Below are 124,592 nucleotides of genomic sequence, written 5' to 3'. Positions count from 1 at the left end.
GGAAGGTGAGAGCCTGCATGCTGCTGGCGTTCTGCACTTTGCCGGGACTTCATCGAGTTAAATTTCGGGAAGTTATCGTCAGTAATGCACAAGAGCGAGCCCCAGGAAATAACTCGTAAAGCTCCCGGAGTCCTCAAGTAATCAAGTCCTCAAGTTCAAGTAATTGCAGCAACATGCTCCATCTAACGTGTGAGTAAATAAATTAATTGTTCTGTACAAGACAGCTGTTGAATCTGACTTTACCCCAGGCAAGAAGGCAAGTTTGCAGAAACGACCTTGCAGTAGTCATAAAAAGATAGTTTATCAACACACAGTGGGTCATTTTACTTCTCTCCCTTGCCCATAGGCTTGGATTAGTTGCCACATGATAAGACAATTGTGTAAATTATGGGTGTTTGAGGCTGTATGCAGTCATCTAAGGAAGTGTTCTCTGCGAGAGGGAAGTTAGTTCTTTACCGTACTCTCCTAAGAGGGAAATTCTACTTCCTTAATCAAAAGGTCAAAACAGAATAAGACTAAAATACAAAACTCTTAGCAAAAGAAGCTATGCAATTCCAGAATGTTAACTATAAATTGTTCATAGATTTTAAATAGTTGCTTACCAAGCATCTATCCTTAACTGATTGAATGTAAAAATGTGATGTGACACATCCCAGCAGCGCCTAAGAAGCTCTGAAAGACCTGAGAAATGCCGTGCTCTGGCCAAAGCCTACACATATGCTAAACACATGATATGAACTTTTTCTGATTCCATTTTCCCAAAAATCATGTGAACTTCACAGAATTGAAACCTCGATTTTAAAGTGACATATCAGGCTGCCAGACCCAAAGTGGCCACGCAGTTATGACCATATCACCTCTTCACAAGAGATAAATGGTATTCTCTCTGTGACACTGCTTGTGGTCCCCATTGCTGATAGTGCACAAAGTGCAGGAAGGTCTATAGCAGTCAGTTCAGTAAGAATTAACTCCTAAAGTAAATTCTTCTCCATATTCCTTTAAGTGAGCATGTGAGTTTTCCTTGACAGACTCTATTGATTGTCCTTTATTTTCACCATCCTGTAAATGTCACCACAAGGTACTCACAGCTGAACTGTGAACTATTTTACTATATATAAATACAAGAGAAGTTTTTGAATTTAGCATTTTTGTTTTTTTTTTTCTTCCCCCCTGTGTTTTCTACTCGTGATTTTAGTTTCATTAGCTAAGAAAATACCATGTTGGGAAAAACAGCTAGTTATCCTAAGATGTTTATACAGTAGCACTGCAAGCTCTGCTTGCTCTGGATATTGAAGATACATAGCTTCAGTAGGTGTAAGAATAATTTTATGGAATAATTAATTTAAAGGTTTAAAACTTAAAAAAGTCTTTTGTTCAGTAGCCAGACCCGTGTAAGCTTTTTCTTCTCTTCAGATATGACAATGATTCACCAAGAATGAATAAGCAAATAAGGTGAGTGCAGATGCAGAAGCTCTGGAAGGTGTCCTTGCTGCTGGTTTTGTAACATCTCAAACTACATAAGGAGTGTCAAAGACAAGTAAATGTCAAGCCTCCTTTCAGCAAGCCTTGGCAGCCTAACCAGGGTGAATAAATAGGACAAACAGAGTTGAGCAGGCAGCATTAAGAAACAGTCAAAGCTCACAGTCCCAGTGTTTCAGATGGTGGTAGATTCTTTCCCAGCATGAATGCAAGCATGAAATCACTCCTTGCAAACTTTCTCGAGTATTTCCACAATTAAGGCATGATTAAGATAATAAGAGTGCCTTAGCAAAGTAGAGATGAAACAGTGTTGTCTGAATGGGATGGGAGGGGAGAACAGAAGATAAAGTGAAATAAGGAGAGTTGAAGGGAGGTGAAAAGTAGTGCAGGGGCCTTGTATTCCCTTAGGTCTGGAATGAGCTAGATTTGACTTCTTTCCTAAGCAGTTTTCCAACGCCAATGACCTTAACCTGAATGACTTCATTCCACAGGAATTCAGTTCTGTAAACAGGACCCTATTGAAATCCAAACTTAGTATTTCCCCCATGATTGCAGTTAAGGGCTCATGGATCTCTATTCCTCTTGAACTGTTTTCCTTGTGCTTATTTTTCCATTTTATGAGGAAAATCACAGTTTTTGAAAGTAGAGTATCTCATAAACTGATAGCCAACTTCTGGAGTGCTCTGAGCTATGTGAATTTCCAAGATACCAAATCTAAAGAAATCCTTTCATGGTGTGTTTACTGTTTTGAAAGCCTTTACACCAAATCTTCAGGCAGGATGATTAGAAATTGTGTGTAAAAGATCAGAAGACAGAAATACTTCAGTAATGTAATTGTCAGCCTCTGCCTTGACATCATATACTGCAGCAGGGAACTTGATAAAAATGATTCTATATTAAGTACAATTTATCCAACAGCATAGGAGTATTTTAAGACAAAAGCAGCAAGTTCCCACTGCTACCCGAGAGTTTGTGGATGATATTTGTGAGGCAACTAGGGATAAAAGACCATCCTTCAGCTATTCCCAAGGCCTGATCACTGAAACTTTTGATTATCTTTTTCTTTTTTTGCTGTCAAATGTAGATAGTTCTGGCACCCAGAGCATGGCTGAGGAGAGAAAGAATCCTTCACTGTAGAAATTGCTGATAAAAGATGGTGTGCAGCAGGTGTGACTGAATCTTTCCAAAACAACAATATTCACAGTGCTACTAAACACTCCCAGTACTGTGGACACCTGTAATTTCTGGATGTCATTTCTCAGCAGAACTTACAAATGACAGAACTTGATTTGAACAGAGCAGAAGCTATTACAATAATTAAAGAAATGATGCCTTTCCTGGATTTTGTTGAAATAGCAGTGACTGTAATCTCACTGTTTCCCAATTTCACAGGGCGAACCCTGTCATACATTTAGAGAATGTTTGAGATGAGCACTGAAAATAAAGTGATAAAGGGGCTGGGACAAGGAAACCAGCAAACATAAAGTGACAGCTGTGAAGAAATATGTGCCATCTAACCACACACACCAGCTCCTGCAAAAAACCCCTTTGTACCTCAGTGTCTGGGCATCCAGTTCAGCTCTTCTTTTTTTTTCCACCTTCTCTGCAGATGCTGCTAAAATGTTAATTTTCCTGGTGAGCTGCTCTGTGGGCCCAGTACATGACCTGCAGCATACAGGAGTTATTGAACCTGTAAGTTGCTCTCTGTTTTCCTGGTGGCAGCCTCCACTGCACCTAACCTAGAGCTATAGGAAGGCAAAGAGACTGGCAGAGAGAAAATGTTCCATAATATTTAAAAATTCTCTTAAATTTCTTCAGCTTTTCTCAATTCTTTGAAAGGATATTGCCTCCTTTTGTTTCTGTGCCTTGCTGCATAAAGAAGCTGTTTGAAAGTTCATAAGCCTTTTCTGTGTTTCCTGCGTTGTTTGTACACAAAGTGCTCTGCTAACACACAACTGCTCTGCATGAAATCTAGAGATAGACTTAGCTTCCTCCAAGCAACTAAAGCTGAGGGTTTGCTGCATTTACCTTATAACTTTGGAATACTACACTGAATTCCTGTTTCCTTCAAATGGTAATTTAATTTGTACGTGTCCTGTGTCTAAGTATTTCACTGGAGCAATCAGTAATGCAGATGTAAAATTGACCATTGAGTTGAAAGATATATAGCTGTATTCTCACTTTTTTATTGCAGACATGGGCAGCTTTTAAAATCTCTAAGATTTCAGTCCTGAACTCTTCTTCTAAGTGTCCTGAAAAATTGTAGAGAAATTAGTTATGCATCAGTCCTCAAAACTAGAAATGCCTTCTGTGTGTGTGGGCAGGTACACTGTCTCACTGCTACTGAATTTTATGAGGGGATGCTCCTGAACTAATTTGTTGGGAAAATTAGTAATTTCTTAATTGTTATCTGACTTTGAGTGGACACTTGGGGACCTGCTAATGCACTTGTGTTTAAGCACCCAAGGCTTTTCAGTGCAAACAGAAACATTATTAGATCTTAGGTATCCTTATATTTCAGAATTACTGGGTAGAAAGTGGTGGGGAACTACTTTTTGAAGTCCAAATACCTGTATTATTCACAAATGTGACTATGCCCTCTCTGAGTGGTCTCAATATGGATACATTATTCTTATTTTTGCTACAAGTAAGGTCATCATGATGGGTATTACCCTTCCTTAGGAAGAAGGACAGGTATTGGGCAGATTGTTGCCATGATCTGCTGCTCTACACACTACCACTTGGGCAGGAGAACTCCAGCTCTCATTGCTGTTATCGCTGCATCGAGTTGCGGATGCACACACTGCTCCATGCTGAGGGTACATTTTGGGGCTAACCCCCCTGGGTTTGGAACTGGGTTTGGAACATCCAGGCTGCTTCATGCACAAGTCCTCCAAGGAGTGCTGCAGGCAAGAGCAGACCCACCTGACCTGTTAGGTTAATGGTTGGACTCAGTGATCTTAGAAGCCTTTCCAACCTAAGTGATTCTGTGATTCTATGACCACAGAGCAACAAGCTCAAGCTGCTGGACCCAGGGCACAGAAATTCATCCTAGAAATTGATGAATCATTATTTGTAGTTTGTCCACTACAGGCTGCTGGGGCTTTCCATCTCTCACTTGCATCACTTGTGAGTAGCCTCTTTTCCCATGTGGAAGGTGATCCATTTTGTTTCATGCACTCGGAGGGGTTTGGGTGGGGAAATGAGAGTGCTGGATCAGCCCATGCTGTTGAGCACAGTGCCTTTGTCCTCTCAATAATGCATTCTGCTCTCTCCACTGGAACTAACTATTTTTTCCTATGCCTTCTCACGCGAGGAGAGTGTGGGAGGACCAAATGTCACCACTGTGCCTTGTAGCTTTTGGTGGTGACCTTTTCACTACCCTGCACACTATACAGGATGTAGTTGTTTCTTGAAACTTGAACAGGAATTTAAGGGTATAAGGTAAGAAAGAACTATACAGATGAAATCTAATCATTATTATAGTGCTTATGCTTTCTGTGCTACTAATGTGGAAAAGTAATGCATAAAGAGCTTAATGCTGGACTGCATCCCAAGGCTGATGCATCGATTTTGAATTGTAGAACCAGAAAGAGCCAGCACAACACCACGTGACAAAGCAACACCTAAAATGAGAACTGTTGATTCAAGACAAAACCCTTCTGTATTTGCACAGGCTCATGCCAGTCTCCTTTCCTATCCCTTTTCCCTCCCCTTTCTCAAATAAAATACTTGTGCACTGCTGAAGGGCAGGGTGGGGGGATGAGATAAGGCCACCAGCACAAAGCTGTGTTATTCTTGTGTGAGTCACTGGATCACCTGTTAATCACCTGTCAGATCTGCAAATGGGAAGAAGCTTACACTGTGCCCAGTGGACCCGATTGGGCTGCTCATGAAGATCTCCCCTCCACACTTGCAGCTTTTTTGCCATCTTCTGCAGCTCTCTGCCTCAGCCCCACTTCTGCAGTTTGTATGTGCAAAACCAACCCCTCAGGGCAGATCAGTCCAGCACTCTGGTGCTGGGCACCAGCAGTGACTAGGATGTCTTTTAGTGACCTGGTACAGTAGAGAAGTGGTTCTCTCCTGTGTTTTATAGGGGATGAATTGATCTAGTAGTCATTTTCTCAAAACTCATGGAGTCAGTGATCCATTTCTAATGTCAATCAGCAGGATGGGAAATGCTGTGATCAGAAAGGACTATTGGTCAAAAATTATTGCTTAGGGAATGTCAAAAAATGGCTTTATAAAGAGCTGCAAATGCACTAAGTTTGGTGTCACAGAAACATTTGTGACTGAATTACTGTGGTTTCTCCAGAGATCTGGTGGGTGTGACCCAGGATGTGATGTACAGGAGCTACAGAATATCAAAGGAGGCCAAAAGAACAAGTTGATTCAAGGACAATCTCAAAGCATGAGAGCAGCCTATTCCAAAGGGCAGGAAGTCAAATCTGTGGCAGGAGTCCAGCTTGGCCAAATCAGGAAATCCTGACCAAGCTCAAATGTTGGAAGAAAGAATAAGGGGAGAGCAGAAGCAGGGATGGACTGTTTGGGAGGAATGTAGAAGCATTTCCCAGACTGTTAAATTATGTGTCATAGCTTATCTGCATGCCCACAAGGGAGCTTGGAGAGACAATGGCAGGGTAGGGAAACCAAGTGATATTCTTCCTGGGATATATTGTGGGATGCACGAGAAAAGCAGTTCATGATCACAGAAGAGTTATACTAAGATGTTTAGGAGGGGAAGCAAAGGTGGGACAAGAGGAATTTAGGTAGATTGTGAGGAACAATAGTGGTAAAATAGACAGGTAAGGGACTTAAAAGGGGAACTGCATATGAATAGTTGGCTGGTCAGTTTGCTTGGCCAGTCTGTCCTCACTTCTCCAGTTCCTTCCCAGCTCTTCCTGGATGATGGTTTTCCAGTCTGTGCACTTGGGTGTGTATGGGGTGTGAGTACAGCAGTGGGTCTGTCCCTGGTGCTGGTAGCTGTGATGAATGTGGGTGTGGGAGTGATTGTGTGAGCTGGTGAGCAGGTGACATGGCTGGGGAGCAAGGGGATGAAAGTGTCTCTAAGGATCCATTCTGGATGTAGCAACATCTGGATGTCTCTAAAGTCAGGAACTATGGGGCCAGGGGAGTCCTAGCTGGTGCTCTGTGTGTGACAGACAAGCAGGGAAGAAATTAAGAAAGCCAAACCTAAATCAAAGTTAAAATTGGTGAGGTGTGGAAGGGCACCAGGAGTGGCTTCCACAGACACACGTAAAGCTGAACAAACACCAAGAAAAAGATGGAGTCACTGCTGAACAGGGCAGGTGACCCAGTCTCAAGGAACACTGATAAAGCAGAGGTGACTCAAAATCACAACAGTCTCTTCACTGGCAAGGTCTGTCTCATGTCTCATAGGGTGTTTGTGCTTACAACATTCACATAGGAGTTTTGGGCAGAAATCTTTACCCATAGTAAAGATTGAGTTATGGACTATTTAAGCACACTTGTTGAACACAAGTCCCAGATGAGATACACCTCAGGGTCATAAGGACAAGCTGGTTTATGTCACTGCAAAGCTACTCCTGTCTTTCAGAGGTGCCTCAACCTTTGATTCACTGAAGCTATCATTTTGTGATAATGATTTGCAGAATGTTTTCTAATGACTAACAAGAGGAACTAAACATAGGTCCCCAAAGATACTGGAATTTAGGGAATTGAAGACAGATGGAAAACCAGCTAATGTTCAGTGAAGAAAATAGCTGAACTTAATTACATGTAAGAGAAATCTCTGGGTATCTTAAGGTTGGCCATGAATGCAACATGCTGTGGAACATTATTTGTGCTGCCAAAATTAGAATTGTAAATGTTCTTAATAAAACATATTAGGCATCAGGTTTTAAAATGAATGCATCCATTATGACTGCTAAAATTCTATGGATAGCAAAGGATATTATAAAAATAAAGCTGTCTTTCCAGTTAGGCATTAGTGTCATGAAATAAAAAAAGAGGACAATACTGTGTATGACAGGCCCTTCCAGCAAGAAGACATTTAGTCATTGCCATTCTTGGAAAACTTAAAATATCACTGAATGATGTAGGGATGTCTGCAGGTTATCTGGCCCCAGCAATTGCTCAAATCATGGCTAAGTATAAGGTAAGATTTTGTTACTCAGTGTGTTCTTCAGTTCTTCAGTTTTTTTCTTCCACCTTTATGGATGAAGAGTCAAGAATCTCCTTGGGAAGCCACTCTCACGGTGACTTTTTAAAATGTTTAATCAGAATTTTCCTTGCTTCACAGTTTGACCATAATCCCTTGTCTTTTCACTGTGCATAAGTGAAAAAAAGTATAGCTTCATCTTCTTGAAAATGCTGTCTAGAAAATAGAAGAAATTATCCTTTCTGGATAATTTTCTGGTATTCTTTCTGAAGATTTGTTGCTATAGCATAGAGAAGCGTCTCATGGAGAGCTGCGGTGTTGAGACTTTTACAAGATTCTTACACCCATCCACATGATTTTGTAAAGATTCTTAAGAAATACTTCCTCTTAGATCAATAGTTTTTGGAATAAATTGATGAGATTAAGGGAAGCTGGGGTAAAGAGTAACAGCATGGCTGTGTCAGGATAAGTTAGGTTTTTTCCCCCCAGAATTATTTCGATTAGGGATTTGGTAAAGCAGAAGTTGTGGACTCTGAGTCCTTGAGTCCTAGAAAATAATCTCCATCTCATCTTTTTGTGTCCTTCCAAATGTCCTTACTTTCACATGGGAGATCACAACTGGAAGAAGAAAGGAAGCAAAATATCTTTTCCTCTCTTCAAACACTGTGTTATAGCACTGAGGAGAAATTCCATCAGTAAGTGCTAAATTGTCCTGATCAGTAAATAAACGTAAAAAATCTTTCAGATTGCCTGGCAAGGTAGGTTTATATTTTTGTGGATTGTTATCCCTGTTTGTCTGTTTTCCTGTGAAGTTCTTTAATTAATGATTCATGGATATATATATATATATATATATATGTTAATATATATATATATGTTAATATATATATATAATGTATATATATATATATATATATATATATATATATATATGTTAATTTCTCTAAAAATCTTCCAGATCAGGAAACTCCTACCAGACATCCCACAGAAAACTACGTCAAATTTTTTATATGATATTGTTTCAAATGAGGCTATGGAGACAGCATAAGAGATATGAGCTTTTCAAGGCCAATAACAGAGCTTAAGATTCCTGAATTACTTTTTCCATTAATGTTTTTTCCACTGGTGTTGTGCTCCACTGAAATGACACTGGAATGACACATTTTAAATTGTTTCTTTCTAGGAAGTGATGTATGAATAGTCATATTATTTCAGCAGAATCAAGCAACTGATGAAATGCACTGAGAAGAACATAGACATACCCTGAGCAGTCTCAGAAGTGGTGACATCTGTCCTTCAGCTCCGATGTTACAAATTGTACTGCAGCTTTGACTGCCTTACAGACTAATAACGATGTAAGTGGATGTACATTTAAAGGGAAGTCATGTCCAGGGAAGAGCTGTTTGGGAACAGTTTTTCCTTGATCATTCTCCAGAGATTCACAACCTGGTTTCTTTCTCTTGTCTGTCTGAGCAGCCCTGTCCTCTCTGTGTGCTGGCTGTGCGAGCTCGCCTTTTGCCAGCTGGAGCCCTGACAGCACTGACAGTGCTGTTCTCTGGGAGACAGGGCAACAGACACCAATTACTGATTTTTTTTCTTTGTTTTCTTTAAACAAAGATCCCAAAGTGTCCAAAGCATTCTTTTTTGGACCAAGCATCTTCCTCCCATTTCTGTGCTCCCTGCTGGCTCTCTTCAGTGTCATCCCATCTGCTCCTTCCCCTTCTGGAGTTTTTACAGGTGCATCCTGAGCTTTGCTGCTACTAAAGAATTTCCTGCTGCAACCAGTGCTGCTTTTTGTATTTTGCAACCCCCAATTTCCTTTTTCTTTAGCCAAACTGGTGGGTTTGTAACAAAACAAAGTCATAGTTGGCATTTGCACAGTGATTTTGCCAAGGACCAAAGCAACATGCTCCTACACTCAGACACACTGCTCTGGTGGGAAGGGAGGTGGAGCAGCTCCAGAACAGTTTGGGAAAACAGGTTGCTTCATTCTTTTGTATCACCTTCACCACTTTGTGTTATGCCTTTCTATTTAGACATGTCAGAAAATGATGTCCTAGGCAAACTAGAAAAACACATTCCAAAGTGTACTGTTTAAAGCACTGCTCTGTGAGTGGGAGACCCATGTTTAATGACTCACTCATTTTACCTGAATCAGGATATGAAGAAAGTATTTTTTACTCAAGACATATTTAATTTATAAAGAAATTTAAACAGCTGTGATAGTTGAGTTTGAAAATAAGTGAGACCTGTACAAACCTACACCCCATCAGTGAGGGATCTTGCTATGATTTCTGATGAGTCTGCTGTATTTTTCTTGCTCAAAGCATTTCTCAACATTTAATTTAGTGCCGAGGAAAAGTACATGTGATAATCCCACCAACTTTCGTGAAACTGACTGCTTGTTTTCTAGCCAATACTAATTGTTATGCTGCTCACACATTCTGAAGAGAAATACCCATAAGGCTCCCATCCCACTGAGGCAGCCAAGGAAACAAAAGTTGATACAGAATTAGGCTCTCCAACTCCAAGAATGCGTAAGCAGCAGAATTAGTCCTCAAAGAACTATAGAGGGTAGGTATGCCACTTGGAAAGGCTTCATGTGATAGATAGGTCAAAGGTTAAAAAAGCGAGAAACTTGACAAAGATCCTGTCTAGTTGGCAACTGTGTAAAATATGCTTTTGTATACATGTATGGAAATATTTGTCTGGGATTTGATGCTGCATTTTACAAAACTGTTGGTTTTTCTTACATTCCTTAACTATTTTTCAACTGATATATGTCAAGTGATATATGTCACATAACTCCATGCTAATGTGCAGTGGTGACAAAAAGTTCTGGGTGAAAGAGCAGACATTCTGGGTTGTGGAAATACCAGCTCTGGATTTTTGGGTGCCTTTCATCAAAGGAAAGGGATAAGTAAAAATGAAGCTCAGCACAGGCCAGCATGTCGTACAGTTAGAATTTGGCATCAGAATGTGGTAACTGTAAATGAGACTGATAGCACTGGAGATTTAATTAGCATATGCAGTTTGATAACCTTGGCAAGAAGGAATGGATCTTTGAAGATTACAAGAAGGTTGGATCAAGTCTGGCTGACATGACAGAAGATTTAACTAAGTAGAAATGTAGTTTGTCTGTGTGATGTTTAACTAAATGAATGCAGTAAAAAATTACTAGCTTTCCTGAAAATGGTATATAAGCACATGTAGCTCACAGTAAAATTTGGATTCGGATCATGAATCAGTAGTTCTTGTCTCTCTCTCATTCATTGATATCAGAAGATTCAAATCTCCACAGGATACTTAGTTCTACTCATTTGCTTCTTTGCTTGCTGTTCTTCAAAATGGCACAAGGAGACCTAGGTGCTTTTCCACATCTGTATCTTGACACAGTGTAGCAGATACTGACGGTGTAGCCTGTCATTTCTTTAGCACCCTTGATTTTACCTGCTGCAAATGGGAAAAAAAAAACCTTCCTGCAGTTTGGTAATTCAGAATTCACCACCATCTTGACTTATAACCCTGGTTTCTGCCTACAATACTTAGATGCTTTGTTAATTATTTATCAAAGCATTCATGCCTGATGCCAGACCATATCAAATCTAATCACTAAGAGGTGCCCAGACAAATGCAGTTTCTGGGTTAAAAATATTTCTTTGTTAAGTATTGTAATGAAGGGCATAAGATACTCCAGACATAGTGGAGAAATTCTAGAGGATCATCTCCGTCTGCACTTAGGGAACTTACCACACTTACTGCCTCCACAGCCCACAGGTATTCCTGGTCAAATGGTCACAAGTGTGAGACCACGTACTCAGAGCACTGCCTGCTGCTGGAAGGAAATGTGCACTATCATTTTCGCCTTTGTTTTCCTCTTATAGAATTTCCAGCAGCATTATTTTCTGCTCACACATTCTGCTAAAAATACCAAGTAACTCATCTGAAGGAGATCAGGTTCACCTTAGCTGTGGCTACAGAGAAAGGGAGAAGGTGGGAGGAGGGGGCTGTGCACCTGTGAGCTCTGTGGCACGCTGTTAGGGGACAGACATGCCACACTCCCAGCTCCAGTTTCCTGCACCAGTCTCCCTGCCAGCCTGCACTGGAACTGCACTGCTGCCCTAAGGGAGTGACGAGCTCTGAGCTTGCCTTCATAACTTTTCAGGAAGCTAGGAATCAGATGCCTGCAGATTATAAACAAAATTTGACAGATTATATTCTTTGCCTCTTACATAAAATTCCATGTAAATTTAGACTGGGCAGAAGCTGGAATTAGGAAAAACCTGAAAATAAAAAAAAACTTGTGAAGTGTTTGAGCCACCCTGACATTTGGCTAAATTAAGATACCGTGCCTCCCCATACTGAGCTATTTTAAACCAAACTTCTTGGCTCTGCTAAAAGCACTCTTCTTTCATTTCACACTATTGTTGAGGCAAAATATATCAGAATTATTTCTACATAATTCAGTTGAGAAGAACACCATCAAAAGAGTTAGCTTCCATGGAACAAAAAGTATTATTCAAATTCTTGAGGTTTCAGGTCACATTTCTCTACATTAAAGATTGTTGATTGAAAACATAGTCATGTCAGCTGAATATCACATCAAGACCAATACGACCAAAAATAAACACCAGCAGTACAAAAAGGGCAAGGGAGGTGACAAGTTGTCCCTGCTTTATTCTCATAACTTTTTACTCCAGAGCACTCAAGAGTTTGCATTTAAAAATAGGCAGAGCAGGTGTGAGCAGATGTATGTGTGTACATGCACATACATGCTGTAAAAGGAACTACTCTGAGTTAGAGTTCAGCTTTTGTCAGATACAATGAGTAAAATGCACGTAGCAAAAAGAAAAAAAAAGTAGGTTAGTAGGAGGGTAGATTATCTTAACATTTATATAGGAATAAAGAATGTGAGATAACTGAATTCTTAAGTCCACAAAATGGGCACAGTGGGAAATACTGCCTTAGTATCTTCCATAGGTATGTCTGCAGAAATGCAGCACACCTTGTAATGCTCCTGTACATGATGTTTTCATTTGCCGTAAGTAGTTGGATATTAATAGATTTACACAGGATTTTGGCATCCAACAGGACTCAAAATTAAGTGATATACATATTGTTTTCATCTGAAAACACTTTCTCCCTCAAATTCACATCTGGAGACAGCTGTTTTTGTAATACTGTTAGTACAAATATGAATGGTTGAAACATTTTTGAATCTATTTTTGGGAACTTCTCCAGGTTGAATGAGTTTAAGAAAAAGGGCAGATGCCTTTGGGACAATATGATTTCTCCATATTTGGCACAGCTCTTACATTGCTAATCAGAGCATTTCCTGAGTGTTCAAGACATAGCACAGGCTCACCTGTCTGATTGTCACCACTTAAGTTAACATATATCTGTAAATAGTGCTATTCACATCCTTATAGATGCAGAAATTTTTAAAAAGACATGTTTATGTCTCTCCCTCCCTCTGGGAGTAACAAATTACCTTATTGTTTCTTGCTTTACTGACACTTTCTGCCCCTCAGCTTCCAAGACGCCAGTCACACTGTTCTTTTGCACAAATTAAAACCATTATGTTAAGCTCAGAACAAATGATTCACACTCAGCTTGAAATGTGCTTCCTCTAAAAATCTCAGGAAACCTATGTCTAGAACTTTGCCTTGTTACTGTTTTTTACTAGATATATTAGTTGGTTAGCTAAAAATCTTTACAGCTCTTTCTAAGTTTTTAAAGCAAGTTTGAGACACTTTATTGAACAGGTATTAGCAAAGAAATTGCTGTCTTGCTACTGATTTGAACTAATGGGAAAAGATGAAAGAACATTAGTAATAAGAAAACACTGTAAGAGATTCTGAGAGTGTTATTTTTGACGTAAGGTTATGCATTAAATAACCTCAGTTGTTTAAATGGTAGCTATCCTACTTTGTGTTTTAATATTTTTTTTTCCAAAACAGAATTATTCAGCACTTTCTACAGAGTGTTTGGTACCATGTGCAACTGCCAGCACTGACTGCAGCTGGAGTCAATCACATGCAGAGGCTGGAAAGCTTTCATAAGATGGAAATCAAAAGTTGGCCAGCTGGGGTGCTTCGCTTGTGGATGGAAGTTGCCTAAGAGGCACATGGTTAATGGTATTAAGCTGTTCTCTGGATCTCACACACAGGTCAGCAGGTAGGACACACCAGCCCTGATGATAGCATGGACACCTGGGAGCCTCACACACTTTCTCTGCAGCCTGTGGCCCAAAATGTGTCATGATGTGATCTGCTGTGGGCAAATAGAAGACTGATGAAAATTGCTTGGCTTTAGCTATCATCTGAGATGTGACTGTGTTACAGGCACCTTTCTTGCTACTCTGGAAGCTGCAGCAAAAAAATAATACATGAAAAAAAAACCAATAAAATATGAAGAGGATGCTCAAGGAACTAATCAAAGGAATAAAGTTACAGCACAGATGGGGAACAATTCTGAGGCATAATACAGCCCAGATTTTCAAAGGTCTGTAACTTCTGTTTCAGTACTTTTGTACTTTCAGTACTTTTTTGTGTCTGAAATAGATACAAAAATCCTTCAAGCTGTAGCCTTAACCCACCTGTGACCTAGGCAAACCCAAATATGTGTGCAATGTAAAGAGATTTTCATTAAAACCAAATTGACGCTTATTACAGGCAGGGAAGCAAATAAGCGACTGCAACATCTTTTAAATATTTTATCTTTCAAATATACTACATGATACAGTTGCATCAGGGATTGAAAGGATGTAAATCTACTATGGACCCTTAAATCAGATTCACTGAGACAACAGGAACATCCTCCCCAAGTTTCCTGACAACCAGCCAATACAAACACAAATAAATAATACAGAAACTAATATAAAATGTGCAAAAATATCTACATAAAGTTATTCTCTAGTAGAATGACTATTTTCTTCTGAAGATTTATATGTCATCTTGGTAGCTGGATGTCTTGGTGATTTAGAGGAGCATCTAGTCGGAGCACTGAATTTCGCACAAGTAACCCAAGAAACCTTCAGGTTGGCATCTGCTCTCTCCTCAGTGTGTTCTGAATTCTGCTATCCAAGCTCACTGCAAGCAGGCCAATGTCTGACTTGGCAGGTTCTTATCTGAATTTCGTACACCATAAATTACATTGTGGTGGAAAAACTGTGGAACCTCCTAGACCTGGTATTTCTGACTATTTGCTGTCCAGTGGCCAGGAAACAGCCAGCTGAGGAACAGTTGGATAATGAAGCAATTGTTATTATGTAGTAAAATACTGTGTGCAAGTATGCACGCAGAATCTTGCTGTACCCTTGTTTTTAGGTTTGGCCCAAGTATGGGACAACTTATGAAAATGAATTTACTTTTCCACTGTCTTACCTACTGCATCTTGTATCAAGTGAGCAATCTAAGATCTCTCCCACTTGAATTTATGTTTCACCCTCCCAAAACATGATAATCATTCTCTCAGTTTCCAAGGTCAGATGATAGGATGGTTTTACAAACAAGTAATCTCTGAGGGTGTTGCATGACAGACATAGTATCATTTTTCTTTCCGAAATATGCGAACAGGAATTATTACTCTCAGTTTATTTCTGGAGAATAAAGATAAGAGGAAATAGCAATTAACTTCTTCTAGAAAAAGAAAAGAAAATTAAAGGTGAGGCTTTCTAGCAGCAGTGGGATAATTTTTGATACTAAAATAAGCCAGTATCTAGTATGCAGGGTTTTAATATGCAGGTTTGCCAGTCCCAAAAGTAGGGTGAAACTACTGTTAGAAATTAGCTGAAGCCAAATTTATATCTAGCTAAGGCAAAGAGAGGATATGGATTCAGTTGGTTAACTTAGTAGACTAAGGCAAATCTGAACAAAAAGCCTGCAAAAGAAACAAATATGAGCTTGTTCCAGCTGCCTCCTCTGTCTGTAGATATAGGTCCTCTTTGTGCTGCTGGTGCAGATCTGAAGAAGAGAAAACAAACAGGATGTTCACAGCACAAAGCTGAGTTAGGATTCTTTTAAATATAAGGGGGTTGTTGCTAAGGGTGAAGTTTGTGGCCCAAGTGCTAAGCTAGAAGTTTCTTTATATGAGCCTGCCAACAGATTCCCTTTGGCTGTCATGATTCTGTAAACAGAGTATCTTTGCAAATCCCTAGGAACTCTTCTTTCTACCTTTACACCAGAGCCTTCTTGTCCCTCCACACCCATTGGCTGTCTCTGGCCTCATGCTTGTGATTTTATAGTGATCTTCTAGAGAGCAGTGGTCTGTATTTTCACAGCACTTAGTGCAATAGTGTCCAGATTCACTTCTATGTCTCCCTGACATTTCAATAATGCAAGTAATACATACCACCAACAGCTTGCATCTGCCTTCCTTCCTGCTTATATTTGTAAGCCACCTCTGCCATCTAGTGGGTATTTTTTACTCACGAGGTTTTTTTTCTAACACGTTTACAAGCCGAAGTCCAAGTTGGACTCATCAGGAACACAATTCAAGTCTGGAGAGGAGTTAAGGGGCACTACCACCAGGCAAGAAGCCCCATGTACATTACAGCATCTTCTAGGCCATCCTTCTGCTACCTCGACCCAGCTCTCTCATTGCTGTGCCAATGTAATGGGAGTTGGGCTGACATAAAAAGTCGCTTGTCCACCTCTGATGTTTTTAGGCTCAGGACATTATTCTCTGGAAGCTGAGAGGGCAGCTATCAGCCTTATAATAGCAAATAACCCTTGTCAAAGGAGATGCATCAGAGCCTGCATGCCTGTTTCACTGTCTATTATGGAAATATGAACACTGACAGCAGCTACTCTGCAAACCAAACTTTTCCTAACAGATACACCCTCCAAATAGTGACACCCCTACTGACCAAACCACCCCCGTGTTCCCCCATCACAGAACAGGGATCCATCCACACTATCTAAGAAGATAACAGTAAAATCATTTATATGCATCTGCTTAAGACTCCTTCAGAAAAGGCAGCTAGTTTCTATGGAGGTGGTGTTATTAACTGCAGAGAATTAAGTGATTTTGTGAAGAATGTAAGTATTCATTGGCTTGAAGTATTTAAGCTATTAAGATCTCAGGGAGAGGCAGGGATAGTTTTGCATTCAGATTGGGAAGCTCTATTGTGATTTGGGATATATAAGAAATTAATCAAACTTATTACAGTGCCATGCATACAGGATGGAATACAGTGCTCATGAGTACTGACGTGGATGGAAAGGAAGGGGCGGCTGCTCCCCTGCTTACACACTGCAAACGCCATGTGGCAATACTGCAGAACTGCATGCTCATCCCTTAGCTGAAAGGAGAAACACATTAATGGTTTCCAAAAACCTTCTCATCCAGGTTTCCTCAGCTGAATAACATACCACATCACAAAACTTTAAGGAAAATTATTTAAAATATGGGAGAGGAAAATAATCTTCTGTTAAGAGCTCAATACAATATTATATTTTCCAAAGTGCTTTTTCTTCCAGTTTGTTAATATTGTCACTATGTTCACAGCTGTTATTTTGAAGGGGATAACTGTATTTTCATTTGATATGTGAACAAAAGCCTTACCATTCAGTGGCAGAACAAGGAAACACTATTTTAATCCACTGTGCAAGTGGCATTTTTTAACCAATCAAAGCCCTAACAGGAAGTCTGTTCTGTTATCTACTGCCCAGAAGAAGTCTGGAGCTAACAGTGGTAGCTATAAACTCACCATTTTCATAACATATGCTGGTGCTAGGATATAATTTGCATGTGAGAATAAATGTTGCATGGCAAGTTGAGTAAAAGTTTTCAGTGGCCAGCAAGAACTGGGAATATTCACTTTCTCTATAAGTGTGTGCCAAAAACTGGACCTATGTTACAGAAGGTGTTATCCACCTCTTTTTCTGTACTGTGTGAAGCACTACAGCCCCTCCCAGAGGCAGGGAAGCTGGAGTTGCACCTCTCTGCTGCCATAATCAGGGACAGCAAATCAGGACTTTCATAGCAAGTTATCATTGCAATATCACACAGGTATTAACAAACAAAAATTTGCATGTGCTTGAATAGGGAAGAAAGGACAGTAAGAAATAAAGCATGGATTGTCCATAAAAAGAATGTAACAACAGTTAAAACAGTGAATAAGTTCCCATTCAGATGTTCAAGTATCTTATGTGTACCTGTATATGCAACAGCATATAGATTAAGAAATATATTCAGAACTCCAAACAGTAATCTTTACTGTAAATTCACTGAAATACATAATAAATTAATTTAATGCTCCTTATACAATATAGATGAATATAGCTAAGTAGGGAAATTGGGAGCAATGCTTGCTAATTAAGAACTTATGCCTTGGATGTAATCTGCATTCTTTGTAGATAACTCTCTAGCCCAAGGTAAATACATTAAAATATAGAGATTAAGTTTCACAAAAAACGGAAGATTAAAAGGAAACTTCCCCAAAATTTAGAACTGAAAATTCCAGAAGCTGGAGAAATGTTCTATAGATCTTTTGACATTTAATCTATACTTTGATTAGTCAAGAAATCATATTAATGAAAGCAAGTTCAAATTTGTAATAGATTTTATATCAGAACAGTGATATGTACAAACTTCACATCATCAATAATGAGTGTTGCTGTGTGATCAATGAGAACCCATTAACACCTAATTTTGAACGGCAGGTGCTCACAGACAGCTGTGCACAATTTGTGAATAGAAACTGCTAACTCAACCCACAATATGTAACAAATTCAAGACCACTCTGTATTACATATGGGGAATATATAACAGGTGGTAGAGGTGGGATCTGTTGAATTGTTGACTGCATAATTTATTCAGTTGTAACAACACTGAGGATAGGTTGAACTTCTTTTACTTACGATGCAAGGGCACACTTAGAATCATCAGGGTAATCCACGCAGAGTAAGAACATTACAGACCTGTGAAAATACTTTATTTAGCACCTTTCAGGCAGACAACTGAGGAAAAAAAAAATGAAAAAGTGAAACAAATTCATAGTACTATCACGTTTAAATCTTCCCTTCATTAAATTTATCTTACAATCTATGGGAACGACTAGAGCTGTGAAACCTATTGTGAATAACTGGTAATTCTGCAGACATTCAGTAGTGTTCTTTAACTGTTGTTTAGATTTTAAATCCAAGTACATGAGGCCATCTTCTGTGTTCCCTTCAACATATCAGTCCCTCCTGAAGACACGACATTAATGGCACTTCAGTAGTGAAGAATCAAAAGAAGAAGTCAGAATCAAAACAGATAAGGTACTTCTGCAAATAAAGCATATTAATAAAAAGTTTTCACTTACTTGTTATTGTCAGTGCAAGTGACATCATAACCAAGAGTTTTCAGCCTGGTTTCTAATATCTTTACACTATGAATTCCACAGGAATCTCTGTGAGGAAGGATTTCAGTATTATTGCAAATATTTTGTTATATAATTTCTTTTCACTGAACTTGATGAAATTAGTAAAGTAAATCCCTATTACTTTGCCTCTTCTGTATTCCATAACACCTCCAGAAGAATGGTGTACATTGCTATCTACACTTCATTTGCTTACATTACTGTTGTTTCACAAATTATCCTTGGTTTACAGAGTCTGAAAGATTAGCTTCAGCCAGTGTAGCATTTTCAGATTCTATTCACCAATAATCCCATGATTAATATTTGACTAGACAGAAAAAGATCGAGACAATTTTGTAAAATACTAAGTGTTCTGTTTGTAATATTCTTTGGCAAGTATTTAGGCAGCGATAGTTGATACTATCTGTCTTTACAGAACAAGTTTGTTATATTCAATGAGAACTATACTTGTTGTTGGAAGCTTGTTTTCGCTCAAAAGTTGAATAACAGAAAAACACAGAAAGAAAAAACTCAGAAACAATCCTAAACACACACCTGTTTCGAGCACTGTTTTTTTAATTTGCAGTCCAATTAATACAAGAAAGTTCACAGAACCTACTGAGACCTCTAAACTGGCACCAACAAAGTACCAATAAAGTACTAAGTCCAGTGCTACTTATCTGTGGGTCAGTAAATACCCATGACTAAAGAAATCATATGGAGACTGACAAAGTAACTGTAGAAATCAATTAATAAATATATACAATTATCCCCATACATCCATTTACTGAAACACAAATTAACATCCAGTGTTTGTTTAGCTTTTCTTTGTAAAAAGGACAACTTTTGCAAAGATGAGCTGTATGTTTTTTCCCTCCCAGAAGGTATGATTCTTTGATTTAGAGAGAGAGGCTGAGAAATGCTAATCTGAACTATGCTATGTAGACTCCACAGCATTGTGGTAAAATACACAACAGACTATTATGTTTTGACTGATCAGTTTTGTTATATCTGTTTATTACTTATTTGTTTGTTTGCTTTAATTACATTACCAGAAATATTAGACACTTTTAAAACCTACATGTTATTACTGGATTAATTATTGAGAGAAAAAGAGCTGCCTGTTGGTATTTCTCTGCTTCTACAAATTTTCAAGCAGTTAGGATAGGTGAAAATGAAAAGAATGCATATGACAAGGCAAAAGAAATATTATGCATTAGCACTTAATCTGAAATTCAGACTGACTCTTAATAAAACTGTTCATGATCAATCCTCATTCAGGGTCTGAGATTCACACACACATCTAACCAAGATTCGGCTCCAGATCTAATATTAGAATTTATTTATATTTTCTCTAATGTTGGTATTTCTATACTCTCTGGCAATGGCATGCTGTGTCTTCTGTGTTTATGAAAGCATATAAAATATTTTGCTTTAAGTAGCATGCAAATATAATTAAACAGAAAGATAAGATGAAATTTTAAAGACAGGTCCAAAAGGGAGAAACATTTTTTTTTTTTAAAGACATAACTTACGTATCTGGTCCTTCAATATCATCCACAACCCAAATGACAATTTGTGAAATTTTGCCCTTCTGGAGGTTAGGTATTTCATAATCTGCAAAAAAACTGATTCAAGAAAAAAAAAATGAACTATAAAGAACATGAAAATTAAATAGTCTTTTCCTCTTCTGCATTAATAAATTCACCTAAAAGTGAAACAGAATGAACTTTTAAAAATGAAAAAACAAAACAAAAAGCATCTGATACTTCCTCATAATATCCAATCTAAGAAGAAATGAAATCCAAAGGTTGATTTTAACGTCTGTAGATTGATTTTTTTTTTTTTTGTGAGATGCTGGCATTTCAAAGCCACAGATTTCTAACCCTTTTAGCAAGATGTAATGTAATGATTTCCAATCTTTTAGGGCTTCTTTCTCCCTCACAAAGTATGTTAGGGCTGTGTCCTTGCTGAATGCCTGGTCCAGTCCAGGCCTAGGTCTCTCCTCTAATTTGCTATTTGCCTGTCATGCTTCTTAAACGTCTGTATCAGCACTACAGTGTCTCTTAACCCTTTTAACTGTTCTGAGACCTCCACGGAGAAGAAGGGACTGTTAGTTGCCACTTCCTGGATGGGACCAGCAGTGACAATGTGGGTCTGTCCTCCTGGTGCCTTCAGGCCAACTACCAGGGATCTGCCATGGAAGCACAGAACATGTACTGCTTGTCAGTGTCTGCTGGTTCATGAAGTTAGCAAATTATTTTAAATTTCTGGAGAAGGGGAACAGGATGACAGATACCAAGAGTTGCTTCCTCTGGTCAAGTCTTGTACAGCAGTGGCTGACCAGAGACCAGTAGCAGCAACAGCTGGTTTGCCTTTCTGTCCAAGACACCCAAGCCTGTCCAACACATACTGAAAATATAAAAAAAAAAAAAAAAAAAAAAAAAAAAAGATTCCAACTCATTTACTCTGCCATGCATCTATTATTGCCAGAAAAAAAGAAGCTTGTTCCCAAATTTGGAGAAATCTTTAGAGGCGTCAGAAACTGGAGGAACAATGTACAACTGACTTCAGTAAAATCAATATTCGAACTGGCCACTATTATTAAAGAAAACTTCCAACTAAATTCATACTGTGTGAATGAGAAAAGTTACTTTGCCATGAAATAAGAAGTAAATCTTAACTGAAATTATATCAGATGACTTAATGATGATTTAAGTGTACAAACTTTAAAACTGAATAAACTTTGAAAGGGGCTTTGAAATACTTGAAAACAGACCAGAGAGATGGTTAGGAAGACAGGCAAATCTTTCAGATTATCTTCTGCTATTAATTATTCAAGTTCCAGCTTTTTTCAAACATAAGCTCTCAAACAAATTCAGTTATAAACGGACCAGAAGATATACAGCAAAGAAAACAGATGGAGTAACTGGCTTTGTCTTCTCCTTGTCAGGCTGAGTTCCAGTGGTGATTTCACTGGTTAAAATACCACCAGACTGGCAATCTAGGGAAAACTTGTGGAATTAATGTTCGTAAGAGATGTTTTTGAATTAAGGAAACTGTAAATTAACAGAAATAAGGAATTCATTTCTAAAATAAGGAATCTTATTTTTGTGAGCTGCTGGCATTTCAAAGTCACAGATTTCTAACCCTTTTAGCAAGATGCAGTGTAATGATTTCCAATCTTTTAGGGTTTTTTTTTTAATCCAGAATAGATTCTGGGTATTGGCCTGCTGCCAAGCATTAACATCTGCAGAAGATCTGATCCCAGCTGACCACTTGACCAACCCAATGAGACTGTATAAGTCTTTGTGATCAGCTGAAAGCTGTGTACAGAGATGGACATTTTGGGGGACAGAGGTAAGTAGTTAGGAAGTGTTTTGGAAAAGATGTTTCTTGTTTCTCTCCTATTCAGAGACAAAACTGCCTTTTCAATGCTCATTTTTAGTCCTCGGTGAATACACAGGAGGAAGATCTCTTCTATGGGTTTTTAAAAGATGTAATTTTTTGATCTGCCTTGGACAGGACAGTTGAAGTAAAGAAGGATGCATTTTTTACCACAGGTAAGTAGTCACTACAGACACACAGTAGAAGTTCTAAAGGGTTTACTTTTACATTAAATTTTGAATGTAAGCTTAGATTAGCTTTTGCATGTTGGTACACCTCTAAATCAGGAAAAATACCCCTGTCCTTAATATAAAAGGAGCTAAGGAGAAGAGGAAGCTCATCTTTGCTATTATCCTTCCCAACAAACTTTTTTTTTGCTTTCTGAAACCTTAATAGACTTCGAACTATGTCCACTCTTGGTCATAGAGAAATACCTTCCCTGTAGAATTTACCAAGTTTGCTGGTAGGCCGCACAAAAACTACACTTGTTGTAGCAATATCCTCTACTTGGACATATCCCCGAAGGGAAATTTTGTTAACACTCATCTTTTTGAAGACATACACATTTTGCCACAGTACATTGGCTGACTCCAGGGCAGCTTTCAGAACATTCACTGTGCTTGCCACAGCAGTTTGTAAAATGTAGGAGCTGAAAGGATTGTTTCCATCCACAATGCATTATTCCTTCAGCTAGGAACAATTGACAGTTGTCCCCACAACTCATCAGACTTTGATGCATAAGCTCCTTTCAGCTTCACTTCCCATGCTTTGTGCAGCAGAAGATCCAAATAATTGACTTTTCTTTTTTGTAGTTATCAGATTCTACACAGAAGTCAGTTAGTTCTCTTACCCTGGCTGTGGATAAGCTCCTCCATCTGCAGAACCATTCAGCAAGACATGTATCACCCCAGAGCTGTGCTGTGCATACTGCAATAGATAAAAATGCTTTTCAGATCTCACAGATTTGTCATATAATTTGGTATTTTATTGCAAACAACAGTAACCAAGGAAAGAATTTTAGCACGAAGAATACCAGAACTGCAAAAATAATACTAGACTAGCACCCTAGCAGGTCACTGCAGTGAAAAGGACAGGAACCAAACAGGCCATGGTTTAATTCAATGGTTCTTCTCAAGCTATTTTCTCACATTTAAAAGTAGTTTCTTCAGCACAAGAAGAAAGCACTTTGGCATTCTCTGTTGAGTTTGATATGCGAGTAAAGTGTTTTCAGCAAGGCTGTCAAATGTCACTTAGGACCAGTAATCAGTAGACAGTCAGTGTGCTTACTGTGCTTAGTATATGCTTTATATTAACAAAGCTAACAGAATTTTAATACATTAGCTAAGGCGTATGTCAGATTCTTCTTGCTAAAACACTCCAGCCAGTCTAAAACAGTGTTCATTTGTATCAGGGGAAACAATCCAGTAGAGTTACAGACTTAAATCTGCTTTGAACTAGCACTGTTTTCATGAACCATGCCGGACATACTTGCAGAGGTATGAAGTCAGCACTAATACAATATTTACAGTGATTGAGGCCATCCTCCAGAAAGATTCCACTGCATTGTTTTCACATTCCACCGTGGTGGGGCAGGATTCATAGTCCAGTCCTGTAGGAAGGCATGTGATTTGTGCTATTAGAGAGATGATAATGACTATAAAAAGTGATGTCAGAAAGCAACTAAATATTTTTGTGCATTACTCACTGAACCCACAAGATCGTTTGACATAGCACTGAAAGCTGTTGTATTTTTTTCAGTAATTTTCCATCCATTGTCATTTACACACTAACATTCTGAGGATTCAGTAATTTAGATGAAATGGTTCTAACTCTGTTCCTGGGATGCAGGGAGCTCCAGGTTCAGATGACTGAGAAAGGGGTTTATCCCCATTGCAGGACCATTTAGATGTCACTGAGTGCTCCCCTGACTGCAGTGTTAAATATTCGCACGATACAAGAGAAAATGAGACAGTGAAGCTATCCCTGATTTTTCATGGGGTAAGAGCAAATTTAGTTTCTCCAGAACACAGCAGTTGGTCTCCGTTATGATTTTACAGATAAATGCTTAACATACCACTCATTGTCTTACCAGGGCTGTCTGCCTGCCCACACCAGTACAGAAAATCTCCAATGAAGCCAAACAGAGTATCACCCAGAGACATGTAGCGACGGCCTCTGTCAGCAAAGCTATTGACTAATTGCTGATTATTTTCCCAGAAAAGAGACTAGGAAAAAAAACCACAGAGAAGAAATGTATCAACACTTACTTGCGTGCAGACACAATGAGATATGGGGGTATTGAAAACAGTCTAAAACATATTTGGTATTTCTTTCAAAATCAAGCTAATAGCTAGAAGTTTTACCTGTCTCTTTAAAGGAACACAGTTTTTATTTTTAAGAGGAATACATTTTGATCACAAGTGACTTGAGGAACACTACTAGTTTGATGAGAAGGGATATAGTCCTACTTTAAATGTAGTTAGGCCTACCTTTGCCTGCCTCAGTAGACAGATTTAGGGGAAGGATTAAAAAAGCAATATTTTTAAGATTTATTAGCCAGAAAAATGCAACTAGAAATCTCTCACATTGCTATGTGTGTTTATGGTGTTTAAAAAAATCATATGTCTAGATGTTATTTCCGTATTTGTGGAACTCCTCATGAATTTACTAATCATTGGTTTAGCTTGTATCATTTAGAAATGAGGAATAATTGTGCTAGAGTAAAAACTTCATTAAAGCACAACAAATCTTTTGCACTTTCACAGCTCTTTGAAATTGTCAGCACATCAAACCCTTACTGTTTTCTGGCATAGAACAATGTCCTCTCTCATTTCCGCTTTTGCTTGCTCAGTGTTTAACATGTCACTATCATGAGACTTAGCTGTGAGGAGTAAAAGCAAAAGATGATAGCAGGCACAGCATTTGCAGCCAGAGCACCTAATTTCAGGAAAAGTAAAAGTGGAAGTTCAGGGACTATGGCAGAGCTCCCAGCACAGCAGGAAAAATGGGGGATTTCTATAGTGTGAAAAGAGACATTGCTGAAGTTACTGCATAAAATAAATGGAGCCAAACACATTGAAACATGCTATCAAGTCTGAGTCTAGTTTATAAACTACAGACCAGTCAAGAAGAATGACTCACAAGTCAGATACAGAATGACTTGTCGATTTTGAACTCTGTCATGTAAAATCTGTTGTGTGTCATGTAAAATCTGTTGTATGTCACAGGGCAATTAACATAAAACATTATTACCTTGTTAGGTGGAATCGTGTGCAATGTGAGGTTGATAAATAATTCATAATCCTTAGGCAGAATGCTGCAAGGATCCTTGTTAATAAATGCATTTTTAAATGCTTTCCATATCTGTGAACAATTCTTCTCACTGTAATAATTGAAACAAACAAATAGCAAAATTGTTTTTTCAAACCCAAGCAAGAAAGATACTTGTTCTCAACTCCTTCAAATGCCCCAATTAAAAACCCTATAAGGTTAAGGTAGAAAACTGAAGCCAGGGTGGTTATAAACCTGTAGCTCAGGAAGAGCATAGAGATCTTGTCTTCTGAGTCATAACTGCAGCGGATAAGGAAGAACTAGCAAGGAAAATATCAGCATTTACAGTGTGGAATTAGACCCACATTATGATTCAACAAAAATCTTAGTAGGTATGGTATACATAGTGAGTTTGCTATCCAGCACTGTAGAAATACTGAAGAATTCAGTATTCCAGATTCAAAAAGTCATTTCAAATAAACTATAGCTAAATATCCAACACTGCTGGAATGCAATATTGCTCTTAAAATGTCAGATTCAAACACAGGATGAGTTGCTAAAAAGTTTTGATGGTAGAATAAGGATTGTGACAAAGAGATGCCTTCTGCTTCTAGGCCCTGGGACTGTGCAGTTTTATCTTGCTGGAATGAATACAGTGACCAGGGGCTGTGTGGGACACATGCTGTCACTGCGCAGTAGCTACAAGCAGTACAAGAATGTAGTTAACATTCAACACTTCAAGGGCTGAAATAAGATGCTTGGCTGTGCACTCCAACATCTCCCTTCTGCCAGCTCTCTCTTGGGGATGGTAACCTCCATGGAGGGACAAGACAGACTATCTACAAATGGAACTGTCCTATCTCTTTGGGCTTTCAGGATCTCAGTTGTCACAGCTCTGAGCCTGCCTGGAGTAATTAAGAAGGGAATTTCTACTTTCACCACTTTTCCACAGTACCTTCCCCACATAACTCTGTGACAATGTCTATGCCAGGAACACTGCACAACAGAATAATTATGTTATGTGCATACAGCCTTCCTAACATGAGTAGCTGTCATTGCAAAGCCCTAGCTTGAACAACAGTAGGCCTGATATAAGTAAACCAAACTTTACCCATACAGTGTTTTGCTCATTTAGTATCATCCATAGACAGCATGGTTTTTGCTGGTACAGGTTCTTTAGGAAGCTGCTTTGTGACACTGGATATCACAGACCTTTAAAGGAGCTCTTGTGATGAGCTATGCAGGAAGCAGACCAGATTTTCTTACAGAAATCTCTGGTCATGCTTCCAACAACTATGTAAAAATTTCCTATATACTGTAAGCAGATATGGCTCTTGACCTGAAAATTTTCAGTGATGCAATATGATCCTTTATCAGTAGTTTCAAGGTTTAAGCAGATTTAATTAATAAGAGAATTTGGACCCTGTTTCTGATTTCAAATTGTACTTTGGCTTCTGACATTTGTATATACTTAGGTCTCATTTTGCTAAAGAGCTTTCTACTTGAAGCACTTATATTAGTACTTGTGAGTTATGATCAACTGAACTCTTAACATCTTCCTTGACAGTTGAACCCATCAGTAATTCTCTGGTTAATTCACATGTAACTTTTGTTTTCTCATGACTTCTCATCCAGGTTTGAACAACTTGTAAATCAAAAGGACTATTCTGCTCTGATATTTAAAACTTCTTAGCTGACAAAAACATTTTTTGAAACTACATGGTGGGGAAGGAATGCAGTGCAGGACAGCTCCTTCTAATTGTAGTAGACACTAGTAAGTCAGATTAATTTCACACTATTTAGTTAAAAAAATTGCTTTCAAAGCTTCCACGATATACTACAAATAAACAAGTATGGACGAAAAGCACTACAGGAACATTAGTGTTATTTCACCTACTCCTGTTAGGAAATGTCAAATATGATCTTAATTCAAATTGCTCACTTCTACATGGCCACAAAATTTTGAAAAATGCCTCTTTTGACTGCCATTTTGCATATTCTGTTTTAACAAGTGGGAAAGTTTTTTCCTATATTCCCATAAACATCTTTATGTTTTAATTATGTTGTAGTGTAATGGAATGTTTTGCTAGCTTCCTTTAAGTTAGCAAAGTATTTTTAGAAAATCTGCTCATAAATTCAGAAGCAAAACCTATCCAGGTGGTCATGACTCTATAAAAACTAGCCAGGGGGCAACTAAGAAGCAGACAATGAACAGAAAAGGCTATAAATAATTTGAATATCTGTTTTGCACCTGTACAATATAAAATTTCCATGTTGTTTGGATTGCATTATTTGCTTATAGACATAAAGGAAAGAGAAAAAAACCCAAATTATATAAAATCAGTTGTGTAGCTCTTCTTTTCATAATGCCATTTTTGGTATAAATTCAGGAAAGTCGTACTAATGTCCTGCCTGGCTTCATGCTATCCTGAGCAAGAATATTTTGATGAAAATGTTCAAACATCTCCATTTTAAAATCATGTTGTGAAAATGTAACCAGAATTCATTAGATCACAAAACTATTATAACCATGAGACATACAGAACTATTTCCAGAATATTGTGTTTACATCCCTAAAAGTCCAAATCAGTTAACGATACAATTAAAATTTCTACAGCAACTATCCTTTGTGTTTCTCCTTCTAGCATATTCTACATTATTATTCATGTCCTGCTTCAGATATAAATGAAGTGACATCTGCTAAATCCTGCAGCAGCTCTACCTATCTAGAGCCTACTGCAAGACCAGATTACCTACATAGGTTCACATATTTTACATTATATATTATATAGGAATACAGAAATCTACACTTAAAGTTTACTTCCACCTTCCTTGTTAATTTGTGACACATTTGTAAATTTGCCAAACTTGAACTGTTCCACTGAAATTCATGCACTGTGCTATTTGCATTAGGTTATCTTTTTCCTTCATAAGAAAATGAAACAAAACACTTCTGATGAGTTAAGAGTGTTATTGTGCAGAAAGATATTGTTTTGCCTTCGTTAAAAGCAAAAAAATTGTTTTAAGTCCTTTATCCTCCTCTTTTGCAACATGAGCTAAAAATTCAGGAAATTAGGTGATATTTGCAATATCCTCTAACCCTGTTTTAAGACAGCAATTCAGTGCTACAGGAACCCAGCCAGGGTCCCTCTGCAAATACCTCTTCACACTGTTAGGACAACATTTTAGTGGCAGAATAAAGGGCTGAACCCCAGGAGACTGTCCTTATTTTCTTCCTTTTTACTGAAGCCCTTACAATGCAAGGAAGACAGAAAAGTGCTCATTTTAGCAAAGTGTGTGATTTACCTCCAGTTCTGTGTAATTAGCACAACCAATGAAAGCTCACAGATAATCCTACTTGACCAGTTGATTACTATTTGATTTTTCAGGTAGATGAGCTGAACAGGTTCCTTCAGTACCATACAGGCATGTTAAGGCAAAGCTGGTCTTCCCTGGAGTTCTGCCAGATTTGGTACTTCCAAAACACCCACCCCTGTCATGTCTGTGAGTTGTTCCCCTTACAGAAAGTAAGGGGGGGTGGGGGGCAAAAAATGTGAAATAAAGAATTGAAGGATTAAAAGTCTTCCCTCAATTACACTATTTTACTTCAAATATGGTATTCATCAAAGTTATTTTGTTGTTTCCAGACAGCTACAAGCATGTTGGCTTCAAAAGGATCACTTTCATGGTTAGAATCATAACATCAGGCTTCTGATTAACAACTATTTTGTACAGAACATAAAAACTAATCCAGAAACAAGCAAAACTTACCCAACAGAAGGATTCACAATTCTAATATAATTATAGCATCTTCCAATGACAATGCCTTCCAGGTTTTGAGTAGTACCTTCACCTTTCCACTTCCTTCCCTGCACTCCTGAGAAGCTGTTCTTACACAAAACAGAGACAAATAAAAGAGGGAAAAGAAGCCTCATCATAATGAATTCTTGACAATCCAAATTCTTAAAAGACAAAAAAGAAATAAAAAAGGAGAGTTCAATGACACAATTTAAATGGAAACCTGCAGTCTTAACATTTAATATTTTCAGTTCTAGCTACAGCTCAGTACACAAGACAAAGACATAAAAATAAACCTTGCTGGGAATTACAACCTAACTATTTCCTGGAATGATTGCAGCACAGGGATAAATCATTTCCTCGTGTCTAAACTATTCCCCACTTCAGAAAAACATGAGGCTTTTAAGGCCACCTGGTGATAACTGAAGAGAATTACAGTATATTTCTGTATATGAGAAATTACAGTATATGTAAATGGAGGGAAAGAACCCTTTCCCACTTAAATACTTAGGATGCCTTTGGTTTGCTTAATACTCACTGCTGTGTTACACTTTCCTAAACCACCAACAAATGCTTGCAAGCACAAAAAGAAAAAAAAATCTAAAAGATGCAGTTACAGCAAGGATAGCGTAAATATCCAAGTCCTTGAGCTATCTTGTATCACACATAGGGGTAACATTAGTCAGGTCTTTTTCCATCTCTTCCCTGGACAGTGACATTTTGGTGTGATGATATGTGGATCATATCTTTGTGAAATAAAACTGCCTTGCAGTCATGAATCAATCATAAGGAGAAACATAAAGATTTATATGCTGTGCACTGAACAAATGTCTTCAACTTCTGCTGTCATTCTCCTCCAGGTTCTTTTCCCTAAGTACTCTGTTATAACATCAAAAGGCACCAATCAATCTAATCTTCAGAATATTCTCTGGTACCCACTGCTGCAAATACAACCACATCATTTTTTTCCCCTTCAAAAAAAGAAAAATCAACCTCCAAATATTATGTCTATGCACTCACATATGCTCACATGCTTCTGAGGAGCAAGCTGGTTTTTTTTCCTTTTCTTTCTTTCTTTCTTTCTTTCTTTCTTTCTTTCTTTCTTTCTTTCTTTCTTTCTTTCTTTCTCTTTCTTTCTTTCTTTCTTTCTCTTTCTTTCTTTCTTTCTTCCTTCCTTCCTTCCCTTCTTCCTTTCCTTTTCTTCTTTCTTTTACTTTCTTCTTTTTCCTTCCTTCCTTCCTTCCTTCCTTCCTTCCTTCCTTCCTTCCTGCCTTCCTTCTTCAGTGAATATATAATTTTATTTTTTGTGTATTTATTGATGTAGTGTCATGCTTCTGTTGATGCAGTGGTACTCAGCTGGTGGATTTTGCTGTGGGAAAAATCTTGCTAATCATTGAGTAAAATCCTGATGATGGATTTCTGCTGTAAATGTGATAAAAGATAGCAAATTAGTTTGCTACCTGCAGCAGAGTCTTCAGGAAAGTCAGATTTACTCAGAAATGGATATGTAATGTTGTGCTTGATATGGTGGACACACAGAAAATTATGTACTTTAGTCCTGATGCTTCTCTAATGCTTTTTCTTCCTATTTCTCTTCCAAACCTCTCTATGTCCATACTGATAGGGCAACAGAACATTAATCAAATGGTTTCAAGCCAATACTTTGGATTCAGGATTAGAGAGTACAACAGTCCGTGGAAGTCACTGAACATATTATTATCAACTTTGCTTCAACCAAGTTTTGTTATTTCAGGGTCTAATAGAAACCAGAAGCATCACTGATGTGATCTACTATACAGAAACATGCAGAAATTGTCATTGATTTTTGCATAGTTAAAACTTTTGCTTAAAACATGCAGTATGAGTTCAGAAGTCATAGACACAGACACTGAGTGTTTCTCCAAGTACACACTAGGTTAGGACGCAGCACCTTGGTGAAGAAGATATGGGTTCCCTAACAGATAGACAACCTGTCACAACATCCCAGAGGAATTGGGTCCAAGAGTTATTGGGATCCCCACTTCAGCTCCTGTCAAGCTTCCTTTTCTCACTGGCAATTTCTAGAAACACACCATCAGGCCAGAAAGGCCTCTGATCTGACTCAGCACAGCCATTTTTTAAAAAGTGCAATACATTTAAAAAGTGTAGCACAGCTTTTAATTTTTTTCTAGTTTTGTTCTAAATACTTCACATGAGGGCTACATTAACAGCCTCCAGGGGTTTGATAGCCTTGAGAGTAAAACCTTAGCTCTGGCCTGAACTTGTCTACTTTCAGCTTTTAGTACTGAATCTCATGATAGCTTTTTCTGTTACATTTATGAAGAATTCATCCTCAGAATCATATCTCCATGTAAATTCTTGTAAAAAATTACCAAGTCTACCCTTAAACTAGGCCATGAAAATTCAGTATTTTAATCCCTTTATCAGGTAATTTCTCTTGTAGTACTGTAATTCACTGCCACAAAACTGGCTTCCCATCTTGCCTCCTGAGGCCTGGAAATTCATGGTGGATGCAGATCACTGTCCCTCGCTCTCTGGCCCTCTCTCCTAGAAGATGTTATTGCCCATGAAGAAAAGTCAGAAAATTGGCAGCATATCTGCTCTGGAGATACTGTAGTTCACAAACTGAATATTAACCCAACCAACCATGAAATTCAGCATATCTTTACATTCTGAATCCCAGAAGATGAGGAACCAACATGTTCTCTCTTGTTACTTCTCTCAGATGTGAGTGGTAAGTTCCAGCAGTAGAAAGGTGTAACAGCTGGGAATGTTAATCCTTTGTTACTACTCAAGCATGAATTTCTGGCAGAATAACCTCAGTTCTGTAGACCCATACTTTAGGCCTGGAAATAGGACCTCACATGCACAAGCCCCTCTGTAAACAAGGAATTTCAATCATTGATTCTTAAGGGTTTGTGTCTTCAGTGCATACGTCTACCTACAGCAGTAACATAAGGTCTCACCTGCTCCCTTGTGTGCTAGGGCACACTCTCTGTGAAAGGGTGCTCAAGCCCAAACCCAGAACTCTTCTTATTAGCCCAGCAGTAAACACAACTGTGTGCTGGCTGGCCAGCTGCATAACACCTGTGCTTTGCCTTCCTGTCTTCCCTCCTGTGTTACTGCTATTTTTTCCCACCCTGAAGTTGTAAGAATTTAACTTTCCAAGGTTTGTACATATTTGCAAATATGGCTAAGTAGGTCAGTGTGTTCAAAAGTCCTTTGAGGAGGAAAGGATTCATGGAAAAGGAAATGCTCAATACTGCAATTGGTTAAGACTCAGCTCCTTAGATAAAGAGATAAAAAGATTATTGTGCACAGTGTCAGCTAAGTAACACTCACAACACGATCTATTCTGCTCAGTTCACTATTTACTGCTTTTACCAGCGTTTTATTCCCAAGATCATTATGTTGAGAAATACTGGACTAAAAACTCATGTGACTTTGCTGAAAATATTTCAACATGTTTACAATGAATCACTTACACCTGTGAACTCACTAGCTCTAATAAATTTAATATCTGCAACATAGACTTTGTACAATTTTCAGTCAGAAAGGCCTGCCTCATCTATTGTGCATTTGACAATGTATTTTGGCGATATTTACTGAACATTGTGATGCTGGTTGACAGTTTTACTATACTACATGGTGGCTGACAGTTACAGCTTTTGTCAAATCGATGCGCAATCTCAATTTGGCCAAGTGTTCCTGTTTACTTTGAAATGTTACACAAGCAGATCAGTATGAAAGGCAGGTGTTTCTGGTCCATTTGCCTTGGATGTTAAACAAACACGCTTTACTTGTTGGCACAAATGCTGCAAAAGGTTGGGCGCAGATTCCCCTCTGCAGCATATCCAAATACCTTTCCTAGGACCTTTATGGATGAGCTCACACCGCAAATCCTGTATCCAGTTCTGTGCCCCTCAGTTCAGGAAGGACCCTGAGGTGCTGGAGCATGTCCAGAGAAGGGCAACAGAGCACAAATCCTGTGAGGAGCAGCTGAGGGAGCTGGGGGTGTTGAGCCTGGTGGAGACTCAAGGGGGACCTTTCTGCTCTCCACAAACACCTGAGAGGAGGCTGTAGCCAGGTGGGGCTCAGTCATTTCTCCCAGGAAAATAGCAATAGGACAAAAAGACACAGTATTAAACTGCTCCAGGGAAGGCCTAGGTTGGACATTAGGAAGATTTTCTTCATAGGAAGGGTGATTAGACATTGTAACAGGCTGCCCAGGGAGGTGGTGGAGTTACCATCCCTGGAAGGGTTTAAGGAAAGACTGGACATGGAACTCAGGGCCATGGTCCAGCAGACAAGACGTTCGGTCACAGGTTGGACTCCGTGACCTCAGAGGTCTTTTCCAACCTAACTGATTCTGGAGATGTGTCTTACATCCACAAGCTGCTGCCTTGGTTCTCAAGTCGTGCAGTGCGGCAGCCCACGAGAACGGACCCAAAGCTGCGGGTCCGAGCGAGAGCGGCTCCAAGGCCGGGCGCGGCCCGCTCCCCTCGGGCAGGGGCAGGGCCAGCCGCGCACGCGCGGGGCGGCGGGCGCGGTCACGCGGGGCGGGCGCACGCGCGGTGCGGATGCTCGCGCCGCCGGGAGCGACGCGGCTCCATGGGGAGAACATGGCTCCCTTCCCCGAGGAGGTGGACGTGTTCTCCGCCCCGCACTGGCGCATGAAGCAGCTCGTGGGGCTCTACTGCGACAAGGTAGTGGGCCGGGGCGGCCCCCGCGCCGCTGCCCCGGGGCGGGAGGCAGGGTTTGGGGAGTGCGCAGCTGTCAGCGCCCCGGCCCCGCCGGTAACTTCTGCCCTGCGCTGCCGCGGGGCTCCCGAGCCCCTCCCGGGCTGCCGGTGCCGCTCCCCGGCCGCGCGGGGCTGGGGCTGCCCTCGCTGCGCTGCCCTGCCCTGCCCTGGCGGCCGGCGGGCGCCGTGTCCCGCTCCGCCCGGCGCTGAGGGGCGGCGGTGGCGCGCGGGGAGCGCGCGTGGTGCGCGCCCGCCGCCCCGGGCCGCCCGGCAGAGCCGCCCGCGGGCCTGGAGCTCCTGCGCGGGCTGCGCGGCCCGGCCTGGCCCGGCCCGGCCCCGTTTGTCAGTCAGCCGGGCAGGGCACGGGCCCGGGGCGTGCTACCCGCTCACGGACTGCTAGGGACCGTCCTTGCGATTCTGTGCACAGCGTTCAGCTGGCGAGAGTCGTAAAGGTACCCTAGTTGTGTTATTTTATTTAAAATACATGTAATTTTGCTCGTGGCCAGAAGTAGTTTTTATTCTTGCATCTGGGTAGTTAAGTAATCGAGGCTGATGTGTCACCTGAAAGGCAAACTTCCCTGCGGCAGCTTTGAGTGTTGTGGGAGGCTTTTGGGCAAATACTTCACAGCCAGCACTCGTAATGCCAGAAGTTGTGCCTCCCATCTCCGGGCATAAATGGCTGTTTGGAGAACCAGATTGGCTACAGACATTTAAAAGAAGGGTGAAGTTACATGAGAGGCAGTTATAATAGCATACTGCTGCCAGCAGCATGGGGGAGTTCATGCTTCCTTCCCGATTTCTAGATGCCACCTTGCACTGCTCTGAGATTCACCAGATCCGTTTGTGTGCCTCTTCCATTTGCTAACAGGTTAAAGAAAACCTAGAGCTGTTTTTTGCAGGATTTGCCAAATGGACAGGCTGAGCACAGGGTCTGGGGGGAGGAGAAGGGGAGACCTTGTGTAGTTTCTTTCACTTTGCTTTTTATCTGAGAGTACATCTGCAGTCGACTTAATCAGAAAAAATTGTGATTCGGTAACAGAGTGGATTATATTTGAATGGAAACAAACACACCCACTGACTCCTGGTAGCCGTTCAGCATATTACTGACAGCAACGGAACAGGTTTTATTTAAACCTCCAGATCTTGTAGTCATTTGGGTTTTTTATCACTTTTTTTGAGCCTCCCACAAAGTTTTGACCAAATTTACCATGCTCGATAAAACTTCCTGGGGAGCAATTACTGTTTTCCTAAGTATTGTAAAACTTGGTAAAAACTATCCAGTTTGTAAGGTCTATCACCTTTCATTTTCTAACAGTTTCTATACAGGAATTTGCTTGCTCCCTTTTCCCTTTGAATAAGTGCAAGCACGAAGGAATGGTACTTTTTAAAAAAGTGTTCAATATTATATCCTTTAACCCTATTTCAGAACTTGGGGTCTGTGCCTTGCCTGTGACTTTTATAATGCCAGCTTTACACTAAAAAAACTTACAGTTTGTTTTTGAATTTCCTTCTTGTGTAATTGAAGTGCTGCAGTAAGGTAAGTCTGTAGTTCTGCTTGCATGACAATTATTATCTCCAAAGTCATGCACTTTATAAGTTTAGTTTGACCATGAGGGTTCTTTAATTTTGTGAATTACATGTTACCTGTGTTCATTGGGTTCCCTGTACACTGTAATATAGTTGCTGCTAGTGTCTGAATTCAGTAAATTTTACCTAATGTTAGTGAGGATGAAATGGACTCATCCATGTTTTTCTTTTCAGGAGAACAATTGCAATGTTTCTGATAGATAAAGTAGGTACTTAGACTAGGCACTTAAATAATCCTTTAGGACAGATACACAGATTATTTTGTTCTTCCAGGACTTCATGTGAGGCTGAACAGTAAACTGGACATTTAAGCTGTTTGGTGCTTTAGTAAAGTTGTCCTACTTTTTTAGCTGTTGCTAGCACTGTACCTTTGCTGCATTCTTAAATGGCATTTTTACCTGTGTTGTCTATGCTGCCCTGGACTTGGATAATATGAGTAATTAGAATTATGTTTAATAAGGAAATCCATCCACACTGTTTTCAAATCTATCTCCTACTCTGATGATAAGAAAATTCGTTAAGTGCCCTGAGGGTGTCCCCCCTGTAGGTAGAGGAGTGCTACAGCAGACAGTCTTTATAACTAAAATGCTTGTCCTAATGCCTGACGTCATCTTTGCTACAAATAGAGCAGATTCTGTTTTCCCATCTCGAGTGAACAGTTCTTAGTTTCCAGAAAGATCTTGTGCTGATTTGCAGTTGTGGCTGTGTCCTCCATCTTAGTTATGTGGCTTAAGCAAATGGATTCAGTCTACTTCCATCACATGGGTCACGCTTGCTGTACCTCAGTGTACTTGTTGATTTTGTCAGAACTAAGCTGCCATTCTCTAACAGTTTAAGCTATCTGACTGCTGCTGTTATGACTGCCTTCCTCTCTGGCTCCCATCAGTGCTTGAGGTGACTCACAAAGGCACCAAACTGTCAGAAAACATTTTTTTTCTGAAGCAGAATAGGTTTTCTGTTGATGTAGTGCTGCCAGCAAGCACTGGTCAGATCGGTACTGAAGCCAGTGGGAGGCAAAGAGTGGGACTGTGACAGTCAGCAACTAGATTGACTGAAGCTACTGTGAAACCTCAGCCTAATTATGTCTGTGTTTTCCTGAAATCTTGTGCAGAATAGGACAGAGCTGGTGTCGAGCAGAGCAGATTTGTTTTTCTGCAGTTCTTTTTTTAACAGCAGCATACTTGCTTTGTGCCTCTCTAATCCCATGCTTCTCTGAGGACTGATGCTCAAATTCCCTTTCACTTTTTTTCCCATTAAACTCCTATCCTGTATGGAGCAGTATGCATTCATCCAAGTCAGCATGCTGATGTCCAGTGAGGCAGTTTCTGTTGTCGCAGTATGATCTTGTGTTTTCTGCACTCGAGAATGTGCCACTTGTGTAATACCAGCTTTCCTAGCTGTGTCTGAAGGTATCGTATCTGTCATGAACTAAGCAACACAGATTTCAGCTGATAATGAAAATCCTATTTTGGTTTGGCTGGAAACTGGTAGCTTGGGCTTGAGAGCACAAGCAAGTGCTTGAGCTACCCTGCGATTTCCTGCAGACTCGGTTACTTTGCTGTAAGGCAAAACAATACTGAAAACCTTAGAGAGATCATGATCTGTAACATGTATCATTTTCCTTTTAAGTAGTTTGGTTGTGTTATCAAAAGGAAGTCACATTCTTTTTTCTAAACAAATATGTGCTGGCCAATTGTTACTTCTTATAGCTTCAAAATTGGGATTACTCAAGTAGCAGACTCTGGTCTACATACAGACTGTGATTAAATTTTGGCTAGGCCTTCCCCAGAAACAAGACACCTTTTCCAGTATGGGATTTCAAACTTCCTGCTTGCTTGCTTGTGGAATTACTGCAACCAAAGCATGTTTTCAAATCTTTGTGTTACAGAATTGCCCAGCAAGTTTAGGGTGCTTTAGGAATAGGAAAAATGGTTGCACTCTTAAATGCTGTAATGAAGATATTAGTGTTTGATTGCTTGTTCTCATGTCTTTCTGTTTGCCTCTCAAAACTAGTGTGAGACTTCATACTGTGACTGAATGGATGTAATAACTGGCTGCTGCCGGAAGGGTTAATTGCTGATGATACCCTTTGTGCTTGTCTGGCTCCTTGATGAGCAGCTAGTTCATCTAGGGAACTGGAGCGAAAGGTGATTCAGTAAAACTGGCTCACTAAGAGGTCAAACAAGCTCCAGAACCAGGTTGTCAGTATGGGAGGGAACAGGATGAACCATGGCAGAAGGGAACTGAGCTTTAAAGCTCAGCTTTATTGTGAAACCTTTGGGTGTTTGAGAAAAAAACATCTAAGGTCCTTCTTTTGTTTGCCTGACTTCAGTCTCCTGTGATCTCATCTTTCTACAAAGGATCTCTGCAGTTATTTCTCATGGTTCAGTAATTGCTATGGCTAGTTCTTCCTGGAAATTTGGATCAATTTTGTAATGTACTGGTGACTTGAATGCATTGAACTTGCATAAATATTTAACTAGTATTTTTCTTTTCTAGTCTACACTTCTGACTCTCTGCTAAAAATTAATTGCCATAAATATTTCTCCTAATTAATTTTTTTCATGCAGACTTGAGCAAAGAAGACATTTTTTCCTATTGTCATCTGCCTTTCCTGTTAAGTAGATGACTTAAAGTATCACTTTTCTTCTCTTATAATGTGTTCTCTGTATCCTAATTTGAAGTTTAAATGCTGTTCTGCACTTACATTTGGCTTCTGCTGAAGAGAATTAATTGTTTTCATATGATAAATTTGTGATTTTCTTATGTTATCTGTAGTATGAGGAACCATTTAGGAGTGAAAAATACTCTGAATGAAGTTGTTTTGGCATTGTAAAGCATTGGACAGGGCATTATATGACCACATTAAGATCATACTTTTTGTGGCAGCCAGGGGGACTGAAATCTTAAAAACGGGACCAATTATTAACTTGGGACTTACTTTTTCAAAGTGAAATGTTTTTGCCTTGATGTCCTTGAGAACAAGAAAATGCCTGTTCCAAGGAGATAAGTGTATCTGTGTTGCTAATTTAAAAATGTTGGTAAAGCTTTTGTTCTCCTTTTGAAATCCCTTTTCAATATTTCAGTACACTGCCATTCATTTTCCAGTGTTGCTTCAAATAGGTGTGTGTTGATTTAGAAATTCATAGTTTTTTGTTATTCCCAGTTCATGTTGTGTATCGTTGAGCAACTGCCTTCACCTATGTTTAGAATGAAAGAGCTACTTGAAATGTTTAGTCCTAGTAAGTCTGCAAACTTAGGTGGGCTATGCTTTCACTGTGGCAGAAGATGGAAGGAAGTTCCTTTGTTGATAGAAGGAAATTAAATCTCATTAGTGTCCAGAGATAGGTAAGCAGTTTGTCTGTCTGTTTCATCAGGAGCTGCACCAGTTATCTTTCCATCTTAGCTTCAGGATCCTGAATAGTTCAGTAACCTTGCCATACCTTCTGGGAAATGGCAGCTTTGAGGTTTTTTTTTCCTGAGGAGGAATATTTTGAAAATTAATCTGGAAGTGACAATGTGTTTTATATATCTACATTTAAAAATAAATGTGTTTTGAGTGCCACAGGAAATGTGAAATGAGGAACAATGGTCATAAAATGCGTTTGGGGTTTTATTGAGGTTTTTAAGAGCTGCATAGCAATTTCATTCTTTTCAGGGCACTTCTAGCACTTGTTGCTACTTTCTCGTTTCTTTACTTTTGTCTATCAAAACACCTATTTTTTTCTTACTTGCCAGATGCTTTTATATCTTTTTTTTCTAGCTGTCAGACATGGTAGCAGTTATTTCTCCCAAGTAATTACTTGTTAACTATTTTTGTCCTTGCATTGTATTAGAAAAGTTTTCTGTTCACCTTTCACATACTGCTGTGATTTTTCGTTCTCTTTCCCAGTCTGCCCTGGAGAGCAGTAACAACCCACCTTTGTCCTCTGCTTTAAGCAACAATTTATTCTCTCACATTCTGTATTACAAAAAAATAAAAAAGAAAGAAACTGATGCCTTCTAAAAATCTAGGAACTGTAATTAATGTGTATCAGTGTTAGTACAGATTTTGTGCAGCTATCCTAGAATATGCTTTACTTGATTAAATACTGCAAGTTGTAATTCTTGAGACTTGGCTTTTTGCTTTTGCAGTTAGTGCCCAGTATGGATTAAGCTGGAGTGGTGAATTTTTCCAGTGCCCACGTTTGTGTTAGGAATTTGTAGAGAGACTGATGCAGAGGTACAAAGACATTTTTGCTGTGGTTCTGTTTTGTGAGTTACTGCAGGAGAAGATTTGACTCCTGGGACTTCAGGTGTGACCTCACAGAAGGCCAGAAGATCAGGTCTTAGTAGGAACCTGTATCCTTGAGGATATAAGTCAGGGAAGAAGTCTTCCGTGGCCTGTAGAATAGAGGTAGATAAATAACAGCATAGTTGTGAGCATTCATCATTGTTTCATTCAAGGCCTTTGTAGCTCATATCTTTCGTAGCTTTTTAATTGGTTTAAAATTTTTTTTTATTCTTTTTTTGTTCTTCTCTACAATAAGCTTCTGCCTGTGGAAGTCACATGGTGAAGGAGGCTTAGCTGGTTTTATCAGTATTTTCTTGAGCTATGCTTTCTATTGTGAACCCCAGGGGGATCTGATACTTGTAGAAATTGCATCACTGAAAATCTTAGTTGAGTTATTCCCATGTTGTTATACATGTCTCACTGTGAAATGCTCTTTGTAATTCAAAACCTGATCTATAGGTGTTCATTAGACAAAACTGACTGTGGATGTAGTACAAGACAGTGATATGGAAGACACCAATAAAAATGGAAATACAAGAGGTTTTTTCACTGTTCCCTTATGCTTGGCATTTATCATCTTGATCTTAACTTTGAAAATAGAATATGAGGTTTAACCTTTCCTGTTGCCAGTGTTCTTTGAAAACAAAATAATTTTGTAATTTTGTGTGACTGAATCTTGTGTACTGTTTGTTGGTTGGTTTTGGTTTGTGGGTTTTTTTTGTTTGTTGGTTTTGGCTTTGGTTTTTTTTTTATTAGTTGGGTTTTTTGAAAAGCTGTTTCAAGACTTTAGTGATGCTGCAAAACAACTAGAAGATTACACAGAGGACAGGGTTGCATCAAGAAAACAACAACAGAAAGAAGGGCATTTGAAAGCTTTGTGTTTCTTGTTGAGTTCTGCACATTCTGTCCTTTCTGCTTAACTAATTGCTATTATTTTGGGTTGACCCATTGCCAAGAAAAGTGCCCAGGGTAGAAAACTGATTTCTCCCCTGGTTTCAGATTTCATACACATGAACAAGTGGCAGTGTGAAGCAGTTCAGCTAATTCTCTTGCTGTTCATCTCATATATCTTTACATAAAGAGCAAGCCAAGGAGAGGTGACACTGAGGACAGTCATTCTCTTGGCTAAGCTACCTCAGCGCTCTAGTTCTTCCTTGGGGACAGTGTCAGCTGAACTTCTTGTGGGTTCCTAAGTAAGACATGGCTTATACTTGGGTGTTACTAGTGTTCCAACCAGATGAAAAATGAACCCAGTAAAAGGCAGAGCTCCTCCCTGGATTAGTACATCAGATGGGTTCATCTTGTAGCTGCATGCTTGCTAGCACATATTCCAGGGAAGCAGCAGGAATGTACAGTTGGAGGCAGGGCTACTCCTCTGCTGTGTTTCCTCCTCCATACCCACACCCTCATTTCCAGCAGATTACGTGTAATGTGAAACAGCATGTGGTTGGCACAGGCACACCATGTTATGGTTTTTGTTCCTTCATTTTCTTGTGCCTGAAATCAGGATAAATACCTCTGCAGAGTCCAGGTTTATCCTTTGAATTTTAGTACTACTGCATATGCAGAGTTCTCATACCTAAAAATGTTAACAGTGTAAAGATGCAGCTGACTAGTAATACCTGCTCTTTTTTTTTTCCCTGGTGCTATCCTATTCTAAAAATCGGTTGTGTTTTTTTCATAGAATAGGATCATGGAATATTCTGAGTTGGAAGGGACCCATCAGGATCATCAAGTCCAATTCCTGGCCTTGTGCAAGAAGCCCAACCCCAAGAGTCACACCATGGGCCTGACAGCATTGTACAGAAGCTTTTTGAACTCTGTCAGGTTTGGTGTTGTGACCACCAGTTCCCAGCCACCTTGTGGGTGACAAACTTTCCTGATATTTATCCTGGTATCTTTTCTATTTTAATCAGGATGGTCTATCAGCCTCATAATGAAAAATATTTTACTATTTTTTATATTAGTTTTAAGTCTAATTAGTTAACTAGTGGTAGAAGTCTAGTCTACATTATCAGGAATTATCAGGAATATTATGTTGTTTGTTTCATGTCCTGTGGCTATCAGCTGATTGTATAAGTCTTAATGTGGTTATACATGGAAAACTAAATATAGGGGAGTGACTGTAAAAATGTAAGTTGGGATGACACATGAAAAAGAACAACAATTGATCAGGAAGACTAGGAAGAAAAAAGGTCTTCATTTTTTTATAGATTACAGACTGAATTTTTAAGGTTAGTGACTGTTCGGAATTCATGTGTTGATAGGGGGAACCTTGAAATTAAGTGGTTTGTGAATTTGTAGCCACATTAAACTTTTTAATCTTGAGAAATTATTCCATTTTAAATTCATGAAATCTGTAGGTAGAGTGGAAAAATAAGTTTTTCTGCTCTTGTTCTTCTTCCTCATGTTTTTTGTAGTTTTCCAGCTTGTAGTTGGGAATAGAGATTCTTGTAACTGGGAATGTTAGCATGCAACACAGACTTTGCTTTTTGCTGTGCTACTTTAATAATAGCAGTGAATTTTTTCTCCTTGTTGGTTCATAGTATGCTTGGGAGGAAGAGGCAAACATTTTTCACTCCTTAAATATATTTTTGGCATAGTTAGTAGGAAAAACTGTTTCAGTTTACTCACTGGAAACTACCATTACTGGAAAATTAATTTCCTTCTTCTAAGAAGACATGTTTCCATTTTGGCACATGCATAAAATGCTTCCAGAAACCAAGTTAAATACTATGTTTTGTTTGGTGATTTAATTAGCAGTTTTGAGCTTCCTTATTTATTCACAACGTTGTGGATAGAAATGTCTGTCTTCATCAGATAGGAAGTTTCATTTTTTTAATGAAAGCATTTTAGCCAGGAGGGAGATGCAAGAGGAGTGCAGAGTCATTTCAGTTGAGTGTTGTGAACATGAAGCACTGTCTGAAGAGCAATTTCTGTTAATATTGCCAGTATTGGTATCTTATTCTTAAAGCACAAAAATTAAACAGTGTGTTTCAGTAATGAAAGATGTTTGTTTGCTACAAGTCTGTAATTGTTAATGGCTCTGTTACAGTCCAGTAAGTTGGACACTCACCTGAAACTGGCATATCCTTGTCTGAGCTACAAAGATTTTTCAAGTATGGCTTTGCCTTAATTGCATAATTTATTTTCTTTTAAGAAAGGTTTAATAACTGAAGTTAGTACTGAATTTAAAAGCTCCTGGCTACTTCTAGACAATGCCTGCATCAGCCATAAGTCTCTGAAGTGTTTCCAGCAGACTTTGTGATACAAAGGACTGACTGTTGTTTGGACAGTTGCTCAGGCTGTTTGGATTATGAATAATTCTTAAATTTCAGGAGCCACTAAAACTGTTGCTCTTGTGGTACTGTTCCTCAATTAGAGTTTGCATTCCAAACACAAACCCAGTTGTACTGTAATGTACAGCTGTTTAAATGTAATGTCTTGAGAAGCCTAGAAAGCTCTGAAGTTTGTTGAGCACTGGTGGCTGTGGTTTGGTGTGGTGTATTTTAGCTGTGTTCAGGGTTCTTATGTGAACCATGCTTTATATTTTTGATGAGTCAACAAAATTCCATAGTCCAGTCCATTTCCTCCCCCTTGTCATTCTCTCTTTGAATTTGGGGGTGTGTGGTTTTTCTTCTTGCACTCCTAAACTCCTGCACTAGTTTTCCTTGTTGGAGCTGGTGAAGAGTGGACCTTGGAATGGATTAGTTGCCATCTGTTAATAGTGTTGGTCCCCTGTCATGAGACTTCATCAATCCTGGTAATGAAATTACAGGTCTGACCGAGTGACTTTGTTGCTAGGCTACCTGTCCTCTGAAAAGTGAGTTGTTCTCAGATTTGGCTGACCTTTTTAATTCAGTGATTTCCGATTCAAGTATAGTTACTAAACTTCAGTGTCTTCTCCATAGGTCCTAATCTGTTTGGTATCTGCTGGAAGCCTCAGTATCAGAAGTGAATATACAAGTGCTTCATGTTACAGTGGCTTCTGTAACAATTAATTTCTATCAGACATTCTTAAATTGCATGCATAAAGAGATTATTTATTTATTAGAGATTTGTGGATGACCATAGGTAGATTCAACAGAACATTTTGAGTCTTGAAAAGGCTTAGAGTCAAGATGATGCTAGTTTTTTTATCAGAGCAAATTTCATGATTTGTTTTCAAAGCCAACAGCAGAATACAGTAGATTTGTGTAACCTTCCTGTTACCCACTAGAGCAGTCTTGTTTATATTTTTTAAGTCAATCAAAATGCTAAGCATATGGGAACACATGGGATTCTTGGAGGGAAAAGGGTCTTTGGGGACTGCCTCCAGTCACTTTGTAGATCCTTATGGGTAGAATGAACTGTATTGGCACTGTCCTTAATCAAAGGAAATGCCACCTGAGAATCCACAGTTGGTTATGGAGATGCAACTCACAGGTGCCATTAGGTGAGGGAGCTGTCCTGAGAAGTTGCTTCTGTGCCCATTGCCTGTGCTTGCTCAGGCTTCTGCTTTTCAGTGTGGAAAGTCAAGCCCTCAGTTTTATGTAGTATCATTGCTCCTAGTGCTGCATTCTCTGGGCGTGGTGTGGGATTGAAATGGCTTTTGAAGCCAAGATCATTCCCCATTAGGGATATGTAACAACATATGCTTCAAATCCTAACAGTGTGTTACAAACAACAGTTTTTTTCTGGCTTCTGTCAGTAGTTGGTCTAAAGCGTATTGGGGAAAAAAAAAGAACCAAAAAGCCCTCTTAAACCTCACTGTGTACTTCTGGGGCTAGGTAACTTTGTCTTTCCATAGTGAGTAATTTTGCTCCTATGTTCAGCATGTTATGTACAGTATGCACAGCTCACTTGGAGTTGCATAAGGATTTGGCAGGTGTCCAGCATGTTTCAGTTGCATTTTGCTGGTGGCTGCCAGGAAGTGGTAATGCAATGTCACAATGAGTAAGTACATTTGGGTTTTTTTTAAAAAAAAGACATTTTGCATATCTTAATTTGTTTTTGACGTAAGTATTATGTATGAATATGTATGTCTCAGATTCCCATTTCTTGTAAAACCCATAGATTCCAGTCTTTGTAGCTAAGTCATTTCTGAATATTGTGGTATCTTGTTTTCTGAATTGAAGTCTACTTTTAGAATGCTTGGTCTTGTATGCTGCTGTAGACTGTGGTTCTTGATGCTGCACATGGAATAAAGCATAAGAATGGCAAAGACCCTGGTTTTCTATGTTCACTGAAGGAAAATGCAGTTTTAAAGTATATTGTTGCCAATGGTGACTGTTCACATGTAAAAATGGCACTACTGTATTACCTAGAAATTTAATCTGTCTTTATTTGTTTGGGTTTGCCCGATCAGAAACCTTTTCCAATAGCTAATGTAGTTTGTATTCACTTAATACAAACTCAGTATTCCTTGTTGATAATACATCCCTAAGGATGGGCTCAAGGGCCTATGTTAATGGCTTTTTGGTATGGACAAAAATGTGGATTGGGAAGGGGCCTAAGCCTGTCAGTAATCTGCTGGGCTGGGGAGATTGCATTGACTTCTGCCAGGAAATCCTTCTACATCTTGTTTACTTCACAAGATTTGGTTTATGTTGCTTAAATTCAACTTTGATTTTACTGGCTTCATTCTAAAGTCAGTTTAAAACTGAAGGTGTTTACCTTTTGTAAGTAAGGGGAGCAATGAGTCTCTTGGAGCTAATACCTATTCTAAGGATTTAACTTGAGTTTGACATGATTTTCATTGTTTTTTCGTGAACTTTTCTTTCTCGTAGCTTTCCAAGACCAACTTCTCCAACAACAATGATTTTCGGGCTCTGCTGCAATCCCTTTATGCCACATTCAAGGAATTTAAAATGCACGAACAGATTGAAAATGAGTGTATCATTGGTTTGCTTCAGCAGCGTAGCCGGACAGTGTACAATGTGCACTCAGACAACAAACTCTCAGAGATGCTTAGCCTTTTTGAGAAAGGGCTAAAGAATGTAAAGGTGAGTAGACTGTGGGAGATTTGTGACCTGAGGAAGACATGCTGTGATTACATGTTAGTTTGCCTTGACTCTTCTTCATATTCTCTATGAATAAACTAAGGAGGAAGAAGAAACTTCTGTGGTTTTTTGATACTTTCTAGTCCAAAACACCAATTCTTTTGCCATTTACCACAATTACTAAGTTTCTAGTAAAAATTATTTTCAGAGATGTGTTTGTGATAGACACTCTTCACTGTATAATTTGAGGTGTTTTGGAGATACAGCATGAAGTTTCAAGTATAAAGACTGTTTTGCTAACTGGTCAGAAGTTTCTGGCTAAAGAAATAATAGGGGTTTATTAATTTATTAGGAAACCTTGTAGATCTCTTTGTTGTGATGCACAGCACTGTATTGTTGTCACAAATGGAGTCATCAGTCATTTCCAGACTTACTAAAAAAAGCAGCATTGTTTTATTCTGTGACTCGTGTGCTCCTTCCAGTAATCTGTAGCTCGGCAGTCCTATTAATGATCCAGTCATCAAAGAAGTCTAAATATTATTTCTCCTGCTGGCTTTTTTTGACAGCAATTTATCTCTAAGTTCTTCAGTGGAATTCTTCTTGAATTCTTCCATGTCTTTCTCTTGGGGTATCCAACTCAACTCCCTCTTCCTGCCCCCTAAGAACTATAGTCTCCAATAGTCATTTGACAACCCATATTACATTTCTAGTATGTGTGGGCCAGATTTCCAGTAAGAAAAATACTAAATATGCAGTTGATTTGCTCTGTTTTACAATCTAAGCCTTGTTTTGATCTGGGAACCCTATAAGTAATTTTGTCCCTATGCATAATAAACCTTAAATTTTGTCTTGTATCCATTGACAAATCAGGAAACAAAGGAAATAGAGATATTTAACACTTGGTGGCATTGTGTTACACCTTCTCTGGTAGGATGGTAGTGTTTATTCTGTTAGTTGATTTCTTAAGTGTGCAAAACAGGATTTCTTCAGTTCTATTTAAATACATTAGCTTTAGCTAATATTTAACTGTTTTTAGGGAGTGGTTAATTTAATTGAAACTGGTGGTTTAAGCTTGTCTCTGCAATAGTCAGGGTTTCTTGATGTTGTAGAAGTTTAAATAGAAAAACATTTACAGTAAGAGTTAGGAGGAACTTCAATGTGTTGCAATTACTGGGAAGATTTCAGAACCAACTTCTTTTTAGTGACTCAGAGAATAAGCTAACAAATTTGATACATGAGGTTGGACTAACTTGCAAAGTTAGTTACATCTTTATTTAAATGATCTTTCAATTTCCAAAGTAAAAATCTGTAGAGCATGTCTGACTGTAAATTCTGATTATAATTTGGAAGTTAGAATTTTATAACTAAGGTAAAATATATTCAGTTAAAAGATGAAGTTGAACTGTTGTATCCTAGAACACTTTATATACAAACCATGCAAATACTTAAATTAGTCTGCTATTACTTGGAACTTTGTGTGGGATTGTAGATTTGCAAACTTCAGTCTTTGCTCCGAAGTGAAAATGGGATTAGACAAATGAATTCATATATACTAAGAAAATAAATTTGACTTGGGGAGGAAGGGAGTTCTTTGCTCTGCCTGCTAACAGGTCAGTACAGAGTGTCAGCATCATTAAGTAAACACATTCTTACCACGAAATAGAGCAAACCTGCTGCATGCATGGGAAAGGCATAATGGGCTTTCCTTTGAGCCACTACTTTATTGGACAGTTGAATCCTTGGATGACTGGATGAGATTGGGTAACCATTAAGTCTTTGCTTTCTTCTCAGAATGAATATGAACAGCTGAACTATGCGAAACAGCTCAAGGAGAGATTGGAAGCCTTTACCAGGGATTTCCTTCCTCATATGAAGGAGGAAGAGGAGGTGGGTAAAGATTTTTTTCAAATGTGGTGGAGATCTTCCTTGGGGTTTGGAATAACTGAATTGGGACAAATGGCTTAGAGGTTCATTGTTTTTCAGTTCTCTCTTTTTGTTGCTATGCTAATTTGCATTCAGGACTGTGGTGTCATTGTTCAGTTCTCTGACTGGAAAGTGTCACATTCTGAAACTGAATATGTAGGAAGTTTATGATGAAATTCTAATTCTTGAAAAAAAATTGAAAACAGAAGTCCATTGGACCTGGGATTTGCTTGCAGCAAGTAGCTAAAATGGATATGTAGCAAAACTTAAATGAGAAAAGAGAGGTCCTGTAAACCAGTGCTTCGTGACTCAAACTGACACTCCCAAACAGCTTCTGACCTATATTTGAAACATAGACTAGTACTGCCAGTCTGATGATTTATGGGTATCTAAAAACTGGGAAGCATCTTCTGCAGTCTGTCCACAGGAAGTCTCTTCTCATGTTTTTCTTTCTTGCTATTTTGCCTTCTGTGTGAGTACCTTGATAAATTATATAGGTTAAGCAACTTTAATCCCTTCCCTATTATGGTGGGGAAAACAATTAAAACAGCTTGTCTGATACTGTGCAGTGTTCTGTTAGAAGGCGGGAGGTTAGAATTTAAAACTTCTGTGGTCCTGTCCTTAGGTTCATTTAATGTATAACATGTTTTACTTTGAGAGAATTGGAAATAGGAAATTCTGTAGGAATTCTGGTAGGTCTGTGTAGCATTATTTCTGTCAGCACCAGATTATTTTTTTCCCTTTTTCCTTTGTGTTAGGTTTTTCAGCCTATGTTGATGGAATACTTTACTTATGAAGAGCTGAAAGATATTAAGAAGAAAGTAATTGCACAGCACTGCTCACAGAAAGAGGCTGCAGAATTCAGAGGTCTCAGTAAGTGGAATCAAGCTGAAGAGCTTCAGAAGGTCTTTAAGTATTCTGTGGATGAGAAGGCAGATCAAGGTGAAGTATCTAATTAAAGTAACTTTCAAACTGCAGTTTTTATCTAAAAACCACACCAGTGATGTATCTAAAGTTATGTACAGTCAGACAGAGTAGTTCTTATAAAATGGGCATATCTGCAAACCAGTTCTGAAATTTAAGAAATTATTTTTTGATATGGGTATCTTGGCAGGTTGTAATGTAGATAGTACTTCACTGTTTACCTGTTCTCAACATTGTTCTGCTCCCTTCCCTCCAATGTTAATATTTGATACAATAAACAGATGGAAAATGTAATTAACTTCTAATTTCATGCTTCCATTGAAATTATGTTTTCTATTTGCAGACTCTGCATTTCATCCTTGGTTTTTAGGACAGCTTTGTGAGCTTTTTGTGTTGATGTTTTAATAACACAGAATAGTTATCCAAGTGACAGTATTTCAAATTAAAAACATTGACCTTCCCAGCTCTACCACATAACTTTTTTGGGCCTCTCAGGAATGAGAAAGGCCCTGTGAGTGTGGAGTAGTGCAAGCGAGTGAATCTGTGCAGCATGTGAATAGGTCAGATGAAATGTGTGTTCTGAAAGTGGATATTTATTTTGCATTTCTCTCTAACTATCTTTTCTGGTGAAACTTAGAATGAATGGATAACTACTAAAGTAGACTTCAGGCTTGTTTTGTAACTGCTGAATCAGCCTAAGTTGTCAGTATTTACAGTTTTCACTCTTAACAAAAAAGAATTGATGCCCCAAGGAAGAGGAGTTAATGTACCAAAAGTGTAATGCTGGTGTGACTCTGATATGTAGAGTGAGCTATCATGGACTGAGTTTGTGGTGTTGATAAGATGTGCTGCTCTCAGTAGAAAAACTTCACAAATTACTCTGTAATCAGATTTTTTGATGAAACTTGACTTCTCTGAACTACTCAACTGGTCGTTTTCTGCCCTCCAGGTGAAGCCTTCAGAAAAGATCATGGTCCATTCTGTGAAATAATATTGAGTCTTTACAGATGAATATGACAGACGTAGCTTTGTGGCATTACTTGCTGTAAAATCTAGCTGGAATAGCAGTTTCGGGACAGCAGTAATTCTGCAATCGTTGTGTTTTAGACTTTGGAAGAGGAGAGCGTGTGTCTTGCACTCATTTTTTAGAAAGGGAAGAAAGTAACATAGCTTGCAGTCCTGTGCAGGCTTAACTGCTGCCTGTGAAATTCTCTGTAATTCGTGCAGCAACATGCTAGTTGTACAAAAACATTGATTCATCAAGTGAAACTGTAATTATATTTTAAGTAGCAATATCATAGCACGTGGTAAAGTTTACATTATGCTCACTTTTGAAGCTTCTTTGCAGAAAGCAATCTGATTTTTCTCTCTCTGTAGAAGTTCTAGGCACTTTAGAAGTAAAACCCTGCTATGAGTAAAGCCTGCTGTTTTGAAGGACTCCTGAAAACTCCTTTAGAAATAATTTTTTTGAGGAAATTGTTCTGAAACAAAACATGAAAAATCTCTGAAAGCAGCCAAAGGCCTCACTAACCAAAGCTCTGAATTTGTTATTTTATAGTTTGCAGCTCTCTTTGCAGTATGGCGATCAGGGAGAGCTGTTGGAAATAGTTCCTACTGCTGTCCATTGAAGTTTTAATTACAGAGGTCAAATTTTAGTCTCTCATCTAGTACTTAGTATTACTTTACAGCCTGAATGGCTCATCACCATTCAGAAATTAAAATTGTCAATGCTAGCAGCTCAAGCTAGAAATAAAATTCAAGACAGGTGCAAAGAGTTGAGCATGAACTTTTCTGTGTCCCAGTCAAGAGGCTGAGCGCTTCCAGCGACTGTGGTCCCAGCTGGTAGGTTCTGCGTGCTAGTACTGTTTCCTGGGAATGTGGCAGACCAGGTACAGATACCATCTGCAACAGAAGGCATTTTTCTTAAAGCATTTCATTTATAGCAGGTATGACTTTCATCTTTCTGTGGTTGAGTAGCATTAATTTACTTTTTTTTTTTTTTGAATGAATGAGCCAGATGAGAAAGTGGCAAACAGAAAACTGAGCTGGTATGTTGTTGTTCCTCAAGGTGTTGTTACAGTGAAAGCTTTTTAAAGCCAAACCAATCCCTATCTCTAACAGTTGTTAAATTTTTTTCAGACATGTTTTTTTCATTGTTCTAGTCAAAATGTGTGTTCCACTACTGTTACTAAAGCTGTGAGGCTTCACTTAACACGCATTTTCTGTATTTCAGAAACCGAAGTAACAGGGCACACCACAAATATTACTAATCTCCCTCCTGAAGTAATGGTGACCATTTTCAGTTACCTTAACCCCCAAGAGTTATGTCAGTGTAGTCAAGTAAGCACTGAATGGTCACAGTTGGCTAAAACTGGATCTCTGTGGAAACATCTTTACCCTGTTCGCTGGGCCAGAGGTAAGTTACATTTAGCTCCTTTGAAAGCACATCAGCCTGTAAAAAAGAGTGTTTTAGTATAGGCTGAGCCTGACAGCTGAGCACATGAGGTGTACTTTTCTGACAAGGACAGTGTCCTGAAACTTGATTTAGTGTTAAAAATACCCAAAACAAACATCTTGTAGAATTAAGAAATGAGAAGTTGTCTTGGGTGAAACTCATGAGTACGTTTTGTATCCAGTTTACCTAATTTTACTGAGGTAAAACCCCCCCTTTTTTGCTTGTATGAATGCTAATATGTTCACTAATACAACATCCAAATTATTTAATAATCTAAGGAATTCTGAATGATAAATGCTGCTGTTACATTTATATCACTAGAATTATTAGGTTACTAGGTAGAAATGAAATGCATAACTGCAGAAAGGAGTGCAGTTCTAATAACTAGTGTTTCCTCACGTTCTAGTGAAGCTTCAAAGAAAACAGAATGAAAGTTTAGGTGTAGTAGTGGTTCTTTAGGTATATTACTTCAGTAGCTTCTACTGCAGTAAGGGTTTTTTTCCCCTCAAACTGTTGTGTTAATTACAATTTCCTGTTGAGAAGTGTGACCTTTGCAAAAGTACCTGTTCAAATAGACAAAATACTCTGTATTCCAGTGAGGTCAGTTACAAGTCATCAGAGTGTATTTGTAGCTTTATGTCCATATTTATGTGAGTATTAAAGTATCACTGGAGTATGGAACTGCAGGCTTCACAGTGCTGCCATGTCAATGTAGTTCAGTAAAAGGAGAACGTCTATGCTATTTAATAATTTTTTTTATGCCTTTAAGATTTTAAGAGAGAAAACTGTGTTTATAGCTGTGTTTATATAACTTAGCTTTAGAGATACATAAAAACTAAAAACTTCCTTATGGGTTCTAAAATTTGTACAAGGCAGAGAGGAATTAAATAACTTTTTGGTCTGATTTTTTTTGTTTTTGTTTGGGTAAATCTTCCTGAAAATGATAGTTTGGTTCCTGAGCTTCCAAAGACTGAGTAGAGAGGCTCCAAAGTTCAAATTCTTAAATTTGCCTTTGCAATATAGTTGTCTTGATAATTCAGTGCTGCACACACACACACAAAAGATAACTGACAACTGCTTAAAATGAATGGTTTAAACCTGGTTTGGCACAACAGGAAGCTGGTATCATGATTTACTGTTTGTACTTCTACAGTTGTTTGTGCAGAAGTGCACTAAACTTGGTGGAAGCTTCTCAGATGGGATTTACTGCCACAGGGAGAGGAAAAGAATTGTAGTTTTATTTAGGCTTAGTTAAATTCTTGACTTTTTTTTTCCCCTCCTAGTACACAGGCTTCTGAAGGCTTCTGAGGCTTCTTATGTAATACGAAGATGGGTTAAAGATGATGGGAAATGTTACCAAAACTTCATGGTTGATAATTAATTATGATTTCATTGTCATTGTGTTATTCACAGAAGAAACCTTGTTCTTTTAGATACTACTCAATAGGAGTTGCTCTTGCTCTAGGAAGAGTAGAGTTCCCCTCTACAGAGACAGTTAAATAAGATGGTTTGTTTTTCAGCCTGTTTGTTTTCAGAGCATGTTTCCCTTAACATCAAGGGAGGCAGCAGAGCTGCTTACCCTGAGCCCAGCACTGCCAAATATCCAAACCCGACGTAAATTAATGCCTGTGCACCCTGAGGGGGAAGGGGTTCTCCACTAGCTAAAGCAGCAGAGCTGTTGCTGATCTTCAGGTTCATCCAGATGTTCTAAAAAAATGATTGTGTATTGATTTGAGTTATATATGTGTTACAGGTACTGTGTAGCTGTTTTAAGTAGGCTACCTTTGGAATTTGGCTTTTGTAATCTTGGAGTTGTCATGCAGGGACTAAAACCAGGCTGGTTAACTGTATATTTGTGATATTCCAGAGGAAAAGAGAGATGTCTTCAACCAAGTGTTACACTAAAATCTGATTAATAATGTATTTACCAGAAGGGACTTGAGCACCAAGACAGTCCAAATATTCCATGATTGTTTCTGGTATTTTTGTGATCATATTGTTCCCTACTAAGCAAATAAGGATAGCAGGCATGTCTCATGCGTAGTAGGCCGTGAGTTCTGGGATGGTACTGAAACTGTTCCAAGAATCTTTTGAAGCTTAAAGATAAAGATCAAGCAAAAAATTATTTTAAGGTTTAGTCCAGTCTTAGTTGAGATGAATTCAAAATTCATTTATATCTCTTAAATCAGGTCAGAGTATACTGAAATGCTATCAGTGCTGATTTCTGCTGCAGTGAGAAATTTTTATTAACTTCTTATCCTTCTTTTTGGGGGATGGTGTTGAGTAGGTGATTGGTATAGTGGTCCTGCGGCAGATACTGAGACAGAACCTGATGAGGAATGGGTGAAAAATAGAAAAGATGAAAGTCGTGCTTTTCAGGAATGGGATGAAGATGCTGACATCGATGAATCTGGTAGGTAAAATTTATTTTGGTGAAGTGTTATTTTTTTCCTGAAGATGACATAGCTATAAGAAACAAGCTGAGCATTAAAACAAGAGATGGAGGTTGGTAGGAGAGAAGCAGGCATCTGATTTGAATGACTGGAATTAATTTGTCTAGGAAAGAAGAAACATAAGAGCAGGTAGAAGAGTTACAGGGATGTGGAGGTGAAAGCTAGGCTTCATCTCGTCAGAAAGTTTGGATGAATCATCTTGTGTGCTGGTGCACTCTAGGCTTGATTTAAAATTTGTTTTAAGCTGTGAAATCATGGAGATATGTGTAGATATATATATGTATATACACACATACACATGATATGAAATGCCATGTGAGATAGTATTTTGATATCTAAAGCAAGTTGGTGGAAACAGCTGTCCTGGGCTGCCCTGAGCAGTATATAATCTCTAGGAAATATTTCTCCAAGTCCTTTAATGATTTTTTCTCTCTGGGTTTATTTTGCAGAAGAAGCAGCTGAAGATTCACTTGCCATTAATATAGCACAAATGGAAAAACGTTTACTTCATGGCCTCATTCATCATGTCCTCCCGCTTGTAGGCTCCTCAGTAAAGACACTGGTATTGGCCTACAGCTCTGCAGTGTCCAGCAAAATGGTGTGTAATTTGAAACTTGCGTTTAATAATTGTGACTGTGTAGTCTTTAATAACTGACATGCTTGGGTAGTGTAAGTGGGTTGCAGTCCAAAATAATTCTAATTTGTAAATTATCTGTAGACACTGTGTGTAGCCTTAGTGGCTTGTATCATTACTGATTATTTTCTGTTCTTTTTTCAGGTTAGACAGATCTTGGAGCTTTGCCCCAACTTGGAATATTTGGATCTCACTCAAACCGATATTTCTGACTCTGTATTTGAAAGGTTAGATAATTGTTGTTTCCATTAAAAAGAAAATTATAATCCATCTTTTTGATTGGGGTGGAAGGGGGGAAACATTAGAACACTTCTTAGTTCATTGCCAAGAAAGAAAGAGAAATCAAATATGTAAATCCCATGTGTCTTGTGACTAAGAACTTAACCAGAGTAACATCACTGAAACAGCAAGTGAGACATGTAACTTTGTAGTGGCCATTTAAAATTCTGTCTTCACTATTGGATACTTTTTGCCTGTCAGTGTGTAACTGTCCGTAACAATAGTTGTATTTTTGCTCTAGTATTAACAACCTGTCCACAGATTTTTATGGAGTTGCTCAGTTAAGGAAGTTCTTTTGGTCTTCTATAGTTGGAAGAGTGTAGAATAATGCTATTTGAGACACTCAAATCAAATCGTAGGCAAAGCTCTAAGGCTTCGATATTTTGTCTGTGGATTCCTGAGTTTTACTGTGGCTTGCAGAAATGTCATTGATGTCAGTAGGATGGTGTGTGGATGCAGAGCCTGCACCAGTGGGTCTTACTGTGGTATTGAAAGTCAGCAGGTATTTATTCAGTATTCTGCATTTACATCATGGAGCGCTTTCAGGTAGTGTGAACACCACAGAAAATCTTACCAGCATGGATGCTGGTAGCAATACCCTGCAGCTTGTATAAGAAGTTTCATTTGTAATCAAAGCTTTATAGAATTTCCAGGGCTCAGAAGTCGATCTTTGTGAGTTTTTGCCAATATATAGTAAAATTTATCTTATTTGCCACTCCTTTTCTATTTGTACTTACAGGGCTCCAATTTCTGACTCAGAAAATGAGTTTGGCTTGCTCTAAATAGAAAGAAACACTTACAGAAAGTAAATTATAGTAACATTAACTATGGATAGGTAGTCAGTTAAATCACTTATATACTTTTATAGCTAATAATGTGTAAGTATTACTGTAGATAAAATTTGTATTCCAAAAGGAGAGACTGAGGGAGTAAGCTTTTGTTAAAATGAAAAAGTCTGATTTCTAATTGATTATGGAATAGTTAGAAACACATGATCTGTTTCAGGAATCCATGTAGTGTTCCTGGAAGAAATGGGAAAGGCCAGGGGGACATATGATCTAAGTACACTGGCATTTCAGTATGTGTAGTCTGCCGAACTTGAGAAACATAAAATCCTAGAAATTACAACTGCTACCATACTTCAAACTGAATATGGAATCTCAGATGTACTTCTGGGGAGGTGGATGTGGGTGAAATTTGCTAGTTCACTGTTTTCAGTCTTTTGAGAAGTAACTTTGATGTTGAGTAATTCAGATGTCTTGGAAGCTTCTGTTGAGTATAGTGCAGTTGTTTTTTTTTTTTGTTTTTATATGTGTATTTGGTGCTTGCAGTTGATCTATTATTCAAACATTTGTTCAGTATATAGCAAATTTGGACTTCTTTTAAGTGTCAGTATATGGAGAAATAGAAGTTGTTAATGATTCATGAATGATTTCACGTTTCTCTAGCATAATTTTTCTAGGCATATATAGAGCACTTGGAATATCTAATCTGTCTGGGGTAGCTTCTTTGAATTTTATGAGAATTAATATAGTACTTATGAAATGTTCTTTCATATATTTAGCCTTAACAGCTATTTCTGAGCAAAAACTAAAAAAACTCAACCACCAACAAACCAAACCACTTTTTTTTTCCCCCCTATTTCAGTTGGTGTTCAGTTGGGTATTGTCAAAATCTGCGCCACCTTGATCTGTCTGGATGTGAAAAAATCACAGATGTGGCTATAGAGAGGATTTCCAGAGCTCTGGGTATCATATCAACTCATCATACCAGAGGTATTCTGAAAAGCTGCAGGAACAGGAACGTTAAGACTTTGTGGAAAAACAGAGAGATTACTCTGCAGTCCAACCAGAAGTATAATGGTTTGCATGAAATCAGCAATGAAAATCTCATTCACGGAGGAAATGGTGAGCAACACTGGACTAAACCTGAAGGCTCAGAAAACTTCAATTCTGCTTATGTGTGGATGCTAGATGCAGATGATTTAGCTGACATTGAAGATGCTGCAGAGTGGAAACACAGAAATGTTGAAGGATTTTGTCTTATGGAACCAACATCCCATGTTAATTGTTCTGCATTGTGCTACAGTAGAGACATTTATGGGTTAAGGACTAGAGGGTGGCAGCAGCACTGTCCTTCTACTGACTTGATTTACTGCGGTCACTCGTTTTGTTGTGCTGGGACAGCACTAAGAACTATTCAAGCACTTCCAGAGTCCTCTGCACTGTGTAAGAAACCAATAAGGACTAAACAGTCAGAGAAAAAAGACTCTGCATACTCTGGGAGTGAAAAAACAGATGAAGAGACTGCACGAGTTCTTCAGTTTCTCAGTCTGTCAGGCTGTTACCAGATAACAGACCGTGCTCTCAGGTGAGGAGACTTTTTCAAACTATTTTGCTGCAGGATATTTTTTCTGACTTTATTTGTTGGGCCATTTTGGGATGAATCTGCCTCATTTCAGTAGAAACATTTTTATTGAAGAAACTGGTGAGTTTTAAGTGGTCTTTGCTTCTTAAATATTTACAGTCCTAGATTGAAAAACTTCTTCCAGCTTTTCTTTTGGAGATAGCAGCAAAATCTTTTATATCTGTCTTCTGAAGTAAAGTATTTTGTGAATTTGTTGTTCTAGACAGTATTAATGCTTTTAGATTTGATCTTTAGTGATTTCTTGTTAAGAAATTGTGTTGATTCACCAATTTTTTCATTATGCTTGCCAGTATGATTGAAACTTTGTAAAACTGGAGTAAATCTTGATTAACTTATCTAGATAATGACATAATTTATGGACAGCCTGAATCAATGGGCTGAGGCCAATTGTCTGTTCAATGAGATGAAGTGCCAGGTTCTGCCCTTGGGTCACAAAAACCACAGGCAGTGCCACAGGCTGGGGACAGAGTGGCTAGGAAGCAGCATGGTGGAAAAGGACCTGGGGGTGCTGTTTGACAGTGACTGAACATGAGCCAGGTGTGCCCAGGTGGCACCTGGCCTGTATCAGCAGTAGTGTGCCCAGGACCAGGGTTGTGACTGTCCCTTTGTTCTTGGCACTGGTGAGGCCACACCTCAAACCCTGTGCTCACTTTTGGACCCCTCACTGCAAAAAAGGCATTGGAGGGGCTGAAGTGTACCTAGAGAAGGGCAGTGGAGCTGGGGAAGGGTCTGGAACACAGGTCTGGTAAGGAGTGGCTGGGGTTGCTCAGCCTGCAGAAAAGGAGGCTCAGGGGTGATCTTCCTGCTTGCGTTGCACCAGAGGATGTTTGGATTGGCCGTTAGGAAAAAAATGTTCACTGAAAGGGTTTTCACGCATTGGAAGAGGCTGCCATGGGAAGTGGCATACCTGGAGGTATTCAAAGGATGTGACACTTGGTGATGTTAGTGGTGGATTGGGCAGTGCTGGGTTAACAGTTGGATATGTTTATCCCAAGAGTCTTTCCCAACCCAAATGATTCTATGCTAATTCTGTATGTGCAGAACAACATGTTCAGTGTGACCTCATATAACAGTTAAAGGAGGAGAAAAAAAATGTTTGACTTGAACATTGAGATTGAGTTACAGAATTTTCTCTGCCATTTGCTGTTAATACTTCATATTGTCAGAAAAAGTAGTTAATGCTTCATACTCAAAATGGGATGAGGCTGAGGTACTTGCAACTCCTGCTCAGGTGTGCTGCAGCACGTAGGGCTAATTAAAGCTTCTTGGAGTGGGAAGACTTCATGAATACCTGTGCTGTTTGCTGTAGTTAAGTGAGGAATACTGTGAGGTGCTGCTGGCATCAGTTTATCTCTCCTGAGATTCTGTCCCCATTTGATGGTCATGAGTAACAGCTATTCAGATGTCTCCTGTGGTTCTTCTGACACTCTCACTCACCAGTGTTACCCTTGCTCAGAGTATGCTTCAGATATCTGGGCTTTGTGTTGGAGCTTGTTTCTCTTTTGAGTGTTGCAGTGTCCTGACAAATTCTGTTATGTGTGGATTAGATTGTGCTTTCTGTATTTTACATGTTAACTGGTCTGGTTTTTCATGACTCAGTAATGGTGGAGCAAAGGGAGGTTTGGTTACTGAGTCATGCCAAGCATTTAATTGCATTGCTGGTTTCCCATTGGGGCTTTTTGGGTAAAAGTATTTGGGAACTGAGAGTATGTTGCAACAAGTGCTTCTTGTAGTCACAAGAATACTTGGAGTCCCTCAGGAAAGAGAGTGAAACCCTCTAATACAAACATGTGCCAGTCCATTTATTTCATGTAAGCTGTTACCTGATAGCTGTTTTTGTGGCCAGCAGTTCTACTTCTGCCTGCTGCCAGGAGAAGCTTGTACAGTGATGTTCTGAAGGCATCTTCAGTTTTATGTCCTGGCTTGAATTTGCAGTTTGCTGAATCAAGCCTCGCGGTTTCTTTTTGGGTGAGTGAGCTTGTTTCTGCTTGAACTTGGGCTGGCTGCTCCATGAACTTGCAGAGAAGAGAGCAGGGTCACATGGAGTAATTGCTCAGGTGTGGTACATCCATGTGCCTGTTGCATCAGCAGCCAAATTCTCTTGCACTCAGGGGAAAGCTAGAGAATTACATTTGAACAATAAGATGGTGTGTTGGCAGAGAGAAGCTCTGCTGTCAGTCGTAGAAAAACACAAATTTGGATTCCAAAGTAAGTTTAGTAAAAATAAGTTTCAAACTTTGGGAAGCATAGTGCACCAAACTTGGGAGTGTCATGTTCTAGTGTGAGATGAGGAATATACATCACCTTGGAAGAGCTGACAGAATCATTGGTATTTTGAAGAAGAATGGCTTTATAGTTCTTTGAAATAGTTGGTCATCTCTGGCGTCATCCATAAAAAAATGGTTTCCCACTGAAGTTTGTCTACAGGAATTGTTAGCTTATGTAGAAATCTGATCATTTTTGAGGTCTGTTGTGTGGCTTCAGGGATGATCCCCCTTTTAAAAGAGAATATAGAAGTGCCAGGTTTGAAACTCCGTGGTTCGTAAGAGGGAGGTCTGTCAGAGGTTTAGTAGGTCTGTGGTGGGGTGATGTAGCGGGGTCCGTGCCACACCACGCGTGCTCTTACCGCGTCTCTTCTGTGTGTCCACAGGGCATTGACTCTGGGAGGAGGACTGCCGCATTTGGAGCACCTGAACCTCTCGGGGTGTCTCACTGTAACTGGTGCAGGCCTGCAGGAGTTAGTTTCTGCATGCCCCTCTCTAAAAGATGAACACTTTTACTACTGTGACAACATTAACGGTAATGTCTTTCTATGAAGATGTGATGCTTTTCTGGGGAGTGATGTTCGGTGTAGGGGCTTCTTTAAGGAAGAAGAACCACCAAAACCTCACTTTTTTTTTTTTATGTTTATGTAGCACTGAGTTGCACAGATTAATTGCAAAATTAAGACACTTAAATCAGTTTTACCTAATTTTTTTTTTTTTTTTTCTGTTGTGACACTAGTACAGTTCTGTATTACATAGGAAAACATTTTTAGTGCCTGTATCTCTTAACTTAGTGTAGCATAACTAATAGGGATAGAAAGTAATTCTCCATATAGCTGCTATTACAGACTTGCCTGTTCATCTCTCCACTGTAAACCATGCAGTTTTATGTTTTCTGTATGTTCATAACCTCAGACAGAGGCTTCATTAGGTTGGTTCCAAAGCAGGGATTTTTAGGAAACCGATGATGTGTTTTGCCATGCAAACCTCCCATATTGCACTGATTCTGGTATAGGGTATTTTTCATTCTATCATTACATGTCCTTATGGAAAATGTAATTCACATTTTTTTCTGGTTTTGCCTGAGTTAGTAACTTAGGGATGGATCTAAGCTGGAGAAGGATCTGTATAAATACATAAAATCTTTTCATGGTGCAAGTCTTTTTAGTGTTTACCACACTGGAATTCAGTGTGTGAATTTAAAACAGGTAAGTGCAACAGAAGGCGAGGGAAAAAGAAGATGATAACCAGGTTCACAGGCCTGTACAAGCTAATTGTGTGTAAACCAAAATTGTATTACCTGGTAGTTTGTGAAGTCCAGCTCAATAATTCTCATTCATATTGAGATGCAGCCCCAGCCTGGGTACCAGATGCCAGAGCTTTGGTACTGCAGGTAAAGTTATGGATATTTGGGTATTCAGTCCATTGAAATCGATGTAAGATGATGCACTTGGATTGGATCATAATATTAGAAGTGAAAGTCTTAAATCTTACTTTGTTTCCATAGTTTTTGCATTTTATGCACTTCTTTGACACGGTGGTTTGTTTTTTTTTTCTTTTGAGACACTTGCTTATTGTTACTTCCTTGCATTCCATTTAGACTACAGCATTTAAAAATCGATTTTCTGTAGTCTTTCATTTCCACCTGAAAATTTTAAGGTTTTTTTTTTTCTTAATCCTTTGCTGACTCTTTACTGCAGTATGTTGAGTTTAAAGATGTCTTCAACCCCAGTTAGAAGCCTTTTCCTTTTACGTCTGATTGCTTGATACTTTTCCTCTGTTTATACTTCTGTCAGTAATACCAGACATAATTTGTCCTCAAAGATTTCTGTTTTTCATCTTGTCCCTATAAAATACACCATAGCATCATCTTTGTATTTGTTTACAATGCCCAAATCTGTGTGTGAGCCCACCACTTTAAAGCTTGGCTGTTTCATGGTATCTTCAAGAAATTACTTTCATTTAAACAGAGTATTTTTTAATTATTCTGTAAAATTGTATGATCCTCTTCCTGTTTATTTCCTTCTTTTTATTGCCTGCTGGAATCTGTCAGCTTATAAGCTCTGCTTGGGTCTCTAAAGCATCATGCATGCCTTTAGTTCAACAGTTACTGCTGTAGAGAGAAATGCACAGGACAGTGAGGCTGTAATGGTCTGACTTCTTACATCTGTTGAGAAATAATGTCATCTTAGAAGTTTATGGCTTTATGGAAAGTAGTCTTTATAAATGAATCCCCTGCAGTTTTGTCTGGGTTTTGTTTCTTTCAATCAAACTTCATTGTGTCAGGGCTGTTCAGTGTGAAACTGATGCCTTATTCCATTCTGTGGGCAGCACGATTCCTACAACAGCTGTTTCTGTATCATTTGGCATTTCTGAAGTAACTTGGGAAAGCAGTAGCTGTTTCATTTAAATCAATCCATATCTGAAGCTGTTTGTTTATTTGCACATTTACAGATTGTATTCCTATCTGCTGCACAAAGTTTATGGATCTGTAAGCATGTACAGAATAATTTAATAATTTTCTTTGCCCATCAGCTTATCAGTGATTTTTTTTTAGGGAAGGAGGTGTATTCTGTGATCAGAGGTTGGAAAACCTGTTGGTCTTGCAGAAAAGAAATGGAGCCAAGAGCATGGAATTTTGCCATCTATGAATAATAAAGATACAACTCTGTCATCTGCTGATGAATAAGTGCTTTATTTTTGCCTGCAGCTTATTTTCCGATTATTTTTTTCCCTATAAACACTAAGGCTGATGGGGCCCCTTAGACACAACTCAACTTCATTGTGGAATTTCTTTGTGGAGGGCTTAATGCACACATTTGGGCATATTGGTTGCAATTTTTGTATTTTCATCAGATGCTGCTCTACATTTTTAGTAGAGCAAGACTAGAAAGGTAGAGCAGCTATGGTGAGGTAGTTTGGTTTGAGTCTGACTGCTGTTGCACACCAGTAAAATGGTACAGGTTTAATGGCCAGAAACCATGGGTTTGCACACATTTTCAGATCTATTTTGTTTGTTTACTGTTAATTTCACTTCTGTTTTTGGTTTGCATGCTAATGTTTAGAATCTCTTATATTTTTCACAATGCTGAAGACTTCGAGTTAGATAACCCTCAGCTGCAGCTGAAAAAAAATCTGTCAATGTACGTCCCTTCTAATGGCTTATTTTATTTGTCTAAAACAAATTTAGTTGTGGATTACACTGAACTCATCAAGACGAGTTTAATGTTTGAGTTACATCTTGCCATTTAGTTCTTATTTTCCTAAGGCTGTTTTGTCCAGCTCCAAACATTCTTCTGACTTGCTTCTCCATTTCAACACCTGGAGTGCTTTCAGCTTTGGCATTAGAAAAAATGGGGCTCCCTAATTTCTGCAGCAGTACCTCTTTGCAGCATTTAAGTATGATTCAGTTTCTAGAGTTTTTTAAAATTATGTGGTACCTAGGTTCTGTAATTAAAGAGATAGGGCATTAATGAAATAAAGTTTGATTCTAATGATTTACTCTTCCGACATTCAAAATGTCACTGGTCATAGTTGATCTGTCATTAAGCAGTCAAGACTTTGCAAGTTCTTTAAAGGTGTATGGACTGCTCTGCAGAGTTATGTGGGAACACGGTGTTCTAAGAGTTAGATCTCAGTCTAAATTCTACAGATTCTAGATTACCAAGTTACTCACAAATATCTGAAAGGATATTATATGGTGGTGGCAGCTAGTTGCCCTGGCAGGAGTGGTTCTTTTTACCACGGTCTTGATCCATATTGTAATGTATTCTTGGTGCAATGCCACACTTGATTTTAGGGAATTCTGACTAATTTTTTTCTGCTAGTAAATGTAACAAAATGGAGTAACCAAATAGCTCTGCTCCTATCTTACATTACCAAACGTGTTTATATGTTCACCACAAGTAAACAGACCTCACCTCTATTCTGAGTCCCCTAAGCATGTGAGTAATTGGATGTGCATGTAAAGAGCATTATAGTAATCCAGTTTAGAAGTAACTAAACCAGTAACGTAGACTGTGGAAGGTTAGATGAGAATCTGATTAATTTTGCTTTCCCAGGTGAACCCAAAACACATTTAATTTAGCACTTCACTGCTAGCACTTATAAAGCCTTCACAGTCAGAAGGACCCTTTTGAAATACACTTCTCCTTATGATCCACTGCATGTACTGTTCCTTCCATCACATGTTGTTTTAAAAGACTACATTTTGGGCTCCTTGTTAAATCCAGCAGCGGTGGTATCTGGCTCATCCCTTTCAAGATGTTTATTACATGAGCTAGAACTTGACACTGCAAACAGCCAGTGGTTGCTTGCTATAACTGCCCATCAGAACTGTCAAAGTTCATTCAGAATCATCAGCTGGTCCTCCAAGCGTGCAGTATGTGAACTTGCTGTATGTAGGTGCAGTGTCCTCCGAGATACACTGTGCATTGCTAACTGGGCTGTGCTGAAAGCAAGAATGGGCAAATGAAGATGGGAGATAGTGGAACAGGTTGCCCAGAAAGGTGGTGCAAGACTCGTGCCTGGACATATTTGGGGTTAGGCTGAAAGGGGTTTCTGAGCAACCTGACCTAGTTGAAGATGTGCCTGATTATTGCAAGGGGTTTAGAACTAGATGGCTTTTCAAGGTCCCTTCCAACCCAAAGTATTCTGTGGAAGTAATTAATCTCCACTGTTAGGCTGAAATTACCATCCCACTGGACAACATAAAAGGAATATATGCAGTTACCATATTGCTTAACCTCATCAGTGAGGTGAGAGAAGTTGGAGACCTCATACACAGAGTCCAGAGGAAACAGAAGACTGCTCTTTTGGCAAGATTAAAGAGGCCATTTGAATTAAACAGAGAGAACTCTAAAGCAAAGTCCAGTCCAAATGAGGTCAGTAGCAAAGACTGGGAAGGTCAGAGGTTATGAAGCCAAAGAGATGTAGCCAAAGGTCAGTGGTAGTAAATAAAGCCAGGGAAACAAACCCAGTGTCTGTGGCTGTCAAGAGTAAAGGCATTTTAATTATGTTGTCTGTATCAAATGTAAAAAAGATCAAACGAAGGAGCAATAGGGATTTTATAGAGGAGCTAAATTACTTGTGAGGGAGGAGATCAACTGACATGTCAAACTATAAATAACTCAAATCCAGATAGCCTTCCTGTTAAAACAACCATTAATGATACTTACTACCTTGCTATAGTAAGAGCATGAAATATCCTCCAAGTGGTGGGAATTGCACTTACATGCTAAGAAAGCGTACAGGGAGGGCAGATTTCAGAAGATGAGGTTGAACCCTGAATGTTTCATTTTATCAAAATTCTTTATTATAGGCCATAAAGGAAAGTTAGTGATGGTATGAGGAGTAGACATGGAGCAAGAAATGCAGTGTGGGAATAAGGGTGAAATTTCACTCTGATATGCTTAATGTCATTTTAAGTCAGTGCCTAATAAATTGGGAAATGAACATAAAAACTTTTCAGATGGTCCAATTTACTTAAAAGTATCCAAGATTTTCAGATCTTAAGTTGCCGTAAGCGTAGTTTATATTTGAAAGCTGAAAGCTAACTAAAGGATAGGAGGAAAGGGAAGGGCTTAATGGTCATTGCTCAGGAGAGGAACCTGAGAGGTGAAAACTTTCTCCCTGTTCCCCTCCCAGGAGTTCTGTGCTGAGATCAGTCTTAATCAGCATTCCCTTATGTTGTGGTTTAAAAAATGCACACAGTAATTTCCACATTTTTGAGTGGTGCTATGTGGTCTTCAGGTAATGATACTGATGCTGATGATTTACAGAAGGACATCTAAGAAGCTTCACTATAGCTGTGTATGTGTTGTTGAATGTCTGGGTGGCTGGGAATAAAATCTGTGATTGCATGAAACTGAATTCAAAGCTGGCAGTTGCAGTGTGGAGATAATGATTTCAGAGAGCTGTTGGTGCTAATTCTGAGATCTTTCCTATTTGCAGCAGCAGCCAAAAAAGCCACCAATGTTACCATCGTCAGGGTGGTGAGAACAAGATAGAGGGTGCTGTGCTTGGTCCTGGAAGCCTTGGGGCACTCACATGTGGAGCGGGTTTGGTTTCCCCATCCTGAGGAGAGTATACACTGGAGTTACAGAAGATACAGAAGAGGCCTTCTAAAAAGTTAGGGAGCTGAACAATCAAAAGGCTGGATGTTTCAATCTGGGAATGAGATGACTGAAAATAGGGCATGACTGTTTACAGAACTGGGAAAGCAGTAAATGAGGTGAATGTGAAGTGGTGGTTCTCCAGATTTTGCAGTGTTAGAGCTCAGGGGCACTGGGTAAAGCTGGTAGTCAATTGAAAGCAGATGCAGAGTGTAGTGAACTTCTGGAACTTGGTCCTGGGGAGTTGTGGAAGGAGGTTTAAAAAGAGGTTAAAAACCCACATGCACAACTGAGCCATAAGCAAATGCTGAAGGAAATGGACTTCAGTTCCTGATGCTGCAATTAGGGTTGCTGGAAAAACACAGAAACTGTGTGTGATAGGCTTATATCCTGTCCCTGGACAACACTTGCTGTTGCCAGTGGTGATGGTAGTGTTAGATGGAGCGTTGGTCAGAACTAGAAGTTTGTATGTTCCAGTTGGGAGCATGAGGAGCAAGAAAAGGATGAAAACTGTTGAATTATACTGAGAATTCCCTTCCTTGGTTCTGTATGTTTTATCAGTAAGCATTTTGCTAGAAATGCGGCAGTTGATTCAGAATCACTGCTGTGCTGCATAGCTGTGGCAGTGATGGGGAAGGTCAGCTACAATTTGGAAAGTGCTGCTGCACAGAACATGCTCTACTAAACCAGATGTTCACAAGCACTGAGCCTCCTTTCTAAAGGACTTAAAAAGAAGATTTCAAACTCTAGCTTGTAAGTGATGTGGAGGATCAAAATTTAGTTCAGGTGAATAAAAATATTTGAAAAGGAAAATGAGTTTATTGACCAGTAAAAAGTTCACTATACCGTAGTCTTTCATTACAGTTTCAGGTTTTTTTAAATCAGTCTCATACATCTTAACTTATTTACAGTATAGTTTTGCTTAGTGGTGTGTGGCATGAAGTAGGAGGCTGGTTTTTAAGACCCCAGATTCTTGGAAATTATTTGAATTATGATTTTACTGGTGAAGGAGGTAAAAAGAGCCAGATACAGCATGGTTCATTAATGGATTTTGTCAGAATTTCTAAATACATTAAAAACACCTGAAATATTTCTTTATTTGTTTCTCATATAATTGGGGAAAATTTGTGTTGTCCTGGTTAGGTTTTCACCAGCTTGTTTGAGTTGGCTCAGCATCCCACTTCCAGTTTTTGTTGTGTGCCAGAGTTCAGCCAGTCTGAGAGTACATAAGTCTCAAAAGTAGGCATATGGCTGCAGGAAATAAAATCCTGTTTGAGTAAATGCAATAATTTCTTATCTCATGGTCACTTTAACATTTTAAATGCAAGAGGTAAGTGAAGGTGGGTAGAGTTACAGTGTTGGTTTGTACTGTCTGTACTTGCAACTCCTTCTTTCTTTCTGAATGGCTCATTTTCAGCCTTATGGCTTCTGATGACTGCCGCGATGCTAAGGTGGTTCTCTCTTTAGTTTTTGAATTTCCAGTCAGGAGTATGTGAGAGTCTGACCAACTGTGAAGTGTTCGTGGAGGAAACAAAAACATTCCAGTCTAAAAAAACGTTTCCATTACACGGACGTGGTTTTGGAGGTTATGGTTTCTTTGATAATGCCATGGTGCCATCATCTGAATTTGAAAAGTGGGAATTAAAAATACCTTGTAAAAAACACTCAGTTCTGAAGCTGTGACAGCTTGTGTAAAGTTGCTCATTTAGTGGTGTTCATGGTATTTCTGTGTAATTTTGGATGTGTTATCTTCATGGGACTGAGCTACAGAGCAAAACTCTTGAAAAGTACCTGTTCTAGGTGATAATACTGGCAGTGTTTTGGATTTCTCAGTGCTGCATGAAGGGTAGTGCATTGTAAAAATGAGACGTTTTCTGACTCACCAGTTTATGAGAATTATGAATCTAAGTAAGTGGCCTTTCCTTCTTTTCACGTTTCTGTTGTTTTTGTGCAGGTCCTCATGCTGAAACCGCCAGTGGATGCCAGAATTTGCAGTGTGGTTTTCGGGCCTGCTGCCGCTCTGGCGAATGACCGCTGACTTCTGATCTTTCGGTCTACTTCATTTAGCTGAGCAGGCTTCCTCTCATGCACTTTACTTACAGTTCGCATCTTGTGTTAACAGTCCTTGGAGTGAGACTTGTTCTACTAGCCTGACCCTGCCCACAACTTCAGAATCTTAATTATGAGTGTACTGTACAGTGTTGTAACAATCTCACAACCTCATTTGGCTTGAAGGGTGTTGGGTTTTATTTTACGTAATTTGGGGAAGATGGGTAAATCTTCAGATTTTCCTCTTTTTTTTGCCACTTTATTCCATTTTTGGCACTTAAATATACTTTACTGAATTATTTTGTCTTAGGCAATTTCTTTTTTTAAATTTTGAATCTGGAAGTACAGTATAAACCTCTGCAGAGAATTTGAATTTTATTGTTTGCATTTGGGTAACAGTTATACATCTGTAGGACCTTGGTTTCTTCCCCTTTCCTGTCATCCTGAAGTTGTTCTTTGTATTGCAGAATTAGGGAAATTGCCACCTTCCTTTTGCATTTGGTTTTGTATTTGGGCTTGAAAGACATACTCAAATAAAACATTCCCACCAATAAAAAAATGTGCGCACCAGTTGAATATCTATGCTTTTGAAGTATAAACTGCCATGCCAGAAGGGTGCAGAGGTTGGGCACGTGGGTGGGTGTCATCACCCTTGCAGAGCTGTGAACTGTGCAGTATGGGGGTTTTGGTTTGGTTTTATGGTTCCCTTGCCTGTGCTAAGTTGCATTTTTGAAACAGCTTCCAAGGAACTCAGTTTTCACTAATCTGAACTCTGTGAAAGACAGCAGTACGTTTCCTCCCTTGCTTTGACAGTTAAAAATATTCCTCTCTGGACAGTAGAGACTGGCAGGGAGCAGAAAATCTGTTGTGATGAGTGAAACTTGTGCTAGGAAGAGATGACTAGTGTATGAGTGTGTGTATGTGGTGGTATGGGGGAGAGCCCACTGTGTGAAGGACGAGTACTGTAGCCCATGGCAAGTTCTAAACTTCAGTGGCCACCTGCTCACCATTGTCACAGTTGCAGGCTGTTTTTTTTTACAGCAGAGGAGAGACAGGTGTCTGCTTTTGTAGAAGGCATTCACTGTTTGACCAACCCAGTTTCCCTCTGATGAAACAACTACCTGGCTGGATGAGGGAACAGTGCACAGTCAACCCCAACTTCAGCAAGGCTTTCAACATTGTCTCTTGCAACATCCTCATAGGCAAACTCGGGAATTGTGGACTGGGTGAGAGGACAGTGAGGTGAACTGGGACCTGGCTGAACAGCAGACCCCAGAGGTTTGTAATCGGTGGCATAGGGTCTAGTTGGAAGCCTGCCACTGGTGGTGTCCCCCAAGGTTCAATACTGGTTTTAGGATTGTTTAACTTGTTCATCAGTGACTTAGATGAAGGACCAGATACCTTCTCAGCAAGTTCACTGACAACACAAAGCTGGGAGGAGCTTTGGGCTGATCCCCCTGAGAGCTGTGCAGCCCTTCAGGAGGACCTGGGCAGGTTGGAGAGATGGGCAGAAGGGAACCATCTGGAATTCAACAAAGGCAGGTTCTGCAGGACCCTGAACCGTCATTTTTACTTGAAGAGTTTGATTAGCAAGATAACAGCAAGAAAATTATATATATATATTTATATCAATATTAACAGCACAACTACTGACATACTAGTAAGTGAATTTGGTGTTAAGTATTCTTTTGATAATCTGCTTGCACGTTTGCTAACTTGCAGACAAGAATTTCATACTCCTAAATAATGTATTCAAACTCTTGTATAAAAGGAATTAACTTCTCTGTAAGGTTTGATCTAAATATTTATTAAATCCTTAATCTTTTAACTTCTTAAGAAAATGTCTTACACCTTTAAATGGTGCTGATATTATACACACATAAAATACAGAGTAGGATATGAAGCACCCTCTTAAAAATTGAAGTATAGTCTTCATTGATGGCTCTTAGGAATATGAAATTCATTCATAGCTAAAAATTCAGGCACTGAAGTGCAGGTAACTTTTTATTTACAAGTGTCCTTTGAAGAGGAAGAATGTCTGTAGATAAAGGGACTAGCTACAGAGATACCAAGGAAATATTTTCCTCTGCACTGTCATATATGAGGGCAGGTGCAATGCTTCAAATGTGTGAGGTCCCACAGGGAGCTATAAAAGGCTATATAAAAATCTAAAATGTAAATCTAAAAATATAATATAAAAGAGTATAAAACTCATCTATTAGTACTGGAAATTTATGGTCTCAGTCTCTTCCTTAGCAGTAATTAGTGGTTTTAGGGCAAATAAAGCTACTAAAAATCATGTTCTCCTTTTATTTTCAAAATACTTGAAGAGTTCAGCAATGAGAGAAATCATATATTTACATCTGTATAAGCAAATTTCTTGCAGTATTCTGACTGGTCTGTATTATCTATTTCGCACAAGTGAAGCAACATAAATCCATACAGAGAGAACATTTTGGGGATAAGCATGAATATACACAGCCAGAGCAAATTCAACATTGGAAACATCAATGGTGTGAACTCTCGTGCTGTGTACAGCTTCTATTAAAGGTCTCACTTCAGAATATGGCATATGAATAGGAAATCCAGAGACCTGGAAGAAAGAAAGAGAAGAAAATATATAAGAAGAAAAGATGAAGGCACCTGACTGAATACATAGTTTAAAAAAAATTATGTGCCGAGTAAAACAAATTATCTTCTCTATTGCCAGCCTGAGGTGATGCAATAGAAGAACCTATTTCTGATAACACCTCCCTTTTTCACATACTCCAGGCAAGCTTCTGACATTTTTCCTGTTTAATTTGGTTTAAGTTCAAAGTGAAATTCTTTAGAATCTACTAGAATAGTTATATTCATGAACACAAAGCAGAGCTTCATTGCTTTTTTGCCTCGTGGCTTGTTTTAAATCACTCTTTTCTCCTGACTTGGGATTTGAGCATCCCCTGCTCGACAGGAACTGAAATCTAAACTCATTTTGGAGCTGGTCAGAGCTGCCAGTACTGTCACAGGTGCTCCCTGTGGAAAGCAGAAGGCCCTTCCAACAGCACACCAGTGGCATCAGTGAACACATCAGTCAATTTTCTTCTGTCTTCAGACAGTGAAGCAAAGACTAGAGAACTGAAGAAAAGCATGTTGTGTGGGCTCTTACACGTGTAAGTAGACTGTGTGTAGCACTACTCAGCACCAGCAGCAGGTTCCTACTGACCCTGAGAGTTGCTGTACCAGTCAGCTCCATAGCAGCTGGTGCTGAGAGACTGCACTCATGTTTATGTACTGGCAGTAGTGGCAGTTGTGCAGCAAGAAAATGACAATGCACCCAATTACCTTTAAATTCTTATGTTCAGCAGAAACTTTTTATGTTCAATATTACAAATTAAATAAACCACACAATCACTTCTTCACCCTATAAATATAATGGTTTATCTTTGATATAAAATCTCTTGTGAATTTTGCTAGCAGAAGAAATAACTACCCTAGGACACTTCTATACCACAGAGTGATGATATTAAAACCTAGGGATTTAACTACTTCTATGCACAAGCCATTTATGTTCACAAGTGTACCCTGTAATCTCCCAGCTGTTTTTGCAGCTCTGCCTGGTGGTCATCTTCTACATCTTTGCCTTGATTTTGTTCCAGCAGTGGCAAAAAGTTACGGAGGGTGGAGGTACAGTATCTATTCCAACGTGTTGGGCGTGTTGGTCTCCATTCCATAATCTTATCTTTTAATATTTTTTCAATCCTGCAATAAGAGACTGATTATTCCAATTCCAGTATTGGACATCTGAACTGATCTCCCTTGGCAGACAGTACAGATTCTGAAAACCACACATAACCTCAGTTAAACTTACTTCTCACCAAAAGTGCAGAAAAGCCAACAGAGCTGTGTAGCAGTGCATGCATTTTCAGTGTCTGCATGGAAGGCCATGGGCTTACAACCCCTTTTTAATTTACACCCTCTCCTCTCATCCCCCCACAGCATTTTGTTCTTTTGAGAAATGGTAGAGCAATGACTGATTAGTTCTTTCTACCTGGCAATCTCTATTGAAGAATGAATTTTAAAAAGCCCTGAAACAATAGCTTCTGATTTTTTTAGGTCTTTCTCCTGGCATTGAAAGCAGATTTTTAGTACCTAGGTGTGAAAACCTAGGAATGCTCTGGTATTAGCACTGATGGCATTTGTTCTGGAGGTAGCATACCTGCTCTGTAGTTCCAGTGCAGCAGCCTTATCCGACTGTTCATAAGTTAGTTCTTCAGGCTAGCAAAAAATAAATATTAAAATGTGCAATTTCTTCTAAACATGTAACAATGTAACTTCAGGAGTTTCTGCCTTGATGATGTTCATAGGAGTTTAAAATTATGCTAAAATAATCTTCATGATAAAAACTTAACTAGATATTTGTGTGTAATTCTGTTTTTGTTTTTTTTTCCCAGTAAATTTCAGCTGCTTACACCTTTGGTAACTGTACAGAAATTTCTGGCTTTTTACAAAGGATGTTCATAGAGGTTGAAAAAATGCTGTCTTCTTAGCCATGAGACAAAAGTTGACTTTTTCTTTAAAATACTGAGCTACTACTTAAGATATGTTTGTGCTTAAGGTTTATCCCATTTACGTCACTGTTGCCCTGAGATCTTACATAGACAGTTAGAGGGCAAAAACACAAGTATAAAATCAACTTTTTGCAGTATTCCTGCTGCCTGTTTTTTAAAGGAGTAAGTGGGAAATCTTTTTAAAAGCAATGCTATTACATAAATACACTTAACTGAAGAAGTTCAAACAACTTAGTATTGCTTCTTTATACCAAGTCTGTGATGTCTCAACCCCTCGTTTTGAGCTGGCAATAGATCCATCAATACCTGAATGCTGCGGAGACCAGGGAATGGCAAACTTCTTGAAAAGAAAGGCTTCCAGTGTTTTGGTTTGCTGACATCAAAATTTATCCTTCCTGGGCAATCATATTCTTGCAGATTAAACCAAATCTACAAGAAAGCAAATTTGGTTTAGCTTTCAGCATATAATCACGCCCATGGAACACATTCCACTTATGAAGTACTATATAATGTTAACCTGTAGCAATTTTTTCTGCTGTTCTGAGCTGTATTTCCACCCCCCTGGACTGCTGCACAATTCCTTCTGAATTCTGGTTAAATTCCTCCAAGAGCCCAGGCCAGTGCTGCTGTGGCTGTGATGCCTGGTAGCTGCTTCACCCCAGCACCACTGCTCTTTAAGTGCATCTTGCAGAATATAAGCACAGACTGCAGACACACAAGACAAAGCTTCTGTGCACATTTTGTCAGCAAGTGGAACCCAAGTCTTGCACTCCCCTTCTTTATAGACATTGATTTTGGCCTCTGTGCCTACTCTGGAGCATGCAGGCACTGTAGGGCTGTTGTTCAAACAATCTTTAAATAACTATTTCTAAGGCTGCAAAATGTACCAGCACTTACTATGTAAGTGTGTGTGACCCTTTGTAACTGAGGTTCTGTGTAGAACCTTCTAGGACAGCTGATGCTGCCCCAGCTGGGTGTGAGGTGGTGCAGCTCTCCTGGCAGCACATTTGCTCAGTCTCACTGACACTGGAATTAGATGCCTTTAAAGATACTGTTGTGTTCTGCAGTTCAAGCCAGTGCTCAAATCCTTGGTTGCTTCTTCCAGCAATTAACAACTGAGTCAGATTTTTCATAACTGTAGGTTTTGTTAAAAAAACCACAAAACTAAACAACTCTACAACTCCCCAAAATGCTTTCAGTGAAAAAAGTGACACTTTTAAAATAAATGTGCTTTAGAATATTAAAATTCCCATCTAAAGTTAGGATCTGTGTTTAGAATAAAACATAGAAGATTAAATAAGAAAACAAAACTCATAATGCATGACATTAAAAAAAACTGAGGAGCAAACGTTTGAACTCAACTTCCAGTTTCCATTCAAATAAACCCTAGGGTTCTTTTTTTTAAGTTTGCCTTCTATTTTCTCATTCTCAGACTTTCACACATCATTCTACCTTGTTATCATGCCCCTGTTTGTGTCCCTAGAACCCAGGAGGTCTGGCTTCCAACAAGTCAGGGAATGCTGCTGGCAGAACAGTTCCCAGGCTTTCTGAGCCTCCCAGCACAGGCTCAGCTCCCAGTCAGTGGCTGCTCCTTCACCTGCCCAGAGCTGCACAGCTCTTGCAACCTCTCCTCTCTGGCCTCACTATCTCACAGAGTTTACAGCCACACAGTATATAATATATTATGAACATGCACTAGTATTACTTGTGTATTTTCAAATAAATGGGAGAAGTTGATGCCAGGCAGAAAATCAGTATTGTTTTTGTGCCCTGAGGTGCCAGCTCTGTGTTGTGCACATTGAACCATTCAGGCTTGCCTAGTGTCACATGGGCAACTGAAGTGACTCCTTTACAATTGTTTCTTCATTTTTCACCTGCAGACTATTACTTTTGAGGAATAACTACTCCTCACCTAAGCAGCCATCCACTCTGGGAAACATGTAAGTAAAACCAAGTAACAAAAATTACATTAACAGACCTCCTGATAGCTTAAATGCTGGTTAAAAAAAAAATCTTTCTTAAAGTAGCTGAAAAACCTACTTAAGATTTAATAATATTTCTAACAAATGATAGCCTAAATATGTTTACAATGATGAGCAAATTATACCAAAGGTTAAAAAAAAAATCAAGTTATTAACCCTTATGTGTATAGAAATGTGACAAGGCTGTGCACACTTACATTATCACAGCTGATCAGACAGTACACATTTTGTAAGGGGCAGAAAGTATCATACTGCCCATAAAAACATCCAGTACTGGGATTCCAAATTACATACTGACTTTGTTCCAAAGTTAATACATATGCAGTTGGTCCCTAGGAATGAAAAAAAAAAGTAAGTATGAGAACGATGTTTGAAAGCTGACTACAGTGACAGTATGCTTTCTTTGGAATACTAAATTTTTATGGTTGAGGTTGACAGGGCTTTTTAGGGCAAACTGCTTGGAAGAATTTACAGATTCATTACAGTTCAACACTTATATAATAATGTGGCAGAGAAATGTCAGACATGCAGGGCTCTGGGCCATTCCTAACATACAGATTCTGAAAGCTGTCTTGTCTCAGCAACAAACAGATGTGAAATTCCACATACAGCAATGTTTACCAAATGGCACATCAGTATCAACACATCCTGCTTGGCCACTGCCACAGCTCTCATCCATGGGCAATCTCCAAGCTGAAGGACTTTCATCTAGGCAGCACACTCTGTGTCTCAGCCATCAGCCTTCCTCTCAGGCATGTAAGGAATTTTCCAGCTCTCTTTATATTCTCTATCAAGAATCCCTAAACTGCTCTTGTATGTTCTTGTCATCCCTTTAATTTTCCAGGTATCTTGAAATACATGGAATAAATCCCCTCCTTAAAAAATGCTTTATTAATGACTAGCATCTCTATCAGATTTTGAGGGGAAGGTATGTATCAGAGTACCTGTTCCTGTCACTGCAGTATCTCAGAATGTGCTTAAGAAACTAGCTTAGACAGAAATATTTAGCAAAAAAACCTTCCATATGTATGTAGAAATTGGCATTATAAACAGTTACCACCTTTTTGAAAAGAGCAGTATTAACTGGAAATCTGAGTGCTTCCCTGAGAACAAAGGCATCTCCCAAGCAGCAAAACAACCTCAGTGTTTCAGTTCTGGGCCAGTCTGAGCCCAGCTGCTGCCACAGTGGCTCGCAGCAGCCCAAGGCAGAGCAGACCTCACCTGGCTGCATTACAGAGGGCAGAAGGAGAGGGACTTGTCCAGCCTGAACCAATCTATCTTTACTATTGCTGCAGCTCTGCCATCAGCCAGAGAATCAGCAGATGTGTGTGACCACTAGGAATCCCTGGCATGCTCCTAGCCCTCTCCTGTCACCTCTGAACCTGTACCAAATCCCACACAAACTCTGTCAGTCTGTGTATCTGTGACTGAGATGCTGTGAAGGGACTGTCTCCATCAGTTTGTCTTGTTCACACCATTTATACAAGCTGAAGTCAAATCAAGGGTTACAGATGCTTGGTACCGTATTGTGATGACAACTACTATCAGTTTAAGCATGGAAACAGAGGTCCAGGAAAAAAACCCAGACATATACTAAGATATACTTTCAAATTTTTATTTGCTTCTCTGAAAAGAATCAGTTCCCATCACTAATGTTTAGATAATATGCTGGAAAAACATCCCAGTAAGAAACAACTATCCATTGCTGGGGAACAAAGACTTCACAAAGTAAAAGTTAACACTTAGGCCAAATGAAAGAGCCCTCTTACCTCAGGAATGGCATTTCCAATGATAAGCCAGGCTTTTCTCCCCATACCAAGAAAATAATTACACAAGAGCATGGCATGTTCTTCCTCATCTCCCGCCAGAAGATAAAGAAATTGCTAGTTGAGTTATTTAAAAAAAAAAAAAAGTTTTTCCAGGCAGTTATCAACTTGGAATATTTGATAATATTTCTTAACACATCTGAAGCTAGGAGTCCTCTCAGATCCTTGCAAGAACCAGGGTCTTTGTCTTTTTTAGAAAGACCATTTTTCAGAAAATTTCTGAGATCATAAAAACTTCATCTATGATAAACAGTGTCTGCTATTATTCTCTAAATTACATGATTTGTGTGACAGAGAAGGCTAAATATCCCATTATTGCTTACACTACATGCAATGTCTTTTCTGGAGTTCCTTGGAATGACAATGATCCATTTTAAATCTAGTTGTAAAGTTTCCATCAGTCAGCATCCCTTCACTTGTGCATGACTATTACATTATGGACTGGTTTATAACTGAGAAAAAATGGGAGATGCTTTGAAGATCTAACATATTCTTAGCTTATTGCAACCTATCAAAGACAGAATTTTTGGCTCAGATCAGAATAAACAACTTCTTTCAAGATTTGGTCCTTATTCTTTGAAATAAATGGCCCAAAGAAAAATATTGCTCACAATAACAGAATCACAGAATAATTTGGTCTGAAGGGACTTCAAGAGCTAATCTAGCACAACCTCCCTCCAAAACCAATGGGCACTAGGATGTTCCATCACGTTCAAGAGGATAAGGAACTTATTTTTAATGCATTGCTTACATCTGATGTACTCCATAAATCACAAATTCCAGCAAATGACACACTATCTGGCAGAAAAGGAATCAAAGCAACATATCGAGCCACCAGTTCCTGCAAGAAAACAAAACAGAGCAGGTCACCCCTTTAATTCAAAATACTCTGGTGCTGTTATACCAGATGTAAAGGATATTGCTGTTTCCACTCAATGACAAAACACTGAGTAACCTCAGTACTGTAGCAGTTAGCTCATTTCAGAACTTGTATCAAAGACTGATATGATTTACTGGCACTGAGGTTTGGCACAATTCTTTGTCTTTTAAAGGACAATAGTCATTAATAATACACTTATCTTTTCCCTCTGAGAAGACAAATATTACTTTACAGAATCGTTATAGTTGGACTTATTGTATATTTACACAGTCGTTCATAGCCATTACTACTTTTATTTTGTATCTTTGTAGTTTTTCCTTTGCAAAAGGTGTAGCTGTACAGCAGAGGCACAAAGCTGGGATTTGCTTATGTGAGCATGCACAGGCAAACAAACATCTTGAAATCTGTACCCCAGAGACTTCACTATCTTTTTGAAGTACTTACTGCTGCTGTTTGAGATCTATTTGGGACAGCATCAAGAAGCTCCTGTGGTGGATTCAGAGGTTTGATATATCTGGTAATAAAAACTGTTTTTCCATCAAGGTCAATTACAGTTGTTAGGCACTGGCGGCTTGGAAACTTTGATGTACATTCAGCTTCATATTTTTCTGCTGCCTGAAGCAGTTTCTCATCTTCTTGGGTATCAAACTTCAAAAGACAGTAGAATTTATACAAAACCAGTCTTATTTATAGTTTGGACTTAAGTCTTTACTATATTTGGCCATATTTCACCATTCAGAGAACAATAAAAAGAGTGTTAAATTCTTTTCTAATAGCACTTTGAACTTGCCTTGTAGTATAAAGTTTTGCTTACCAATGTAAAAGGAAGGTCAAGGCAATGGAAAAATCAGGTAATTTGCATTTATTTATGAATGCCCATAATGATCTATATGCATAAGCTGGCTTTATTAAAGCACTGAAAAATGTAGTGAAAGTTATGGCCAAATAACACTGGGGGCATGAGGATGAAACACCATATATTATGTCAAAAGTAAACAGTTACAGTTAGGTACTAATCTTATGTGCTATTCCCACAGCACTCCATTAAAACTACAATTGACATTATAATAAAATCCCAGTGACTTTTATATAAATAATACTGCAACAATGCTGCTCAATGCCAAAATATTTGCAGAGAAGGTTCAAGTGATTTTTAGATGAATCCTTATAATTCAGAGGTGTCTGAAATACACACATTTTCAAATGGGATTTTTCAGAAGCAAATGTAGGACTCAAAAGCACATATTAATTATATAACAATGACAATGATTAAATTATGTTACCTAAGATGTCATCTTTTAAAGGCATTCAAATTTGTCAAAATTACCTATTCAGAATTCCTTGTATACTTCTAGTGGTGCTGAGAATTAAAGTTCATCCTTTGCAGTATGTTCGTTTAAAGTAAGCTCTGTCATTTGTTACTCTTCTTCTCAAACTAGCCTGAGGTGGAACAGCTGGGCACTGCCCTGCAGCCAGACCTCCAAATTAGAAGAGAAGGCACACAGTGGTGATCCTTCTCAACCATAATCAACAGCACAAAAGTAGAACCTCTGGAACATTGTAAATTTAAATGTAGCAATTTACTGCAAATATTACTGGCAAATAAACAATTATTTTGTCACAATTAAATAACACAAACTGCAAAGAGGTTGCTGAATGGCACAGACCCAAACTAAATCTTAAACTGGGAACAACAGAGTATCTCAACTGATTTATTAATATTGTACCTTCTTAAGCATTTCATTCATCTAACAGAAGTTCAGGAAGGACAGCAGGAAAGAGAGAAAAATAAGTAAAGAAGCAAAGAAGGTATCATAAAATAAAACTAAAATTATGCTTAGCATCCTAAAACACTACATGAGCATTTCAAATTAACTGCAGGTCAGGAATAGGAAGAAAGCATGGCGAATTATTTAGGGGTTTTTTCCATAATATGCCAAACTCTTTCTATAATAAGTGTATGTGTTGCCTCTGGAGAGGAGCAGCAAAGAATTGTAATGACAATTGTTGTTAGTCCAAGGCACTTCTGGTTCACTAATGAAACTGACAAAAATAGCAGCTGCTGTTTAGGAATTTATTATCTGCAAGATCTCGAGGCATGCGTGAAGCCATAAATAATAAATGCTCATTTGAACAGTATAAACAAAAGAAGCAAGAAAATACTCTTTGCACCTGCCACCTCCTTTTCGTCCACTGTTCACAAATACTCACACAAATGCTTTACTGTTCACACAAGTAAATTTGTTCACATGGAAGAACCACACACTCAAAGCTAGGAATGCCAATTTGCTTTCTCTTGACTAGAATTAGTTATTTGTCATGCATTAAGTGCACATCTCACGTAATGGTGCATCTAATTAAACTGAACTGAGATAAAAAGTTTGAAATAAACCACTCCGAATTTGAATGAATGTCCTTCTGTACATTGCAGAATGTGTTCTGCATTCATGTTGTTTGGTATGCTAAGGAGAGAGCTATTACTATGCACCTCAAGAACTGCACCACTGGAAACAAAGAGCAAGAGTATGATGAATTAGTGATTAGTTACCTTCTCTCTGACAGACTCTCCGGGGATGAGCTGTGGTTCAATGGTAATAAACAGTGTTATATATGAGCCCTCACTCAGATTTCGCACAGAATCATAAGCTCTCTCCATACCCATGTTCTTTTCTTTGCTGTAGCCAAGGAGGACTGGAGGAATATTGATCTTAAAAGTACCATCAATCTACAACAGATACAGAGAAATACTTCTCATTAAAAGCAAAAAAGCAGAAGTTCCCTCTCACATAAATTTGCTACTTGTGTCTGCATATTTTCTTATTTTGATTGTTATTTTAAGTTACAAAATAGTAAAATGGAGAATATGACATTTATGTTGATCAACTGTGGGGAAAACACGAGATATCTCATTGTTAAAATGTATTAATCACAACTTGATTTCAGCCTCTCTTGCATATTATGAACAATAATATTTAATGAAATGGAAATCATACACACCAGTTCACAGGGAAAGAAAGACTGCCAGCCTTTCACTACTTTTCTTTCAAACAGCATACTCTACAGGGCTTTGTTTACCTGGAAAAATCAAAAGATGGCAAAATACAGGTTGCACAACTGTGGTTCTCAAAGCAGCAGCAGACCAACAGGCCTTTGCCTAGGAATGATGTGGGAATGATGCTCCAGCATCTCAGAGATGGACCCTCCTCCTTGCACAACCTACTGAAGCTTCTTGGGCAAACTGGAGCTGGGACCATTTATCCAGCTCCTGCATAGAAACGCTCTGACAGACTCACCAGCCCTTTGCAGCTCCCCCTGAGCTATACTCCCAAACAGAGAATAAGGTCTTTCTGAAGGGCTGGGTGAGACAAGAGATGGCAGGCCCCACACTTGCTTGGGCACGTTTCAATAGCGGAAGTACCCAGCTTTAAAAGAAGAGCAAAAAAATTAAGCTCCTGATATGGAGACAATTAAGGCAACTGCCACCAGAAAGGGTATCTTGAGTGGATGTGGAAAATGAACAGATGACTCACTGGCATAGCTCATCAAACATTTAAGAACAAAATTAGGTTTTGATGAGGAGAAAACAAAATATATCACTCAAAATTTCTGCTCCAGTACATTAGAACAGGATGATGAAATGCTTCATTTGCTACTGAAATTCAGTTGCTAGATGCACCTTGATATAACCACTGTGCCGACCAGGCGTTTTGAAATTCTGTATGAAATCCTGTTCAAATGCAAAGAATCTCTACTGCTGGGAGGATCTATACAAGCACTCACACTCTGCTTATGCAATCACAAACCCCAACACCCCTTCAAAGAGAGTCAGAAGAGTATATGACAGGAATTCTGGAGCCACTCTGGTTCTACAGCAGGAAGACCAAGAAGTTGAAGAACAGAGGTTGATTTCAGTATGGGAAATCCTTAAAGATGGATTGTGGATGATGGTTGTGTCCTTCAACACGTACTGGTAAGCAGTCTGTTATAATGCCAATTCTGCCCATTAAGTCTCTCAGGACTGTGAGCAGACACACTTCCCAGGTGGATTTCATTCATCCAGCATGGAACAATTCCCTAAAAATGAGCACTGGATCATGTTGTTTCTTGTCTGTTGACCTATAGCAATGGTGGTCACATTATGTGACACTGTCTGCACAGGATGGCCAAAGACTCATGAAAAGAAGGTCAGATCTTCTTAATACTTACATCTTCTTTAAAATCAGTGAAAGTTTCATGCCACAGGGCACTACAGATCTCAAACTGATAAATTAACTGATTAACCTCCCAAACTGAAGAGGGCATATTATTAATGAACTAGCAGAAAAAAGTGGATCAAGCCTGGTTAGATACAGTGTCCAAAATTTCTCAGCAATGAAAAGTATCCCATGCTTTCATGGATCCCATGACAACTATGTTCTGCTATGCTCTGCAGACAGCCCAAGAAAATTACTATGACCACCTAGCACTGCACTCAAATTAAACAAGACTCTTATACCCTTTCCCTCCACCCAAACAATCTGGGAGGCTCAGAATATTCCTTGAAGTCCCTAAGGTTCTGAAAAGTGCCCCATATGGCCACAGAACATCAAATGAATGTGTCATTAGGAATGCAACTGATGTCTCAGTTTCTTCCTTTATGAAGATTCTGACTTTTGTGATCAGATGATTTGATCTACACATAAAAGCAACTGCCACACCGAAGAAATCCTCTAGCTGTATTACAATACGATAGGACTATCAATGGAAAGAAGCTGTTTCCTTATACTAAGTCCAGGATGAGTGGCTGGACAAAAAAAAGTATTTCCTCTGTGATGAAGTACATGTTTTACTACTGTTCCCATGACTAACTCTTGCTATTTCTTGAAAAAAGCTTCTCTTGAAAAGTTCTAAAAATGGAAGAAAGAAGGGACTGGAAAAGGCAAAGATCAAACCCCTGTGATTCATGGAAAATGTGAAAAAAAAAAGCTCAGTCAAATTTCCTCACCTATCTAGGTGATTCTATTCCTAGTTCATCTATCTAGGCTGTGCAATACCAGAGCCCTCAAAAGCCACTGAGAAAACCACCTAAAAATTTTGTGCTTTTAACCTTGCTACTGAAGGGAGCCAGGCTGCATTGTCACTGTTGAGTGTGTTTTATCTCTTCTCCCCTCAAAACCTTGAACTTACTGGGAAATGCTCACCAAATCTGTCAAAAAAATCCCAGTTGTTTCGAAGACATCTTCAAACAATTCCATAAAAATAAACAATTACGAAGAACATAATTAAATATGACATTCAATTTCCAGCCCTTTTCTATTTTCAGTACTGTATTTTACTTCAAATAAAATCACTTACCCTTGCCTGAAAATATATGGTAGTAAATGGAATCTTAACACATCCCAGCCAGTGTCTCTCAATGCGAGTGTGGATTCCACTTCCTCTTTCACGATCATCCTGTTAAAAAGTTGCCCAACATAACAATTTGTAAGACAGCTTCATGTCCTTTAATTCAATCATTAATAAAAATTCTGTATTAATTTTCTGTAACTGTCAGTTCCATTACTAGTTCAGCAGTAATTATTCTGCACACCTTTCAAGCACACCAGATGCTGAAAACATAAAAGAACACCACAGTCCACGATATGATGTTCTTGCATTTTAGCGTTTAAGTCCTGTATAACCTCTGATGGAGAACTTAAAACTCTGACAAGGAGTCCACAAGACTCTTCTCAGACAAAGTAAATGAAGCTCTGGTCTTTTAATGAAATATTTTATTAGTATTTAGAGAAGATTTTTGAAGTTAAAATTGTATAAAGAGCCAAGTTAACCCTGTGAAATGGAAAAACTGTTTTCATGTGTACTGCCCATCAGATTTCCAAATCCTGTATGATCAGCCTAGAATTATTTTTAATAAACCTCTTGCATGACATCCAAGTTTCAAGAGTGTGGCTTTCTTCCTTCTGCTTCACCAAGTATCATTTTAGTTTTGAGGACAGAATTCTGTTCACAGTGAAGTGTTTGCATTATTTATTTATGGGTTATGTTTCCAAGAATTTTGAGTGCTGCTATTTTTGTGTCTGCTGAATTGACCAAGAAAGCTTTCACTGGATTCAACAGGGGAGAGTTATGCCAACACTGAGAGCCTACAAAAATTTCCTGTTACTAGTACTTATAATTTTTTGTCTCATTCAAGAAATTAATACAAACAACCAATAGATGGTTCGGGCTTTTTTTAAATTATTTTGCCAAAGAGCTTGTAAAACAAGATGAGACAAAGCACAAGAAGATAGTCAGTGAAAAATACAAGAACTGGGATAAATCATCTGGAATGAAGTAAAAAGATTTGATTAAGGTTAAGAACAGAATTCAGATTGGAGTTCATGATGCCTATCAATTTTAGGATCTCCAATTTCATTAAATTTTAGTAAAATATATTACATACATGTGTTCAACTCCAGCAGCATTTTATGTGGTACAAGCTGAATTTGTACCAAGGTTAACACTGTAAAGATTGCTCCCTCTGACAACCTTGCAGTATTGACTAGCTATAAAATCATAAGGAATGACAAAATAGAGAAAAGAGGGGCACAGAAGGGAGAAGTTATTACATGGAAAAAGCTCACAATGTTCTCTAATGTACAGTGTCCTTCAATTATGAACTCACCTCTACAGCATCATGAAGTACTTCATCAAAAACATTAATGAAGACTTCATCTTTTACTGACTGCAAACTGTGGGTGCTGTAGTCACCATTAGGAGCTCTGAAGAGGTTAAACAAATAAAAAAAGCGATTTGAACAGTACAGGAAAATGAGGATAAATTTGCAAGCTCAAATTAAATTATTGTTATGCAGAAATAATTTGGTTTCATTTTGCCATACTTAAATGGAAGCTCGAGTTCCTCATTCCAGCAGGGGCTTGGACCTTCTGCTGTTGTTGTCCGGCAGACTGTTCGCTGAAAAGAAACTTCTACAAAAGGACGGACCAAAACCTATGAACAGATAGCAAAACAAAGGAAACAGACCTCTGTGGAAATTCACCAGAGCACATCAAATGACAAATTTCATGCATTTAGAAAAACATAGGTTGTGGCAATCAGGCTGGTTCAGCCCAGATATAACTTTAATACACCTTAAATATTGCACTTCATGGGTTCCTAAGCATTTATAGAGCTTTTAAAAATATGTTATACACTAGCATTTCCAAAAGTTTATGTGTATTCAGACTACTTGATGTATTTATATACTCTGGCAAAACCACACTTTCTCCTGAGAAAAGCTACAGGCTATCTAATCAAGGAAAGTAACTGAAACAGAACATGTGACACAGGCACCAGTGGAAAAAAGTGCACTTGCATCCTCTTATCTATAATCCAAGAAGCCTACAGCTACAATCCCAGTTATCCCTGAAACTGGCTGCTATGACAGATAAGCAACTTCATCCAGACAAAACAAACCCCTAATGTAATTAAAAATGCCTGATTTAACATTCAAATGCATATTAAATATTTTCTACATTTCTAAAAGCTGAAATTTTGAAGGAAAATCATAAGGAAACCAGCAAAAACCCTGAAGGTCCCTCATCTTAATTCAGAAGGATGCTGAATTTAGTTTTAAATAGCAAGCAACTGTAATTTCATAAGAATGGCTGTGCTGGTTTAGACTAGGAGTGTACTGGACCCAAAGTGCAGCCTGTGACAACAGCCAGCAGCCAATACACACAGAAAAGTAAGAACTGAGCAGGCATAGATAGTATTTTCTCCTATTACTCTTTCAGACTTCAAACATTTTCAGATGAAAGACTTTCCTAAGTCTGTAATGATTTTTCTATTAAGTAATTCCCAAAGGATCACTCTTCCACATACTTGTCCAATACCCACTTCAGCACAAACAAACCTCTTTCATCCACAATACACATAAGCAACTTCTCTGGGCACCAACCAAATACTGAATGAAGAATCACAACCTTCTTTTGAAGCTAACTCTTACCAGCTTCATTTGCCCATCACTCACATTTGTACTTTACAGTTTCAGGAAATAGTCAATCCTTACACAGTGTCTATGTCTCGTGATTTTGTGCCTTTCTACCATATTTCCCCTCCTCTACTCACATTTATGGGTGTTCTGGCTGGAAGTCCCACCACTTTTCACTGGGCAGGAGTCACTCTGTGTATCTGATATCTGTATCACCCTTCTTTGAACCTTTTGCAGCTTTACTCTCTTTTTGGAGATGAAGGAGTGGGCAAGGCAACCTTGCCAATCAGGTATCTTTCTGAGGGTGAATGCTACTGTCTATGGAAAAGAAGAATGCTCATAGCTTCACAGAAAATATCAGTTTTGTAACATACCTGGTTGAATGTCCAATCTGGGCTGTTGGGTAGGCTCTGAGCTGATGGAGAGGCTGCAAACATCTCTTTAAAGACCCTTGAAGATTTTGGTGGCTGTTGAAGTTTGCTACAAGAGGAAACAGACAACAGCAACCAGGGAAGACAGAATTCATTAGAAAATATGAATCCCTCACATTGTCTAATAGCCATACAGAATTCTGGAAATACTCCTGATGTCTTTTGTTACAATTTTAACCTTGGGAAGATATTTATTAGACCAAATAAGAGAAATAAAATGCCAGAAATGGGTATTGAGTGTATACCTCTTACAAGCCTCATTGCAAAAGAGTATGTTGTGCCTGGAGGCTCATTTTTCTGAAGAGTTTATCATCAGCTGCAGACTTTTTCTTTCCTACCCCACACAATCTCTTTGAGCTAAAAGTTATTAAGTTCAAGTAGCTGAATCCCTGCAGAATTTTCATCAACAGTGTAGGTCTCATGGTATTCAGGTATGACCTCTATAGCAAAATAAAACTCATACAGATATTACAGATTTGTCAACCCATGAATGAAGAAAAATACATGTTTAAACATTTATTTTTATAGTACTTCCACGTATCTTTTTTGTGATAAGACCACATCACAGACCATATAAAAAGTAACTATTCATGTATAAAGCAGCTCAAAGTAACGTATAATATAATGCAAAAAGACTGGATGGGATTTTAATTATTTTTGTAATTCTGGTAATGAATTTAATTTTTCATTTTCTTTTTCCTGTCACTGAATTGCTTTTCTCAGTATAAATTTATTTACAGAATGCAACAGAACCACTAATACAGTAAGAGAAAGAACAGCTGATGGTGCTAAATTCTGTAACTGCCCAGCTTGGAAATACCTCGGAGTTAAATGCAAGGGGTATTCATTTGAGGGGGGGAGAGAGAGAACACTGCATTAATATGTTGCTTCTGGAGCTGAACCAGACTGCTTAGAGTCTCTGCATGAAAAAGCATCATGCAGTGCAGGCATTGTCTTAATGTGCCTGACTGTAAAGGTCACCTTTAAAATTACAGCCACATTAGGCTTAGTCGATTAACTTAAATGGGTCATCAAGGAGAACACCAACATGCTGCACTCAGGAGGCAAATATAGTATTCCACAGTGAAGAAATGGATTTTTTCATACTTGTTTTTGGTATTTTATTAAGATATTATTAATTTAAATTTCCCTGAGTATTACCAAGAGGCTTGCTTAAGGGATAATTCATCTGTTGTTACCAGAGCTATAATGCTGTCAAAGCTGTAACTTATCTTTTTGACAGTTTCTGGTAAAGCGTGTCTTGAATTTGACAGCTACTGAAAAATTATTATATTAATCTACAAACTTACAAAATATCAGTCCTTTATCATCATTAATAGAAAGATAAATATATATATATATATGTATGTTTTTATCATGAGAATCAAAGCAGCACACATGGCTGAGTTGTAACATCTGTTCATTCATCTGTCCTCAAAACAGTAGTTGCTAGATAATGAATCTATACTGGAAACAAGCTTTTAAACATACCTCATCACTGGTTTTCTCACTGGAATATCATAGGCTCTGATGATGTTCACTAACAGTTTAATGTCTCCATCTGATAAATTCTGTGCTGTGACCTTCTTCCTTTCTTTTCTTCTTGGCCTCAATGGTCGTTTTGGCTCTGCCAGTTTAAAGAGGCCAAGTCCCAAAATGCTAATAATCATAAACCAGGTATTTTGTCAGTTTTCCATAGAATCCAGCATTCTAGTGTTACCATGACACACATGAAAATTATGTGCTAACACAAAAAGGAAATATTCGCTCCTGCTAGTGCCAAACAAAACTCTCTGAAATGTCAAAATGTTGCAATTGTTTAGTGCTGCACAATCCAGTTCTGTCTTATATTTCAGGAGTCATAAATTCAATGTGCCAAAAAGTTTGGTTGTCAGGGTTTTTTTTTCCCCAAAACTCTGTAAGGTGTAAAAGAGACACATAGCTTCAAGATAGATCTAAACTACAGTGCTATAAACAAGGGATCTAGCAGATGATGATAACCACTGTATGGAAGAGGCAAAGCATCTAACTACACAGCTACATGCACTGAAAACAGGCTACAGAAAGGAAGCAGAATCAATATGCCACAACGTACCCTGGACCCTCAGAACTTATAACCCAATGTAAAGCAGAACCGAAGGAAAAAAAAAAAATTAAGATGTGTGTTTTATTTATGCAGATGTAAGTAATGTTTACATCATTGATATCAACTGCAGACACTCAAAAATCACATATAAAAACTGAAAAACTAATAGCTAATGGCATTTCTTCCTTACTTAATAAGGCCCCCATATTAATTACTGTTAAAATAACACAAAATCATGAGTTACTGAAATATCTCACTAAATTAGTATTAAAAAAGCCATGATATATTTTAAATCCAGTAACCATAAAACTTTGCAAATAGAATACAATATGAATTAGGATTCATGATGAGAAAATACAAACGAAGCATTTGATTTTAAACAAAAAACTAACTGTAGTCTTGTTCAGATTTTTCTCTACTGTGATGTGAAAACATCCACTAAAACCAAGTATGAAGTCTTTTGTAAGAGAGCAAGTCTCTGTATCTCCAGCAGATGGGACTATTTAGATTTATACAGGCTGAAAAACACTGACTATATTATAAGGGTGTTGTGTTTAGAGTGAACAGAAGCAACTTCTACACGAAAGAAAAAACATAACTTTCGTAACTTCTTTACTTATACAGATTTTAAGTGAGCAACACTGAGTCATCTATGCTCTGATGACTGATACATGTTAAAATCAACAGGTACGGGATTTGAAACAAAAATCAAAAGAAAGTGCTCAAGTAATAAAAGAAACAATAATCTTAGAAAAGTAGTAATTTCCAAACTCAGTATCTTTTTTGAACATAAAACAACATACGACAACATTCAGCATCAGCATCAGAACTATATGGGAAGTGAAACAGAAAACTGCAGTTAAAAATCTATTGCACATTATTTGCAGGGCAGAGGCACTGACTGTAAGTAGGCATCACCTACAGAACCAGTCAGTGATAGCATTTCTAACTCAGATACTTGCCTGAAAATCAGAAATATTCAATCTGGCACCAGCTGGGCTATGCTCAGCTCATCAGAAGTGTATCATATCCTATTATATCTTATTTACACACTGTCACTTTACTTCTGTCAAAATCAGACTTTTTATTAAAAAAGTTTTTACTACACTTTGTTTATCAATACGCTGTACTGGCAGAGGTATACACAGTGACTGGAACTTTATCTATTATACTAAACACAAAGTCACATCAGTTAGTCATATCAACAGACTTTGCAAAATAGAAATAAAAAAAGCAGGTGGTTTTACATTTTTTTTTTTTTAACAAATAAAGACAGCTCTCTTACCCCAGGCTTGGAATCTCCTCTTCATTGACAAGGTCAGAGAGAACAAAATGGTGTTTTGCTATGAGGAAACGATTGATTACTGATTCTCGAACCTGTGAACGAGGAGGGAGAAGAGACAAAAGTGCATTTCTAATCCAAACCCACTGCCAGTATTTGCAGTCTGATTATTGAACACAAACAAAACATCCACATACATATTCTTCATTTTTTCCCAATTTTGCAAGGGTCACAGCTGAAAGAAAAATTTCTTTCCACCAGCTATTTCTCAGAATTTCTTAGAATGTAAGAGCAGCTCATTTTACCAATATAGTGCTTCTCTAGAAATATACTGGCTAGACTGATTGAAGAATATATGAAACATACAATAAAAAGATTATGTCTATATCTGTTTACAGATAACCATCAGAAACAATTACAACAACAAATGACACTAATGGACATCTCTTTTCCACATCTACATGAAGCTGCAAAAAAGACTGCACAGAAATATATATGGTACCAGTTATGTGGATCAAAGAAATGCTTTGGACTACAGAAATGGTGAAGCCTGTATTACAAATACTGTGCTTTCAAATAAATGTTTAAAATTCTTAGTTCCTTTCATATCTTTGCTGAGGTCATAGAGTGAAGCACACAGATGAAAGTCTTCCCTCTTCTCCTAACGACTATGTGGAAGCACACTGAAAGAATATTGCCTCTGTCCTTTTTTCTTAGCCCTAATGCTAGTAATGGCTTTACACTCTGTGCTTGTACAACATCAGAAGCAATACACATATAAAGACCACATTTCAGAGTGAACTGAATTTCAGTTGATACCAGCAATCTGATTTTCTAGCTCATCTGACAGTTGACAGAAGTGTAAAATATCCAAGTACCATTTTAAAAAAAGCTACATATATTTAATCTAAAAAAAGAGGCAAACAAAGGTACTATAATGTATGCTATTCTGTACTACTCCATTACTATTCAGTGTGCTGCAAAATCCATATGTTCAATGCCTTGTAAACATACGGGGCTGACACAGGCATGACAGCTTTGTCAAAAAATCATTTTTTATACTATCATATTGAATCTGGACTTTGCCACTTGCCTGGAAGATTTAAACACATTTCCTCTATGCCTCTTTCATGAAACATTCTTTCTAACCAACAATTTGTTTTGTCCTATTTTAATTCAACCTCGTTATCATATTTCCTCTTTTGCTAGCAGGCTAGGATTTGATATTCTTTTTGATATTTACACAACTGGCAAGAAACTGATAGTGATGTTTTTGCACTTGATTTTTTGCCAGTCTGAAATGGTAAACTTTTCTTGGTTAGATGATGAATGTTTTCCTTCTTTTTCCCTACAGATTAAAGAGAATTTCATCTTAATATAATGAAAACTAGAAAAAGAAATTAAATCAGTATAAGGGGAATGTTATTCTAATACCACAATGAAGGTAAGTGTGACGGAAGATAGGCCCTCTGCCTTGGGCTGCAGGATGACATACTGTGTGTTACACTAAATGATTTTTAGAAGTGATTAGGGCCACTTTCATGGAGATAACTAACTTCTCAGCATCACAGCCTACAACAAGGAAAACAGGGAGGAAGGGAATCACTGAATTCCTGGGACTCAGCAGTACAAATTTCTGGGGCACTGGAGCAAAGAAGAATTTACAGAACTGTCAGAAATACCTAGAATAGCTCATCATTTTGTATATTGCATCAGTCACAACAGCATTAAGACAGACCTCCATTTGTTCAATTACACCAGTTTCAGACCAAACTTGGAATTTTAAAGATGTCTGTAGGTCACATTTAGAGATAATCAGGTTTCAGTATTCATGGAAATAAAGTACTCAAGTACAGAAGCAACATATGGCCTACAGGAATATGGTGGATCCATATATTTAGCATCCTACCTTCTGTAGATAGTTGGCAACAACTGCTCTGTGTGCATCTAGGTAATTTTTGCTGTCAATCACATTCCTCTCTTGCACTCTCTTCTCATAGTCCTAAAGATATTTATTACAGTTATGGTATTAAGGTACTTATTACAGTTTGTGCTTCAATATATATTTAGCGCTTTATCATATATAAGAAAAATGCTATGTATTTCATTAATAATAATGTATGGACCACAGTAAACCACAGCAGATGTAAGAAGTTTGTAAAGCTATTTTTAATGCTAGTCTATACAATATATGCTAAACTTCCAGAAATAGAGACAAGAATACCATTCAGTTACAAGATTCATGTGGTTTAAATTACAATGAATAACTTGATGATTTCCTTCTCTTCTTTTAAAGCTGAACTTTGACCTGCTGCTATAAACTGAAATTCTATTTGAACTGGATGTGGCTTCACTTATTGCAGCTTTGACAGGAAGGGTCCTTTTAAGCAGAAATGATGCAGTATTCTTGGAAGATGGTCTGAAATCTGAACTGTGTTTTAATACTAGTAAATACTTTTTCAAATTATTAGTAATTACTTTTCACAGGGTGTAAAACTCATTTGGTGAGTAGCATTGTACTTGGTTCTTAGGAAGATGTATGTTGAAGTATCTCTGAGGGTTGTGGTTACTATTCTGATGGACTACAGTGAAAGCTCTACTGACAGATGCAACTTCCAGTCACAAGTTTAGGAAAGTGTCTCATAAATTAAGAAGAGGCTAGAGCTAACACTCAGCTTTCAAGCCAAAACCAGAGCTTACAAGTCAAGAGGATCTCCCAGGATCTGTGAATCACACTGGCTTTAGAAGCACAGCTAGTTATGTAAAAGTACTCAGTAAAATTAGTCTTCAAGTCTGAGATATAACAGTAAGGATGAGCAGCTCAATGCCTAGTTAGTGTCCTCTAAATAGCAAAGTGCCCCTGGGATTGATTATATTCAGTTTCTTCACAACTTATCTGGATAAGGAAACTCAATGCACTGTCAGCAATTCAGCCAAGGATACTTGATTAGGAAGAGTAGTTTACATGAGTGACTGAACCATAGCTCAGCAGGCTCTTTATGACTTAAAACTAGGACAACTGAAGCCTCAATTAAAAAAATAAGGGAAAATTCTGTATTGAGGGTGGAGTAACTTCATGCACTGGCACACAGTGGAAAGCAACCAGAAGAATAATAGCCATACTGAAATAAGTGCAGGTTTAATGACAACCGATGACATGTTCTTTGGCAAAAGGCAAACCACAGGATACCTAAAGATCAGCATGTCCTACAGAGAAAGGGAATTACCAAGCTGACACTTGAGGGGGCATACCTAAAATACTGCAGCCAGTTTGCAGCTGCCAATTCAAGAGGCATGTGGAGACACTGGATAGGTCTACTAAGGTCTACTAAGACAGCCAGAGGCCTAAAGAACATACAAGAAGAGGTCAGAATCTTAGAATAATGTAGATTTGAAGTGAATTCCAGTGGTCATCTGATTCACTCTCAGAGTCAGAACAGCTCCAATCAGAATGCTCAGGGCCTTGGATAATTGAATTTTCAGTATCTCTAGAAATGGCAGTGTTACAAACTTGATGGACAATGCATTCAAGAACTTGAATATGTTCTTTGTGAAAAATGTTTTAATTATATTTAACTGGAATATCTCTTGGAGTAACTTGGGTCTATCATCACCTCACCTCTAAGATGAGTCTCTCTCTGTTTTCTCTGCACCACTGGGTAGCTAGAGGACGCAGTAAGAAACCCCCTCAAGCCTTGCCTGCTTAGGCAAAAACAACTTTAATCCTTTCTGCCTCTCCTTGTAGGTCATGTGCTTCAGCACTGCCCATATTCTGGTACCTCTCTACTGGACTTACTCCAGTATTTCAGAGTCTTTCTTGCACTAGGCAAGGTGTTCAAATTCATCAGTCTGGTGAGGAAGAGATAATGAGCAATGCAATATCTGACCACAGCTCTTTGAGGGGCAGTTACAAAGGACAGGGTGCCAAAATCATCTCTCTAATTCCAGACACTATAACAAGGGAAAGCAGCCATTAAACACAACTTGGAAGGCTCAGGTTGGAGATGATTTCTTTTTTTTTGAACAATCTCTGGAAGGACAGTGAAGTCCTGGAACAGGTTATCCAAAAAGGCACTGGAGTCTCCCATTCAGAGGTTTTCAAGACTTGGCTAGACAAATAAACAGCTGACCTCATCTAGAGCTGGCAACAGTACTGCCACTTCAGTAGAAAGCTGGACCAGATGATATCCAGAGAATATTTTCCAAATAGTATTTCCATGATTCTATGAATTTCCGACCTTTTTGCCAAATAATTTGTAAACCAACTAGGAACAATATCACTTGAAACTTAGTTCTGAAGATCACAGCATACAAAATAAATTTGGAATGAACAATCATGGGCTTTTATCCAGTTTATCCTTAATAGAAAAAAATCAATCCACCATTGAAATAATTCTTAAAACTATGTTTTTGAAATTTTGAATGATAACATAAAATGAATTAAAATAGTCCATAAAATGAACTGGATCAGAAAAGTATAGCAAATATGTGCTACATCTTTAAATAAAAAATACAAAACTAACCTAAAATTTAAAAAATAATACTTACTACAAAGAGCCAGGTATGACTGGATTAATAGATATCTTTAAAAAAATACATCATCCAATAGAAAGGAAAAAAGGAATTTTTCAAATAAATCTATATCAGAAGAAGTAGGGATGAAACAGCAGTTGCAGAATCTGAGATGATTTTGATCCTCCTAAGCCAATGACCACACTAAAATGCTCCTTAGCTACATGAATTACTAAGAACAAAAACAATGCATGAATTAACACTAATAAGAGAGTAGAAATAAAAATAATTGAAGTACAACCTAAATTTAAATAAATGTACACCTTGCATTTCAGTAAGGTAACTAACATACAGGCAAGGACAAGGTAAGCATATTGGAGCAATGTACTAAAACAGAAATACCTGTAACATAGGCTGTAATAAAACAAATAAAGGTTTTAATCTTGTTAGAGTCATTGCTTCTAACTGTACCCCCCAAAAGTGCCCAAAAGCTAATAAGCCTAAGCCTGAAGTATCTCTGACTTACCTTTTTATATCTAAAATCACTTTAAAAAACAAAGTATCTCAACTTTAATGAAAACTATCTTATAACATTTTTGTCTATAGCAGTTTTTCTGTTTAACTCTTAACAAAGTATTGCTGTGGAAATATTGCCTTGGAAGGAAGCTATTTTAATTAGATGAAAATAACACTAGAAAAGACTGAAGAAATAAAACTCTTATTTTTTTCATGTCAGCATAGCTTTAAATTCTTTAAAGAACTACTTCAGTTAATTGCAAGTGAAATATTATAAGCATTTAAACTAGAAAAGAAGTATTTCAGATAACATTCTACCTGGAAGATTTTCTCACTGATTTCCCGTTCATGTAAAGGGACTTGCTTATAGTTTCGGAACTCTGCCACCTCCTGATTTCTGAGCTGCAAGAGTCGGAATCTCTTTGATCTATTAAACTCCTCATCAGAAACAAAATTAAATTCTTGCTGCAACTGTTCCAATCTGAAGAAATCAGGAACATGTGCCTCTCCGCTTGTAGTAATCTAAATTAATAACAAAAGTATTAAGTTTTTCATACAAAGTGACAAATATCTATAAAATAGCTTTTGTAAGTTTTACATGTATATTGCAAGGACGTTCATTTTAAGCAAAAGCAATAAATACAGATCAAACAGACTGAAACACCAAGTATTTTATGGCAGTGTTTTGCTGAGCAAAGCATATGAGATTATAGATTACAGAATATAATAAAATTCTATTTCCTTGTATCATAAACAAAAGATTAGAGAGTATGAAAACCATAACATGTCGGAGTATCCTAGGAAGCTGTACTGTAAAGGAGATCCATTTACAGAACTTCAGCTTTGTAAACAGCTAGGTGAATTAAACAGCTATGTAAATAAACAGCCATGTAAATTAAACAGCTATGTAAATAGCTCCTCGATTTGTTGTTTAAAGAAGCTGAAGCTTCTACAGAACAGATCTCTTTGCGCAATCTTCACTAATGAGCAGCTTATTTAGTCCCACTCAAGTACACGGGAAATTCCCTTGCACTTTAAGGGAACAACAAACTCAAAATCTGTAATTTGTTTTTAATTTATTGACTGATCTGTATGCACATTCCCTTATACCTATTTTTTGCCACTACTGAGTGGATTAATAAATCATATTCATTAATATATAAACATCCCACTTCTAAATACATTTATCATATTTTAGTAGGTATTTTGCTACATTCAGACAAGTATGTCCATCAAAAATTCAAACGCTGCTACTCCCCTGGCATGCACGCAGATTGCCTGGGGAGGTCCTGGTGACTAGGAGTTCCACAGCTCCATTAGCCCTTCAGTTCTGAACACACCACTTACCATGATGAGCTGCATCAGAGCTGCATTGTTTGGGTCATTTGGATCAAGTTTTGCTTCAGCTGCCCACTTAGCCAGTTTCTTCATGTCAGTTAAGCCCGATGTACCAATGGAGGCAATAGCATCAATATTTTTTAAAGCACTAAAAAGACAGAATTGACAGAACTTACACCTAAAACACATTTGATTTAGCAATATTAAAAAAGTATTTAAAACAATCTCAGAAAAACCCAAGGAGCTCCTCAAAACCTGAATAGCAAATTCCAGTACACAGTTCTTAGTTGTAGCTATGGAATTGAGTGAATCATCAATTGCAAAGCATAATAAAGGGGAAATATGAAGGAACTGGTGGAAGACAACTTTTATACAAGGTAAAAATATGCTTTTTGATACATTTCTGATGTGCCTATGCTATTCCATGTTGCTGCATACTAGCAAGAAGATAAATTGCCTCACAGTGTGAAAAGTATCACAGAAGTTTTGACAAAGAACTTCTCAGACACACAGTCCTTGCTTGCACTGTATCTTAACTCCTGTCTTTGACCTGTCCTCCTGGATGGCACTTTCAGACCTGCACTGTGACCCTTGTCTCTGCCCCCTCCTTGCTGTTTCTGCACAGATCCAGGGGCCTGAATCATCCCCTCACCACGTCTGGGACTGCTGCCAGCACTCTGCTCTGCCTGCCATACCCAAACTGCATGTTGGCTGGAGAGGACACTGCCTGTGCTTGGGAAACCCCTGCAGCCTTCTCTCTTGTGATGCAGCACTGCTTGTGGTCCTCCCTGTAACTACAAGCCCCAAGTCTCTGTCCTATGGGTGCTCCTACTCACTTTCTTGTATTCACAGTAGGCAAGGAATTATGACAGGTAGTCTGGAGGCCATTTGTACACTGCCCCACTCACCAGGCTTCTGCCCAGGCTTCTGGCATCTTCTCACAGCAGCCACCTCTCACAGCAGCCACCCACACAAAAGGCCAATACACCAGGGCATGTGTGTTATTTATTAGCCAAATACCACTGGAGTATAATACCATCTATTGTTAGTGGCGCTAGTTTCAGTCTTTGATCTCTATATACTTGAGTATTTTCAAGAAAGCTTTAAAAATTTGCAGGTCTATCTTGTGCTTGGTTAGAATCAGACAAATATCCAGCAGTTACTGGAGCAGCAGATAAAGCAGCAACATCGAGTTTATCATTAGGCATCAGTCTTGAACAAATGCCAACTGAATCACAACTGTGCTGAAAAGCTCATGGGCAGCAAAAGCTAATATTAGTCATGAAAATCCTGTCTCTGACCTTCCCAACAGACTATGGAAAGTCACAGAGAGCTGTTCATCTCCACAAGGTGTTTCAAATAAGAGTGTTTCACGGAAAACTTCCTTCTGAAATTCTTCAGTTTTCCATTTATTGCAGTGATTAGTCTCCAGAGTTAAAGTTAGCTGTTGGGAATCTATCTTTGCATTTTAATCTCATCCATTCTACTCCCACTGAAGTCAGCAGAATACTGGTATGTTGATTAGCAAAGTGCTTAAATGGGTGCTTGGTTAACAATAGTAACAGAATGATTTGTAAGCCAATGTCTAGCCTCTAAATAAATAAAAACCTGACAAATCAGCTGAAAGAAGTATTCATACTTGCTCAGTATTAATAACTATGGGAAATAAGGGTTTATAGTGAAGGTACCTAAAGACATTAAAAAGCAGCCTTTATGTATCATCTCTTTGACTTTATGCAATTAAATAAAAGCAACAAAATGGACAAATCATCTACAATAACCAACTTGCAGCCTCAGGGCAAATTAGACATGGCCTCTCCAAATGCACTTTAGATAAGAAAGAGCTGGAATTTCTGCTCTTAGCAAAATAATCACAAAAAGGTTCCCTGAAAATATAATCACTCTCTATTAGAAAATCATAAAATTGAATTGATCAGCTTGAATTGTCTAATAATACGCTAAAAGGTAAAATTTCTAACTAAAACATATTTACCAAAAACATGTACCCTAAGACATCTGCAGAGGGTTACAACACAACATAAAACATCAAAATTTTAGGAAAAATTTTATGAAGTCTTGATTGTGAAAGTTTTTTGGTTTTGTTTTCGTTTTTTTTAATACTAGTATAATTAGTTTCCCATGAACCACTGAAAATTTGTATCTTAGTACCTTGGAATGCCTGTGTTCTGCTGAGATACTGGAGGAATTAAGGGGATTCCTTTTTCTCCAACTGCCCAAGAGACACTAGTGGATACTTTCCCAGAAGTCATTAAAGTCATTTTGTTGCTACCATCAGCTTCAAATGAGAAGGACACACCTATCAAGGGGGGAAAATTCCAAAGTAATATATTTATGCATTCAAACACAGTACCTTAACAGTTTTAAAAATACTTTCAGAAAATGAGTAGTCAAATAACCCATTCATTTATATTAAAAGGTTAATGTGAAACAATTATTTTACTGTGTGCTATGGGGAAGAACTCTGTTCTATAATAATGAGTGAAAGATGCCATTACACCTACAGAAAGGCCTTCCATTTAAGCTGGAAAGAAAGGCTATGCCAAAGGATACTTTTTGTCCTCTACAGATGCACACACCATTTAATATTTCTGGTAGTTTTCAGATTCAGTATACTGTTATTAACAAACAGAAATTCAGAGTCAGAAGAATTCTGTATGATTGAAAAGCCAGTCCAAAAGCTTTTGATACACAACTGTACATATGGTCATCGTAGTCAGTGACATTTACACACACATTTGCTGTAATTTGTTGATTTTTTGACCCTTTTGTTTTCCTTCTCATTTTATTATCTATTCTGCTCTAGCTTTATCTGTATTTATACATGGTAAATTTGTGCAAATCAGTCACCTCACAATGCTGTTCAATTGCATTATACACACTTGCAAGTTGCATATGGTACTATGCATTCTTCTTGTTTCCTCTTTTCCTATCTCTTCCTTGTTTTATCTTCAGCCTAAAGCCCCAGGGAAAAGGTGTGTGCAGGTTGTCAACAAAGCAAATTGGAAGACAAAAAATTATTCTGCATATATGCACTTCTACAGACAGTTTTTCAGTGGATTAAAACATTAAAATCACTGCAGCTACAACGATTGATATCTGCTTGCTCTGCAGTATCAGAGGCCTGATTACACAAATGCTCAAAACATCCCAAACAGCTATAGCTTGTAAAGCTCCACTAATACAAGACAGATAATAAACAAGCACACTTTTGTTATGCTGAGCTTAAAATTAGTGAGAGACAAAAATTCCACAGCAAACTTCAATAATAAGAATCATGACTATTATGGAAGACTCAGTTACAGAAGCTGTGAACTTAGGAGGATTTTCTCTGAAACCCACTCCAGCCTCTTAGGGCTACATGGTTCCAGCAAAATGCGAAACACTGAACTAAAGAAAGCAAGAGTCCCTACCACTCCCAACTCCTTCATGGTCCAACATCACACGATGATCACTGCTGAACTCTATTTCTTCCAGAGGAGCACTGCCTGTCAGAACTGCAGTCTCAGGAACAGGTAAGAATGCTTCAGCCAACAAGGTGGTACTGCTGATACCTGTCGTTTCATAAATCTATTAAAAAAAAATACAGTGAGGGATAGAAGAAAAAATTTACAGGTACATTCTTGAGAAGTTGAAAACATATTGCAGGGTATTTAGAGAAAAGGTTTTACTATGACTTACACATTAAATAAATAATTAAAGACAATTGTATTAATTCACTTTCTAAAATAACCAATTAGCAGACTGCACGTTGCTTCTCGCTTTCCTAGCCAGCTGCAGACTCTCCATTCAAATATTTTTAATCCAGGAAAATGGTATTCCTTCTCCTTTTCAATTAATGTGTTAAGTAAATAAGCAGACAAAGGGTTTTTACACCTTTCCCTAACTACCAGTTTTACCCAGGAATCTTCTCACGGGAGAAGCAGGATCCTGATTCTGTTTCCTCTAAATATATTTCATAGTAACTCTGAAAAGTATTCATCTGAACCACTTATTAATCCATACCTGGAATGTGGGGTGGTAGTGGCTTGCTATAACTGCACTGCTGATCAAGTCAAATGCAGTTATGGACATTACTAGAAATTATTTTTTTTCTTAGTCCCCTCCAGTAAACATGAGGGTTTTACCGTGCGGAATATAATGTTTTAGAAAGACCGTGTTAGCAATCTGATCTGCAACACAAATCAGTTTTTCCAAAATTAAGAGGCAAATCCACTAACGCATTTAATCGTAAGTCCCAATTATTTAATTTCTCCCATCCAAACTACAGTTTTGTTCTTATATATATCTAGAAAGCATAAACATCAAAAACATAGCAGCAAAGTTAGAAGCTAAAGACTGGAGAAGTAAGGAAGAAGTGCTAAGATTGATGATTACGAAAGGTCTTTCACAGGTTTTATGACACTACTATAGAGCAAAACACAAGCATTACAGGAGTAATTATATTTTATATCATCTTTTCAAAGTTATTGGGATAAATCAACATCTACCTGTAGTTTCAAACTCTCTGGCCAATTGATTATTTGTAAATTGAAAATCTGTCCAAAGTGAACTCTAAAATCAGAACTTATTGGTCGGGTAACAGTCCTTGACACTTCTTTGGAGTTGAAAAGGACTTTTATAAATGCTGAGCGTTTCTTCACATCTTCTCGTCGCAGAACTTCTGCTCTGTAAATATGTCAAACAAGCTATCATATAATTTTTAATACCATTTTTATTATTTATTTGTAATGAAAATCTGATTTCTCATGGAGAGACAGAACCCACTTAAAAATAAGATGAAGTATTCCTAAGTATTCCTCCCAAAACGTCACTATACAGGAATGACTTGAGAACTCCTATTTAACAACTGTTTTATCTTATTGAGAATACAAAATGATTTTAAAATGATCAAGTCAGATTTTGGATCCACTAAAGCTAACTTCCATATAAAAGAAGTCACCTAGGGAAAAAAAACCAAACTTCTCTTCCACTCTCTTCCTCCAAAACACAACAAATGATATCTAACCGAGTTAAAATTTTGACATTTTCAATCACTGGGAGTAAAACAGCCAAGCAGCATTCCCTGATGAGGCTATTTGTGAAATAAGTACAAAACAAAGCAGTATTTAAATTACTGGCATACAGCAGAAGTATGTTAAATTAGGTGTGCAAATGTGGAGTAGCAGAAAACAAGTATATTTTTTTTTCCACAGTGCAATCTCTGGTTTAGTACACAATTTCTTTCTTTTCCCTTTGTTGACTACAGCACAGACCTTGTGTAAAGGAAGCTAGTGAGAGTGGTAGTGCCAGCAGCGACCCAGACTCTACACTGAAACCAGATTCCTGGTCTGTACAGATGCTCAAGGAATACCACAGGGTTCAAAGGGAATGTGCAGGCATGCATTTTTTAAGTGCACTGTACAAGATTATATGTGACTTGAAAATGAATTAAGTTATATCACCTGCAGAAGCAGAAATTTCATCACTAGGCTAAGCAGAATAGTGAACTCATTCTTCTGAAGTTGTACAAACAAGCAACTAATAAATTACAGAAAATCACAAATAAGGTAATTTGCTGGCCTTACCGAGGACACTCCTCAGTTGGAGTTATGCTTCCTGACAGGGTCAGCTCAGGAACCAGAATAGGCTCTCCAGGTTTCCTTCTGCAGTTATCAGCTTTTTCTCTAACCTGCTGCTCTATTTCCAGGCTATTGGCCATTTTAGGTGGGATGGGTTTTATACGTTCCTCACCAAAATCATAATCTTCTGATTCTTCATCTACATGAGTATCTTTTTTCTTCTTTTTCTTCTTGGACTTCTGCATATAAAAACAATAACATTCTTTCTGAACTTGTTTCAATCTCTGCAATTTTTTCTCTTGTTCTTTTGATTCACAAATGCTAAAGACAGATGGTGTATGTACAGTAAAATGACAGTATAATTTTAGTATTACACACAAACACATAAAAGATTTCTCTCATTGTAAAGGACTGCATCAGTTTCAGAATTCAGCAATACATTCCATTCATATGCTTCGAAATCATCATGTGCTCCAAGCAAAACATTTACTTAATCTTCTCTACCAACTTTCAAAATCAGCATGTTTCCTGAGCATTCTGGCTAGATGCTGTGTTCTCATTTGCCTGAGCTACCACGTATGTTCTGTTAGGATTGAAGGAAGGTTACTCAGCCAGTAGATACAGCTGTTTGAGATGCACTGTCTTCACATAACACTGACAAAACAAATCCACCTGTGCCACAAACTCTGGAGCACAAGTGTTTTTGGCTAAGGAGCATGTTTAGCATGAACAGAATGATCCTTTCCCTTCCTCATGCCAAACAAGAATAAACAAAACAAACAGAACAACACATGCCTTTCAGCATCTCCTAAACTGCAGAACTCCAGTGTTTATGTGCATGTTCAGCTTTAAACAACTGTAAAACAGTTCCTCTTTCCACAGACTTCTAGGTTACTTGAAAGTATAGCTTGCTTGGAAGCACCAGCCACTCCACAACTGAACACATCATAAGCCACAGAAGAGGAAGGAAAGCAAACATATTCTCCTCATTAACTAAAGTAGTAAGCCAAACAACTTGTTCACATACATTTCTTAGAAAATATTCTTTCTTTGCCTAATTTTATGTTATCCTTCTTGCTCTTGTATCTACTTTTAAATTTATTTAATCTCACCTAGCTCTAGTGACCTTATCACTCTCTACAACTTTCTGAAAGGTGTCTGCAGTCAGGTGGGGGTTGGTCTCTTTCTCCAAGCAGCAACTGAGAGAATGAGAGGACAGAGCCTTAAGATGTACCAAGGGAAATACAGATTGGATATTAGGAAAAAGTTTTTTATGGAAGCGTTCAAGTACTGGAATTGTCTGCCCAGGGAGGTGGTAGTCACCAACCCTGGATGTGTTTAAAAAAAGACTGGATGTGGTACTCAGTGCCATGGTTTAGTTGAGGTGTTAGGGCATGGGGTGGATTCAGTGATCTTGAAAGTCTCTTCCAACCAAGTAGGAGTGTCTTTGATTTGTGTGATCTGTACTAGTAAGAAACCAACAGCAGTGATTAAGTTAAAGAGTACTTCGAGCAAAATAAAATAAAGCACTTCTGGGTACAAAAGAAAGGTAATTTCATTCTAAAACAAAAGAACCACAATCCTCTCAGTCTCAAGATAGTTTGTGACTAGCACAATAAAAAGATGCCACACTGGTATTTGTGAAGGTATAACTGGTGGATGAACAGTTTGCATTAGGATCAGTGTTCTTGACTACCTGCCATCATTTCAAGGTTTACAGTTACTCATCCTACAAGTGAAGCGACATGATGTGCTTAAGTCATGTGCCCACTTGTGTTCTGCTAACAGGAATTTCCAATTCCTGTGTATCGGCTTTCTAATTAATTACATTTAATTTAATTTAAATTAAAATTTTAATATTTTAAATGCCTTCCACAGAAGCTACACGTACATGAAAAAACTCTCCACAGAAGTATCAGCAGACACACTACATTATTGAAAACTGTGAAAATTTGAAGCATTTTCTTAAGCTTTCTTTTTCTTTGATATCCAAAAACCCAAGGTGTTCTAGCTGGGGATTAATTATATTAAAGTATAATCCCCTCCAATTATCTTGAGGAATCAGTGTATTGTCACCTAACGATGAAAACAAAGTTGATTTTGCCACAGTCAATTTCAAAGATCATCTTGTAGCAGTATGTTGCTGTAGCACCTGTACTTCTCAATATCCCCTTGAAGCACAACTGAGACCTTAACTACAGCACAGATTGTTAGCAATGAAGCTTTTCAGAGGTGAAAGGCTAGAATATTAATTCTTTCAGTCAGACATTCTTGAACTTAGTGAGACATTCCCAAACATATATTTACATGAGATGACATCAACTGCTAGTTCATTAGAAACACCCCTTAATTATTTTGCTTCGCCATTCACATGCACAAAATTCATTCATATTTTTTTCTTTGCAAAAAAAGACATGAATTTAACAGGAATGCTGCAAAACTACCAAACTAAAAGAAAGAACTGAAGAGCTGAAAATCAAATCAGTAGCAGAAAAACAGTGCCTCTCAAAAACCTAATAAATTCTAATTTTCAAATTAACAACTACCTGACTAACAAATTCTAAGTAGACAGAATGTATCTGAACATTATAAAATGTATGCATAACTCTGAAATTTTTTTTTCTGAATTAGAAGGACAAATTTTTGACACATTTAGTAGCAATTTTTTTGTGAACTTGAATGATTGAAACAAACCTGTGCCTTGTTCCAGGATTTCCAGTCTTGTAGCTCAGTTTTATATTCCTCCATTTTCTTTTCATATTCTTCCATACATTCTTCTAGCAATTCCTTTATCTCAGCCTGAATTTCTGCTTCATATGCTTTTTCATCTGATTTCTGATCAACCTCTTCCCTTCAAAACAATTATCAGCATGTTGCATATAATTACATAAGGGTTACAATCAAGTCTGTAATATATAACAGAAATCTACTTCTCCATGAATTAATTTCATACCAAAGATGTGTTTTATTTAAAAAGACTAGCACAGATATTCTTTAAGTGTTGATAGCAGATAATTATATTAATTCCAGACAGTAACTTTCTTTATTCAGTAGTCTGTAGAAATTCCTTTCTGCTACAGTAATTACTTATTTCAACCTTCCCACTTCCCCAAACTCAAAAGGAATAGTGGCAGGCTCAAAGTGCCAGCACTGCTCGAAGTCTTAATCCTGCATATCAAAATTCTAAGTTGCCAAATTAACTAATCTTATTACAATTCCACCATTACCAAATAAAGCACAAAAAGTGTTATCAAGACATACTTCCTCAAATAAAGTTTCATGGGTGTGTTAGTAAACCTCTGAAAGTCCCGGAGGGATTTAATTTGTTTCCAAACTTTGATAATGGTCTTAAGCAACGTTCTGTCTTTTTCTTGTTCAGCATCACGAAGTCTTCTGGTTTGTCTAGAAACATACATATATAGCACAAGATCAGCTGGAATTGTCTAACTCAGTGGAACAACAGATTGAAAACTTGGGATACCAAAAGCCAGGTGATGTGGGTTTCAGGTTGATATTGATGGCTGCAGTGGTTAAAATCCAAGGAATATAAAACCCAGACTTCAAAATTTCAGGATCCGATTTCCTCCTATATTCCAGTCTCTTTTCATTTTGACTGACAATCTGATTTCAATTAAGTCTGTTCCTTAGAGATCTCACAGTTTTCGGAAATGCCTATTACAGCTGTACATAATTAAAAACATTTTAAAGTAAATTAATGTAAACAACAGCCCAGGAAACCTACACTGCTGCTATGAAGTAATGCTCATTACATGTGTACATTACAAAAGATGTTTTAAACTTCACGTGCTTCTTGCTCCAGTAAGAAGGACTTGAAGAGATGAAGTAATGTAATAAGTCCTTTGACAGACGTACAAGATTCTTAATAGAAACAAAATTAACACGGCCCTTTTTTGTCTCAGAATTGGTATTTCACATTTCCACCCTCTAATCTGTTTGTAAAAGAGAAATTCATTAGCACTTTTAATGATCATCACACACTTCCAGTGTAAATGTCCATACAACATAAGCAAAGGCTGTTTCCACTATTATCTTGGTAGAAAAACAAGGCAGTGATTAAAAAAAATAAAAGATGTAAACTAACACATTATTACTTGTAATATTCTGAGAATGTGGAAAACAAAGACAGAGTTAGAACTAAGAGAAGAAAGACATACATCATTTAACAGCATAAGCCAATTTAGGGAAAACAATAAACAAAGAAGAAATGCAGACTTCAGAAAGCAGTATGAGCATCTTCTCCACTTCATTAGCTAGCAGTCTGCATATTACTAATCCATGCAGCAACTTTTTCTTTTCTGTCTACCAGATTATGCTAGAAGATTAAAGTTAAAGGCATGAGGAGCATATGGATCAGTAAACGCACTTATCTCTTGGATTGGATTTGGAAGCAGGACCTTTCATTAGAGAATCATCTCTACTAAAATGCATTACCCATAGGAACCTGAAAAATAGAACCCACAGCACACATTGGCTTCCTACTTCAGGAAGTAAAGACAGTAGGGCTGAATTTACCAATCTGCAAAAGTTTTCTGTATTTTTATGTCAGATGACATTTCTCCCTCAAGCCAATGGAAACTACAGCTTTGATCATCAGAAACCAAAGCATATACATCTGTTATGTTATTGCAGGGTGGAGGAAACAATTAAGATTATTTTCCATGCTACATGTCTGCAATTTCTCACGATTGTTCTAGATTGACCACCATTAAAAGAGAGAGAAGGCAGGTCAGATGATTTTACCAACATGAGTGGTCCAAGTTAGTACTGAATACCATGACAGCAAAAATTCCTGAGCCCATCTGAGCTTCATATGTGTAACAGCTTCCAATAACAGAGCTGTAGCCAAAATGAATTACAGATATGAAAAGCCCTAGAATAATAACAGCCAAACTCATCTCATGTTACTTAGACAACACTGATCTCACTGATTTCAGCTGAGTTTCTCCAGATTCATAATAGCATGAAACTAAACTAAAGCACTCAAGATCTAGAAAAACACATCAGAAACACAGAAGCCATGTTCTTTCTAATTGGAGCTCACCATCAAGCAAGCCTCAGGGCTAGTGCCAAAATCCAAGAATCTCATTCCCACAGTAAATCTTCCCATCATCATTCTCATGCTTTCCCTGGTGAGAGCTCCTGTCTTTGAGGTACAGTGTGGTAACTGCTCATCTCCTGCTCCTTATTCTCTATCAGATATGTTAATAAGATATTGATAAAAGCTATTCCATTTTCAATTAAAGAAATTCTTTGTCCTTCAGTATAAAAAAAAGTATAGAGTATTTTATGTTCTGTACAGATACCAGTGTATTACGAGACAGTACCTGAAGAATGAAAATCTGAAGAAATAATTCCCAATCTAAGCAGAGTGTGTGGATGCTAAGTTTAGCAGATGTAAATGTCAAGGCTGAAAGTAGAATTCTTATTAATTCTTTTTTTCATACTGTGTTATCATGTGACCCATTACATCACTTTATAGTTCTATTTCATTAAATGAATACATTACTGCCTACTCTTAGATTGTGAAAAACTTCCAGACTTTTGTTATCTACTAGTTAAAAGGCTGTTCAGCATGGATATCCAAAAAAACTTTTTTGTTATCATACTAACACTTACAGTTCATCACTGTCCATCTGCCAAAAATAATACAAACTGTCACTACTGAGCCAAAAACTGCAGCATGTTTTTACTACCCAGCTTTTCTCCAAGAACAATAACTGTAATCTTGGAAAAAAAATTCTACCACTTTATTTATATTAACCCACTGGCACAAACATGGCCGAAATACCTTAGAATGAGAAGAAATTCCCATTCAAGAACACTTGTGTAACAAGGAAGAGGACAGAAAAAACTAGGGGTTTTGTCTGTTCCAAAAATTACCTTATTGCACTGTAAAAGCTTTGTGTATCCAGCTGGCTACTGAAACTTTATTTTAATTCAATTTAATTATACAAAACACACCAGTAAACAGCTATTAAGAAATTGATACACATAATCAAATTAAACCACTTTTGAATGAAAATTTCAGCCTAAACTGTATTTTCCTTATGATTTTTATGCAACTCATCAGTGAGAACTCTTAAATCCTCAAAATTCTTCTAGAGCTATTTACAGTAGAATTTAAAAGACTGACATGAATCACAATCTGTACCAACACATAAAGGAAAGAAAGAACACAGTTTTAAAAACCAACAATTAAATGAATTCATACCCACCTGATCTCTGTTTTGTATTCAGGTATGCTTTGTTGAGCCACAGGAACACCATCACCGGCACCACCTTCTATACTATACTGCACAGCACTCCTCAAAGCATGAAGCTTGAACAAACAAAAAAAGCAATTAACAGATGGCTTAACAAGGTACCCAGTGTACTGCACCTTGACAGGAAAGAGCTAATTACTAATGACAGAAAATCCTGAACTGTTCTGATTCTGTATTTACAGGGTTTTGCCATGTCTGTGAGGTGATTCTTCAGCATGGCATTTTAATTAGGATCCCTGGATACAGGAGGGAGATTTACTAACTTTGATCACTGCAACAGATCTAATCAAGGGGAAGACTGATCTAGGGAGTATTCTGAAAGCTCAGTAATCAAAGGTGGAAGTGGAAAAAGACCTCAAGTCAGCAGAAACTCCCAACTTTCACAAAAGCCTTTTTTGGTATGAGGAAGGGCCACTAAAGGTAATCTTTCAGTGGATTAAAAAATCCCAGAATCACAGAATCATTAAGGTTGAAAAAGACCTCCCAGATCATCAAGTATAACCTTTGACTGAATGCCACCATGCCAACTAAACCATAGCCAACTAAACTAAGTGCCATGTCCAGTCATTTCTGGACCAATTCCAGGGATGGTGACTCCACTTCTTCCCTGGGCAGCCCATTCCAGTATCTAATCACCATTTCAACAAAGAAATTCTTCCTGATGTACAATTTAACCTTCCCTGGCACAGCTTCTGGCTGTGTCCTCTTGACTTGCCTCTGGTTGCCCGGGATAAGAGACTGACCCCCCCCACCTGGCTACAGCCTCCTTTCAGGCAGTTGTACAGAGCAACAGGGTCCCCCTTGAGCATCCTTTTCTCCAGGTTAAACCATTCCTGAAAGGAGGCTGTAGAAACACGTTGGTCTCTTCTGTCAAGTAACAAGTGGTAGGACAAGAGGAAATAGCTCCAAGTCCCAGGGAGGTTAGCTTGGATCTTGGGAAAAAAATGTCCTCACTAAAGGTTTGTCAAGCACTGGAACAGGCTGTACAGGGATATCCACCACCCCTGGAGGTATTTAAAAGATGTCCAGACTGGCACTTGGGGGTTAGTGGGTTAAGTAATGGACTTGGCAGTGCTGGGTTAATGGTATCAGAGGTCTTTTCCAACCTTAGTGATTATATGGTTCTATAGGTTCCTGTAATCAAGACCTAGATAACCCAAATGGTCTGTTTCACAGAGCACTAAGGCAAATCCTTCAAAAGTACTAACAGAACAAAGTATACCAAGCAATTATTTTGAGGCACTGTATGAAATGTTTGTCCATCATTAGAACTATAACCTAATGTTTTACATTAAAATTCAGAAGTACCTGAACACCGCCTACTGACCCTCATTACACTAATATAAAAATGAGCTTGTATACAATGATTATTTTTCCCTTGTAATAGTTCTTCAATGTAGAAAATCATGACCTTTAGTTTATGGAAATCTGAATGTGTATGTACTTAGTAATACAACTAATTTTTGACAGATAAGTGTTCTTGCGTGCAATGATGACATCAGAATTTTACTGACAATGCCTAATGTTCATGTACATATTCACACCAGAGAAGACCACTGCCACTACTTCCAATGCATAGATGGAGGAAGAGTGGTGGTACACAGAGCACGAGCAGCCCCCTCAAGCTCCACCAGCAAGTCAGCAACAGCCCCAGAAACAGAGTACATCTAGCCTTGGGTTTTGCCATGTCAGAAGAGTGCCACAGTAAATATGGCAGCAGTATGCATTTAAAACACAGCATCTGTCACAGATACATACCTGGAAATGGGTTCTACTTTTGTACAATTTGGTGAAATTAAACTGCTCCCTTTTACTTCGATTTGATAACTGAAACTAAACTTCACTTACTTCCCTCCATCATTGAATAATGTCTTTTGCTGTCTCCCTGTCAGAGCTGCTGTACACAATCCTTTAACGTCTTATCTGTCACTCACTGGAAAACATTTTGGATACTCTAAGGAATATTATGCAAATGTTATTGTATTCCTTTCACTTCAGAGTTAATTCAAAATCAAAGATCAAAGAAATTCTTAGACTTAAAAATGCAATTCTGTACTGAACACACAGCAACTCAGTCACATATTTAGGTTTTTAACTTCTGACAAATTCAACTTCAAGGTATGAAGACAGAACAGAAGTACCTTGTCTGTGAGAAGTTTGGTAAGATTCTTCTGTTTTCTTGCTAAATACTGATCATACAACTGAGCCAGTTTAGCTGCTAACACATGTTCACGGCTAAAACAGGGATGATGGGTGAATATCAGTCCAGAAATATCAATATCCAATTGAAATAGCCCCTGAAAATCTCCAGGTCCAACAAAATACTGATTGGTAGATGTCATTTTTATTGCCTGAAAGAAAAGAAGAATAAAATGGATGTACAGATTCTGACAAAAGTATCTTTCAAGGTTTTTCTTTGTCAGAAAATGACCCATTTAGCATTGCCTACACTTAAATGCTGAGTCTTAAACTGTGTTAACCTCTTGCTTTATTGACAAGTGGGTGGCACAAAACCACCATGGATATTCTACACAACAGAATTTTTATAGCCCATGTGAAGCTGAATTAAGAAGTCATCTTCCTATATTGAAGGTTTTGCTGAGCAACGAAGACAATGACACTGGATTAGAAAAAGCAGAGACTGCTAGTCCTCTTTTGACACACTAGTTTATTGCTTTGTTTCCTCTTACAACTGAGCTCTAGGATAGAGTCTAGCTCTCACAGAACAGCCCTCCTTGTAGATTAGGAAGACAAGAAGCTCTCCTTGAACATTGTGTAGATTAGGAAATACATTACTTGCTTTCCCATTCAAACACCAGGGAAATTCAGACCAATGAAGGCAAATGAAAGCTTTCAGCAACAAAACTTAAAAAGCCTGCTAAAACCCACTGCAACCAAAAGACATCCACAGCTTACATCCTCAAGTTACTGAAATCAGAAGAGAATTAACTTCCAGACTGACTACTATTGCTCTCTTACTGGGATCCTTCAGAAGACATTCACCAGATATATTATGGCACCATAAAAGATTGGTAGTTACGTAGTGTTTGTTGCAGTTCCTTCCTGAGAAGAGGAAAAAGGGATTTGGAGGGAAATTTAGCTGTTGCATAGTTCTTTTATAGGAACAATACAAATGGCCATGAAACACACTTGAGTCCACCTGAGCCTTCCATACCTAGTTTCTCATAAAAATGTTTAATAAGATAAAATTGTGTCATAAAAATGACAAGTTTGAATTCCTTATGCTTTTAACTATTTTTCTGCCCATAAAGGACCCTTAAGCTCAGTGTCTTGTAACTGTGACTTTACTTAGATATTTCTATGCTGTGTTTACATGAACAGTGACATTCTTGAAACATAAGCTCTCTTTACATGGTCTAAACAGTAAATTTTTCCTGCCTGCAGAAGCACCTTGCACAGATCTGTGGTACTGGAAGCAGCCTGTGGATTGCATCACCAGCATCAACTAAAGGGCCACATTTAAATCTGTATCAACAAAAACAGTCAGAAACACTTGTGTGTCCCAAAAGAGCATGCTATTTAAAAGTCTGAAAACTCAGCTTTTCCATGAGGGTAATAGAGTTCTAACAAGCAGAACAATTAATGCTTGCTTCAAGATTGCTGAATGGTTTAAATTTAAACTTATTTTGATTTTTTACTGATTGCACATCAAAACTGCTGTTTGCCAAGGTAGGTATTGCTGTGACTGGAAAAAAATTACCACAAAAAAAACCCTGCAAAAAACCCAAAACAAACAAGAAAAACCACAAAGAAAAAAACTCCACAACCTCCCAAAAAGTATCTGAATTGATGCTACATTACTCAAAATTAGTCGCTGTCCACATGAGCAAACTTTATAGATACACTAATATTAGAACTACCCTACTTTAGCATGAGAATATCCAAGGGAGCCTCACGATGATGATCTTAGTGCCTCACAGACTTGAAGGTGTTTGTCAGGGGCTGACACTTTACTACTTCAGTCAGCACTACCAGCAAAACTCTTCATCCTTTTGTATGCATTTTTACATGAAAAAACAGATATATATTTAATAAAGTAGAACTGATTTACAGAACAGATGTGAAATCACAAAAATAGTCAATAGTCATGGTTCTTAACATAAAACCCTTCAGGTCACTGGGGTTTCTGGTGCAGAAGAACTGGGATACTGGGTCTCAGGAATCATATATATGAAATATGCTTACCTTTCTATACACTGTTTCAAGTTCTGGTGCAATGCCTTCTTCAAGTGAGAATATTGGAGGCCTAGTAGAAGACTGTTTAATTGGATTAGGCAATGCTAAGATTTTGCCATCATCACCAAACCACTCTTTCCCCTACAAAGGAAAATAAAATTATATATTGTTTATTACTTTATAAAGGAATTACTTGAAAAATCATAATTCTTATAAAAAATACAGAATAAAAGGTGGCTATGGATTGTTTGTGACAGAAATGACCAAAACTTTCCTAATACACCAAAATGAAATCTTCATATATACCAGAGGTAAGTTTTGAAATTGAAAGACCAAGAAGATGCTCAAACTTTGATTATACTGATTTATTTTTCCTTCAACATTCAGTGTTTCAGATTTGAAAGGAAAGAAAGAACAACACATCGCTTACTTAAATGTTATTTTCTTAAATCACTAAAACTGAAAGAATTGTAAGTCTTGTTTTACACAAGAGCTAAATGGAAAGTCAGATCATTTATCAAAGCACCTGTCAAATCTTCTATTCTATAACCTGAATTATTTAAACAGCATCTATGAAAACAAACTAGGTAAGTATTTAACACAGCAATTACTATCTATGGCTTTGCATGTTCAACATTGTCCTAATTCATCCCTCTGTTCTCATTACCTGGATTCAAATATAGCTTAAACCAGTGCAGTTGTCCTATCCTGTTAGTTCCACACCTGTTTTAATGTGACCATTGAGCCAAATGCTGATGTGGTAACACCATGAAGTCACCCAGTTAGAAAACAAACTGAGCTGAAACTGCCCATTCAAAAATTTTAGATCCAACTGTTCCCAATATGATTAACAAAAGCACATAGAGAATATACAGAATCACAAAAAATATAAAGGACAGCTGCTGCTCAGGAGTTTAAGTCGTAGAATGACTTGAATTGAATGACCTGAATAGACACCTTTCCATGTACAGGATGATACCATAGTAGCACAAAATATATCCAAGCCACTTTCCCATGTCTTTCCATGTCTTAAAAATCTGTAAGGATTCTGCAACCTCTCTGATAATCTATACCAAAATTTAATTAGCCTTACAGTCTGATCAGTTATCTCCCCAGCAGTCTACAAGCAGAGCCAGGAAAAGACACCAACTTTGTAAGACCCAGTCTAATGTTCTGACAATGGGGTTACGCTAAAAACACACTTCTACAAAAATCTGTATTTCCCAACATCTGATGCTGCTAAATACTTGGAAGATGAAAGCCCCATATTAGCAGGACCAACCACTTACTTAACTGTAACAAAAATAAGGTACTTAAAAATATAAATAAAATACGGATAAAAGTTACAACTAAAAAGGCAGCAGTGACTTACTTGGTCCTGTCTGAGGATTCTGTTTTCTAAAATATTTTGATTAGACTGTGATACAAAGGGCCTTTCTCCAATGTAAAGACCTTCATCCTCAAGGTACCTGGGCTGCATATTTCTAGGCATCTTCTCAGAAGCAGGCACTAATGAGAAATTAAAAAGAAAACCATGTAAGACATCTTGTAACCGTAGTTTTAGTTAAATTCTTAAAATGAACAGCACTGTATATTAAGTATGCTGTCAGAAGTACTTTTCTACATAGGAAAATAAATAAATATAGAATTAAACCAGGTCCTTATCTTAATCAAGACAGTACCACAAAGCATCACAATTCTAATAAACCGGTAACTAAAAATTTCCTTATCAAAAAAATACTTCAAGTTACTTAGTGGAGTTTAGTGTTAATGGTTGCTTGCAAAACATTGTAAAAAACCTTAAGCAGCAACTGACTGGAGAAGCATTCCTAAGCCTTTTCAACAGAAAGTGAAACTACCAGACTAATCAGACCTACTGTTAATAAATAGTTTGCTTAAGCTACTCACAAATAAAATACAAAACATGTATGAAGTGTTATGTTAGTCAAGTAACAGCAGGTGGAATTCGTTTTGAAGACCTGCCTGCAAGGCTGTTTCACTGTGCATATGGATTCAGTATTTTTCAAGAAGCAATCTCCAAACAGGGAGAGACTGTACCGAGGGTTACAACAGAAGTTTTCCCCTAAATCAGAACACAATGGATCACATGGGAAATAGTCAGAACTAAATTACAAGACCTGAAAAAACAGGCACACAATGTCAAATATTATGACATTGCCCTGCAAACCGTACTGGTACTATTCCAGTATATACTGGGAGATTTGCTTGTTTCTTCCAGTTCAAATATCAAATAGCAAGTGATATTATGAAGCAATTTTTAAGGACTTGGAAATTCTGTGGGAATAAGGCAAAAAGCTCAGAGATATGATCAATACTGCATACATTAAATAACAACAGGAGAGGGGCTGGCACCTTGCACTACCCACAGACAGCAGTGAGGAAGTTACCCCCAAGCAACTGAGGTGCCCTGACTACACTTTCCAGTGCACCTGCTGAGGAGTGCATGCTCCCAGCTGTCAGACCTTTTCAGATTCGACTGGATGATCAGTGTCAGAGAGCTGCAATTAAACATCTTTCTCTGCTGCCAGAGACAGTCAATGCAAGATTTATTCAGCAGATCAGAGGGGGCCATGCTATGCAAAAATACAGGAACTAAATGGTAAGTACAATCTTCATACCTGCTGACATGCTGGGAACAAAGAGGAATTCTTTTTCCCTTTTCAGTTGCTCAGTGTAGCTTTCCCAATCAACAGGTTTCATTAGTACAAGGTCTTCATCTGTTTGCCCTATGAATAAATCATCATCTTTCACCAGGCGTACGTCTTCATCCTATAGGTTAAGGGCAAACATCTGTTAGCTTGTTTCTTGAGTAAGTACACTTTGAGAATTTTTAGGGAAACCAAAGATGCCGTTTTACACAGACTAATAAAATTAACAGAAGTCTGAATAAAAAATATGAACATTTATCTTATAGCTCTCACCACTTCATCCTCCTCTTGTTCATCTTCATGAGTTTCAACACATTCCTCTCCCACCTCTTCTTCTTCATTTAATCCATTCTTTTTCCTGGCTCCAGCTTTCATTTTCTCTGGTAGAGCATCAAAATTGAAGGTAAAGAAATTATATGCTTCTTCCTCAGAAGGAAAATCTTTCTGGAACTAAAAAAAGATGACCAAGATACTTTATTATGGTATTTTAAAGAAAATTAAGGCAACTGAATAATTATTCACATTAATATGAAACAACAGCACGTATAAACATTTATTACAAGATAATTATTTTATCTCAAACAGAACTCACTCAAATGCTGAAGATAACTGAAATTTGTAAATTATTAGTGAAACTTTCTCTGTTTCTATGTACTTCATTCAATATTTCTTGCAAAGTTTTGTTTAAAAAGCAACCTGGTCTAATTTTAACATTCTCATTGCTTTAGATATAAACCATTTGTGAATCAGAACAACAAAGTTTAAGTTCTGGCCATACTGCAGATACACAGGTTAAATGATATGAAGAGAAATTTCTAATGGTCTTTTGCCTTTGAAGGATCCATGATCCCTAAATTTAGGATGAGTCCTCTAGGAAAAGAATTAACAGCGGGACTTTGTGGCTAATAAATACCAATATACTAGTCTTTAAAAAGCTTTAACTGCCAACTGGTGGTATTCAATAAAAAAGGATTTGAACAGAAGACACATTTTTCCTCCAATTTCCAGTAATTGTGTCCAGACAGATTTACTAGAGATTTTTGGGTTTTTTAATCAAATGATCCAAAGCCATTCTTATATTTGATGAAGGTTCCTCTTATATACTTCAATTGTTGGCATATACCGCTTGTGAATTTTTAAATTAAATTTAAATTAAATTCTCCACTGCTTAAGACTGAATTCTGTCTGCCTCTTCAAACAGAATAATGCAGCCATATAAAGGTTAAATTGAATTAATATTCATTACTGAAATGGAAGAATTGGTACTTACTGTTGACTTTTGCTTAAGCTTTTTTACAGAATCATTAAACTTTACTTTTGATGGTAAGTGTGATTCACCCTCTGGCATCTCTCTGAATTTATCATTATCAGACTGCATAAAAACATATAGATATGTTTTAGTGTACATTTACTGAATCATAAAAAAATACAAACAATTGACTACAGTTATTAAATATTGCCTTTTTACAGGAAAAAAAATAATGAAAGAGAAACATCACCACTGTGGTAATAAATGGATTGCATAATTATTTTACAAGGCTACATCTAAATATTACTTAATTTCTTTGGGTCAAGAAATAGACTGTAGAGTAGGAGGAAATGCCTAAAATTGCCCAAATGACAGTAGCTGACAGTAGCTGTCTTCACTGCTGAGGGGATCATTGTTGCTGCACACCTGAACACAAGCAATCACGTGCTGATGTCCAAAGGGAGAGAAAGGAGGCAGCAATGGCAAACCCTCCCCTTGGGCACACAGCCCCAGCAGGGCAGCAGGGTCAGGGGTGCTGCTGCCAGGGACTGCAGCCCAGGTACAGGAACTTCTCTGGCAACCCCTGCTGCCATCAGGAAAACCCTCTGTGGTATTGTTTAAAAAAGGTAGAGGTCATTGCTTGGGTGCTGAAACACACACTTGATTATTTATTTTATTTTCTCAAACAATTATTGCTAGGCTACTCTAACTCCATGGGTGACACGTCCCTGCCCTCTCATGCAAAGAGGTGTAATGTTTATTTATGCCCAGTTCTCTGAAGCTTTATCTGTCCCTACACACAGATGACTGTAAAGGTAGCTGGTTCTGAGATTGCTTCAGCAAGTTCCTTTAAGTGCATCAAAGTGATTTTCATCAGGCTTTACTAACAAAAACACATCTACCATTCTATCTGTTCTTCCATTCTATCTGTTCTTCCTCCTTGTGGCCTGAATTTTTAGATTAAAGGAAGACACTTCTCAAGTTTACCTCTATTACACCTATACTTCAAAATAATAATATCAAAAAGAAAATCTCAAACTCTGTCAAACTGATGGCCACCTGTTTAAAAACAAAATACCTTGTGCACAAGTAAGTAAAAGTAAAGTAAAAGTATAAGAAACAAAACCAACATGTGGAAATTTTCAAATATACTTGATATAAAATTAATAAACAACTCTAAATAAGGGTATAATTTCTGCATTTTTCTAATATAAATGTATTAAAACAGTACTACTTAACTGAAAGCTGTAATAATTAGTTTGTTTAAGGTAACATTGCCAAGAATCTTCCCACAACATACATGAAATGGCAATTCTCCCCTAGACAAGTGATTTAGCCAGGTTAAATCATATTGTTTGGAATTCCATATAAAGGTGTTACTGCTATATGCTCCTACTTCCTGGGAGTAACACATTTTTTTGAATACATTTTCTACAGGTGAGCAATCTCTCTGAATTCTGAAGACTATGAGTGCCAGTTTTGCATAGGCAGAGCCTTTGTTGTTCTTTTTAATACAAAATTCATTTTCTAAAAAGAAAATGCTTATACCAAAAAAACTCAATATAAAATGGCACCAAGGAAATACAATAAAATACAATGACATAAAGTTAATATCCAGCATTTAGCAATTGCACTGTTCATGTTTATATAAAGCTCTATTACAGTGGGAGCTTTATTTATATAAAGCTGCTGTTACAGTAAATTTTAAATACTTCTAGGCATCTTAAGCAACAGAAGTCATGAATGACAGAAGTTTCATGTGATGTCCATACTACAATGCAAGCAAAGTATTACTGTTAAATATCCACAATAAAAACAATAACCATCTTTCTGGTTACTAATTCAAATGGTGACATAATTCTGATATATGAAATTGATCTTCAAGAGTGTGCAGACTTTGATTTTTTTCATGTTTCACATTCACTTTCTTACTATAAGAACAGCCAGATACAATGCACATTTTACCGTTTTATCCAGACTGACTCCTGGTTTTCTTCCTCTGATGCCTTTTAAGTGCCTTGGTTGTGGACTGGGGTCTTCTTGCAATAAAGTAATTTCAGCTTTTATCTAAGCAAACAAATGAAAAAAAATGTTTACCTGTAATAGCAACAGAAACAGATCAAAGCTACAATAATTCCCAGGAACTCAGCACTTACTAATATTTGTGTTAGGGACAGAATGCTTTAATTATAAAATCAGCTTAAGTGATTTTCCAGATCCATATATTAATACGCCCTATTAAATTGTACAGCAAACGTACAAATAAATCCATTGCTTTTAAAATAGTGTAAGAATTTTTTTTACAAAAAGCATAGAAAAACTTGTAATGACTCTATCTGAATTACAAAACAATGATACCTTTCATATTACTATCAATGAATTAAATACAAACTTTAAAAAAAAATAGCAATACAGAATGGAACTGTACTGATGAACTGAATACTCTTTCAGCTCCAGAAATAAAAAAGCAGATATCCCAATTCAAATTCACAAAGCACAAACCAAGTAAAATGAAGTGGGTATTCCTTATAACACTGAGGTCAATCAACCAGGATTTCTGAAGGATTCTTACCCTTGCTGCTTTTAGTTTCTCTCTCATTCGCTGCCTAACAGAAAGCTCAGCAAAGCTTCTGCTTGATGTAGAAGGAACAGGTGGCAATTCTGAAACAGAGGAAAATTATAATGTGTTTAAATCAAGTATTTTCTGAAAGAAATGCATGGAAAATACAACCATTTATACCAAAGTCCCATGTTCCAACAGAAAGAACTCGCATGAGAAAATTTGAGTGACTGAAACATTTTTTGGAATCCAGTCCTTACAAAGTACAATTTAAATGCCTTTGAACTGCAACAGATCTATCTTTCATTATATATTATGAATCACTGTAAGAAATGCTTAAGCACATATAATTTAGACAAGCAAAATGCCTTAAAATAAACCTCACTATTACTGATTTTACTTAGAGTCATCAAGAGATTTGGGAGAATTCTAGTATTTCCAAATTATACAAATTACTGCCTGTATTTGTAGAAAATAAAACATGCATTGCATTTGGAAACTTTCAGAAGAATGAAGAAGGTGCAAAGAGCAAACCCCCTACTTTGCAGGAATTTTCAGCATCTCCCTCAATCTAACACCTTTAAAAGACTTATAAATTATTTCAATGGTGCAGTAGTGTTTATCTGTGTACAGAACACACAAGCAAGAATTCTCAGGAAGTCACATTTGCTCAAAGATGACCTTTGAAAAGCTTTTGGAATTGAGAAAAAACTTCAGCAATTTTTAAAACTTCACACTCACGAAAGACTGCGGCACACAAAAAAGTCTCTGCTGGAGACAGAAATGATGAACTTTAATTGCAGTATGAAAGGTGGGTACAAGCTGGAAAAAAAATTAACTTTTCATTCTAGCACTGGAACTGAGTCCCTTAAACAATTATGGGACCTTCGCTAGTGCAAGCTTTTAAGTTAAAAAACAAAAACAAACACACAAACCCCAACCGTCAAAGAAACTCAATCAACCAAGAAACCCCACCAAACCCAAGTATCAAGACCTAGGAAAAAATATTTCAACGAAGAAGCTGGTCTAGAGTTACCTTTAGATTTTCCTCTTGTGAATTTTTTCTACTATTTTATTCTGTTCAGTTAGCATGCAAAAACATATTCTATTTCATTACAGCAAATGCGTCATTTCAATTCCATTCTGACAAATGAAAACTAGAAAGGAACAGATTAGATGACCTGAAGTCCTTTACAATTGTCTGTAAACATTTCTAGACAAGCCAAGTGAACAGTGTAAGCATACAAAATCAAGGCAGAAGAAATCTGCTGCTACTTTAAGCACTTCATAAAGCATCAGAAATTATGCTCTGTATGAAGAATTCTTTAATTAATCTGTTCCTTGAGAGAACAGGGTCATTATCTTTTCTATATATAATGAAAACCATTTTAAGGCTTTGGTAGTTGCATCAAATACTGAGATACTGTAGTTCTTTGAAAAAATGACCACATATAAAACCAGTTTTGTTACTTTATTTCTCTGGACATACACTTTTGCTCTGCTTATGTGAACAGGCTCCACAGACAACTAAGTTGTGCTCAACTTCAAAACATCTTTGAAGTGAACAAACTAAAACTGATATCCATGAACACATTACTTTGCAAGATCATCATTAAAAGGCTGTATGAAAAAAAATCTACACCACGGAACCAAAATCTATACCATCTACACCAAAATCCACACACTGGAAGTGTAATTATCCTACAGTGGCTCTGTATTTGCTGGACAGTCAAATTGAAATTAAACCCGAGAACCTGAAAATGACAATCCAGTAAGTGCTCACCCTTGATTTCATCTACATTCAGAGGGGCCCAAAGCCATTGGATCTCAGTGTGGCTTCAAAGCTCTCTGCACTGACACAGACTCAGAACTTCAGCAAGCATCTCAAATGATGCAGAAACCAGGCACAAGATAGATATTAATGCTGTGACCAAGCACCAGTTACTTGAATGAAAATAGGGAATAGTACTTCCAGCACAGATCCTAGAAAAACTCCTGTATTTTCATGCATACAACTGCATAAATGCACAATAAGACACAAACCCAACAATGAAGAGAAAGATACAGCAACACTGCAGTTGTGCTGGCTTCACAAGGTTGTAACTACAAACATGGGCTTTTTATTTAAAGCAATTCTTTTGAAACTCTTATTTACTAGTGTGACTAGTGGACTGACATAAAGCCATGTTAGGCTTTAGCCACTTAGGAAAGATATAAAGGCATTAGGCACACATATAATTCAATTAGAGTAAAATACTGAATTTCTGCAAACAGATTGCATTAAAAAATAGTAGAGATTGACTGTATGCTTGAGACTAGTATAGCGATTATGCTGAATATTGAGTGAAGAAGTAGCTGATGGACATGTTTCAAGAAAGCTTGCCACAGTGGGCCGAAAGATCATTCCGTGCTAGAAGAAAATAAACCACCTATTTGAGGGATGTGACAAACTGATGATTGCAAAAACATTATCTACTTCCCACTTGTTTTAAAATACCATTCCCTTTTCCTGAAAAAGAAGTATGGGGGTGTGTATACTTTTAACACCATGAGTTTAACATAATATGGTGACAACTATGACAAACTAAAAAGGCCTCAGAATAGAGGTGATATATTATCACAGGCATTAAAGTGAAACCAAAACAAGAGAGTGGAGCAAACAGACAATGTAGAAATTTTCAACAGCACCGGAGAAACTTCAGTAGGAAATTTATTTATTTTTAATGGTTAGATATAATTTGGCAAGCAAATGATAATCAGAAATTCATATAACGATCATCACTCTAACAAATGAGTGAGAAACTCAAATATACTCTTACTTTATAACTGGGCAACACAATAGCTAACAGCAGTGTCAGCATATTCAAAACTATAACATACAGAACATGGAAATTCAAATTATTTACAAATCTCTCAAACTGAATCCTGGACAGATGGGAGGAATTGAAATAAGTTTTGAACAGATACATGAAGGCTTCAGCTCAAGGTGAAGTCTTTCTCAAAATGTGAGATGCAATTTCAAAAAACCCAACCAAACAGATGAATAAATTATACTGCAGTTAAGTAAACCAATGCTATGGTCTACACAGAATACCACATGCTGTACTTTTCATGTGATCATATAAAATTTGCAAAATTACAGGTATTTTGGAAGCAGAAGTAACAAACCAAAATACTTAGGATAACAAAACATTTATCACATAGGGAAACTAGCAACTTGTTTTCTTCTGAAGAATACTGCTGAGCTATTCTGTTTATTCTTGGAAAATGAGCTTCTGTAAAAGAAAATAACCATCACTAGAGGGTGCCTCAATATCCCCATGCAATCAATTCTGAAAATTGTTTGGACTCCATCTGTCAACAGCATAGCACTTTCTAGCACAAGCTGGCACAGTGAGATTCAAAAAACATACAGAAGAAAAGTAATATACAGAAGAAAAGACCCTGAAGAGCTGGAAACATCCCTAAATTGTAAATGTCTTTTAAAATCTGTCTATACCATATTTTGTTAAAATGTGTTTAATGTACATTTTATTTTGGTAAAACTTGACATTGATGAAAAACTAAGTATGTTTATACTTCACTAGATTTTCATTCTACTGATTTTTTATTATTCTGCTCTTAATTAACTCTTTTACGCATCCTATTTAGGTAAACCATTAACCCACACAGAAAGATTAGACATCCAGTTCTAGCAGTTTCCCACCACCACCACTCTCTTACACTCTCCTACTTTGTAGAAGTATTTAATGTGTGACAGTAAAAACAGCATGTCAATAAATCTACACATAAATCTTCATACCCATGAGAAACACTTCAAGCACAAATTATGAGGTTTACAGCATCATTAGGACTGGAAGGCACCTCTGGAGATCATCCAGTCCAACCCCCACGGCAAGGTAGGGTCACCTAGAGCAGCTTACACAGGAATGTGTCCTGGTTGGTTTTGAATATCTCAAGAGTGGGAGAGTCCATGACCTCCCTGGGCAGCATTTTCCAGTGCTCTGCTACACTCTACTTAAAAAAGTTCCTTCTCATGTTGAAGGGAAACTTTTCTTTTAGTTTATTGTTGGAGTCAGTAAGTCAAGAGTCTCTCTGAATTCTTCAGAGAGAATTCAGAATGCAGGGATTGAATTAAAACCTTTGGATGGATTGAAGTATGTTAAGCCACTCATACATAAAGCAGAGGTGTAAGTTTAAGTTTTAGAATAAGTAAGAAAGCAAGTAAACAATTAAGTACAAGCTTTAAGTACTTTTAGTGGACTAAAGGTCTCAGATGCCAGAGGAGAAATGCAAGTTCTAGTGAAGGTTGAAAACATAGTCCTAGATACTAGTGTTTCCATGGAGGCTCCACTAGTTTTAGACATAATAAAACTATAGTAAGAATATTGCTTACATTTTTCAGATAGAACAAGAGAGACCATATGTGCAGTTTATATATAACCTGGCATGCTAATAAACTGTAATTCTAATAGGTTAAGGAGTAGTGGTTCATGTCTTAGCTTCTTGGAAAGTTTCTATATAAGAACATGCATTAGGGAGAGCTGGTGTTTTTTGCCATTTGCATTTTGCTTTGCTTTGCTTTTGTTCCTGCTCTCTCACCACCATCATCAATACCCAAGAAGACACGAGCTGCCCAGCAACATCAGCCCTGCCAGGACCTCCGGGAGCAGCTTCTGCTTCTATTTGGGACTTTAAACCAAAACTTAGCATGGACTTCAATGTCTGTGACTTTTTGCCTTTTGAGACTGATGTGCTTCTGCAGTAAACAAATTTATAGCAACTATTAGCTGTTTGGCTCATTAAAGAAGACATCCCAACAAACTGGTGCCTAGAGCACTGGAGATTTAACCCCACAGTTTATGACCATTGCTAGGCACCACTAAAAAGTCTGGCACCATCTTCTTGGCATCTGCATTAATGAAATCTCTTCTCAGTCTTCTCCAGACTAAACAAGCACAGCTCCCACACTCTCTTTACATAAGAGAAATAGGCAGACCCCTCAGCATCCTCATGGCTCTCCACTGGACCCTCTCCAGTAGCTCCATGTCTTTCTTTGTACTGAGGAGCCCACAGCTGGACACAGCACTCCAGAACTGGCCTCACTAGGCTAGCAGACGGAGAACATCACCTCCCTGGACCTGCTGGCTACACAATTCCTGAGGCACCCCAGGATACCATTGGCATTCCTGGCACAAGGGTACTTCTGGCTCATGGACAGTTTGTCACTCACCACGACTCTCAGGTCCCTTTCAGCAGAGCTGCTCTTTGGTAGATCAGTCCCCAGCCTCTTCTGGTACTTGGGGTTATTCCTCCCCAGGTGCAGGACCCTACACTTGCCCTTGCTGAACCTCACTAAGTTTCCCCCTGCCCAACTCTCCAGCCCATCAAGGTCCCACTGAAGGGCAGCACAGCTTCAGGTGCATCAATCACTCCCCCAGGTTTGTGCCACCAGAAAACTTGCTGAGGGTGCATTCTACCCCATTGTCCAGGTCGCTGATAAACAAATTGAGTAAGACTGGACTCACTATTGATGAATGCCACCAGAGAATGCCAAAGACTACAGCCTTCCTACTCTGCTGGTCACGACCCTCTGAGCTCTTCTAGAACACTGACTGGGGTCGTGGTTGGAGACAGATGACACGAGCCTCTGTGATCCATGTGACAAAAGCTCCTTTATTATTTTGCACCCTCCTTAAACAGGGGGTCTGAATTTCCCAGGCTTACACATGTGATTGGTTATTGTCCCAGTCACTCGTTTCCTTGGCCAATGATACATCTGCACTCAGGGTTCAATGGATTGGCTGAGATTCTCTGTATTTGTTCAAATTCATCCTGTTATTACTCACCCAGGCGCCTGCCCACCTCCAGGCTAGTTGATGTTTAGGTTACAGCTTTTAGACCAGCTGCAATGTGACACCCTGCCATTCAGCCAGCACTTGATCCACCTCACTGTCCACCCATGTAACCCACATTTCCTGAGCTTACCTGCAAGGATATCATGGGAGACAGTGCAAAAACGTTGTGAAGTCAAGACAGACAACACTCTCATTGCTCTCCCCTCATTGATCCATCCTGCCATGCCATGACAGGCAGCTATCAGATTGATTTCCCCATGGCAGAGCCATGCTGACTACTCCAGATCACCTTCATTTCTTCTGTGTGCTTGGTGATGACCTCTGCAATGATCTGTTCCATCACCTTCCCAGGGATAGAGACAAGGCTGGCTGGCCAGTTCACGTCCAATTATACAAAGACCGCACGTCTACATAAATATATCTGAAAAACGTAAGGGCATGTAATAATCTAACCATATTTAAATGCGACAGGAGCACGTCTTTCCGAGTGCAGCGCTGCCGTTTGTGTCCGCGGGGAACCTCGGAGCGGAGACACGGCCCAAAAAAGCGTCGGGAGCTGCAGCCAGAGCCCGGCGGAGCCGCCCGGCCCGGCCCGGCCCGGCGCTGGGAGTCACTCACCGCGCTCTGCCTCGGGGGCGTCGCCGGGCCGTGCTGCCGACATGGTGCTGCTGCGCTCGGCCCGCCGGGACCGCAGCTTCGGGCGGCTGCAGCGGGAAAGGAAAAGGCGGTGGCGGCGGCGGCCTCAGCGCGGCCGGGCCGGGAGCGGGAGCGGGACCCGGCCCGTGGCCGGGCAGAGCGAGCGCGCGTGCGCGCGGGGCTGCGCGTGCGCGCGGGCCGGGAGCGCGCGGCAGGGACCGGGCCGGGGACAGACGGACAGAGGGACAGACGGAGACTCCACGGCACCAGCTTCACACCAGTATATTCTACTTACCCAAATATAGATATCTGCCTTGTCTTCAGTCTCCTCATACCGTAGGGCTTGGGGCTTTCTTTTCCCCTCCTGACATTGTACTGTTTAAACATCATTACCTCAAAAGGTAACGGCAATCTGCTCTGCAGATGAGAAAACAGAATAACTTCGTGGTTTTGCAACCTTCGCGAGACTAAATCCATTTATCCAGTAATTTGCAGATAATTCAGCTAAGTGTGGATCAATACGAAATGGAATTTAAAAAAAACGCAAATCCAAAACACACTAAGGGTGCGTACTTGCAGCAGTGGTACTTAGAGTTGCAGTGTATTTGCACAGAAACTAATTATAAAGATCTGAATGAACCACAATGGTACTGACCGATGAGAAGACCTTAAAAGAGAGT

The 124,592-nt window shown here is 38.2% G+C and overlaps 3 protein-coding genes across 8 annotated transcripts; 1 reads left to right on the top strand and 2 right to left on the bottom strand.

The window, feature by feature from the left end:
* Positions 1-15,470: 15,470 nt before the first annotated feature.
* BST1 (bone marrow stromal cell antigen 1) lies at positions 15,471-29,741 on the bottom strand. Its single transcript, XM_062493397.1, has 9 exons — positions 29,397-29,741; positions 25,608-25,737; positions 24,445-24,580; positions 23,882-23,964; positions 23,206-23,282; positions 20,504-20,596; positions 18,933-19,019; positions 18,487-18,546; positions 15,471-15,585 (listed from the first exon to the last, which is right to left on the bottom strand). The coding sequence occupies exons 1-9, from the start codon at positions 29,561-29,563 to the stop codon at positions 15,471-15,473; spliced, it is 948 nt and encodes a 315-aa protein (XP_062349381.1). The 5' UTR covers positions 29,564-29,741.
* A 4,262-nt stretch (positions 29,742-34,003) lies between these two features.
* Positions 34,004-68,096, top strand: FBXL5 (F-box and leucine rich repeat protein 5). 6 transcript variants are annotated; one of them, XM_062492684.1, is made up of 12 exons: positions 34,026-34,129; positions 41,709-41,886; positions 45,793-46,008; positions 47,797-47,892; positions 48,687-48,870; positions 51,086-51,268; positions 53,595-53,720; positions 54,210-54,358; positions 54,539-54,621; positions 56,321-57,043; positions 59,751-59,899; positions 61,922-68,096. In XM_062492684.1, the coding sequence occupies exons 3-12, from the start codon at positions 45,874-45,876 to the stop codon at positions 62,017-62,019; spliced, it is 1,926 nt and encodes a 641-aa protein (XP_062348668.1). In that variant the 5' UTR covers positions 34,026-34,129; positions 41,709-41,886; positions 45,793-45,873; the 3' UTR covers positions 62,020-68,096. The 6 variants fall into 6 exon arrangements, with proteins under 6 accessions (XP_062348665.1, XP_062348667.1, XP_062348666.1 ...); XM_062492685.1 differs by having other exon boundaries at positions 41,709-41,918; XM_062492681.1 differs by lacking the exon at positions 41,709-41,886 and having other exon boundaries at positions 34,004-34,129; positions 67,432-68,096.
* Positions 68,097-69,845: 1,749 nt separating this feature from the next.
* On the bottom strand, positions 69,846-117,490 carry CC2D2A (coiled-coil and C2 domain containing 2A). The gene is made up of 33 exons (XM_062492679.1): positions 117,431-117,490; positions 116,824-116,925; positions 114,880-114,981; positions 113,883-114,059; positions 113,580-113,730; positions 112,313-112,449; positions 110,950-111,081; positions 108,885-109,094; positions 106,696-106,799; positions 103,721-103,861; positions 103,154-103,310; positions 100,466-100,698; positions 99,389-99,566; positions 98,312-98,468; positions 97,050-97,197; positions 94,890-95,028; positions 93,861-94,064; positions 90,424-90,516; positions 88,518-88,609; positions 86,638-86,805; positions 85,090-85,195; positions 83,624-83,733; positions 83,408-83,504; positions 82,099-82,197; positions 79,313-79,489; positions 77,209-77,412; positions 76,636-76,725; positions 75,828-75,941; positions 74,256-74,390; positions 72,383-72,505; positions 71,725-71,783; positions 71,090-71,267; positions 69,846-70,119 (listed from the first exon to the last, which is right to left on the bottom strand). The coding sequence occupies exons 1-33, from the start codon at positions 117,455-117,457 to the stop codon at positions 69,931-69,933; spliced, it is 4,533 nt and encodes a 1,510-aa protein (XP_062348663.1). The 5' UTR covers positions 117,458-117,490; the 3' UTR covers positions 69,846-69,930.
* Positions 117,491-124,592: the final 7,102 nt, after the last annotated feature.

The sequence above is a fragment of the Cinclus cinclus genome, chromosome 5 (genome assembly GCF_963662255.1).
Source record: "Cinclus cinclus chromosome 5, bCinCin1.1, whole genome shotgun sequence".
Lineage (NCBI taxonomy): Eukaryota > Metazoa > Chordata > Aves > Passeriformes > Cinclidae > Cinclus > Cinclus cinclus.
The sequence above is the reverse complement of the archived record's forward strand: the minus strand, read 5'-3'. Positions and strand labels throughout refer to the sequence as shown.

Coding starts and splice junctions, on each gene's coding strand:
- BST1 (XM_062493397.1), bottom strand. CDS start 29,563: ATGATGAGGCTTCTTTTCCCTCTTTTATTTGTCTCTGTTTTGTGTAAG. Junction 23,283..23,881: donor GGAGGATGGCCTCAATCACT/GTAAATATTGTA, acceptor TATCTATTGCAG/TATGCACAGCACAGCTCTGG. Junction 18,547..18,932: donor ACTTGCACTGACAATAACAA/GTAAGTGAAAAC, acceptor GTATTTTCACAG/GTCTGTAATGTTCTTACTCT.
- FBXL5 (XM_062492681.1), top strand. CDS start 34,004: ATGCTCGCGCCGCCGGGAGCGACGCGGCTCCATGGGGAGAACATGGCT. Junction 48,871..51,085: donor GGATGAGAAGGCAGATCAAG/GTGAAGTATCTA, acceptor TCTGTATTTCAG/AAACCGAAGTAACAGGGCAC. Junction 59,900..67,431: donor CTACTGTGACAACATTAACG/GTAATGTCTTTC, acceptor GTTTTTGTGCAG/GTCCTCATGCTGAAACCGCC.
- CC2D2A (XM_062492679.1), bottom strand. CDS start 117,457: ATGAGAGAGAAACTAAAAGCAGCAAGG. Junction 103,311..103,720: donor ATGAAACTTTATTTGAGGAA/GTATGTCTTGAT, acceptor ATTGTTTTGAAG/GGAAGAGGTTGATCAGAAAT. Junction 72,506..74,255: donor GTCTGATCAGCTGTGATAAT/GTAAGTGTGCAC, acceptor GCTTTCTTGTAG/ATTTGGTTTAATCTGCAAGA.